Consider the following 102,701-nt stretch of genomic DNA (forward strand, 5'->3'; position numbering starts at 1 on the left):
TAACAAATGATGAATGAAAAAAACCCCAATAATATTAATATACCTGTAGTTTCTAGCAGTGATTAAGAGGCCCAGCCCCAGTTGCTTCTTAGTTAGAAGAAAACCAGACACCATTCCCAAGGAACTCTATGGCAATATGTCAAGCAGTTACTGAGGTATGTCCTCACTTCTTGCTTTGTGGGTTAAACTGTGTTGACCATTAAAAATTAGAGGCATAACTATTTTTTCAGCATGATCTGACAATGCAGTGGTTGAAATTTTACAAAGATTAGACATACTCTTTTGTTGAAATGCAAAATGGATGATGTTCTGCATCACCACTTAGCACTTGGCAAGGAATCATCAAAAAGATGAATTATGATTCTGTGATCCAGATTTCAGGATGACTGGCACTTCACAAAATCATTACATCAAGAAGATGTGAATTTATATAAAGTGTCTTGTGGTTCCTAGGCCTTGGTCCTTCTCTCAGCTATGATGTTTATGGCTTGGCTACTTGGTGTTCAAAGTTTAGGAATGTGTTTTTTTTTGTTTTGTTTTTTAATTCATTTAGCAATTACTGAGGTTCTGATATTTTCAATCATGTTTTAGAAACACCCAATGAGAATAAATCAAATGCATCTGCTCTCATGCACAGTACATCACTGAACCCAGTTACATGTCTATACTCCTAGAGGACTGTAGCTGGAGCGGAGATTATATACCCAGATAAATCTGTGTATTGCCTGATCTCTCTCCTGCCTATGGTTTACTGAGCATACTCCCATGAGACAAAGTGCTAGATTTTCAGTCAAATCAACAATAAAATACAATGAAAAAACATAATATATTTCATAAAAAGGGACAACAATATCCTCTCATATGACATGGAAGAACCAGAGAAATATATCAGCCACCATTAATATACCTACGTCAACACAAAAAAAAGAAAAAGGTGATGACAAAGTCAAACATCACAACACCCAAATAAAGTAACACCATCAAACTTCATCATGATGAGCAGTGGTTAGTGAAAATTTAGTCAGAAAAAAGTTGAAGAGCTAACAAAGGAAAATAAAACACTACTTCTAACTGTTAACTCTTGACACAATAACCAAATAAAACAAACTATTTAAAAGAACAGATACTGGATTTATGTAAACAAAATGAAAGACAATAGCCTTTTTTCCAGGACACCAGAATACCCATCCAAAAACATTATTAGAGAATTCCTGATCAATAAACTATTGATTCCACATAAAACAGTCACAAATACCACATTCCACAGAGGTCACTGCCTAGGAGGGAAAAACCCAAAGTAAAGAGGCTAGACTGTTTATAGCAAAAGCAGAATGCTATAAACACATATCCTTGGGAAACTGTTGTTACAAGGAAGAAATTCCTAAAAATAAGAAGACAAATTATAAATGATGGAAGAAGAGCAGTTTTTTATCAGTGGATACATTTTTTATCAACTGACAGTTATGCGAAGACAAAAATATGGTTATACGAGAATATATACCAGTCTCATTCACACACATGCACTATTAACTACATAGTTCTAATATTTATCTAACATTCATTTCTTTATGCAATCAACACTTCTTTGTCTTTCCCTTATTTTCCTTCTCTTTATTTTTGTATTTTCAGAGAGGGGGAAGAACAGAAGGGAAATGGCAGAAATAAGAGGAAAAAACCTTTAATTTATTCACAGCAAAGATCTACTCAATCTTATGACCTTAAATTTAAATACAAAGGTTTAACTTTATATTTGTGCAATGCACACAGCCATGTGCAGTAAGGCAAGCTTTTTCGTATAGTCTTCGTATAAAAGTATATAAAAGAAGTAATGTATATAGTAAGGAGAAAAGGTAATAGAATGTGATGTGCAATAAGCTTATGTAGTAGCATGATGAGCAATTATGTTACATGAAGTAACAGTACAGAATGTGCAAACATTTCAGATTGGGGAGTAATATATTAACATGCAGGTGAGTAAAGTGCAGTGTGCTGACTTTCAATGAAGTAAATGAGTCTTTATGTGATCTGTCATCTTCAGGAATCTTCCTGAGCCACTTAGTTTTAGTCCAAAATAAGAAGGAAAACATCTGAAACCATCCGAGATTTGTGTGGGAGGGAGGTTTGAGTACCAACTTTAAGAATTTCATCAAGTTTTGTGACTTTAACTGACTTCACAAAGAGTTCATTGAAGTGCATAGGTGTCTGCTGGAAAGCAGAAAAAGGAAATCATCAGGAGCCTGGTTGAATTTCTACAGGAATTCCGATTTTGTTGTTTTATTTGAAAAAGCAGTATTAGACACCTTGAGGAACCAGACTCAAAAGGGAACACATGCTCATCTCAGTGGCACTGAGTACATTATGGACATTATTGTCATTACAGTTTAATTTGAATTCTCTGGTTATAGTTATTAATAGTTATTAACTGCTCAATAATGGATACCTGAGTACAAAACCGTTCATAGCAATTGCAGTCCAAAGGCTATCCATAAACATCCACAGCCATGTTTATGGTTTATATGTGATGCGGACCACTGCAATATCATTATGATCTTTAGGTTGTCCATGAGGGACCATCCTCAGCAGCAGCAAGTTATATTCAGGTGATAAGAACACCAAACAGAAGTAGGATGTCAGAATGAGTAAGGCAGGTCTGGAGAATAGAAGGGGTGAGGATCACTGGTATATGACAGAGACAGATATATTGACATTAACACAAGTCACATTACTACAGTCACACTACTGTACACATGCTACTTGATTAAATGGAAAACACCATTACTGAAAATCACACCTTCTGACACCCTCAATTCATGCATGCATCTTAAAATAATTAAAAAGAATAATAATAAGGGGAAAAACTTAGAACCTTAGTTTAATTATCACATTTGTGGTTTAAAGAGAACAGTTGAAAATTTGAACATAAATGGCATCAAACATTCTTTCATCCAGCTGTACTCCAAGGTACTCCACACAGTCCCCGTTGATAGTAACAGGCTCAGGTTGAGGCCTGGGCCTCCTAAAGTCCACCACCATCTCCCTGGTCTTTGTAATGTAGATCATTAACAAATGATCCCCAATTCTTTCATCTCATTCATTGCAATCCTGAACTTGTCATAATGCCATGGTGGGACACGCCTGTAGGGGAGTCTGAATAGTTCATCATACACAGCGGATTCTGTGCACAAAGTCTTTCGCCTCACCACAGACCATTTTGTGTCTCAAAAATATTGACTCATACTGTTTAATGATTTGCAGCAGCTTATTCTTCCACTCCAGGGGGACTTCATAAGATGAGGTGTCCAAATCCTGCAGGTCCATATCACTCAAGATATGTGAGACCTCTTCTTCTGACCTTGGTGTTGGTGATGAGCTCTGTGTTTACTGTGTACTAAATTGGGCACGCTCAGTCTTGCACAGCAAAACAGGCAGGCACAACAGCAAACTTTGCATTTCTTTTGATGGTAAGTGGCTTTTCATTGGGATTTAAGATCTTAACTGGAACCCAGCCCTTCCTTGATAAGGAGGAGACAGCTGATTGGGGTTATTGACAGCAGGTCACCTGACTGAGGAGATATCAGATTGGGGCAGTTTACCGCACACTAAATGCTCAGACATGGGCTGTAAGGTCTTTTGAGTTTAGCTGTTTTGAGTTTGGGTGGAACTGCTCCATCCTTCCATTCTGCAGAATCATACAGCAGAAGCATCAAATAAAGCATGTCACCATTGTCATCCCCCAATGGAGATGGAATGTCCACTGTCCTCTCCTGCATCCAGATCAAACAGTTTCCCTGCTGACCATGGAGAGGGGGCTGTCTTCCCTCTGGGCAGTTGTATCTAGTGTGCCAGGTAAGTGACACTGTAAAAACAGTCTGTTCTCCCTACAATGGGTAAGGGCAGAGTGGGAGCCATCTTCATACACAGAACATGGTGTGTTATTTAGGCCCTCAATTCTTAGTTGTCTGTTGTTGGTACTTTGCTTTTTAGAAGCCTGAGCATGACCAGGCCTCTGCAGTTACACTTTCTCCTGAATTCCTATCAGTCTTGGAGTGTTATTGTCCTGGTATACTGTTTGTTTCTGTTCTATGCTGTTATCCGAAAACTTAGACTTAGGGCTAACATCAGCCCTGTTAATGTTGACTCTGCTACTACCCTCAGCTGTAGACCTAAGCCTCATCTTTAGAAGGTATTCATCCAACACTTCCTGAACCTCACAAACAGTTACAGCTTAGGCAGTATCTAATAAACATACGTGTGACTTCTACACTGGAGCTGTCATATATTTTACCTTACTCTTTCAGGCAGCAGGCAGTAACATTAGCAGCTCTTGTCAATCTTAGCCAGTGCTCATATGGATCTTCCTGTTCCTTTGGAAGGGTGAAATAAAAGAAGGCTAGAGTCACTGAAGAGCACTTCCTTGAGCTAAAATGTCTGTGCAAGTGTCCAGTGATGGGCTGTGGATTATGTTGGACATCAATTTCACCATTTCTGATTCCAAATCTTACAACATCCTTTGCTTTGCCTCTCATATGAATGAGTATCTCTTCAGTCTGATTTTCCATCTTAATGCTGCTTTTTTGATGTAGGTTTTTATTAACTCCTCCCATTAAAAACAGTTAGTGTATCTGAACTTTCACCTCAATAGACAGGTGAGACTTTGATTTCTCTTTGTGAGAACTGAACTTGGGAATGGTCTAGCAATAATAATAATGTAATAGTTGAGGTGTTGTGGGTATTCAGGGGGCTTAATAACAATAATAAAACACGGACACTTTGATGAGCTCTTCATTCATAGCCCTTCTCTCCCTTTTTCTCTTCTCAGCCTAATTACACTGACCCCTCCAAAAAAAGTCACTGCTCAATATGTTTCAGCAAAATAAAAGTCCCTTACAATCTTACCAGTAAAAATAAAAGTCCATTCATAAATACTATATACAAAACATAGAATCTCTTTCATTCAACTCTTACAACAACAACAACAACAACAACAACAACAACAACAACAATAATAATAATAATAATAATAATAAAATGAAGAAGAAGAAAATTCCACAATTCCAATTACCCCCCTAAAAATCATCAAAACAAAAACAAAACAAAAACAAGGGTTCTTGGCATTCTTTGAGCTTATATATATATATATATATATATTAAAGCGACCAATCTGCGCAGCCCTGTGTTACGCCAATATTTTCATCACGCGACTCAATGCGTACTTTAAAACGAGCTGCTTGGTAAATGAAGTTCAGTAGCTCCATAGTTCCCGTTCCAGCGATTTTCCCGTGTGTCTTTACAAAACTACATTTCCCAGAATTCCTGCATGCACTCGCTAGTGATTGTCGCGTGTGGTGGTTCGTGTATGCTGTGTAACGGGGCTGTCAAATGGATATTATTCCTTTAACAAGTTCATCGCTACATTGAGGCTGAAAAAGAGATGAGAATGGGATCTCGGATCAAGTAAGCTTTTTGCCATCTAACGCTGTCTGTCTGAGGTTATTGCAGGCTCCAAATTTGGATCTAGACCCCTAGTAGGCCCGATTCTACTTGTTCCGAGAGGGTAGAATTTCTCTCGTTATTTTCTGAAAGGTTCACATGATGCATCACATAAGTGTTTATAAATATTATCGAAATTATCCTTGTTTATGTGTCTCAATCAACCTGAGCATAATACTATTGTGTGTATGGTAGTAGTACGCCCTTCTCACGCCAATCTTATTCACCTAGCTCAAGTTGGTTTAATTCACTGCATATTCGAGTTTCCACCTTGTTGCCTTAGAAAACGTGTATATTATACTCGAGAGTGGACAGGGAACCAGCACATTAGAATATATTTTAAAGGGTTTTCCCGTTAACCAGCAATGAAGCTAGTTTTTCAGAAGCGAAGGACACCAGGGCTTTATATATTAATGGAGTCAGTAAGGAACCGTTTAAAAGCTGCATAGCATGCACCACTATGCAGGATTCTGTCTAGACCAGGAGAGACAAACTTATTTCACCATATTACACTTAAATATCAGTTTAGTAGACCCATCAACATCCCATTTTTAATGTTTAATTTCGCAGTATTTACAGTATGTGACAGGTCCAAATGCAACACAGATAAACTCACTGAAAATTATTACCTGTAGCAGCCATTATACACTTGACTTTTTTCATTTAAAAATGAACAGCAACAGCATGATAATAACAATGATCAGATTATCACTATACTCAAATGGTACATTAAAAACAATATCAGACTCTAACTGCTTAATAACCTTCAGTGTTATTTAATTCAGCACTTGTATCTTAAAATGTTTAATAAAAAGTAATCTAATGTAAAGTATATGCTATGCACCTCCGGGGTTTGAATTCTGCCTCTGTGCTGTGTTGCCAGATTGGACTGAAGATTTCCAGCCCAACTAAAGTTTAAAACTCGCCCATATTAAAAAATACCAGCCCAAAATGCATGTGATGCTGTAATAACTAATACAATAACAAACATAAAACCCAAAACAAATGGGTTAGTGCAAAATGCACTATTTAGACACACACACACACTGTTAGTTGTATACGTTTTGTTTAATTATCAAACATGACATCCAAATTTTATAGCAGAAGAATAGCCTATAAACACGCTTACCTTTTTGTAGGGACTTAATGCAGAGAATCTTCGCAGAACTGATGAGAACGTCTCTTGAAATATTATAGAACGGGTCGCTCTCCCATTCTTTTTGGTAGGACTTTCTATATTTACCCCACTTTGGCATGATAAAAACACTTACAGCTTTGCTAATAATTTTGTGATATTGGCTTAATGAGTACAACGAGTACCGCAACCCGCCAATCAAGACTGATTGGACAGGACTCTCCTGAACCCTGTTGGCTAAACTGAACCATATTATTAAAACGTAAACATTCCGTATTATACTTTATTGTAAAGTTTGTTTGAATGGAAAATTAATAAAATGCCATGTTTATAGTCAAAAATAAAAACCTGCCAGTTGCATCAAACACCATCCCAAATTTTATCAACTTGCCCAATGCAATATGTGACCAAAAGGAGCCCTTTTGGGCGGGAACCCGTCCAATCTGGCAACACTGTCTCTGTCCTGTGGGCGTTTTCTTTAGGTAATCTTGTTTCCACCCCTAGTTTAAAGATATGTGTGGAGACTTACAGGGTGTTGCCTGCATTGTGAACTCTGTATGTGAAACTGTAGCTCTCTGGTTTCTACCACATCTCATTGTTTAAAAAACAAAGATGCTAAAGATGGTAGCAAATAGAAGATCCAAACATGCTTCAAGCCATTCTCTTCAAACACTACTATGTACAGAAACATACCTTAAATTTATCAGGTTCTATTGCCAAAAACTAGTACTTACCACAACTGTGTCCAAATTTATGACCATTCCTTATGCTACTGCTATCTTATTGGAATATGATACTATTTAAAAAAAACCCCACAATCATAGACTCATAAAATGATTTAGATATTTAGCAGGCGATTTTAATACTGGAATGTTTGAATGGTCCTATGCAATTGTGTCTTTGTTCAGAATAATGAAAAAAACAGCTAAAAGGAAATGTTACTCTGTTCAAATGCATGCATATACTTTTCAACATTTCACTTTTATTGAACTACAGTAAAGTAAATGTACAAAGAGAAAAAACACTTCTTACCTAATTCATGCACAGTATTGTTCCAGTTGTTCTTATAAGGAGCTGATGGGAAAACTTCCTGTTTCCTTAATGGAGGGGAAACTCACTCAGCTCCTCATTTACCATCTGTCACATATTTGTCTTTAATCTTAAAGCGTAGCTCTGGTTTTAATATTTCAAAAATGATTTGGTTATTTCTTGAGGTATACATTTCTGGCATTCTAATGAAATACAATCCCCTCTGAAAATATTGGAATGGCAAGGCCAGTTTTGTTTTGCTACAGACTGAATACTTTTGGGTTTAAAATCAAAAGATAAATATGAGGCGGTAGATCAGAATCTCGTCACTCCTTTTGTGATATTTACATTTTGTTAGCCAATGACCAAAAGTATTGAAACAGACAGTTGTGAAGTACAGCAGCTTCAGAGTTTATTGGAATGGCAGGGGAAATTAATTTGTTTGAGCTACACTATATTGCCAAAAGTATTCGCTCACCCATCCAAATAATCAGAATCAGGTGTTCCAATCACTTCCATGGCCACAGGTGTATAAAATCAAGCACCTAGGCATGCAGACTGTTTTTACAAACATTTGTGAAAGAATGGGTCGCTCTCAGGAGCTCAGTGAATTCCAGCGTGGAACTGTGATAGGATGCCACCTGTGCAACAAATCCAGTCGTGAAATTTCCTCGCTCCTAAATATTCCGCAGTCAACTGTCAGCTGTATTATAAGAACGTGGAAGTGTTTGGGAACGACAGCAACTCAGCCACGAAGTGGTAGGCCACGTAAACTGACGGAGCGGGGTCAGCGGATGCTGAGGCGCATAGTGCGAAGAGGTCGCCAACTTTCTGCAGTCAATCGCTACAGACCTCCAAACTTCATGTGGCCTTCAGATTAGCTCAAGAACAGTGCGCAGAGAGCTTCATGGAATGGGTTTCCATGGCCGAGCAGCTGCATCCAAGCCATACATCACCAAGTGCAATGCAAAGCGTCAGATGCAGTGGTGTAAAGCACGCCGCCACTGGACTCTAGAGCAGTGGAGACACGTTCTCTGGAGTGACGAATCGAGCTTCTCCATCTGGCAATCTGATGGACGAGTCTGGGTTTGGCGGTTGCCAGGAGAACGGTACTTGTCTGACTGCATTGTGCCAAGTGTAAAGTTTGGTGGAGGGGGGATTATGGTGTGGGGTTGTTTTTCAGGAGCTGGGCTTGGCCCCTTAGTTCCAGTGAAAGGAACTCTGAATGCTTCAGCATACCAAGACATTTTGGACAATTCCATGCTCCCAACTTTGTGGGAACAGTTTGGAGCTGGCCCCTTCCTCTTCCAACATGACTGTGCACCAGTGCACAAAGCAAGGTCCATAAAGACATGGATGACAGAGTCTGGTGTGGATGAACTTGACTGGCCTGCACAGAGTCCTGACCTCAACCCGATAGAACACCTTTGGGATGAATTAGAGCGGAGACTGAGAGCCAGGCCTTCTCGTCCAACATCAGTGTGTGACCTCACAAATGCACTTCTGGAAGAATGGTCAAAAATTCCCATAAACACACTCCTAAACCTTGTGGACAGCCTTCCCAGAAGAGTTGAAGCTGTTATAGCTGCAAAGGGTGGACCGACGTCATATTGAACCCTATGGATTAGGAATGGGATGTCACTTAAGTTCATATGCGAGTCAAGGCAGGTGAGCGAATACTTTTGGCAATATAGTGTATACACCAATGTAGCACCAGGGTCCTGGAGAAACGTAGTTTCATTTACTATGTACTGTTTCAGCTATATGTGGTTGAAATGACAAAGTTTTTTGACTTGACTTGACCAAGGACTTTTGAATTTAGGATTTCAGCTTCTATTTCCAAGTATTTATAACTAAATACATTAAATCATTAAACATGCAACCTTTTGTATCATACCAAACATTTTTTTGAGGACAAGTATAGGTACCCTTGCTTGCAGTAGTTGCATCAAGCCTTGCACCCTCTACACCTCTTTGATTTTGAAACATGCCAGCTACAGCAGTTCTCAGATAACTATTTTATTTTTGACTGTATCTCAGATGATAATGGGGAGCAGTACAAGAACCTTACAGATAGCATTGTTGTAGGGTGTGACAACAACCATGTTCTCAATATCAGGAAAACCAAGATGCTGGTGGTGGATCAACCAGCAAGAGGCTCCCCTTTTGCCATAAAGAGTGAGGGAGTGGAGATGGTGGACTCCTAGAAGTTTCAGGGGTGCAGCTTAACTACACATTGGACTGATGTGAGGAAAACTCTACACAGAGTTAACACAAGAAAAGCTGCTGGACCAGACAACATTCCTGATAGAGTGCTCAGGTAATATGCTGACCAGCTCGTGGATGTCTTCATTGAAATCTTCAACTCATTTCCTTGAGCAGTTCTGTCATGCCTCGAGACCACTATCATTGTCCCTGTGCCTAGAAGAAGTATACAGTGTAATGCCTTTTTGACTATTGTAACATTGTACTCAGATCCATCGTCACGGAGTGCTTCAAGAGGCTCCTCATGCAGTTTGTGTATCATCCCAACTGCTCCATGGACAATACCATTGCCACCATCCTCAATCTGGATTGAAAAGCTGAGCCTGCTGGGCCTGAACACTTCCCTCTGCAACTGGATCCTGGACTTCCTGTTTTGTGACACCCCTGCTGTTCACTATGCTGACTCATGACTGTGCAGCAATGCACAGCTCGAACCACATCAAGTTCACTGATGACACTTGGGAACAACAGCAACTCAGCCACAAAGTGGTAGGCCACGTAAAATCACAGAGCGAGGGGTCACCAACTTTCTGCAGAGTCAAAAGCCACAGACCTCCAAACTTTGTATGGCCTTCAGATTAGCTCAAGATCAGTGTGTAGAGAGCTTCATGGGTTTTAATGGCCAAGCAGCTGCATCCAAGCCATACATCACCAAGTGCAATGCAAAGTGTTGGATGTAGTGGTGTAAAGCACGCTGCCACAGGACTCTAGAGCAGTAGAGACATAATTTCTGGAGTGACGAATCACACTTCTCTGTCTGGCAATCTGATGGACAAGTCTGGGTTTGGCGGTTGGTAGGAGAATGGTACTTGCCTGGCTGCATTGTGCCAAGTTTGGTGGAGGGGGGATTATGGTGTGGGGTTCGGCTTGGCCCCTTAGTTCCACTGAAATGAACTCTTAATGCTTCGGAATACCAAGAGATTTTGGAGAATTTCATGCTCCCAAATTTGTGGGAACAGTTTGGGGATGACCATTTTAATAAAATGCACTAATTAGAGCCAGAAAATTAAAAAGGAGATGCTCTATGCATCTGCTCACAAATGAGCTGTTAAGGTTTAATAAGCATCGTCAATACTCAAAATTAATGTCAGTACTCAAAAATGCTTCAACTCATTCTGCTATACACTCTTAATGCAACAACTTCCAGTCCGCAGGTTGTAGTGTACTGTGATAGTCACATACGAATTTGCTTTACATGAGGTCCAGGCATTGGTTATTATTGCCACTCTTTTCACATTTGTTGACTTTCATGTACAATTCTGGCACACATTTATTACCAAAGTGCTGTCTACTTGGTATCTTGTACTTTGGCTGTAATGTATTTATCATGTCATGGAAGCAGTCACACTCAACAAGACTGAAGGTCTTAAATCCTTAGCATTTAAGCAGGCTTTAGATGCTGTTATAGCCTTAGACCTTGCTGAGTTGTGGATAAGTTGAGGCTGAAGCGCGTGTGATGTCTGACTCTGGCTTGTTTTTAACTTATTCCAGTTGTAACACATCCTTTTTTCTTTTGTAGGTCTCTCCATGCCATCTACACCGATTGCATGGAGAGATTTGTGGTGCTACTGCTATTTTTAATTGAAGCCCTACAGACCCTTTTTCATGTAGAATCCAAGTCTTCCAAACTTTAGATTTTAAATTCGGTGGTGCAAGATAAATCATGTCGGCATTGTCAGACTTGTTCATCACTCTAAAATGTGAGTGAATTGCTAAAATACTATTATGGGGCGGTGGTAGCTCAAGTGGTTAAGACTCTGGATCACTGACCGGAAGATCGGTGTTCAAGCCCCAGCACCGCCAAGCTGCCACCATTGGGCCCTTGAGCAAGGCCAACAACCTACTCTGCTCCAGGGGCTCCCTATAATGGCTGGCCCTGCGCTCTGACACCAGCCCCCAAGGATAGGATATGCAAAGAAAGAATTTCACTGTGCAGTAACGTATATGTGACAGATGAAGACGACTTAACTTACTAAAAAAAGTTAAAATTAACAGCAAAACTTCAGCCAACCGATTTGTAACAGAATCGGCCATCAATCAGTTTAAGGTAAATTTAGATCAATTCAAGGGCATGCATGTCGATCTACATCTCTCATTTTAAAACTGGATACCGAATTGTATCTAAACCCTTATTTAAACCCTTATTGGTAGGTTTAAAAGCTAGATTCTTTCATGTGTTTGGCAAGCCAAATGATCTATACTACCCAACGTTTGTAATAGTACTGTCTGGCTATGTGTAAATGTTCTTGAATATTCTTAAATTTGATGTTGGCGTTCAGCTATCTTTGTTTTCCCACATCTTGTGCATCTAGCCGATGTTTCTAACGTTCCTGCTGTCCAAGTATGGTACTGTGGGTGGAACCCTGACTCTTATTTCAGACTTTAACATTTTGATGACAATCAGATTCAAAAATAGACCAAGTTTCTGGTCTAGCATGATACAGAGGGTAACATGTGATGTAGATATACAACCATACAAATAAAATAGAAATTTTTTATGATCAGTTTTTGTATGTATTTGGTATAATGAGCTCTGGGCTGAGTTTCCAGAACCCAGATGTGGTGTATACCTACATATCTAGATGTATAAATAACTAATGGCTGAAATTCTGATCTGCCTCAGTGTATAACAAAAACAAAAGAGATGGTCTTGTCATTTTAATGCTTTCTGAGAGGACTTCATAATTTTCTAATAACTTGTGAGAGAAATTGATGATATGCTTTCTAAATATGTCTGTTTGCTTGTATTTTTTTCTGTTTGTGTCATGAGGCTATATGATTACATACTATATGATTACATTAGTTCATTTTTTAATTTATTTACATAAAAATACAATCATGATATTGTGGACTATACAAATAAGTGAGGGTCTTTACATAGATGTAGCTGTCATTAAAATGTTTGACTTGTTCAGTTATATCCTAAATGATTTACTTTTGACATCTGTGTATTTCAGGGACAAGCCTAAGAAGATATTTGAAGCTTATATGGAGGTGATATATTCTGAGACAAAAGGTGAAGCTTTATCAATACACATCACCTCATGCATATACCCCAGTACATACCACGTGGAGTGAACTGGATAAAGGTTACATGACTTTAAATTAATTTGATACAGGAGTGCATATATTTTATACCTGTTAGATATACTATACTGTATGAATATTTCTTGAACTGACATGACATAATATCACAGTACTATTCTGGAGTTCACTGAGCTCTTTAGAATGACCAGTTTTTTTCACAAATTTGTAAATGCAGGCTGCATGGTTAGGTAGTTGATTTTCTACACCTGTGGCAATAAGTCTAATTGAAGCACCTGAAATCAATAATATAGATAGATAGATAGATAGATAGATAGATAGATAGATAGATAGATAGATAGATAGATAGATAGATATTTGTCATTTGAGCCTTGGCTAAATTTATTTGAGCCAAGGCTCATTGATGCACGTGGGGAGCGAAGGCTGGCCTGTGTGGTCCGATCTAACAGACGAGCTACTGTTGCTGAAATTGCTGGTTCTGATAGAAAGGTGTCAGAATACACAGTGCATCGCAGTTCATTGCATATGGGACTGCATAGCCGCAGACCAGTCAGGGTGCCCATTCTGACCCCTGTGCACCACCGAAAGCTCCAACAGTGGGCATGTGAGCATCAGAACTGGACCACGGAGCAATGTAAGAAGGTGGCCTGGTCTGATGAATCATGTTTTCTTTTACATCATGTGGATGGCTAGGTGCATGTGAGTCACTTACCTGAGGAACACTTGGCACAATGATGTACCATGGGAAGAAGGCAAGCTGGTGGAGGCAGTGTCATGAAAACATGTTGATGTTATTGAACAAACAGTGGAGCTTAAATGCTGAGACATGCAAGAAACTTCTGGCAAATTCTAAAACAGGAACAACAGCCAAACAGAAATGAGACTTGATCAGTAAGTAATAATTCCTCCGGTACTCAGAAAAGCAAGATAGGTCCGATTGACCTAATGGTGACACCTAAGCACAGAGTTTTACCTTTTGATCCAACAGATCAAAATTCAACAGATTTCTTTTTTGGCTGATACCTTGGACTATCCCAAACTTACAAAAAGTTCTGCACAATTGGTTGTTTGGCTAATTTGCCTAATATGCCAAACCTATTTTGGTAAACTACTATTACAATTTTTGGCTGATCCTTGGTTGATATTGACAAATTTTGTGTCAAACTATTCAGGAGAGTATGAATCTTAATGATTATCAAAATGATCATTTTGAAATTTGTAAACAATATGCCTGCCACATGTCAATCAATACTAATGAGACAATTTGCTCAAACGTTTTTTTTTAAATGCTTGAGCTGGATTAACATGGAAATGAGAGATGACAGTATAAGTGGATTTGTTCTTAAATTTTTTCTTAGAAATTCAAAAATATAGTTTTAGTTAAACAACCTGCCTCCTACATCCAAATATACTCCAGTTCTTTGCCAGTGGCACTACTCTGCATCTTCCAAAGTTGAAGGAAAGTAAGCATGATGTGTCTTTCATCTGCTGTATTAAGTTTCCTTGGCCAACCACAGCATCTATGTTCAGCATTGCCCATTTCTTTGTGCTTCTTCAAAATACCTCAAACAGCACATCTTGAAACACCAGTCTTGCCTTGGTGTATGACCTCTGAAATGAAACTGTCCTGTACAAACAAGTAGCAGAGTTTGGCTGTTCCTCACCCAATTTTAAGCGTCCTACACAGGTGTTCCTGTTTCGGGTAATTACTGTTTCAACCTACATATTAAACAGATGACCATTAACATCCTTGATACAATTGGTTAATCATACACCTGACTGTGATCCTACAAAATCCCTGACTTTTTGCAAGTGTATGAAGTGTACAAGTGTAAGAATTGATGCTTGTTTGAGGCCAAAGGATAGTCACACCAAATATTGATTTGGGTTAGATTTTTCGTCTGTTCACCCAGTTTGCATTTTGTATGTTGATTTAAAAAAGCGATTTAAATATAACATATTGTAATATTATATTGTGAAATATAATATTTTGAAAGCATTCATACTTTACTACATTTCTTCACACCTGCCTCACACCCCACTTTTGCACAGTAGATTCGCTGAAACTGAAACTCTTTTTAGAATCTGCAGTGAGCCTGTGCCCTCAGTAACATGTTATGCATGAAAATCAAGAGTTGATGGGAATCTGAATTGCTGTAGAGTAATTGCTTAGTTCTTAGTTTTTACAAAAAAAAAATTGTAAATTTATTATGAGTGTTTTTTCTTTTAATTTGTTATTATTGTTGTTGTTGTTGTTGTTGTTGTTGTTCTTCTTCTTCTTCTTCTTCTTCTTCTTATTATTATTATTATTAGTAGTAGTAGTCATATAATATCTGTAATCACTCATTTATATTTTTAAATCTGTTGTTTAGGGCCAGATATGTGTTGGCTTTTCCCTGAGGACTATACCGACCAGGTCTGCATATCATTATTTTGCTTATCTGTAATATCTTCATGTGTGGTAAATGTGCATAACCATTCTCCTGCCACACTTGATCTTGTATCATATATTTCTTCACTGTCACCACCAGTGTTAATTTTGACAGCAAATTTTGTTTTATTTTTTGTCAATTACTTTGTAAATTACTTTAGTTTTAGTCTAGGCTTCATTGAACAAATAGCAGAAGAGTTTAGTCTATGATTTTAAAGTTATTCAACTAATATATAAAGTGTAAAGGTAATGCATTTTTTGTAATGCAAGTTCCCCTTAAACTTCTGAAGTTATTTTCACCTAGATGAAATGACATTTATTAATCTCTTGTTTAATGGTATTGAGGTTTTAAAATACAATACACAGACATTTTCACTGTTCATTATTACTGTGAAATAACAGTAATTGGTGAAATGACATCTAATTGATGAAATAAGTAATAAATGAATTGGTGAAATGAAACCGAATACTGTAAGAACAGCAGTGCTATTAGTGCAAAAACAACAAAAGAAGTCAACCGTGAATAATTTTGTTTTCATCTTCAATTATTTTAATGGCTGAAATACTGAAAAGAAAAAGTTCATAGTCTGTAATGCCAGCAGGCCTGCTCTCCCTGAATAATTAGTCTAACCATTGGTGGTGTTCCCTTAGCAGAAACACACCTTCGCATTGAGGTCTTTTCAGATGTCTCATCTGAAAATTTTGCTTCATGTTTGTTGTCTTTTTGCTAGCGATAGTCGTTTCACACGGTTTATAAAGCGTCTTATTTTCCTTGACATTAAAATGTAAAATGTGTCCATATTCCAAAATTCCAGAAGTTAGTTTGGAGCTGCTGACTAGTAAGTTAGAATCCCATGTGTTCAGTGACAAAGTATACTTTGTTGCTTCTGTGAACACTAAGACTTGTTCAAAAAGCCAAAGCCAAATCCTAGTAATGTCAGGCATCTGCCATATATTTTTAGGCACTCATAGTAGACTATTAGAATGTTGATTTTCTATTGTCGATAGAATATAATTTCTTCCCTTCTCTCCTCCTTAGGAAACTTTGCAGACTGTGCCTAAGTTTTGTTTCCCTTTCAGTATGGAAAGGTATAACACACATTCAGACACACATGCCTACTTTTGTTTCAAGTTTATTTTTAGATGAAGATTCAGACCCATTTTCCATCTCAGTCTGGCAGTGGGACAGGTGGCGCAAAACTTCACATTTGTCCTGACTGATGTTGAGAGTAAGCAGCGTTTTGGCTTCTGCCAACTATCAGATGGAGCTCAGAGTGGCTACTGCTTCCTCAGGTGAGATTCATTTATCTAGTGTGCTTTGATGTGTTCTAACAGTCATCTAAATGTGTGGATATTTTGGTTTGTTCATACAGTTATCTGCCATGGTTTGAAGTGTTCTATAAACTGCTGAATATGCTGGCTAACTACACTACTAAAGGACAGGTAAGCACTGTCACAGAAATAAGTAGCTTGGTCACTGTTGGGTTTGTGTATATGTTTTTGGTAGTGTGGTGTAACTATGTATTTGAATTCCAAGCCACTTGCACCCTGATATTTTCACAAAATATGGTTTCTGGATCATATATCCAGTAAATGTTTGGAGATGGAAATTTTTGCAAAAGCCTGTATATCAGTTAGGTGGTATCATACTGAAAGCTTCTCGGGGTTGGAACTGTTGGTCCAGCAGGATTTGTTACAGTAGAATCCAAAGTTTATTTTCATCAACAAAATTACTATACGCATTTCTTTGGGACTTGAAAAAAATCATGTTATTACAGTTATTTTTATGTGTCTTGGCATGTGTATTTTTTGTGTTTGCCTGTTACAGGAGAATTTAAAGAAGGAAGTGTTGGAGTCTCTACATGCATTACCAATTCCTGACCCTGGAATGTCTGTATACCTGAATATGGTAATCATTTTATTAAACATGCACAGTAAGATATACATTACTGAGTAGTCTTTCACAAAGCAAACGTTGACGTTGCTTTAAGGCCCTGTCTAGACATTTATGTATATTTTTGAAAACATAGTTTTGTGATGCATCCTGTCCACATGAAACAAAAATGTATTTTCATAAGTCAGCACATCGTAATACACTGTGACAAAGTATTTGTATTTGATGTCCATAGAATAGAAAACTTTTCTCTCTCACCTAGTACATGATGCAAGAACAGACAAAAAATTCTGTATATGTTATTTTACACTGCTACATTACCTGGAAAGAGGTGGGCAATGATCAGACATGAGTTTTGATTTGAAGGGCATACCATGGTTTGTCAGGTGGTCTTTAGGGATGGCTTGGTGATATTTTGGGAGGTAGCTTTTTGGATCTGGACCACCTCAGGGTATCATGTGGCATAGTCTGTGAGCAGAGTGAGGGTGAGCTTATGGTGGGATGTGTGCTGGCACTGGGAACATTGCTGGCAGAAATTTATGCTTCCATTCTGGGCCAGTGGTGTCACTCCTGTAGTGTTTCCAGGGTGTTGCATTTGCAGGTTGATCTTGGTCCAGAGGATTATCAGAAGGCCACAAGCTTGGCTCCACTGCTCCGTGATATACAGAAGGAGCCCTTCCCTCCAGGTGCTTCAGGTTGTTTTTTCTCTTTTCATTCCAACACACAAAAGAGACTGGGTTAGTATCATTTTTAGACTCACCACTGGTTAATGACTTCATTGGTAGGTTGATGGTCTCATAAGTGTGTACAGTACAAGCTGGCATGTGGTGGCACAAGGAAGTGGTGTCAAGAAGTCAGGGGTGCTACTGGAGATGCCGGGGTAGAGCTCTTTGCGCAGCAGAGGAGTGGGTGAGCTTGACCATTAGCACTGTCAGAGTTATTGTTACTATTTTTTCTGCCTGGAATACAAGTATTGAAAATAGGTTACAATAATAGAGAGCCAAAACCTGCTTGCTCAGCTGCAGCTGTGGGTGCCCTTTTATATGTCTCATACTCTCTGCCTGGGTGAAGTGCCGACATAGTCCTGTCATTGGCTGCCAGCCACGTGCTACTGTTCTGGCCATCCCTTCTCATGCTCGCCAGCTTTCCAAAACAATGGTGCTGAAGTGGCACAATTGGAAAGACAAGTCCAGTTAATTTGTTTGTAGGCTACTATACACCAAAAACAATTTGGCTTGACTTGCGTGATTTGAGGTTTATCTTTATGCCACAATATCATATGCCAAAATCATGGCATATGAATGTCCTTTTTCAAAGTAGTGTTGAATTAATTTAATTTTCTCCTTACTTACCAATGGACGTTTATTTTCTTAGATTTAAAGTTGCACTATAAAAAATGGTTGAAAGTGAAAGCCGAATTTCACATATGTACAATAAGTAAAATTAGATACACAATTTCCTACTTCTTATATATATTGTTTGACAGATATCTTGTAGATATTCTTACCAATCAATAATAATAATTCCATTTGCAAACCATGGGAATGGCTGTTTTGCTGCCTTTTCTGGTTAGTCTGAATTGTTATTTTGTTTTGCACTTCTCAGCCAACGTAGTCTTTGGGCTTTAGATACTGGTGGTGCTCATTTCTTTTGCAGTTGATTGGTGTTAATCTCTCTAATTCCCTAATCTTTTATTCTAATTTACTTAATCTTCAATTTTTTTTTTATACAATTCACTGGATATAATTTTTACTTTAAGAATGTCTTTCCGTTTCCTATGGTTGCATTGGTGGGTTTTTGGAGAATCATTCATTTTGATGAAGAATGATCATACTGTTTTGATGTAACTATTAAATTCTGGATCTTTGAGTAGAGGTGTGTATTCTAAAGGTGATTTCTGTTCCAGGGAAGGGATGCAGGAGCAGGATCACTGATTGTAATCGAGTCAATTTGTGTGATATAATGCATGTCATTGAGTTACTGATTAGTAAGGAATTAGTGCAAGAGTGTGTACGATGAGCTGGCAAGTAATGTTTGTACTACTTTGGGTGTTGTAGCCAGACATGTATTACCACATTGTTTCTGTGATCTGGCGAGTTTGTGTTTTATGTGTACTAGTGGATCTATCTAATTTTGGAAATCGCTGTGTTAAGATTAGGGGTCCAGGAAGTTGCCTTCATCATTCAGATACTGCCGACACACTCCATTGCTCTGAAATAAATAATCTTTTAGCTATTATTTTGGAAATGACCACTTTCAGGAAATATGTTACACCCCCCTAATTGACTTAATTAGACTCATACATTATGGGTATTAAACAATACATCAAAAAATATTTAAACATCAATTTTAACTGAGAGAAATAATAATTAATGGCTTGGTTTCTGAAAGATTAAGTTCTCAATAGTTTGACTACTTAAAGCAGTAACCAACAATGCATTAATATGTTCAATAAACTGAAATTGTAAAGAATTGAAAAGAAGAAAAAACATTCATTACTTAAATAAGAAAACGTATGAAAGTCTGAGTGACTGTGTTAGTATCTGTGTATGAGAGGCTGTTGCAGTCCTCTCTCACAGTATCAAATTACTTGGACAAAATAACTAAAACATATAATCAGACCTCTTTTACATGCAGTTATACTCTCTCACACAAAACACTTGCACAGTCATAACTTGATAATGTGTAAGAGAGACTTTTGGTTGTATGAGAGATTGATATTCACAGTTTTTAATTTGGCGTAGATCCACAGTTTTAAAAATACTTTTTGTTTTTCATAATTAAAAAAAATGTGATTGTAATAAGTGCTAGGTGGAGCTGTTTAAAAATGACACCCAACCAGGGGCACTGTCTGAGCCTCCACCTTCCCTAATAATGCAGGAATACAAAGAACCACATTATCTACATACTGACATTGATCTGTTTTCCACATATAATGAGATTCTGTAATCTGAAAACTTTCAAATGAGGACATAGCCCCACTTCTCATTGCCTGTTAAAGCACGTCTTTTCTTAACTGCTTTAAATTTTGTTTAAATCACTAATTATGGCTAGAAAACAGAAGAGACTGAGCCATCTGATGCTTCAAATGTGTCATTGTTAGAAAAATGGATTAGATCTTCCCATTGCATGCATTTCTTTTGGGGCTTATTAATAATAAAAAGACAGTAGTATTCTACAACTGAACAGATAGTTGCACTGGTGTCACAGTTGCTTGCTAAGGTGTTGCTTAGTGGTTGCTGGGATGTTTCAGCTCTATCAGTTACAGTTCCTGAGATTTAAAGCAGGCATTTAAACTAATTTTCAGACTATTTAACATTCACAGTAGATTCACACCTGGAGCGACCTCCTGCATTTTGCATATAGTTTCAGAGCATTGGTTATTGGTTTTAAATAGTAAGGTATATAATTAATATCTTTAGTTTATACCCTTCAACAGCTAACAAACATGCTGATGTGGCCCTGCTCTAAGCATACTTTTATAACCCGATGCTTGTAATGCTGAAAATGTAAACATTGTAAATGTTGTTGTTGTTTTCTTATTTCCATTTAATGGACCTGTTTTCATAGTTCTGTGCTAATGGGGGAAATGGGGAAGTAGCAGTGTTTTTTAACTTCTGGTAATAGTGTACAGTGTAAGCAAATATAGTTTGCAATCAGTACAGTGCCCCTGAATGCTTAATAATTTAAGTAAACATTTAAGTCTGGTCTTAATATGAACTTGATTAGGCTGCGCTTCATACCCTAAACCCATGAACAGTAGCATTTGTTTACTGGGTTTGCGAAAATAAACATTGAATAGTAATTAGAAAATAAGTTATTTTGAAATTGTCATGTTTCTATTCATTTTAAGTGATCCTTTTCCATTGTTATTAAAATCTTTGAGAAAAATCATACAAGCATAATAATAATAATAATAATAATAATAATAATAATAATAACAGGATTTTTGTTCCTGGGTAGTGAATGGCATTTTCCTCTTGATGGCAAATAATAAAAAAATAGCTATTAAGCCCCATGAAGTTTGGGTTTGGGCTTTTAAGAGGACGAAAACCTCAAAATTAGCCCATTTTACTAAAAAAAAAAAACTGCCCAAAGCTAACCCAAACTTTCATGGCCAAGATGGGTTTTTCCTCTTCATTTGGGTTACAAAGAATGGGGAAATAACACTTATTTCCCAGGAACAAGAAAAAATTAAAAAATTTGTTACATAATGTAGTAATAATAATAATACAAGTCCCAACAGACAGAGAGCATTCAACTTGTTTAAGGAATGCTTGGCTTAATTCATTGATTGAGTAAATCTCACTCTTCTCTCACACACACACACAAAATCTATTTTTCTCACAGACTATCAAAGTCTCTCGCTATCAAAGATTGTTGGATTGATGGTGTCTGAAAAAGTTTACCAAAAAATGTTGGTGGTTTGTTTGAGAGAGTATGACAGTCTGTAAAATAGGCCTGATGGTGTGTGTGTGTGTGTGTGTATGCAAGAAAGTTTGATAGTTTGGATGTCTGTTCTGTCTGTCTAATATATGAGGAGTCTACTTGAGAACTAGGAATTTAGCCATGCTGTTTGTTCTGTGAGAGAAAGCATGTGCTTTCTCTGAGGTTTTTCATTGCATCATGGTTCCATTAGTTATGGCATGTTGTCCAGGCCCTGAAGCAGCAAAGCATCCCCACATCATCACAAACCCACCACCTTTTTGACTGTTATGGTATGATGTTATTGAGTAAAGAATTACTCAATAAGGAATACCCAAGCATTCCCATTGAGCGCTGTGTTAGCTTTACACCAGATATATTCTATGTCTTTCTCATATCCATGTTGTCAGTGTCTATATCGGTCTAACCTATGAATTTCCACTTTTGACTGATCAGTACATAAAAACATTCTCCTAAAAGACTTAGAGGGTCATCAAAGCGTTCTTTGGCAAATGTTAAACAAGCCTTTATTTTCCTCCATTTTGGAAGTGTTTTTTTCTTGCATCACTCCCGTTGATTTCTGTTCTCTTGCTGATTGCAGAACTTTTGTTTTTTTAAACAGCCTTAGAATCGATAGCCATAGCTTGTAGAGTCTTTAAAATGTTCACCCAGTTTTAAGTCCTAAGCACTTCTTTTGAGCTATAGAATAAAAATCCATTCCAATAAAAAATATTGCTCACTAAATTTTGCTTCATTTTTTGCTTCTTCTCAATCTCTAGCATGCCTGTTTCACTGTGCCTGATCTAAGGGAGCTGCCAAGTATTCCTGAAAATGTGAGTTGTTAAACATAATATAAAGATAAAAAACACACTGACCATATACAAAAATGCAGAACTGCACATCAGACACTCTTAAACAATGCTCACTGCATGTCACACACAAAATCACTATTGAGTTTTTAAGTTTTAGAAGGATTGTAAAAGTGTGTCCAGGTCTCGGTTCCAACCCTGCACAAATTCCCCTTCTGTGTGTTAAGTTTAGCACATTACCATTTCTGTTTCAGTAACTGAAAATATTTGTTTATTTGTTTCAGAGAAACCTGGCTGAGTATTTTGTAGCGGTAGATGTAAACAATATGCTTCATCTGTATGCAAGCATGCTGCACGAACGAAGAGTCCTAATTAGCTCCAGCAGTTTAAGCACTGTGAGTGTAACCTTTCTTTTCTTTGTATCATCATTGTATTCTATCTACACTGCAAAAAGCATATGTTATTTTATTAGGTTGGAATGCTGAAACATTTAAGAAGTATAAATTGATTATTAATATTGTGTGAAAATATAGTTTTCAGCTTTGATTGCAATAGAAGTGCAGTCACAGACAAACTGTGGTTGCTCAGTGTGGGTGCCATGGCACTGAATGACCTGCCAGACACTGATGCTCAGAAAGAAGCTAGACTGAATGACTGAATATTTTTTATTTAGATAGAAAGAAACAGATTTTTATTGAGCATGAAATTGTTGTTACAGCAGCATAACAATAAAATTAAAAGCAGAAACAGATATACAAAAACACTGAAAAAAAACAGAAAAACAATTTGAATATTAAATGAAGATAGGCATGACATTCAATAAGAGAAATAATAATAAATAATTAAAAACAAAATGAAAATTTGTAGTTTGATCATCTATCACAGAGTTTATTATTATATTGTGTTATTGTGAATGGTAAGAATGATTGCCTGATTTTTGGCAGCAGAGCAGAATGAGTCTTTGTATTATGTCAAGAAGGGGGTTAGTCTTGAAGCTTTGCTTCCTAGAACAAATTAAAAGAAAAAATGAATTGGCTGCTATGCATTGATTGTTGATATGGAGAAATATGGCAATATTTGAGTGCATGGTGTCCTTTGATGGACTGACATTCCATCTAGGGTGTATTCCCCTCTCACTTCCAGGCTTCAAATCATTCATGTCTTTGACAAACGGTTACTGAAGATCACAGGTCATTTTTCATCAATGAGCTTTGGCCGCCCATGACCCTGTCAACAGGGCAAATTGTGATGGCAACAGTATGTGTTGTGTGTATATATATATATATATATATATATACATATATATATGCACATAGAAATTATATGCATAATATATATATATATGCACATAGAAATTCACTATTAAAAACTATTTCACTATTAAAAATAACAATTTACGATTTGATTTGACCAAACATTTAATGAGATCTCTGATAATGCATAAGGTAATAATGCATTGGACAGTTATTGAACCAATTTTGGTAGTTTCAGTAATCTCCTTAGATTTTTCTTTGCTTGATGCAGACCAATAATTTGACCCTTCTGAAGCAGAGTAACCTCTTTTATATGTTGTAGAATCAGCAACTAGGTGAGAGTGAATTGAGGAGACATGAGGCAGACGTGCATCAACTCTATCGGTTTACTTTCGTTTTTCAGATTGTTAACTATGCACACACACAACTCGCCATGTTCAGCGCTGTCTTTCTCCACTCCACTCTCTTTTTCAATCCTGCTGTATCTTTTCTCTGACTGATAGCTTTCAACTAATATACAGCATGAGATGCTTCTCCCCCTCCACCACCTGGGACAACACAGCACCCAACCCCATATCCGACGCGTCGGTCTGCAAAATAGTAGGGGGTGCAAGATTGAAAGGGGTGAAGAGTCAGGCAAATGTAATGACAGTCTACCACAGCATGCGTTTCATTGCTCCATCCACTGGATGGGAGCTGGTGAGATCAGTCAGCTGGCTGGTGTTGTCTGAATAGTTACTGTAATAGCCAGTCAGCCCCATGAGTTTTAGCAATTTGTGGCCACACCTGCCCATGACCCAAGTGGAAGCCCAGTTAGCATACTTCCCCCCCATCCAGTCCAACTTTTTTGGATTGGCCATGAGTCCCGCCAGCCTTAAGAAAACTCACAACAACCCTCAGGTTGAGCCGCTGAATCTTTGCTGGGGCTCTGAACAGACTGAACAGAAGTATTACAAATTAGTGTTAGCCAAACAGAGTGAAAAGGCTGTTTTTCAGGGGGCATTGTAGTTAAGGGTATCTGTCCCTTTCATAAATCCAGTGTCAAGTAAAAACATGCCATGCCTAGTCACTTGAGCAGCATCAAATTTAGTCTCAATTTACACAGCATCACACTGACCCATCAGACTTGAGCACCTCTCCTTGATTAAACCCATTTTGGTGCATGGCCTGAAGTTTTTCATTTTTTTGTGTTTAGGCAAAAGGTAGGCACATGTGCACACCACAACCCCTTTGGTGGATCGCATTGGGGATCCTGACCAAGGCACCGACCTCCATCGGGCGCTTGCCTTAAATGTAACCGATTGAGTCCTATCTTTGTGAGTGGGAGGTGGGTGGTTTCTGTTAGGGTGGCGGCTGGAGTGTACCCTCTTGGAGTAAGCCTCAAGTAGGTGAGATTGATTCGAGGAGACATCAGGCAAAGGCGTGTCAACTCTCTCTTTATCTTTATTGGTTTACTTGCAATACACACACACGCACACAACTTGGCGTGTTCAGCACTCTTTCTTCCCCCACTTTTCTCTGCATTCTGCCTATGTTCACTGCATGAGAGAGAGAGAACACATGGGTAGATCAGTTATTTGCAGTTTCATAAACTTTATCAAATTCTCTCCTGGCTACGCCTTCATTCACAAACTGGCACTCAACCATGCCTCCTCTCCCACGTGTGTGTCTGTGTGTGTCTGTGTGTGTCTGTGTGTGTCTGTGTGTGTCTGTGTGTGTCTGTGTGTGTCTGTGTGTGTCTGTGTGTGTCTGTGTGTGTCTGTGTGTGTCTGTGTGTGTCTGTGTGTGTGAAGATCTCTCTCAGTTCTCTTTTTCTCTCTTAGTTAACGGCATGTGTCCATGCAGCAGCAGCCATGTTGTATCCCATGTACTGGCAGCATGTTTACATCCCAGTGCTACCACAGCATCTTCTAGACTACTGCTGGTAAGAACATGTGTATACACACAGACACGACAATAACAGAACACTACAACATACGTAGCCATTGATTAGTAGGTATGATTGTAATTTCAAGTCAGAACACACAGTGCATAATTTATAGCTGACAAGACAAAACAAACAAACAATTATTATATATTAAAATAACCCAATTCAGCAACATGGTGCTTAATACTCGTTGAACATTAAATAGACAGTAATTGGCATACTATGTACACATGTAAAGTAATTGCACTAAAATTTGACAATAAAAATAGTTGGTAGGTCTGTTATGAAGCATGCTGTGGTGCACTACACCTCATTTATTTAAAAAAAAATGATCGACTTGACAGAGCAATCTGGGTGTAAATGTCAGGAAATTAAAGCTGAAGCTCTGATCTATCATCTCATTCGACTTTTCATCTTGAATGAACTTCACTGTTGTCATTGTGCATACTGAACAGAGAAATACAAAACAATGAAATGTAGTTGGCAGCTGTTTAGACGTCTTATATTAGAAATGAGTTGTTAAATAGTAATAAGAGAAAAGAATATGTAAACAATATAAACAGTAGTGCAGTGACAGCTTAGTGTTGTAAGCGATATAGTGCAAGCTTGATGTCTGTTGAAAACAGTATGTGTGCGATGTAAACATTACAGACATTTTAATTGTTCTTAGCAATATAAACTTCAGTGCAGCATGCTATATTATAATAAGGCGAGACTGTGCAAAAGCCAGTACCTTATACAACAACAGTATTGCACGCGAGTTTTATGAATTGTAATTCATTCTGTATACTAGACTGTATTGTAATCAGAACACTCTGGCAGATAGTATGGATGAAATGTCTTCAGTGTATGTAATAGACTGCATGGATCTATTGTAAAACTACTACTACAGTGAGTGTGTTCATGCATAATTATAACTTTTTCCTTTCTCTCTCTTTATACTAGTGCTCCTATGCCATACCTTATAGGAGTCCACTCCAGCCTGATGGAGGTAAGACCATTCCTAACTAGTCTAATCTCTTTAGTCTGCTAATGAGTACTCATAGTGCTCAAAGGGACTGGTTATATTATCTAAGGAGATCAGTATAAAAATTCAACCATTTAGAGCTTTAAAAATCACAACCAACAATTTGTAACTAGATTTGCATTTGCATACACAGTGCTAGAAAAAAATTAGAAAGTACAGTGCAGGTCTTCCATTGCTATATTGATCCAGTTATTTTGGGAGTTGGGTTAAATAGTCATCAGGGTGGTGTTTATATTTGGGTTTTGGAGCGATTAGAGGTCATAGCACTAGGAGCAGAGAGGAAGAGTGTCACAAATACCTTTGATTTCACTCACTCAAGGGAGCAGTGGAATCAGGCTGAGATTGCAGAGTGTCTTTAACAACGACAGGTTCAGATTTAGCCTGTGTCTCAGCTACAACTTCCTTCTAGATTTCTGGTGTTCCCTATCCCAAATTGGTTTTTATTTCAAGCCCCTCCTTTATTGCTTTGGTCATAGACTCGGAGTCCCATTCTGTCCTTCAGTCCACCTCGCTAGATTATCAATTAAAGGTTGGACAGAAATACCATAACCACGATTATACATCCAATTATGGAGAGTTTGCTTAGACTGGCCACATCCACCCATTGTTAAACTACACAAAGACAAGACAGACAGACAACAGAGTTAGAGGAGCTTAAGCAGTGCAAACAGCAGGAGAAAGTAAAGTTTTATGTTTAATGTGTGAACGGCCTCCTGGCAGAGTAGGGAACGAACAAATCTCCTGGAGGACCAGGGGAAAAAACAGAACCTCCCTGTGAACTGGGGAACAAACAGAACTGAGGATTAACAACTAATCAGCTCCTTTCAGTTATTCTTTATGCAATTCATGTGCCAATAATTCTGTCAAGAATGACAGAACCACTGCAGGTTAAGATCATGAAATTTGTGTAAACCTGAGATAACACAGAATATGACCAGATGGAAGCAGATACAAAGAAGACTTTTCCTCTGACACCGTCCACCCAGTTATATCCTGGATGAGCCCTCAGAGAGCTGTTAGAATTTTTGCGTTCATTCAGAGAAGTTGTTGCGCTGCTACTGCTACATCTGAGCTAAATTCAGGGAAGAGATTGCCAAAAAATATGCAGTGACCATGCTTGAATAGCAGAACTCTTCAAACATAAACAGGGAGTATTTATACAGAAGAAATTTGTAGTATTCAGTGTTATCCATTGATAAGCAAAAGACATCAGCAGAAAACAGACTTGGTGGTTTACACATTTACTGATGGTTTGACAAGTTCATTACGAAGTTTTGGGCTTGGCGAATCATTATCAGAACAGAAGAGAAAGAATGTCAAGGACAAATCAAAGGATATCACGGTAATAGACAAGGTCATAGACATAGTCATCTCATCCGTCAGCTTCAGCTATACGTGGATAGTAAGTAGGATTCCCACACCGGCACAAGCCCCAACAACATCCAGAGAGGCATTCATCAGATGCTCAACTTGATTTGCTCACACCTACAATCCTGACAAAACCAAATCTACCAAATAAATCTACTAAATAATTCTACCAAATCTAAAACCTGATCAACAAACAAAACAATAATTATATCTACCATCTACATTCTGACTCATGAGCAAAAATGATGACTTCATCTCAGAAATCAAAAACTATCATCCTACAGCAGACTCGCTGAAGTTACACAGGGAAGAGACTGGGGGGATGCTAATTTGGTACAAGTCAGTTATGGCCTGCTCCATCAAAATAATTAAAATAAAGCTATTTTTACAGTATTGTGCAAAATTTTAGAATGCCATCAAAATCGTAAATGAACAGAAGAGAAATTCAAATCATATCAATATTTGGTGTGACCAAGCTTTGCCTGCAAAACAGCTTCAATTCTTCTAGGTACACTTGCACACAGTTTTTGAAGGAACTCACCATGCATCACTTCCAGGACTCATTGTTCTTCTCGATGCTGAAGATAGTTCTTAATGACATTAGCTGTATGTTTGGGTTTGTTTTCCTGAATAAATTTGGGGCTACCTACCTGATGGTATTGCATGATGGATAAATATCTGCCTCAGCATTGACGATACCATTAATCCTTACCAAATTTCCAAGTCCATTTGCAGAAATGCAGCCCAAAACTTGCATCACTGTTACCTGGAGACAGTTTGATTTCTTTGCATGTGTGGATTTCATGGGTTGTTACCAACTTCTTGTGAAAATTTCATGTCAATAGCATCTTATCTTAATCAAATATATTTATTGAGAAATATGGTGACATGTTCAGAAAACAGAAAGCCTTAATACTCAATGTTTTGCTTACTCGGATAATCTTATCTGGATGCTGTAGACATGCTTCTTTTAGTAAGGGTTGCTGTAATGATTTGTAAAGACTATCACAAAGCTCTACTCATGACTCAATAAATATATTTACAATAAAATAATTTGAGAATCTGTGGCACTTCAATTTGCAGTCAACAAACAACCTGAATAAACTAGAGCAAAGGTGCCTTAACTTCCAGTCATTCATAAAATGGAATTTGCGTATGTGTGTGTTTTTGCAGAGGGTGCGGGTAATGGCTTTAGATGATGTTGTAATTCTAAATGTGGATAGTAACACGTTAGAGACTCCATTTGATGATCTACAGAACCTTCCTAATGATGTGGTGAGAGAATACACAAGCACATACACTTGCTTCCTTACATTAATTTTAGAAATTTAAATAGATCTTGTATTAATTTTAAATAATTAAATAATTAGAAACCCTTGCATATACTGTGTGTGTATTTTGAAGGTATCGGCTCTGAAGAATCGTCTGAAAAAAGTATCTACTACAATGGGAGATGGGGCAGCTAGAGCTTTCTTGAAATCACAGGCCGCACTGTTTGGAAGCTACAGGAGTGCTCTACGCATAGAACCGGTAAAACACAAACGCTAGTGCTACCTAAATCTACAGTAGAGTTCGTAAATTAGCAGATTGTGAACTGAGAAAATAACTTCAGCTGACCAAACTGAGTACTTGAAGAAATATGGTAGTAGAGGTAGAGCTGATAAATATATAGATACATGTATTTAGCTAAGAACAGCTTAGATTGTCATCATTTTTCTCTTAGAAAATGTATTATTTGTTATTTCTTTTCTTCACTCTCTCTCTCTCTGTCTCTCTCTCTCTCTCTCTCTCTCTCTCCATTCAGCCTCAAACTCAAATGTTTTAGTATTTATGCTATTAGCATGTAACCTTCTGTTTACCTTTAGGATTGTCTTGTTAGTAATGCTGGGTTGATCATATGCACACACTCACACACACAACTAGGAATGCAATATTTTGTCACCTTCATTACTATTGTTATGCCTATTGAAAACCTCTGGAATGTCATCAAGAGGAAGATGGATGGTCACAAACCATCAAGCAAAGCTGAGCTGCTTGAGTGGTATAAAGTTCCCCAACAGCAATGTGAAAAACTGGTGGAGAGCATGGAGCCAAAACACATGCAAATCAGGGTTATTCCACCAAATACTGATTTCTTAATGTTACAAATTATTTGCATTTTTTATTTGTGTTTTATTTGAGTTATTAAAGCTCTGCAAATACTGCATGATCTTGGGTTATTTTGATGTCTTGTCATTTCCTAAATATACACTCTAAATAACAATAGTTATATTTTGAATTTAGGAAAAATATTGTCAGGAGTTCACAAAAAAATGAAACAAAACTGTTCATCTCACCAATACATGTACCTGTAAGAAAAAAACATAAGAAACTGATTATTTTGCAGTGGTCTCTTTATTTTTTTTCCAGAGCTGTATATTATTTTAAAAATTATATATTATATAAATTTATTAGGTGGCACGGTGGCTTAGTGTTTAGCACGTTTGCCTCGCACCTCCAGCGTCCGGGGTTCGAGTCTCGCTCCCGGTCACTGTGTGTGTGGAGTTTGCATGTTCTCCCCGTGCTTGGTGGGTTTCCTCCGGGCGATCCGGTTTCCTCCCACAGTTCAAAGACATGCTTCTAGGCTGATTGAAATCTCTAAATTGCCCGTAGTGTGTGTGAGTGAATGTGTGTGTGTGTGCCCTGGGTTGGTTTGGCACTCCATCCATGGTGTATCAAGCCTTGATGCCTGAGATAGGCACAGGCTCCCCGTGACCCGATGATATATCGGATAAGCGGTACAGACAATGAAATGAAATGAAATTATTTTATTATATACAGCGCCCTCCACAATTATTGGCACTCCTGGTTAAGATGTGTTCTTAGGCTTCTAATAAATTCATTTTTTTAAACAATATAAAACCACAATGCAAAAAAAAAGAAAAATCTATCCTTTAATTGAAGTACAATTATTATATATATTATAGTTCATGATGCCATGCACTCTAACAAGGTTCCCAGGGTCTTTGGAAGAGAAACAGGCCCACGGCATCACAGATCCTCCACCATACTTCACAGTGGGCATGAGGTACTTTTACGCATACTCATCTTTTGTTTTACGCCAGACCCACTTAGAGTGTTTGTTGACCAAAAGCTTAGTCTCATCTAACCAAAGCACACGGTCCCAGTTGAAGTCCCAGTACCCCTTAGCAAACTCCAGATGTTTACGTTCATGATTGTAGGTGAGAAAAGGCTTTTTCCTTGCATTCCTCCCAAACAGCTTGTTGGAATGTAGATAGCGTCTGATGGTTGTTATGGAGACTTTGTGACCCCAAGATGCCACTCTTTGATGCAGTTCTCTAACAGTGAGCTTTGGAGATTTTTTTTTTTTTTTACTTCTCTTACCATCCTCCTCACTGTACTAAGATAAACTTGGGTCCTCGTCCAGCCTTGTTTGTCACTGTTCCAGTTGTTTTAAACTTCTTAATGATTCGTCTGACTGTAGATTTGGGCAAGTTTAGGTGAGTGGCTATTTTCTTGTAGCCATTGCCTGACTTATGAAGGTCAACACACATCTGCCTTACTTGAATTGGGTGTTCTCTTGTCTTTCCCATGTGGATACGAGAAATAGGCCTTTGTGTCATGCCATATTTGTACCCCAGAGAAACAAAAGTTTCTGGATACTCTGATCAACTTTAAAAACTACAGTAAAAATTACAAAAATGCTTCAATTAAAAACTGTTATTTTTTAGTAATGGATTTTTTTTGTATTTTTTTTTAATTCACTTTTAAAAAAACAGTTTAAAGTTTAGGTTTTTTGTACAATTTTCAGTGTGAATAATATAATTTATTATAAGCCTAAGAACACATCTTAACCAAGGGTGCCAATAATTGTGGAGGGTGCTGTGTTGTGTGTGTGTGTGTGTATATTTATATATGTATACACATGACCCCATATATTTTTTGTTTTCAGGATGAGCCAATAACATTCAATGAGGATGCATTCATCACACACAGATCTAACACAATGAGACAGTTTCTCCAGAATGCCACACAGCTTCAGCTCTTTAAACAAGTATGCAAATACAATGTACATACAGTTGTACATACTATGTATATTTCTAAGTTTCTATGTGCTAATAAAATGCTTAGTTTATAGATGGACGTTTGGAATTACTGAACTCTGGTGAAGGCTTCAATGATGTTTTTGAGGAGGAGATTAATATGGGAGAATATGCTGGTGAGGATATTTTAAAATACACACAGATTTATTATTATTATCATTATTAAATGTGAATCCTACCATTAAGCCCATTAGATACATTAGGAAGACTTGAAAAGGCACCAATGGCAGCTCTTTAAGCATGGTCTGTGAATAATGGCTTTGAGATATATACAGTATCTCACAAAAGTGAGTACACCCCTCACATTTTTGTAAATATCTGATTATATCTTTTCATCTGACAACACTGAAGAAATGACACAACTCTGCTACAATGTAAAGTAGTGAATATACAGCCTGTATAACAGTGTAAATTTGCTGTCCCCTCAAAATAACTCAACAAACACCCATTAATATCTAAACCGTTGGCAACAAAAGTGAGTGCACCCCTAAGTGGGCGGTCCAAATTGGGCCCAATTAGCCATTTACCCTCCCTGGTGTCATGTGACTCGTTATTGTTACAAGGTCTCAGGTATGAATGGGGAGCAGGTGTGTTAAATTTGGTGTTATCGCTCTCACACTTTCTCATACTGGTCACTGGAAGTTCAACATGGCACCTCATGGCAAAGAACTCTCTGAAGATCTGAAAAAAAAGAATTGTTGCTCTACATAAAGATGGCCTAGACTATAAGAAGATTGCCAAGTCCCTGAAACTGAGCTGCAGCATGGTGGGCAAGACCATTCAGCGGTTTTACAGGACAGGTTCCACTCAGAACAGGCCTCGCCATGGTCCACCAAAGAAGTTGAGTGCACGTGCTCAGTGTCATACACTACCAGTCAAAAGCTTGGACACACCTTCTAATTCCATGGTCTTTCCTGATGTTTATTTCTCTCTACATTGTAAAACAATGCCGAAGGCGGCCGAAATACACAATAATCTCATTTGAACAGTTGATATTGAGATATGTCTGCTACTGATGCTCTGTAAAGCCTTCATAACGGCTCTAATCTGAGGTGTTGTTAATTGGTGATTTCTGAGGCTGGTAACTCTAAATGAACTTCTCCTCTGCAGCAGAGATAAATTTTGGTCTTGCTTTACTGGGATGGTCTTCATGTGAGCCAGTTTCATCATGGGGCTTGATGGGTTTTGCAAATGCACTTGACAATACTGTTCTTGCAAGAACTATTCCAGAACACCTGACCTTCATGTCTTAAAATAACAACTGACTGTTTTTTGTTGTCATTACATATGGATTACTTAAGTCCATGTGTATTATTTCATAGTTTTGAAATCTCCAGTATTGTTCAAGAATGTAGAAAATAAATCCCTAAACAAAAAACACTGAATTAAAAGTTGTGTCCAAACTTTTGACTGGTAGTGTATCTGGAGGTTGTCTTTTGTTGAAATAGATGTATGAGTGCTGCCAGCATTGCTGCAGAGGTTGAAGGGGTGGGGGGTCAGCTTGTCAGTGCTCAGACCATACGCCACACACTGCATCAAATTGGTCTGCATGGCTGTCGTCCCAGAAGGAAGCCTCTACTAAAGATGATGCACAAGAAAGCCCGCATACAGTTTGCTGAAGATAAGCAGACTAAGGACATGGCCAGAACCATGTCCTGTGGTCCGATGAGATCAAGATAAACTTATTTGGTTCAGATGGTGTCAAGCGTGTGTGGCGGCAACCAGGTGAGGAGTACAAAGACAAGTGTGTCTTGCCTACAGTCAAGCATGGTGGTGGGAGTGTCATGGTCTGGGCCTGCATGAGTGCTGCCGGCAATGGGGAGCTACAGTTCATTGAGGGAACCATGAATGCCAACATGTACTGTGACATACTGAAGCAGAGCATGATCCCCTCCCTTCAGAGACTGGGCCACAGGGCAGTATTCCAACATGATAACGAGCCCAAACACACCTCCAAGACGACCACTGCCTTGCTAAAGAAGCTGAGGGTAAAGGTATTGGACTGGCCAAGCATGTCTCCAGACCTAAACCCTAAGGTGGGGGAGCGCAAGGTCTCTAACATCCACCAACTCTGTGATGTCATCATGGAGGAGTGGAGGAGGACTCCAGTGGCATCCTGTGAAGTTCTGTTGAACTTCATGTACCAAGAGGGTACATGAGGCAGTGCTGGAAAATAATGGTGGCCACACAAAATATTGACACTTTGGGCCCAATTTGGACATTTCCACTTAGGGGTGTACTCACTTTTGTTGCCAACGGTTTAGACATTAATGGCTGTGTGTTGAGTTATTTTGAGGGGACAGCAAATTTATATTTCTATGTCATTTCTTCAGTGTTGTCACATGAAAAGGTATAATAAGATATTTACAAAAATGTGAGGGGTGTACTCACTTTTGTGAGATACTGTATATATAAATGTATAATATATATATTCTATCTTGTTTTATACAGGTAGTGATAAAGTATACCATCAATGGCTTCTCACATTTAAGGTTGGTGTACGTGTTTTTGCATGTCTTACATGTTCTGTATCAGCATGATTAAAAACCTTGCATTTCCTTCACAGAAAGGTGGTGGAGCCATCTTTAACACTGTGAAGACAAAAGCAAACCCTGCTATGAAGACTGTCTACAAGTTTGTAAGTCTATTATTTATGAAAGTATATATGATCTGCACTAGGTTCATATTATTATTTACATGCAATTCTAAAACACAAAGTATTTTTACAATATATAATGATTTTATTATGTTTATATTTAATGTGTCATTTTTGGTAGCTGTAGATGTTCTGCATCTGTAGACAGTTTATCGCCATATATATTTAAAGTTTCTTTTCAGGTTATGATAGACTGAGTTTAAGCCAAATGTGTAGTTATCCAGTAAAGAAGTCACTAGCTTCATTCTAATAGATTTTACTTTCAGGATACATGTCATATGTTAATTTTTAAGTATTGTATGATGCCTTATTTAGGCTTGTACTGGAATTCAATTACCTGCTTAGTTAGTTTTGATCATTTTTTCCATATTTCTATATCATACTGCTGTCTGTCTTTTGCAGGCAAAAGACCATGCGAAGATGGGTATCAAAGAAGTGAAGAGTCGTCTTAAGCAAAAAGTATACCCACGTATTTGACGGAAACACATGCACACACACATTCATATATGCCATAAAGACATGTATGACCCTATGACCTTTTGCAGGAGATGGCAGAGAACAGCATCTCAAGAGAGGACTCTACCTCCACCCATTCAGTGTCCACACAAAGAAAGGAAGCACACACCTGGGAACAGAGACGACCAATTACAGTGCACTTTGGACAGGTAGGCTGGACTTTCTGTTGACAACATTTAAGTGCAGAGGAAGACTCGAGAGGCAGGTGGAATTTTAACAGAGTTCTGGGCATGCCTTTATTTATACCTCTGTTTTCAACACATTTTCCAAAGCTTATGAAAAAAGACAAACCAACAGAAAAGGGAGCAGCATCATGGCTTTCAGCCTGTTCAAATTCAGACTCCTCTGTGTGTGTGTCTGTGTGTGTGTGTGTCTGTGTCTTTGTCTGTGTTTGTGTTTGTGTCTGTGTGTGTCTGTCTGTTTGTGTGTCTGTCTGTTTGTGTGTGTGAGCTGAGTGGTTGTCTGCCTATTACATCATTCACACTCTCTCCTGTTATGGCCAGTAGAAAATAGTATAATAAACAATGAAGTAAAAGAAATTGAACAAGAAAATTGTTCTAAAAAAGAAAGGCTAGTGGAAACTATTGGTGTGTGCACTATTAGGTAATACCATTCATTATATTAATTATAAATAAAAGGGTTTTTTATGAATGCATCTATTTGTTTAATTCCATATTATTGGGAGAAACAGAATTAGCCAATTGGTATGATACATTTTTCCTGTTTCAGTTTGAAAGTTACTAGCCAGATACTAGCTACACTATAAGCACAGAGATTTCAAGGTGAGAGCTGGCAAAGTAGCTGCTGGAGTTTACTGGGTATAACCTTTTCCCCCTATTATTATGTTATGTTATTTTAATAATTTTCAGTGGAGCCTTAAATGTATTTTATGGCATACTAATTAATGTGGAAACATTATTTTACAGTAGAATGTGGCTTAAATAATTACATTACATATCAAACAGCATCAGCAGACTCGGATGCTCAGACCCCATTTCATTGCACAGTATGGTAAACAAACAGGACTTCAAAGGTCGTGACTTAATGTAGTTCACAATTTTGACAGCTTGTTCTAATGCTACAGTCATGTCTGGGGGCATTGCTTTTGCAATGAGTGCTTCGTAGTGCAGCATGCAGTTTTGGTTCTTGCCCATAGTTGCCAGGCCTTTTACTTTTCCAGTCATAAACGCTGCTCTGTCTTTGAAAATACTATGACACATGCCCCAGTTGAGACCACGTTCACTGCAATCTGTAGAATCATCAATTTGGAGTGCAAATTTGCCACTTTTATTTAGTTTTCCAGTTTGTTGTGTTTCTATATCAGCAGCCATGTCATCAATGTGACATTTAATCGTGTGGGCAGATAACGGTATTTTGTTGATTTCTTTGACAGTGTCCTCCCCTATCATTACACCTACAATTTTCTTGTTGGTTCTGTTTAACATTTTGTGCTTTTAGTCACTTGAAGTGATCTATGCTTTGCTGGACAAAACCGTGGTGTTTTATGTCTAAATGTCTCTTCAGCTTACTCTGTACCATCGCTGCATTTGATAGCTTTTCCCTGAAGACAAGGCATTTAGATGTGGGACAGCTAGCATCTCCGATCCATGTAAAACCGTAAGGCAGGTAGCTTTCACTGTACTGCCTGATTTTATTTTTTTTGGGTGGTAGTGGTTCCAGTTTGATGTCCATCGGTCTTCTGGGCTATGACATTTCTGCTTTTCTTTTGTTTAAACTTATAAATTTATCCATCTTCGCCCTATCCTGTCAATCATTGCATGAAACATAAAATTTAGCACGCACCAGTACAAAGGGAGGAGCTGAGCGGAGCGGGCGGGGCGATTCTCGAACGGTCCAATTGGCGGTATATAAATATTTAAACTTCAAAAATGTATGAAATATATCAGTGTTTTTTCGCTTACTTATTTTCATTTGGACATGTCCATATGTTGGTGTTTTGATATTTTTAAAAAAAATATATGCTATGAGATTTTTGGCACCCCTAGCCAGTTGTCATAGCACCCCAGGGTACTTTGGGAAGCACTGATTTAGCCAACTTTGTTATGATTAGACTGCTGGTGAATTCCTGTTAATTACATTTTTATTTTATTTTTTCTAATAACACATTCATTGAGGTGTACCAATTTTTGCTAGTTAAACAGAGATGAACTCTGCAGGATTGCGGCTCTCTAGGACCGAACTTGCCTACCTCTGGTCTAACCCAAACAGAGTGGGAAAAGGTCACTTTCTTGAGATACTGGAGTCAAGGGAAACTGGCAATACCTTTTTGTTAAAGCCAGTATCAACTAATAGCAAGCCACACCTGATGATCCAGCAGTTTATCAGTGTATGGCATTGAATTATCTAATGTATACACAGAACAGAACCAGCCCATCTGTTCTGGGCACCAAGACACCAAAGTATTCCCATCTCAAGCACAGCAAGCATAAACACTTCTTAAAGGGCACCTCTGGCGCCTCCCAGCTCCTCCCTCTTTGGAAGCATCATCCTGTCCTCATGGTTTAAGGAGACTGAGGTTGTGCCTTTCTAGTGCATCACCTCTTATCAGTTCTCCTGACATCATAATTGACTTCCACAACTAGGTGAGTGACCTTGCCAATTCGCAAATAATTTAGAGATCTTTGTGAGTAGTAAAATGAGGACATTATCCTCTGGTGGGAGTCCTCATAGCCAAGCTCCCAATATACAGTCAGGACAAACATTCCCAAGCCTGACGTACACTATATTGCCAAAAGTATTCGCTCACCCATCCAAATAATCAGAATCAGGTGTTCCAATCACTTCCATGGCCACAGGTGTATAAAATCAAGCACCTAGGCATGCAGACTGTTTTTACAAACATTTGTGAAAGAATGGGTCGCTCTCAGGAGTTCAGTGAATTCCAGCGTGGAACTGTGATAGGATGCCACCTGTGCAACAAATCCAGTCGTAAAATTTCCTTGCTCCTAAATATTCCACAGTCAACTGTCAGCTGTATTATAAGAACGTGGAAGTGTTTGGGAACGACAGCAACTCAGCCACGAAGTGGTAGGCCACGTAAACTGACGGAGCGGGGTCAGGGGATGCTGAGGCGCATAGTGTGAAGAGGTCGCCAACTTTCTGCAGAGTCAATCGCTACAGACCTCCAAACTTCATGTGGCCTTCAGATTAGCTCAAGAACAGTGCACAGAGAGCTTCATGGAATGGGTTTCCATGGCCGAGCAGCTGCATCCAAGCCATACATCACCAAGTGCAATGCAAAGCGTCGGATGCAGTGGTGTAAAGCACGCCGCCACTGGACTCTAGAGCAGTGGAGACGCGTTCTCTGGAGTGACGAATCGCGCTTCTCCATCTGGCAATCTGATGGACGAGTCTGGGTTTGGCGGTTGCCAGGAGAACGGTACTTGTCTGACTGCATTGTGCCAAGTGTAAAGTTTGGTGGAGAGGGGATTATGGTGTGGGGTTGTTTTTCAGGAGCTGGGCTTGGCCCCTTAGTTCCAGTGAAAGGAACTCTGAATGCTTCAGCATACCAAGACATTTTGGACAATTCCATGCTCCCAACTTTGTGGGAACAGTTTGGAGCTGGCCCCTTCCTCTTCCAACATGACTGTGCACCAGTGCACAAAGCAAGGTCCATAAAGACATGGATGACAGAGTCTGGTGTGGATGAACTTGACTGGCCTGCACAGAGTCCTGACCTCAACCCGATAGAACACCTTTGGGATGAATTAGAGCGGAGACTGAGAGCCAGGCCTTCTCGTCCAACATCAGTGTGTGACCTCACAAATGCGCTTCTGGAAGAATGCTCAAAAATTCCCATAAACACACTCCTACACCTTGTGGACAGCCTTCCCAGAAGAGTTGAAGCTGTTATAGCTGCAAAGGGTGGACAGACGTCATATTGAACCCTATGGATTAGGAATGGGATGTCACTTAAGTTCATATGCGAGTCAAGGCAGGTGAGCGAATACTTTTGGCAATATAGTGTATCATTCTCCTGTGATAGCAATCCCAAGGTGTTTCTTTTGTTCGTTAGGTTCCAAAGTTAATTTTTAATGATCCCCACTTCCATTTTTCTCTAACTAATAATGTTTAAGACGCATTCAGGAATTCAAACTGGGAGAACCCCATGGAAGCACTAGGGACCTCGCATACTGCAAACAGGGTTTAAGCCAATTATCCCAATTTCAAGTATCTCTGTGCATAATCACATAAATCAGTTTTTTTTTTTAACATTTAAATGTCGAGATGTTCAAGGAGGCACTGCTTCCAGATATTGCACTGCATAATCCACAATAACTAGCACAAACCTGTGCATGCACTTTTCTAATGCCCTGACAAGGTCTATACTATTTTTTTTTTGAAGGGGAACCATGTTTTAAGTGTAATGGCTACTTTTGGGGTGGCCAGCAGTTGACATTTGCATCAGGCAAATGCCCAGGCAATAAAAATGAGAAGAAAAAAATGAAAGATGCCACCCCAGGGACCACCCCAAGTGATCGGGTGAAAGGCTTCACTGAGTGATGTGGACCAGTGGCCCTTGACCCACTCTTGAACCATTCCTCTTGGAATAATGAATGAATTGCTCCAGCATCACCAGCATGATGATCTGTTTCGCAACCAAACAGTGTTACTCATGTGTCCAGCCTACATGTTTCAGCACCACCCTCATGATGCTTAAATACTCCAACTGTTTCTGTGATGGCAGTTGCTCACAGTCATGGAGTCACAGAGCCCATTCATCCTCCAGCAGCTGCCACACAACTTCTGGAATGCCCACCACTTCCTGGTCTTAACATGGGTTGTAAGTTGGAGCTGGGGCACAGTTTTAAGGAGCCCTTGGTTTTGGGTTTGTTCGAGGCTGGTGAGGGACATACTGAGTGGGGAGGCTTTCATGGTGGGCATCTGAGTCTTCCCAGATCCTAGGGTTCAGCAACACAGAAACCAGTGTGGTTGTATGAAGAGGAAGAATTGGGAGGCATGCAGAATGTCAGCAGGGCTCTAGGCTCGTATTAATTTGACACTTTCCCAAAACTCTGGCTTATAGCTTTCACCCTGTTGAAGTTTTACATTCATGCTCTGCATGCTGTTTGTGTTTCAAGCTCTGCCAGTGACAGCTCGCTCACTCTCTCAGGTTATGCGAGTTCCTTAATGCACAAAGAAACATGGGATTTACTTAAAATACAAAGAAACATGCATAAAAATCATCTCATGTTACCTGCAGTTAACCTAGCCTCATTTAGCTTTAGCCTACTTAAGTGACACTTCACCACAACCTGTGTTTCTGGCTAAATTTCATACCTTTAAGGCATTCGTATTATTACAAACTGGTCCCATTAGCAAACGCAAAACTGTCAAAGTGTAACACTAGTGTGACATTTCAACATGAAAGGTTTTTTTTTTTTTTTAATATCATCCTTCTTACACATGATGTTTGTGGTCAGCAAACCCACAATTTTATAGGAGTACTTCATACCTGTCAGGGCCTTGTCCAAGATAAGTAGCATACAATTTTTTACACATTTATAATAGTTGTGGGCAAGAAATATTGATTGCTTCAATATTTGAGCTCAGAGAAAAGACATCAGTAAGCTTCCATATTTTCATGTCTGCCTTAATTCTTAAACATGTCATAGTTTTTGGCAAATGTGGTAGTTCTTTAGTTAAGAAACACCCAGGTATTTCATTTTGTTTGTGTCCCATTAATGCCGTACACTGATCGGGCATAACATTATGACCACCTGCCTAATATTGTGTTGGTCCCCCGTTTGCTGCCAAAACAGCCCTGACCCACTGAGGCATTGACTCCACTAGATCCCTGAAGGTGTGCTGTGGTATCTGGCACCAAGATGTTAGCAGCAGATTCTTTAAGTCCTGTAAGTTATTTATGGACTTAAAGGACTTGCAGGACTTCAAGAACACTTTTGATAGATGACCACTGCAGACCGGGAACACCCCACAAGAGCTGCAGTTTTGGTGATACTCTGATCCAGTCATCTGATCCTTCGTCAAACTCCCTTAAATCTTTACGCTTGTCCATTTTTCCTGCTTCTAACACATCAACTTTGAGGACAAAGTGTTCATTTGCTGCCTATTATATCCCACCCACTAACAGGTGCCATGATGAGGAAATAATCAGTGTTATTCACTTCACCTCTCAGTGCTCATAATGTTATGCCTGATCAGTGTATTTTTCAAAAAGATCAGCTTTTTCCTTAATCTCTCAAGTCTGAGTGAGCCTGTGTCTGAGATTCCTGATCTTGGCTGACAGGATTAGAAGCCAATGTGCTGTTCTGCTATTGTAGCTCATCCACCTCAAGGTTCAATATTTTTGTATGCTGAGGTGTTTTTTTTTTCACAAAAGTTCACAGAGGAAAAACTAACACTTACCAGCAAAAAAGCAAATTAACCTCTACATAATTACCATTTCTTTGTAAACACACAAAGTCCAAACTCCCAACTTTGACTCTCAGTTTGGCAACAGTGTCTTGTGTAATGTGCTTGCCATGTTTCCTGTTAAAGTCCATTGCAACCTTGTGAGTTTCCTGATCCAGTCATGAAAATGATTTCAGTACGTTCTTCTTTTGTCAAAGGATTTCTCAGACAATCTGAAAAAAGGTATAATATAATCTGAGTATGAACAATTTTTAACAAAAGACATTTTGTTTAAAACTTTTATGGGTGTATGGAATGTGTGGATACTTGTAAATCTTAAATCTATCTATCTCTATGTAACCATACACAGTATCTTCACACCAACATCCTTCAAGTACAGATGTAGTCATATTAATGTATATGGGAGATGGTGCAGCCAAATGGTGTTGTTTCTTGCCGAATATCTACTTGATCCTGGCCAGCAGATGTGTGAACCTCGCTCAGGACTGTTTCACTACAAGGAACAGAGCAGATTAAACCTAATTCAATAAGCCTAATTCAAGTTTTTTGTACAGTACTCCTACTATGCACATGCCAACAGTAACATTTCAGTTATTAATAGTATTTATACGTTTGGCATGTTAATTTGATTTAAATTAGTTCAGTTTATGTATTAGTTTTTTAGTATAAATTTTATGGAAGTAATATTAATTAATTTAGTAAATTTAATATGAATAAAAAATACAATTTGATCTTGATGCATAGATAGATGCATTACTTTAGACTGTTTTATCCTGCTTGGTTTTATTGCTTTTAGATGGTTTTATTTTAGTCATAATTATTTAATGTGATTATAACTTTATTATGATTGTGATTATACATTTTTATATTTAATTTTAGTTAGAAATATAATTTTAATGGACAATTTAAAAAAAAAATTAATTTAAATAAAATTTGAATAAAAAATGAAAAAAAAAATTATTAATTTAAGCATGTGCCAACGTATGTGGTATTAGAGAAATATTTACATATATTGACTATCACATATAGTTGTGTGTACTGTATCACTTCTTCCTTAAAGTTCAGTCCCTTAAATTATTGACTGAGTGCATTATTTGAAACATTTACATTCTTTATAGATTTTGAGCCAATAATCTAAATGCAAGGAAAATGCAAAGTATTAAGTATTAATATTTTATATGGCCAAGCTTATGGGAAATAAGATAGTTGTGCACACTAATTCAGGCCCAGAGGGTGTACTAGGAGAGTCATATTTGTTTTGTTTCATGGAAACATGGCTGCAAGCAGATGCACAGTGCTTCCATTCCTGGCTTCTGAATTTTTAGGGTGGACAGATACGTTATGTTCAGTGGTAAGAAGCATGGTGGTGGTTTGCTATATATGCCACTGTTGCTATGTTATAGTCTAAACACCTTGAAGCTTTTGCTTTAAAAGTAACTTTTTAAAATAAGATTTAAAATAATGCTTAAAATAAATTAATTATATAAATACATAAAACAAAACTTTATTACCCCCCCTCTAACACACAAAGATATATTGATAGGGATAAATTATGTCGCACAAAAGTGTGAATGCTTTTATGTTTAGTTAGACCTTCTTTAACATAGATAGCTACTATTTTAACTATTTTAAAATAACTTCCACAAATAACCAAATGAAAAAACAGTAAAAGGTTAGGTCTACTTGATAACTTCTACAGTTCTAAGCAAAACCCGTAATTTATTAAGTTGTCTTATCACATACATTACTGCACTATGAAACTCTTTCTTCACATATCCGATCCTTGGGGGTTGGGGTGAGAGCGCAGGGTCAGCCATAATGCAGCTCCCCTGGAGCAGGGTAGGTTAGGGGCCTTGTTCAAGGGCCCAACAGTGGCAGTTTGGCGGTGCTGGGGCTTGCACCCTGATCTTCCGGTCAACGACCCAGAGCCTTAACCACTTGAGCTACCACCACCCCTGTTAATAGTTCAAATACACTTATAAATGAAATGAAATATGAAATCATCCTATTTTTATTTATTTTTGAAGGTAATCTTAAATCAATTTTTTATGTGTATAATGTATAGATGAATTCATAATACATCTAAATAATAAAAGCTTAATAAGTACTATGAACTTTTAAAATATTGTAAACAAAATTCTAAATTCCACAGCAACTATATTTTCATTGGTATTAACTGAAAACATTTTTACTTCAGGGAAAAAAAATAATTAACTTATATCTCCTTCCACCATCTCTTATCATGATCTATAGTTTTAGATCTGTAGTTCATTGCATCGGCATATATTTCTTTGGGAGTTTTTCATTTCTGTACATTTCTGTTCACTGTCATAGAGCACAATTTGTAACAGGCTAAAAAGACTTCAGAAATAGAATTATAGTTAATGTTTTATGTTAAAATAAATACTACTCCTTGTGTAAATTTCAGCAAGTTCAACAATAAAGATTTGATGATAAATGTATATTTTACTTTTGCTTATTGTGAATAGTTTGTTTCCTTGAATTCCCAACATTAACCATGCCATTAAAAAATTATCACTATCAGAGGATGATATTAATTCTATGTTGAATATATAGTGTAATAATGTATAACCCTATAAATGACCAAGAGTAGTCTGACCCTGCCTAGCTCCTGTGTGTTGAGCTACAGTATGTTGTTCCATGCTCCACCTGATGGAATTGTGTAAAGCACAACAAATGCAAATGTCATCATGTGCAATGAATCATGTGAAGCCACATGAAAAGACATAAATTCTTAAGGCAAAATCTGTAGCAATTTTATGCTCTACATTAGACTATAAAGCAGTTTACAAATCTTGCTTTGAATCTCAGCAATTTACTAACACACCATTTTGTATTTAACCATAGGCAAGAAGTCAGTTTTAAACAGTAATAAAATTAAGTTCAAACTTGAATAAAACAAACCAGTTCCAGATAATCTGTATACCTAACTAACTTTGTTAAACTAGGGCTGAAACTGAATTCTCAGAGATATAGATTAAACAGTTACTTCTAATCCTGTATGTAGTTTTTTTTTTGTCTTGTTTAAGATTCAGACAAGTATATGAAAGCAGTTACCTATTTCAGTATCATTGTGGCACACGACGGTCTCCTTTCTACAGCTCATGCTCACTCTGTTGGACAGACGGTCATTTGCCAGACTGTTGAATGTATAATCTATTTTTAAACTCTGTATAATGTTAACATTTTTCATATACTATGTGTGATATCTCCATGTTGTGTGTGTGCAGTCTTTCCATCCTAGGCCGCTAGCAGCAAAGAGACCACGCAGCAACATGGAACTTGAGGGCAGTCATGAACAGTAAGACAATGACACATTTACAATGTTTTGTTGTTTGGTTTTTTTTTTTTTTTGGAAAGGGGGTAATAAGACCCCCTTTGATCGCAACTTTGTGGCAAAAGTTTAGGCAAAGCCCACATATGGTTGTGAGAATCAAATTTTCAGTGTTTCTAATGATAAGTATTCATGCAGCAATATACTACACTTCTATTAGATGTTTACGAACATGCTTGCCATCTTCTCATTTAGAAGAAAACATTCATTTTCCTTTTTTTTTTTTTTTTTTTTTTTTTAAATTTTTTGGGTTCACATGCAACTTATACTCAGTTAAAGTCTGATAACCTTAGGGACAATAAGAGCACACAGGTCACTTGCATAATCTCAGACCAGAGCCCATAAAATCAACTGAAGTAGTGCAGAACATTGAATACACTGATGCTGGTTAGTAACTCCACAGTCTTTCAATAATAAATATGAGAGTGGTCATACAAGTTATTCACCTTAATATAAAAATTTTAGCTTACTCATTAATGTATTTTATTTAGAAATTATTTTGAATGAAATTTTGAATAACTTTTTTTTTCTGTTATATTTACCTCCGTCGCATTCTCTTTGGTTTTGTTTTTTTTTCTTTCTAGGGTTGGTGTGTGTCTGTTTCACTCAGATGTATTCACAACTAACAACTAGCTTCTTATTTTGTGTGTGCATATGTGTTCCTGCACACTGTCTGTCTATCTGTCTGTCTCTGTTTCTCTCTTTCTTTCTCTCAATGAATCTAGCTTTATGCGCCCTACACGTCACTACACTGTGTTTCTGTGTGAGGACTCCTCTGGTGATGAGCTGTCACAGGATGATGACATCATCCCTGCTTTTCCTGATCACTTCCTTCTCTCCAAACCCTTTGAATGGTCTATTGTTTAATCTGCCTTTGAACCACTCACAGCCTGCCCCCTATTCTCTACTTGTTGTTAACCTAAAGTTAATCTTAATTTTTAGCGTGCGTTTTTGAAGGCTTAAGCAAAACTAATATCCCATCTTTGTACGTGGATCTTTGAGCATATTCTTTCACTGAGAATGTTGTATAATTCTACAGTGGACTATTGTAGACTTACTGGAGAATAACAATATCTAGAACTCTAATATCAAATGAATATGTAATATAACATGTAGATAGGACAATGAATAGTGTGGTTATAATGTGTGTGTGTGTGTGTTTGTGTGCACGCATGGATTTGTCTGTGTGTCAGGTCTCAATCTTATCAATCTCTGAAGGACACAGAGCTTGTGGAAACAAAAGGGGAAGTTTGTTTCCAGGGTAACACAACCATGGATGGACCAATACATTCTAAGTTATCTGAGCTGAGCCTTTTAGATGATTCATTTGGCAACCAGCAGGAGAAGCCTACATATGCCTTACATACTATAAACAGCACACACACAGTGCTTGACTCAGAACAGAGCCTAGAGGAGCTAAGTTCAGTCAGCAAGCCAGTTGACCAGGATGGCAGCTTCAGTTACCAGGTACCCTCTATAATGTAATATTCAGTTCACTTAACATGCACTTCTCTTTTCTACATATACAGTACTCTGCAGTTGTTTTAGGCAGGTGTGAAAAATGCTGTAAACTAGACTAGAACTGTTAATAGTTAATTTTTATCAATTAACCAAATGGAAAGTAAATGAACAGAAGTGAAATCCAAATCAAATCAATATTTGGTGTGACCACCATTTGCCTGCAACACAGCATCAATTCTTCTAGGTACACTTGCACACCATTTCTGAAGGAATTTGGCAGCTAAGTTGTTTCAAATATCTTGGAGAACTAACCACAGATCTTCTGTGAATGTAGGTTGTCTCAAATCCTTCTGTCTCTTCATGTAATCCCAGACAGAGCTCAGTGTCAGTCAGGGCTCAGGGTAGGCCAAAGCATCACTTCCAGGACTCCTTCTTGTCCTCTGTGCTGAAGATAGTTCATAATTACATTAGCTGTATGTTTGGGGTCATTGTCCTGCTGCAGAATAAGACACCTCCCTGATAGTATTGCATGATAGATAAATATGTGCCAATATTTTTCAGCATTGAGGACACCATTAAGTTGCTCAGTCTTGCCATGGTGTATGTCCTGTGACATGAAACTGTCTTCCACAACCTCACCTTAGTAGTAGAGTTGGGTTGTTCCGCACACTGTTTTAAGCCTCCTACACAGCTGTTAGTTTCAGATAATGACTGTTTCAACCTACATATTAAATTGATGATTATTAGTTACAATAATTCTTCACATCTGCCTAAAACCTTTGCACAGTACTGTATATCACTGTATTACATTAATTATGTTTAAGTTTTATATTTAAAGGTTTGTGCACTATATATTTGTGTGTTGTTTGTCTATAGCGCCAGGAGCTCAGTGCTGATGAAAATACTCAGACTTTTCTGACCCTGAAGCACTCCAGTTGCAACAAATTGTGGAACCAGTCGTTACCAGACACTGTACTCTTTTCCAGCCAAGATTCATCCTCCTTTAATATGCCATTATCTGTGCTACCACTGGAGCCCTGCCCTCCCAGAGCTTCCCCTGGCCCAGAACTGATGGAGGAAAGGAGTATATCAATTCCTCGCCCACAAGCACAGAAAAAAATAACAAAACCAGGAGCTGTGCTTTCACCAACAGTGACTTTGCTGCAAGGTCTGAGACAGGATGAAAGAGAAGTGGTGGGAAATGTAAAAAGGCAGGTGAATCAACAGACACTCAACACATCCCCTCTGACAGAGTCTCAAACACCAAGCACAGATCCAGGGCCTGATCTGCTTTGCCTGTTAGACCCTCTAAGTGGAGTAGTAGAGTCCTCTGAACCATCACTTCCACCACAGCCTGCTTTGACTCAATTTCAAAGCCAGCGCTCTCCTAACCCTTTCACACAGGACTCCCACTACATCCTCCAAAAATATTATAACCCTGTGCATCCAGAAAACCCCTTTAGCACTGCCTACTTCTCACCACAAACTACTGCATATTTTCAAACCTCTCCTGTTTTGATGTTTAATCAGGCTTCCCCTGTCAGTGGGCCTACAATGAATGGATCATGGCCTGTTGACAGATCATCACCAGCCCCCAGCAATAGCACTTCTCTATACAGTCTGATTGATTCTCCAGCCCCATCCTGTCTATCCAAGACTCTGCCCCCGACCCATCTGACAGACAAACCTAATGACCCCTTCAGTGACCTTCTCACCATGGCAACATCATCCACAACACAAACAAAAAGGAAAATGGAAGACTTGCATAGAAAATGGGAGACCTTTGACTAGCCTACCTGACTTGTCTCCTAACCAATCTTCAAAGGTCCATGGTATTTTAACAGACATCATATATCTCAGCCAGCTTAAAGATTCAGTTCATACTTTTACAGTAAAGGTTAAACTACCATAGTGATACAGGAACCTAGTATTTGACTATATGGTTGCTATATCAAACACATTCTCCAGTCTAGACACCAATGGTGTTACTTCCTAATGCTTGTTATTTCTGCTTCTGATCAGTGCCACATTTGAAGTGCACTCAAGTTTACATACTGATTTGAATGATTGCATGAGTAGTCATTTGAAATAAGTGATTACACACACTGTAGATTAAAAAGCTAAAACACAAAATATGACTCCAATATGTTCACCCCAGAACACAATACTGTTCATTAATGGTTTTCAGATCAGAATATTTATTTCAGTTAGCATTGGTGTATGTGACACGTGTCATGCTGTTTCTCCTATGGAGCAGTGCTATACAAGGCCTAACAATTTATCTCTTCTTACCCTAACACTAGCTGTTCCATTTATTAGAGTTCACTTAAATGCAAGCACAAATCTAATGTGAGTTGAACACATATTAGACCAGCAAGCTGCTGCTTATACTGTCATACTGAATATGAAAGTGAGGGTCATTTTCAAGTTGGTGATTTAAATTGGTGACTTGGGTTCAAAAGTTACATCAATATTTATGAGAGAATCTTTCACACTTGCTCTCTTTTTTTTCCTTTGACAAATGTAATAGAATGTAACATGAAAGCCAGAAACAATTCTAAAGTGAAAGTATAAAAAAGTTACTGTTGTATGACTGAGTAGATGCAAAAAAAAAAAAAAAGATATGTCATTGATCTAATTGGAGTCTACTATATTTCAAGTATACTACTGCATGTATAGTCCAAATAGCATCAAATTAATCACTGCAAATTTGGTAAATCAGTGTTATGAAATTGTAATGTATGTGCAGGATTTAGGCTATTTTATTACTCTTTTTAAATCTCTATTTTGAGTTGTTGAATTAATAAAGTAATGCCAATATTTATGGTATAACAATGTTCACAGTTTCTGTGTTAAATCCTCACTAGAATAGAATAGTAAAGACAAAGAAATCAGATTTTGTATTGTATTTAAACTTATAATTCAAATTAAATACATTTTTACTTAAATACTGGTTTCCCTGCTTACCCCATGTTCACACCAGCAGTAAGATACCAGAAGACAGTGGATGCAATGTGGTGAAATTGAAATTGAGATTTGTGACACTCGGTTTGCTACAGTACTGTACAAGGAGTACAGACGGTTCCCAGCTTGAAATATGTTATATAGCTTGCTTGTTTAGATCTCATTGTGAAGCCATTCAAGATTTTTATTTGTCATGTACACAGTTGTCTAAAGTATCCAACTTGCTGTGAAATGAAAACTGCTGATGACCAGCAGTGAACCAAAGATAGGCGAATCAACTAGCAATTAGCATTTGAGGATGTGAAACAGGAAATAGCTACTAGTCTGAGTGCAGAATTTCTGTGTTTTCAGTAGCAAGCTGCAAGTCATTTGTGTCATTTGCAGTTTGTCTCTCTGCAAATGTGCAGAAGCTGCTATCATTGTCACGTGGCATACAATGCTCGGCCTTTTTAAGATCTGTTTTGATATAATTTTAGCAAAAGTGTATAGACTATACAGTAAAATTCATATACATCACCATGTGGTCCTTAAAATATATAATTTATGTATTTTATATATATAAAATTTATACTATATTTTTGTGATAGTGTAAGCCAGACAGTGAGAGACAGTGGCTTTTCTTCATTTTGTGAGAGTCAGATGTGTTTAAGCAAGGTCTTTGAAAATTCTTAAACCTTTGCACTGCAAAAAATGACATCTTGGCATGTGATAATAATTAGTTAAATTCAATTTTATTTGTATAGCACTTGAATCACGTTTTCTTTGGCTGGCCGGTTGTGTGTGTATATGTTGCTTACCGGGGTAAGAGATGGCACCAGGATATGCTTTTGAATCAAGTCAGCAGAGGCAGTGTGATCTGAACATTATCCTGCTGGGAAACCAATGGTCCTGGCATTCATGCGATATTTTTACATACCACCTACAGTATTCACTAATATTAGTGGCCTCTTTCTGCCACACTGCAATTTTTTCTTTTCAAAAATGCCTTGAGGAACGTGACAAAACATTCACTTGGTCCCTAAATTCCCCAGATCTTAATCTAATTGAAGATCTGCAGGATGTGTTGGATAAACATGTCTGTTCCATAAAGATTCCACTTCACAACTAACAGGACTTAAAGCATCTTCTGTTTATGTCTTGGTGCCAGATACCAGAAATACTAATGGATCAGAGCTTTGGCAAAAGGGGGGCCTACACAATAGTAGCCAGAGGGTTTTGCTTTTCTGGCTAATCTGTTACATATATATACATTTGTGTGCATATATGTTACCATGTATGTGTACACTGTCCTTCAAATCTTTTTAGTTTTTTTTTCAAGGCCTAAATAACAATTTTGTTATCCTCAAAACTTATATAAATTAAGAAATAACTGCAGATAGCAAGTAAAACACGGCAGATTTCAGTATGTCCATTTTTCCAAAACGTATACAAAAATTCAGAAAATAAATGGGAAAAATAAATACACCATTCAGTGACATGTACAACCACCTTTAGCAATGATAACTTGAAGTAAATCTTTTCTGTAGGAATTTATCAGTCTCTCATATAGTTTTGGAAAAATATTGAAATATTCACATGCTTCAGTTCATTGATTGTATTCATTTATGCACAGCTCTCTTAAGATCTTGACACATCATCTCAGTGAGGTTGAGATCTAGACTTTGACATCCCAACACCTTGATATTTGTTTATTTATTAATCTATTCAGGTGTCTATTGCTGATGTGCTTGGCATCATTGTTTTGTTGCAGGATCCTAGCCACCCTTCCACTCTTTTTGCATAACATGCAGCAGCAGCATGTTTCTCACTATCTCTACACTCATGCAGCAGCAGATGTATCTGCCTCTACCAAACCCACCTAAATTCCATGTCGATTAATACATGTGTAAACCTTAGTCTTAGAGAGTTGACAGATTGGCTGGTTTGAGTTTTGCATAAACATCTGATCATCTGGAAATTTCCCTTACAACAAAACATCCTATGAGCACAAGGTGTATAAGGTGAAACAATTTGTTGATGAGATAAAATAAGAGAATTATTAGATTAGTTTGAGCTGACATGAAGAATAAACTAAGCACTCCTCACAATCTTGGTGTGTAGAAAAGCGTCTCAGATTGCACAACACACCAACCCATAAGGTGGACGGGCTACAACAGCAGAGGCCACAACTGGTTCCACTCAGCAAGAATGGGAGAATCTGAAGCTATCATGGGCCACAGACTCACTAAAACTGGACAGTTGGAGACTGGAATAAGACAAGACAATTTCTTTTCTAATATATTAAAATCTTTTCAATTAGTCAACAGTAATCAAATAAATAAAGGTGATATTTGGTTTGACAACGCATTATGTTTTGTTTTTCTCATTTGTGCATTATTTAAAGTGACTGGCAGGTCATTTTTACTGTTCAAATTAGACAATCTTCTACAGTTCATATGGAGACACTGACTTTGTCTTTTGCCTGTAAAACCCAGTAGGCTTCATAATGTTTTTCTGTATGTCTGTTTTTCTTTTTTGTTTGTTTGTTCATTTTATTGGGAGGTGGCTGAAAAGTGGTCTGTTATGTAGCATGTTGCTGGTTTTACTGACATGCAAACATTTTTATAACATTTCGTTTTCACTGGAAATATTTGGAAATATAACATTCACACTATTCACTCAGTAACACAAAAGCAATAAAATAGACACATTACAAAGTTTGTATTTTAAAAAAACTTGAGTGGCTAAAGCTTTTACACGACTGTATATTTCAGAAGTTGACTTAATTTAGATTAATCTATATAACGTAATATTTGTAAAATAGATTATTATAATAATTAATAAGCTCCTTTTTGTCAATGATGCCTTTCAAAATTTAAAAACATATAGCTTTGTATATGGACACATATACTGTGAAAATTTCTGTTTGCTCCATTTGTTTTTGTACTATCATCAAATCTTTTCAACTTTTATTTGATCTTAAACAAATATATAGTATGAACTTTTAATATGCATATTTTCTGGACTGTGATTTATGTAATGACATAATTTACATGGCAATATGGTGTGCTGTTGATTGACTGATGCTTTGTTGTTTATGGCAGCTCAGATTTAAACAATCAAGTGAAGTTCCTGGCCATCAGACACCAGAGCTCATTGACAACCCACTTGATGGCCAGGGCCTCTCATTCCACCATAGCATACTTCTTCTCCCTGGGACTCAGCTTGCTGATGAACAGGACCAGGTGCTCCTCCCCGTCGAAGCACTGAGAGAGGATGGCATCTAGTCTCGACTCTGAGGCGTCCATTTGCAGCATGAAGGTTGAAGTCTGGGTTCCAGAGGACTGGGGAACCTGTGCTTGGTTTTGTGGGTCCACCACGCCCATTCTAGTTGGCCTTTTTTCATCTTGAAATCTGAGAGGGGGCAGCTAATGAGGAGAAGTTAGGGACAAATCTGGCAGCTGGAGCAGTTTGCTCACGAGAACTGGAGGTAATGAGATTCTGCTTCACAATGCTATGCAATTAATAATTCCGGTTTATGGATTAGACAAATTCTAGTTTTGGTGACTTGCACCGGAAAAAATATGGGAAAATGTGATGCAGGAATATTTGCTGAAATTTGTTGACCTGGAATGGCCCAATCTTGTTAATCAGCAGATCAAATGAAAACCCAGCACTTCTGAGAGCATTTTAACATTTGCTATAACATTCTAATAGACTAGTAACATATTCACTCTCCACCTCTCTCCAGTCACCATGTCCTGCCTTGACGGGTTTTTTTTTTTTTTTCGCCATAATGTTGCCGGAAATTTGTCACTAGTGGCAAACTATGGCAAACTTGTGGCAATTTTATTTGGCAAATTAATTTGTTTGCTGCGAATTTGCCGCAAACATTTTGCCTTTCTAAGGGTAGTCAATAGGTGGATGACACCACCTTATTTTTTCAAACTCCTTTAGCATTTAAACACATAAAATTGTTTTTTGAAGCTCCAGGACTTAATCATAAGCAAATGTGAGTTAATGTCTGTTAAAGATTGTATAACACTTTCTAGAATATTCCAGTAAAATCTGAAGTTATGTATTTAGGCATTGTGATTACTATCAAGAGAAGACATGTCATTTGAACTTTGATTCGGTTAAAGCTAAGGCTCAAATAGATTCAATTTATAATTGCAGAAAGACCTCTAAACAACACCTTTACAATTAACTGACTTCAAAGTGGCATATGTAATCTAAACGTAAACTAGAATTTTATCCCCAATTAATTCTTAATTCATTCTTTTTCAAATTAGATAGTCTCACCTTTTTTACTGAACTACAATTACAGCATTTCTCAAAAAAAAATCAGAGACCCATACATTGTACATATCCTTCCTTTAACACAGAAAAACCTAGAAATAATAAGTCCTATCTTACTAACCTTTTGAGACCAAATTACCAAAAAAACTGTGACTGGTTGTTTTACATGCAAGTCAGATGCCATTTTGGGCGGTCCTTTGTTGCTATGGAGTCCACACCTCTGCTATAAATCTGAAGGTTTGGCTATGTGAGACTAGTGTGATTGATTGAATGATTGATTGATTGATTGAGCCAAAAGCATGAAAAATACTATTGCAAATTGTTCATTCAAAACTATAAGGGAATACAAAAAATGAACAGTGGTGCCAACGTACAGTAAAACAATAAAATAAAAAAAGAGAGATAAAAGGGTGCCATAATATTGTAAGATCTAATTGCTTTTTTTTACTTCTGCATTTATGTAAAATAGTGGAATAAAACTCACATTAAAAAATCATTTTTAAAGTGAGAATAATTTGGTTTGGAGTCAGACCACTTCATATTTTTAATGTGAAATTTTCCACTTTATCAGTTTTTATCAGTTCCAGAATTGTTGAAGTGTATTATTTTGTCAAAGTATTCAGCTGTAAAGTGTTCCACAACTAACCAGGATAGTTTTATGTTTGCCAGAGGAATCAATCTCTAATTTAAAATGTTCCATCACATTTTTCACTGGATATATTCTGGGCATTACCTTAAAATTGACTGAATGAATGAATGAATGAATGAATGAATGAATGAATGAATGAATCCACTTGACTGGGTAACATCTATGTGTGATTTTAAGAGATATATTCTTCTTTTATTTAACGTGTTAATAAATGTGTAATGGTAATGTCGACTCTATTTACCAATCAAGATTATTTTTAAGGCAGCTTTGATAAAAGATTGCATGTCTTTACGAACTCACATTTTTGGAAAAAGTCTGTGAATTAGTTTCTATTAGAGAAGCCCATTTCACCAGCAGGAGGATCTGTTTTTTGTTTAAAATTGACTGGTTTATTGCTCCAATTTTAACGGGCATTATAACTCAAAAAGGAAATGCGTTCATCATGTTGTTTTTGGTGTTGTAGCTATATTAAATGTTGACAAAGTTGTATTTGCAAAAGCAATAATCTTTTTTTTCCCGCAGCTTTATCCATCACTACGTGTCTACGGTTGCTATACACGTGGCATTTCCGGTGTCAATATAAACAAACGTACTGGAAACCAATCTAACAGTTTTTGTTGCAAGTCTGACAGACGTTTGCATCAACAAAACATTAGCTAAACATATAAAAAATTATTGTTTCAGTATACTCAAATTAATATGCAGCGGATATTTGCGTTTGCGTTTGTTTTCTTTTACATTAACGCTCTCAGTGAATTATCTCACATTAAGGACAAAACGTATTATATTAACTCACACCACGGCTGACTGGGAATCTACTACCACAAATAAATTAAAAATTATGAAATATTACCAAACTGATATCTTCATGTATCAATTTCCTCTTTTTATTATGTTTCGTCGCGGTGGTGTTGTTGAGTACGGTGTCCCTGCCGGAAGACTTGAATGGTAACACTAATAGGAAGTGTCTAGGCAGGACATGGCCATTGCAAGGCAGCCATTGCTGTGTGTCGTGGCTGTGTCAGTAATACGCAAAAGTGGCGGAGAAAATATTTACTACAGCCTTTCACATTAACGGGACGAATTTAGTGACTGAACCCCCAGTGTGACCGTCGTCTGGACATCTACATATAGACACGAGGTATGTCTTTTATGTCTTTGACCGATACTTTATTTAAAGCATAGTGGCCAATACTGGTTGGTTCATTCAACTCCGCTGTTTACTAGCATAGACTAGTTAACTTAGTCTTGTGTAACTTTAATCAAGATGTGTACAAGCGTTTACATTCACAGGAATTGTTCAGCGATTAGTTAAAATCTGATCGTGTATACTGTGAACATACTGTATATCGTATATACTGTGAATTATGCTTGGTGGAAGTGCTAATGAGTTAGAGAATCTGATGCACGGCGTCTGATCGTATTTTGGTTTATATATGTATATGTGCTATATATTTATTTGTCAAAAAGCCTCGAAGATTCCTTTCGGATCCTCCGTCGCACGAGTGACACGTAGGTAGTGCTGACTAGTTAATGAAATTGGGCCAGTGTTAGCTTGTGAACAATCGCTTTGGCGTTACTTCGATAGAGCGAATGGATTATTAAGAAATCAGTGAGGGTTTATTTCACACCCTGTTACACACTGGCATCCACCCGTGTGTGTGTGTGTGTGTGTGTGTGTGTGTGTTAGAGACAGAATATATAAACGGTCTGCGCAAGAGCAACAGGAGGCATGCAGAGCACACTGGATGCTGCGGAGATGCGGGTGCTTTAGCTGGCCAACCTCGAGCAGATGGTGGGGTCAGTTTTTGTCAGTATGGACCAAAGAACATAATTAGCTACCATAATTGTAGCTAACATAATCTACGTTTTGTGGCTCCTTGTGGCCTTGTGGCTCAAGTGGTTAAGGCTCTGGGTTGTTGGTCAGAGGATCAGGGTTCAAGCCCCAGCACCACTAAGCTCCACTGCTGGGCAATTGAGCAAGGCCCTTAACCCTCTCTACTCCAGGGGTGCTGTATCATAGCTGCCCTTGCGCTCTGACCCCATATCCTCACCTGGGATATGCAATGAAAAGAATTCCCCTGTGCTGTGGTGGTGATAAAGGCTTCAAGCCCTCAGGTGTTCTTCTTACCAGACATTTGACTAGTACATGGTTTAGGTCAAGCGTTTGTTAGCGGACATTAACTAGATACCATATCTCTATCTGGCTCGATTTGACGGCTTTACAGGGCATGAAACTCTATTATTGCCTCCGGTTTTTATTAAACACACACTGAATCACCATTTTCTTTAGTATCTTCTTCTGCGGACAACATAGTCTGCTTTTAAATTTCTTTGAGTCCTGGTTTTGCTGCTTGCACCCTCGTAAATGTGCATATAATAATAAAAAAAAAACGAGATTGTATAGTTCCAGAAAATGAAACTGGACAATGCCACTGAAAGACCTGGTTTTAGACCCCGTTAATGTATTAGTATGGTGTAGGGCCTCCTTTTGCAGCCAATACAGCATCAGCTTGTCTTGGGAATGACAGATGCAAGTCCTGCACAGTGGTCAGAGGGATTTTGAGCCATTACTCTTGCAGAAGAGTGGCCAGGTCACAACCTGATGCTGGTGGAGGAAAACATTTCCTCACATGTTCAACTTCACTTTTCATGCTCAACAAATCACTCTGTCACCAGTCTTGCACATGCGTGTATTGGTGCATTATCAGCCTGATACATGGCATGACTTTCAGGGTACATTGTTAGAACCATTGGGTGCAAATGCTCCTCCAGAATGATTTGGTAGTCCATGGCAATGACACACTCATCTAGTAGTGGGCCTTTGGAATGGCATGATAGTGCAGCCCAAACTATCACTGATCCACCCCATGCTTCATTCTGGGCACATGTGAGTAAAAGGCAGTAAAGGTGGACTAATCAGAGAACAGTACGTGTTTCACATTGTCTGCAGCGCAAGATTTCCTCACCATTGAAACCAGCATTTTGCATTGGTTTAAGTGACCGAAGGTTTGGCTATAGCAACTCAACCATGTGGTGCTCCCCATGAAAAGTTTTGGTGGAAACAGTGGAGTACATTTAACTCTGCAGTGAGTTAGCCAACTGAGGTTTTATGTATTTTTTTTTTTTTTTTTTGGACATGTGTTAGAACCCAAACATCCCTTTCATACATCATCCTCTTGCATTGACAGTTACTCCTGTTGGATGTGGTTCATCCTTCCTGGTGGTATGGAGACCCTGTATACTGTGGCTCTTGATAAACAGCAAAGACTTGCTGTTCTGGTCACTGATGCACCAGCAAGATGTGCACCTCTTATATACTCTGATGTTTCCCATTATGTTGTGTGGATTACAATATTTTATATTAAGCTGTGATATTGCTCAGCTATTCGCACTCACACTCTTCTCTTACGTATGGAATGTGAAATTAGTGAAGATTGGCCACTAGTAGCAGCTTATGCATAATTTATTTAATTATCCTACCATCGATTAATGGTACTTATGGAGATACTGATTAATGATAATGATTGCTTAATTATTAATTTAACAATCTGACCAATAGTCATTAATGAAAGAGAAAAATTGAATGGCAAAAGCTGTATACATTTTTAGTTAGCAGCATTTAGCTTAGTATAAAAAACAGGCAGAACCCCATGAACAGGCACACTACACATGATATATTATTCATGATTAATTATATATGGCAAATATAGATTTAAAATCCAGGGATTCAAACTTACTATCCTGTATTACCATACCAAGTTGCATGCAATGTTCTGGTCTCTTCCAGTTCAACTGACCCAGCTTTCATTTGTGGTAACCAGGCTTATGAAAAACAGCATCTTGCTTAAATGTTAACGAAAAAGACATAACACATAAGGTTATTGCCATGTGCATAAATAGTGCTTTTAAACATCCATATACAATTGAATTTTCGTACAAGTACACTCCTACCCAGACCTATATGCAGTAATAAGTAGTATAGTTGAAATTTATAATTTTTGTATAGCGCTTTTAACAATGGACATTGTCTCAAAGCAGCTTTACAGAAGTATAGAAACATATAATAATTTAAAAAGTTTAAAGTTAAGTTTAAAATATTTATCCTTAACATTTATCCCTAATGCAAGCCTAAGGCAATAGTAGCAAGGAAAAACTCCCTGAGATGATAGGAGGAAGAAAGCTTGAGAGGAACCAGGCTCATAAGGGAACCCAACCTCATTTGTGTGACACTGGACAGTAAATAATGGCCTAAGAAATGCCAATGCTGACAGTTAAAACATGTAAACTTTCAGCCGATTGACCATGTCGGTTGACCATGAGATTAAATCTCCATAATAATTATACAACTGACACCTGTTCAGTGGTACCAGGGGTGGTGGTGTCTATTTAATGTAAATATCACACTATATTTTAAGTGCCCACCCTCTGTATACAGATGTGTCAAATGCACAAAATACCCTCTCCTTTGTCTTGTTTTATGAAATTTCTGTTAGAAAGACTAGTGAAGTATCAATAGCCTGTCATGGTTTCATGAGGAATATAATTAAGCAGAGAGTCTGTTTTACTGTCAGACTTGATAAATGTGGCCTACACTTGATCTTTGCTGAATTTTTCACCATTTGTATGGTAGTAGTTGGCACTCATTTGTTATGATGATGTAGTCATTATAAATTTGATATCATGACATCCCACATCCCGCTTTTTAAAAACACCTTTTAAAACATTTCTAACAGAAAATAACATCCACTAACTCTTTAAATTTTGTTTATACTTCCATATTAGCACATACTTGCATCCACATGTTGTGCATATCTGCAGTGCGTATACCCAGACCAATTTTGAGGAGACCTATTGACATATTTCTACTGTGGGTTTTTGAAATAAAATGGACAGAGAAGACATGGTGTATCTGATGTACTTGCCTTATAGAAGTGTAACAGTAGTACATCAGGGCACAATGTGTTGTGATGCAAAAACCTGCTGATGTGCAAAGTGGAAATGACACTGGCATTCTGCTATTCTGTTAGCTAATGCAGTCGCACTGTTTGAACGCCAGAGGTCCCAATCTGCACAACCCATAGTGTTAAAATAGACTGAGGGCACACTAGTCATGAGATTACATATTTCATGTAGGGCCTGCACCATTAGTAAGACTGGAATTGTCTGCATTCTGTCCCTGAAAAAGAGCTCTTTAGTGGCTTTTAAGAAACACTGGACTATAGTACATGAGCTCTTTCTGATTCAGATTTTTCTGTCATCATTTTCTTATAGTCAAATTTAGTACAGAATATTCTCATAATATTGAATAGTGAATCCAGTATCATAATTCGAATCCAGTTCGGACTAGACAGTATCATTACACTCCTTATGGTTTATGGTTATGGTTATGCTTATGGTTCATCCACGTTCAAAATAAATACATTTAGATCTAAGTAAGCATTCTTCCAGTTGATTAAAACAAGTGTCCATTTGTGACTGTAAACAAAAGCTTTCTCTATTACTATTAGGAGCTGTGTTGACCATGATATCGAGTTGTCCCAGTTCTGCCTGCATTCACAAAAGGGGGGGGGTTGTATAAAGGTGACTGACAATGATGAACCTATTAAGCGAATGCTGATTGGTTGGCTGTGAGGTGTGTCCAGATGCATTCATGGACAGGTTGTTAAGACATTGTGGCATTTCTTCTGTGGGTTTTATCAAATTCGGAATAATGTTTAAATTTGTTTTTCGTGTTTGCTTCACACACATGATCACTTTATTGTGTAAAGGATTTAGGTATGGAAAACTACAATCATGACATGTTTTAATATATAATAATAATAATAATAATAATAATAATAATAATAGTTTATAGTGTGAGGCAGTATAATAGCTATAGATCATAACTTTTCTTTCTTCTAGCAAATTCCCAGTAAAAACACTGTGTGACGTAAACTACAGCGTGTGAAAGAAGAAATAAATAAATACCTAAAGTATACATCAGTCAGTGGTTAATAGAAATCTGGATTTAAAACTAAGTACATTGAAGTGCTTCTATACAAGGTTTAATCATATTGCTGAATATGGATGAGTAAAACACTCTAGAATTCATTTAGAATTCACTGCATTTAGAATTAATGTTCAATTAATTTATAATCAATAATAAATTAGGTCCATGTGATTTATCTCCATTCTATCTATATTATTATCATAATCATATTATAAACATGGACTTTGCATAGTTTTTGGCTTTTCTTAGAGGACATGTTCCCTATGAAGGCTTCGCCCTGTGCTAGTGTGTTTACATAACTTGCTCACAGAAACGTGCGCACAAGTATAAATCAGCCCAAGGTACTTTACCACATTTGCCACAACTCAGTTATTAATACTCTACATTTTAAACTAGATTATGTTGCCTCCTAATGATTTGGCCTAGACTGAAGCATTTTTATAAAATTCGTAGTTTGCAGGGGTACCTGTAAATAAATACATGCAGTCCTCTGTGAAAGCATGGGTTTGGCAAAACCTTTTTAGTCTCGTATTCATCTTTTGATTTCAAACTCAAATGTCTACAGAGTATAGCAAAAACAAAAGAATTGGCCTTGTCATTTCAGTATTTTCAGAAGAGACCTGAGATATGACAGACAGTCCATCATGATGCCAAAATGGATCAATGTAGAACCATAAAACGTAGGGCTCAACTTTTTTTTTCTTAAATGTTAGCTGTTTTAAACTGAACATTTTAAATGTGTTTCTCAGTGTAATTTATTGTACTACTACTACATCAGCAATAAGCTGCTTTTGGATTGTCCTATATATATTTTGAGTAATTATGACCAAATACACACAGGCATTAATAAGAACTAGCAGTTACAACTTCAACAATGTTTATACCACAAAAAAACTGAAACATGAAACTAATTTATTTTTTAAGATTATTGGAGTTCCGAATTGATCATGGGTTTGTCATAATCGATCAGATAACATTTACATTCATGGCATTTTGGCAGATACCCTTATCCCTAATGATTTACATTTAATCTGATCCATTGGATAGCTTCTGAGAATCGAGCGGCACGTGTCAGGGTGAAAAATATACTCGTTTCCTGATTTGTTTTTTGGTAAAGGCCCACGACATTCCAGAATCAACTGCTCAAACGGCTTTTCCCATCATTGGAATTGTTTACTGGAATGATTTGCAAAGGCATCATGCAGCTTCCAACAACGAATTGTCTCTGCCAGTTTTCCTAGACCCTCTTTTCTGATGTTCATCAGCTGACTCAGAAGTGACTAATTCTGGTTCAACAGAGAGAGAACACTTTATTAGAATCTGTTGCAGGATTCAAGAACGAGTCAGCAAGGTTCACGACCTCTTTCTGTTTCTCTTTACAACAGTACGACAGAGAAAAACCTTACCACCAGCTATTTTAGTCATTCCATAAGATAAGGCTTACACCATCCACTAGTATTCCAAGAGGAATTGTACCTGTACCCAGGTTAACCTTAAGGTAAATATACATATGCCCTAACTTGATTCTGCAAACCAATAAATCAGTACCAGAGTACGTTTTAGGTGAGAATGGCAAATTGTCAGCTAACATAAATGATTGTACTGCACCAGTGTCCCTTAAAATGTAAATGTCCCAATCAAGTGGGCCAGTACTAAGAGATACAGAATCCGTTAGTAAAACTGCTTTAGCAAAAAGTACACTTAGATTTCACTTTTTGGGGTGTATGGGGTAAAAAATTGTCTGGGTATACAAAATTTCAGAAAGATCTCTTCTGGGATCTGCCTAATGCTCCTACAAAACTGCTCCTAAGTGTCTTATGTTTACAACCAAAGCATCATCACTTGCACTCTCTAGGACGGTGTATTTATTGGTCACTTTGGACTACTGTATTGTAGTGTAATGTTTTGTAGTGTTGTCTGTCTTGTAGTGTTTTGTAGTGTTTGCACTCTGTTTTGTCCTGTCTCTTGTCTTTATACTGTCTGTACAAGTTTGCACCCATGCACTTTGTGTGTACTGTGTGATTGTACTCAGTCCCTAGTTCCTTGTATTTTTTATGTCTTTATGTAGCACCAGAGTCCTAGTGGAATGTTGTTTTATTTCACTATGAACTGTACCATCTATATATGGTTGAAATGACTATAAGAAACCTCTTGACTAAAAGAAATTAAGATAGATATATATCTCAAGAGAATTTTTCATTCACATAAGAAAGCCGTTAAGAGGTAATATGTGATTTGCATTTTCATTTGAATTATATAAAAAAATGTAGGTGTCCAAAAATAGAAAATGCAATTAAAATACAATTTGTGATTCCTTCTGAAAATTGAAAAATACTGTTACAGTTTTTGTAACCAAAAAAAATCTGAAGAAAAAATTAAGTAATTTCATGCTCAAGTGGTTTTATGTTGTTTTTTTTCCCCTCTCTCTTTTTCAGGATTTGACCCGATCTGGATATGTCCTTCATATTTGATTGGATTTATAGTGGTTTTAGTAATGTACTGCAGTTTCTTGGTAAGAATCCCTTTTGAATGTAGATTTTTAAAAAATATTGTAGATGCCTCTAAGAGTAGTTCTTAACTATTAACTGTTACATTCATTTGGATTTTGTTTTCGTTTGTTTAAGTTAAAAAAATAAAAAAGAAAGGAAATAACATTTTGGGGCTTATGGCTTTGCTTTTGTGGCAGTGGAAATAACTAGTGGAAACAGTAGATCATACTCAGTCTACCTTTATTTCATGGTTCTGCTGAATGAGTGATTTTCCTTTTGTGTCAGCTGTCATTAATATGTAATAATACTAGGTTGAAATGGTTGCAGATCTGTGCCTAATTTAATTGCAAACATGTTCAATATATGATGAAAAGGTATAGCATCTCTGTCAGATTATGTGTTTTTTGTAGTTAGACTTTGCACATTAATTTGGATTTCTCGTGCTCAGAAAGGCAATGCATTGTATGAAATGTTTACAGTGAAGTCAGTAGAGAATCTGAGTGCTTGACTTGGGTACTGTAGAGTGCAGTAGATATTAATGCCGAGATATACACGGAGATGTTAAGTCCATAGAGATTATTTCTGAAAAAAAACCTGTTCTTGTTCTTTTAGGACTGTATAAAAAAACTGGTAAACTAGTATTTCTTGGTCTGGACAATGCTGGCAAGACCACACTTCTGCATATGCTTAAAGATGATCGACTGGGGCAACATGTGCCAACCTTACATCCAAGTGAGTTTCTGTTCTAACAAAATAAACACAGATGCACAGTGATTTCTTTAATTAACTTTGAATATTCACATTTTTTATATTATAATGTTAAAAATTTCATAAATATTAGGCAAAAAAACCTGTCCACATGATTTGATATCAGCAGTGAGTCTGTATTTGACAATGGCACTGAATCTTCTATGATGTAATATGATCTGGTTTACTAACTTTCTTTGTTCAGTATTTGGGGTGGATCTTCTGTTAATCCATGAATTGTAATGTAGAGCTTAATGGAGTTTTTTTTAATTCACAAATGCACTTTATTTTAGATTAATTATACATCAAATTAAAAAATGAAACTTTTTTATGCAACAGCATAACCCCCAGTCCTCACTAAAACACATACGTTGTTGAGTCCTAACATTAATATCACTTGCCTAACATTATGAAGGTCGAAGGTGGCTGCGAAAACAGCCCTGTACAAAATCAAGACAAGGTGTGATGTGTTGGAAGGTGTCTGATGTATATGTGGTATCTGGCAGAAAGACATTGCTGCTTGTCTTTCTTCACAGCTCCCAGTGGTTTAACACATGACATAAATATCAGAAAATTAAATCGGAAAATTCTGCAACTTTTATCGGCTCATTGATCTTTTTATTAGTTTTTTATTTATTATTACAGTTTAATTTATTTGAATAGTATTTATAATAGTATTTATTTTAACAACGGACATTTTCTAAAAGCAGCATTACAGAAGAATTTAAACATAGAATAAAAATTATAAAGTTTATTACAAAATTATAAAAAATTAAGTTACTTTTTATGTCTAACATTTGTCTCTAATGAACAAGCCTGTGGCAATGAGGCAAAATCATCTCTCTGAGATGATTTGAGGAAGAAACCTTGAGTGGAACCAGGCTCAGAAGGGAACCCATCCTAATTTGGGTAACACTGGAGAGTAAATTATGTGAATATAAATAATGTCCTTTCTTCAACAGTTTATAGTCATGTGGAATTGTGCAAACAAGAGCTCCTGAGGAACTAATAGGTCAGTGTAATTTCTCAGTTCATTGTAGACTTTACACTAGTTCCAGCCTGACGAAGTCTTTAAATGTTCACTGTTGAAGACCTGAGGACTAAGCTGACCGACACAACAGCAGTTCAAAGACGATAGTCTCCAAGAGGTTCTATACACAACAGTTCCCTGAATCACAGGCTGTCCATGCAGATCAATCCCCAGCAACAGTGAGCACCACCAAGCAACGAGACTCCAACCAGAGGTAGATTGTCTGGATGTATCAGGCAGGTCCAGAAAGAAGAAGCGGCCACACAGGGAATTTGGAACACTGGGAGCTCGGGAGTGGCATGTATAGCTCGACAAAGAGAGAGTGGAAAAAAAAGACAGAGAGAATCATGTGATGGTTAAAGACAATGTAGATTGCTGCGGCATCCTCTCTAGACCTATTTGATCTATAAGCAAATTGGTGGGGGTCAAAGCTCTGGTGCTGGGTGAGTGCAACTGGCTGGTAGTCGTTGTAGGCTGGAGATGTGGAGTTTCTTGGGCAGAAGAATTATGGTGGAGGACTTCAGAAAGGGTGGGACAGTGGACTGGGACAGGGACTGGTTGAATATCCTGGTGAAGACTCCAGCCAACTGGTCCGCGCAGTCCTTCAGCAAACGTCCTGGGATGCCATCGGGACCTGCGGCCTTCCTCGGGTTGATGGCCCACACTGTGCGCCTGACCTCATGCTCCTCCCCTGTGAGGGCGGAGCTGCTGTGGACCATGGGTTGTACTGTAGCTGTCTCTAGTGGCTACACATCAAAGCGGGCAAAGAAGAGGTTCAGCTCCTCTGCCAGCATAGCATCGCCATCAGCAGCTCCGAGGTAATTGGTAAGATGCTGGACACCTTCCAACACCTGCCTGCTGTTGTTGCTGTTCAGGTGGTCCTCAATTCTCCTCCTGTAGTCAGATTTGGACTCTCTGATGCCTCTCTTCAGGTTTGGTCTGTGTGTCTGCTTCCATAGCCTACCTAGCACGCCGGCCCTGCAGCCTTGCTTCTGCTTCCTCTCACAGTGCCACCTTCGCCTCCTCCCTGCAGGGATGATAATCCACGGAGAGTCTGACCAAATTCTGTGGGGTCAGATAGTGATCCAGTCATGGATAATAATTCTGGGAAATAACTGATAAATCTCTTTAAAGCAGTAGACATTAATGTATGTTTAACAAAGTGATGTGGCAGAGTGCATATATCATGTCTAAGACACAAATGAGTTGAGATAATGGTCTGAAATATCTTCTGACTGTGAAAATGTGACTATATTCTATATTTAGTCTGAAAGTTTATGAAAGAATTTGATTGAGTGAGGGTCTTCTGACTTATCAAAATAAATATTAAAGTCTCCCTCAATTAATGCTTTGTTTAAAGAAACAACTAGGTTTGAAATTAAATCTGCAAATTCACAGAAGAATTCAGAATATGGCCCTGGAGGTCTGTAAATACCAATTAGTGGAATTGACTTGGTTTTGACTTATTTTTTGTAGCTGAATATGTTAAGTTAGTATAAAGAACTTCAAACCTGTTGAAATTATGTCTAGATTTTTCATAGACACAGAAATAATCTAGAACATCTGGTGGGTTAGCTAATCTGTTCACTGAGTGACTTACCAACTTGGGCACCAAACTTGGAATTTCTATCAAGCAGTTCCAGTTGAGTCTCGCAGGCACACACCTCCTTTCAATAAAAATGTCCTACGGTGTGCATCCAGTAGGATTCCGTCCAAACAGAGTCCCCTTCAAGCGGCAAGACCAATCATTCTAGCTTATTCTCATAAGTGTCTACATCCTCCCATGCACTTGTGCACCAACTCTGTGTGGATGGTAATTGCTACATTTTTGGTCTGGTTTTGGGGAATATCAGCTGAGGATATTTGGCCTATTGTGGCAAGTTGTCCATCTCCACACACCTTTATGATACTGTATTTTATTGGTTTCATGTGACCAAACACACAATCCAAGTTCACACTAAGGACAGAATATGCCAAACGGACACACCAGTGTGAGTGTCCATGCTTGGACTTGGTCTTTGAGATATTTTTTGCCAATTTGGGAGTCACTATATAAATAATAATGAAATACCTAAGTGAATTCTTGAAAAAGAATGTTATGACCATAACTTTCAAAATAAGTTACCAAACATAATGGTTCTCCTACACCAAAAGTGATTTATCTCATTGAAGTATTGAAGAGATGTATTTACCTGGTCTCGTGCTAACAGAGTTATGTTCATAACCTAGCATTATTTCTTTTAAAATTCTGTTATCCTGCTGACAGAAATAAATTATAAAACAATACATGAATTATATGTCTTTACTTCAATACTCAATTACATGTTTTAAGATATTTGTTAGTCATACTACTTTGGTATATGATGTACATGATGTCTTTCTATTGTATTATGTATTTGGTTATGTTTTATTAGTTAAGAAAGTTTGTTGGAAGTAGGAAAATCAAAGTGTCATAATAAAACAGAATTAACATCTATGAATCAAAAATAATATGGTAATAATCAATTTTTGGTTATTACACTGATGATTTAGATCACTGATTAAGCAATTTATTTTAACCAGTTTATTGCTTCCCTACTATATGGTATGCTATTCAGTGTGTGCTAAATTGGTTTTCATGTTTCTGCCATGGCTGTGAGAAACAAGTGTCTTTGCGTTTTATTCCTCAGCTTCAGAAGAGTTGACGATTGCTGGTATGACCTTTACCACCTTTGACCTTGGTGGCCATGCACAGGGCAAGTAGTTTTTCTTGTAGCATAGCACACTTCCTTCTTTACATGTGTGTGTACATAAATGCTTCTCTGGCAAAATGCTTAATTAAAACATCTTGTATCATTTGTATCACAGCTCGAAGAGTGTGGAAAAACTACCTTCCTGCAATCAACGGCATTGTCTTTCTCGTTGATTGTGTAGACCACCCGAGACTGGCTGAATCCAAAATAGAACTTGATGTAAGTCCCCCATGCTTTTTTTTCCCTAAACCCTTTGTCAGGGTTCCCCAGCCTTTTTTTGTGCCATGGACCCATCTGATACCAGACAATTTTTTTCGTGGGGAGGTGGGGTGGGGGGGCTGTTTGATAGGGGAGCTCTCTAGTGACGATTATTTTTGGGTCATTTTTGTGTGGGTTAGCTTACGGACTTATACCAAGTTCACACTACACTATTTTCAAAGTGGTCGGATCACTATTGTTTTCACACTGCACGATTATCTAGGGTAGCATTCAGTCGCTGCTGTGTTCACTCTGCACGATGGATCGGCGACAGGAGGTTTCACACTGCATGACTTCACAATAGAAAGAATCGGTGACAACTCTGTCTGGGCCGCAAACTGCGTTTCACAACCAAATCTACGCTAGAAATAATAAGGAAATAACGCAAGATCACATGTGAGATCAGAGTTCAGAATTTCCGCAAAAATTGTGCGTTCTGCATAATTGAACAAATGAATAATTTTGCAATGTACTGATGATGCGACTGGTCAAGTTTTGTGCTGGTCACTTCTGCTTTATTTCTGTTTGATGTAATTGTATAATTGTTAGAAATGATTTTATCAGATGTAAGATGACTTAAGTCTTGCCAAGCTTATCTGAGTTAATCTGAGCAAAATATGCTCTTGTTCTGTCATTCAAATATTAGAAAACCTAATTTGTTCCACAGATTAGTCACATTATGGTTATTACATTGTCAGTTGCATGGAAAAAAGGAGACTGAACAGGAACATTGGCGCAATCACTTGCCCCAAATAAGCCACCTGTTATGGCAGGGGTTCTGATACTACAGTGAATGTTCTTCATTGATTGCTTTCAGGTGAGATTTGGACAGACCTCAGATCGTTTTCCCACAATGGGTTTTATGGTAATTGAGTGTGGTACAGCTCAACAATTTAACAGTAAGATTCGTCAGTGAGGAAACTCATTCTGCAATAATGAAAAATTTTGCAATAGTGTAGATGGACTAAAACCAGTCGGACAATAGTGATTGGAATTGATCTGTAACTAGGCGTGGAATGGTACACTAAAGATTAGATTAGATTCACCTTTATTGTCATTGTGCAAAGTACATGTATAAAGTGCATACTGGTATATTTACAATAAATTCCGAAAGATACACTATATTGCCAAAAGTATTCGCTCACCTGCCTTGACTCGCATATGAACTTAAGTGACATCCCATTCCTAATCCATAGGGTTCAATATGACGTCGGTCCACCCTTTGCAGCTATAACAGCTTCAACTCTTCTGGGAAGGCTGTCCACAAGGTTTAGGAGTGTGTTTATGGGAATTTTTGACCATTCTTCCAGAAGCGCATTTGTGAGGTCACACACTGATGTTGGACGAGAAAGCCTGGCTCTCAGTCTCCGCTCTAATTCATCCCAAAGGTGTTCTATCGGGTTGAGGTCAGGACTCTGTGCAGGCCAGTCAAGTTCCTCCACACCAGACTCTGTCATCCATGTCTTCATGGACCTTGCTTTGTGCACTGGTGCACAGTCATGTTGGAAGAGGAAGGGGCCAGCTCCAAACTGTTCCCACAAAGTTGGGAGCATGGAATTGTCCAAAATGTCTTGGTATGCTGAAGCATTCAGAGTTCCTTTCACTGGGACTAAGGGGCCAAGCCCAGCTCCTGAAAAACAACCCCACACCATAATCCCCCCTCCACCAAACTTTACACTTGGCACAATGCAGTCAGACAAGTACCGTTCTCCTGGCAACCGCCAAACCCAGACTCGTCCATCAGATTGCCAGATGGAGAAGCGCGATTCGTCACTCCAGAGAACGCGTCTCCACTGCTCTAGAGTCCAGTGGCGGCGTGCTTTACACCACTGCATCCGATGCTTTGCATTGCACTTGGTGATGTATGGCTTGGATGCAGCTGCTCGGCCATGGAAACCCATTCCATGAAGCTCTCTGCGCACTGTTCTTGAGCTAATCTGAAGGACACATGAAGTTTGGAGGTCTGTAGCGATTGACTCTGCAGAAAGATGGCGACCTCTTCGCACTATGCGCCTCAGCATCCGCTGACCCCGCTCCGTCAGTTTACGTGGCCTACCACTTCGTGGCTGAGTTGCTGTCGTTCCCAAACACTTCCACGTTCTTATAATACAGCTGACAGTTGACTGTGGAATATTTAGGAGCGAGGAAATTTCACGACTGGATTTGTTGCACAGGTGGCATCCTATCACAGTTCCACGCTGGAATTCACTGAGCTCCTGAGAGCAACCCATTCTTTCACAAATGTTTGTAAAAACAGTCTGCATGCCTAGGTGCTTGATTTTATACACCTCTGGCCATGGAAGTGATTGGAACACCTGATTCTGATTATTTGGATGGGTGAGCGAATACTTTTGGCAATATAGTGTATAAAGCCATGACACAAAACACGCATATGAGACTTGAGGCCTGTATGTATGTATGTATGTATGTATAAACAACCTTTGAATGGTTATGTACTGTCCAAGCTGTGAATTCTGGGTAGTGTAATATTGATCAGTAGTGTATTACAAGCTGTTTCAGTATTATTTTTCCAAGTTTCTGTGGGACACATGCATAATACTTCATTCGTATCAGCTTTTTGGACAATTAATTAAGCATGCTTGGCTTTTGTTGGTAATGACCGATAACCATTTAGATTTTTAGAACTTTTTCCTGGTATGGGCTTGCTGATAATGAGCCCTTAAACAACAGGATGCATGTTTTAGTATCACTAAACCAGCATGGCTAAATAAACCATCCACATGGTTTATGCAACAACACTACAACCAAGTTTCATACACCAACACCTATAAGCAACCACAGGCTCTGATTTCTGATGAACATCTGACTGACCCCCCACCTCATATGTTTTCTAGCCCAGGTCTTAGATGGCCACTCAGCATAGGACTGCATGCTAGCCTAGCACCACAGTTGTTTGCAATATATTTGTAGATAGACAATTTTTGTCAGGGCACTGACAATAATTATGCAGATAATGCTATTAGAGCCACCATACTATTATCAGGTAACAGTGATAATATGGAGGTACATTACTGGTTGCTTTGGTGAGCAACTGAATATGTGAAATATCAGTATTATGAAATTTCTGGACACCCATTTTACAGTTAAATGTGATGATATGCAAATCTAACATTTTATTTTATTGCATATTCCAACAACAGGCACTACTGACAGATGAAACTATTGGAAATGTGCCTATCTTGATTCTTGGTAACAAGATTGATAAGCCAGAGGCCATAAGTGAGGAGAGACTTCGTGAAATGTTTGGATTGTATGGACAGACAACTGGCAAGGTAAAACAAGCCTTTTGCATATATATTATTTATAAATTTGTAATATGTACTTAGAGGTTTGACAGTTTGATCTTTTAATCTGTACCCATGCTTGACTGACATACATACATACAGCTAAATTAAACAATCTAAAAATTACACAATCTCAGTGCATGGAATGGAATTTTCTTCTTACATTTTTAAAATCTCTGCAGCTACTGTCAAATGAAAGTACACTGAACAAAATGATAAACGCAACACTTTTGTTTTTGCCCCCATTTTTCATGAGCTGAACTCAAAGATCTAAGACTTTTTCTATGTACACAAAAGGCCTATTTCTCTCAAATATTGTTCACAAATCTGTCTAAATCTGTGTTAGTGACTTCTCCTTTGCTGAGATAATTCATCCACCTCACAGTTGTGGCATATCAAGATGCTGATTAGACAGCATGATTATTGCACAGTTGTGCCTTAGGCTGGCCACAATAAAAGGCCACTCTAAAATGTGCAGTTTTACTGTATTGGGGGGGGATCTGAAAACTAGTCAGTATCTGGTGTGACCACCATTTGCCTCACGCAGTGCAACACATCTCCTTCGCATAGAGTTGATCAGGTTGTTGATTGTGGCCTGTGGAATGTTGGTCCACTCCTCTTCAATGGCTGTGCGAAGTTGCTGGATATCGGCAGGAACTGGAACACGCTGTCGTATACGCCGATCCAGAGCATCCCAAACATGCTCAATGGGTGACATGTCCGGTGAGTATGCTGGCCATGCAAGAACTGGGATGTTTTCAGCTTCCAGGAATTGTGTACAGATCCTTGCAACATGGGGCCGTGCATTATCATGCTGCAACATGAGGTGATGGTCGTGGATGAATGGCACAACAATGGGCCTCAGGATCTCGTCACGGTATCTCTGTGCATTCAAAATGCCATCAATAAAATGCACCTGTGTTCGTTGTCCATATGCCTGCCCATACCATAACCCCACCGCTACCATGGGCCACTCGATCCACAACATTGACATCAGCAAACCGCTCACCCACACGACACCATACACGCTGTCTGCCATCTGCCCTGTACAGTGAAAACCGGGATTCATCCGTGAAGAGAAAAGTGCCTCTCCAAAGTGCCAGACGCCATCGAATGTGAGCATTTGCCCACTGAAGTCGGTTACTATGATGAACTGCAGTCAGGTTGAGACCCCGATGAGGACGATGAGCATGCAGATGAGCTTCCCTGAGACGGTTTCTGACAATTTGTGCAGAAATTCTTTGATTATGCAAACCGATCGTTGCAGCAGCTGTCCGGGTGGCTGGTCTCAGACGATCTTGGAGGTGAAGATGCTGGATGTGGAGGTCCTGGGCTGGTGTGGTTACACGTGGTCTGTGGTTGTGAGGCCGGTTGGATGTACTGCCAAATTCTCTGAAACACCTTTGGAGACGGCTTATGGTAGAGAAATGAACATTCAATTCACGGGCAACAGCTTTGGTGGACATTCCTGCAGTCATCATGCCAATTGCACGCTCCCTCAAAACTTGTAACATCTGTGGCATTGTGCTGTGATAAAACTGCACATTTTAGAGTGGCCTTTTATTGTGGCCAGGCTAAGGCACACCTGTGCAATAATCATGCTGTCTAATCAGCATCTTGATATGCCATAACTGTGAGGTGGATGAATTATCTCGAAGTGCTCACTAACACAGATTTAGACAGATTTGTGAACAATATTTGAGAGAAATAGGCCTTTTGTGTACATAGAAAAAAAAGTTTTAGATGTTTGAGTTCAGCTCATGAAAAATGGGGGCAAAAAAAAAAGTGTTGCGTTTATAATTTTGTTCAGTGTATATAAGCTGCTCATCTTGTTTGCTCTTTCTCTAGGGTAATATTCCCCTGAAAGACCTGAATACCAGACCACTGGAAGTGTTCATGTGCAGTGTGCTAAAGAGAGAGGGATATGGGGAAGGCTTCCGCTGGCTTTCACAATACATTGATTAGAGGTCTGCACCAGGAACTGCACCAGAGCTGCACCAGGAACTGCCTGACCAAGTTCAAATTTATATTCAGTTCTTGTTCAGCCTGCCATCACTCTCCAAATGAAAACAGCAGTAGTCACTCAGTACAACTTGATTTAAATAAACTTTTGTAGGGTAAGACATTTAATTCACCTTTTTTTTTTCCCCTTAAAGGTTTTCTAAGAGAATGGTATATCCAAGTCTCTATTTCAATCCAAATAGATGACAGTTTTCATGTATTTTCTTTTTTTTCTTTTGAATTTTTTTTATGGATGTATGAAAACTGTAACTTGTGGTATGAAACCAAATAATTCGAATGGTATTGGCAGCCCCACTTTAAGAAAATGTTTAAAATGTTTAAAAATATGTTTGCAGCTCCTGGGAAGTTAATAGTTTTTAATAGGATATAACTTTGGGAATTTAGGTGGGAAATCATTGCTTTAAAGATTTTGTATAATTGCAAAACTATACAAAAATTATGTGGGGCTGCCAATGCCATTCAGATTATTTGCTTTCATATTACATGCAGTCATTTTGAATGGTGTGGCTGTTTTACTTAAGTAAACAATAATAAATGAAATCATCTCTTGTACACCTCCACAGAACCCCCCCCCCCACACACACACACACACAAAGAAATGCCATGTTCAAGAAATGAACACTGATTCTGATCTATGGTCTTTTTATTCATCTTATGATCTCCTCCCCAGATATCTTCATTGTTCAGCAAACACAAGACTGTAAAGACTGTATGTTGACTTTCCATAAACTGCAGTATATCCAGTATGTAACTTAATGACCATTATGTAAAATATGTGAATATCATATGGATTTTATGGGTGGTTTCTTGAGTTTTGATTTTATCAATATGTAAATCAGAAGCAAAATGACCAAGTATCATACAATCAAACAAAATCTTAAAAAATAAATGCAAAAAAGGGCTACCCAAATAACATTTTGAACAGTTTAGAGGAGCTTCTAAAGGAGGCACAATGACGTTTTATTTTTATTCTTCCTTTGTATACTGCCCATCATTCCATGAGCTGCTGCATGTAATGGAGAAACTCTGCATTTAAAAAAAATAATAAATATAAAATGGCAAATCTTTCAAGTAAAATTCCCTTTTCTAAATCATGGATAATTACTAATCCATGGATAGTTAACACAGGCAAGGGGGGTGAGGGGGTTGTTTGCAAGCACATACATTTAAGAAAACCTGGGAAAAAAAATTATCACCTGTGAATAATTAGAAAATAAAAATTAGAACCTGTGTAGTTCCTAAGCTATTTTACTCGAGTTCATAGCTGGTCTAATCAAGATGCCTAGTGCAGAGGCCTTCAAACCCTGGGTCAGGACCCTCAGGTGGGTCACAGGATATAAAAAAATGGGTCGCCAATATGATTTAAGGAAAATGTTCTAAAATGAATTAATGCAATTTTAATAATAATAAAGCAACAAGAAGAATAATACCTTTGAATAGAAGCACACTTTAAAAACCACTGAGATGATGCACAGAGTTATATTAGTAGCCCATCTTTAATTTATTTTATGCTATATATGAGCAAGCCAAGGTCAAACAGTACCAGTTATTTTTTTCACGAAAGTAAATTATCTTTGTTCTGGGTTAGCCTCTCCACCGAGTATTCGATGCTGAGCAAAACAACTACCTATATGTTCGAAACTGGATTCTCAACTCTGTGAACTGGCTTGGGACCAGATTTTGCAGGCCCATTAAAGTAAGTTATGTACGCCCACACACACACGCTTATATATACAGCTCTGGGGAAAAAAAAAAAAAAGACCAATGCAAAATCAGTTTCTGATGTTTTTTCTTACAGGCGTATGTATTGGTGAGATGAACAGTTTTGTTTCATTTTTTTGTGAACTGCTGACAATATTTCTCCTAAATTGAAAATATACCTATTGTTATTTAAAGTGAATATTTAAAAGGCAATGACAACACATCAAAATAACCCAAGATCATGCAGTATTTTCAGAGCTTTAATAACTCAAATAAAACAAAATGCAAATAATTTGTAAACAAATTGTGTTAATGCTTTGGCTAAATAACATTAGAAATCAGTATTTGGTGGAATAACCCCAGTCATGTGTTTTGGCTCCATGCTCTCCACCAGTTTTTCACATTGCTTTTGGGTAACTTTATACCACTGTTTTTGCAAAAAAAGCAAACGGCTCCGCTTTGCTTCATGGTTTGTGACCATCCATCTTCCTCTTGATGACATTCCAGAGGTTTTCAATAGGGTTCAAATCTGGAGATTGGACAGTAGTCTCTTATTTTTTTCCAGAGCTGTATATGCCTAGTGGACCTTTTTAGTCAGTGTCAGTGTCAACTAATACTTGATACCTGTAAGCAATGAATGCTTTATTAGATTAAGGAACCACTGCTCATATTTGACAGTAGCAACCTAATAATATTGTATTATTTTATTGTAACCTTACTTGTGGGTTACAGCAGCAGCACTTATATTCCAGCTTTGTGGTAGTTTCTGATGGCTTAGAAAGATCAGTAAAGTTTGCTCAACAAGTAGGTGTTGCCAATGAGCTTAAGAAACATACTGCTGAAGATAAGCATTCTCTGCCATCTGTTCAGTGGTATTCTGTGGTCCAGTCAACATTCTGACATTTTTCATTTAGTCGCAACTCGTATGTTATCTGCGATGTTGCTTTGACAGAGGAAAAGCCAGCAGTTGAGGGAGGGTTGTCGCTTATATCATAGCACCTCACACCCTCTTAAGGAGCACACAAGCTAAAATGTTTCCACGTACCGAGTTTGCCAGCGGTTGCCTGCTCTATTAAATGATGCTCCACAAACAGCTTTGAATAAAAAACTGACCGTATCTTTGGTTTAGTAAAGGTCTATTTTACTCTGCGGTTGCCCAAATGATACTGTATAGCACACATACAACTGACAACTTAAGTTAATGTCCCTTCACTGATTGCATTAGCTCTTTAGCTAGCATAGCTATGTTACTGGTGGTAATCTGCATGTTAGGTAACTCATGATAAACAACAGATCTAAGGAAATGTTAGGAAGAATGATTCATGCAGCCAAACTGTGCAAATGTTTACTTGAAGTTTTTGTACATTCAAAGAATAAAAAAAATAAATAAAATTACCCTGGTTCCATAGACATTGGAGTTATTTCGAAACCACATTGCTACCTAAATATGCAGTCCTATTCTAATATCAGATACAGTTTCAACTACTGAGTCAAATCAATTTTTATTAATTTATTATTCATTTTGAATTAATGGGCATTAATAGAGTTTTAGCCAGCCCAATCCTCACCAGTTTAATAAGATTGACTTATTCATGGCCTTCCTGTTTCATCATGTGCAGCACTACAGTACCTTGGTGTGATTATTGACTCATTCATTTGGCGTTCATTTAAAGCTCACATATGTAATATTACTAAGACACACTTCTTTTGTCTCAGTATATTTTTAAGCAATCAATAATCACCTTGGTGTGATTATTGACTCATTCATTTGGCGTTCATTTAAAGCTCACATATGTAATATTACTAAGACACACTTCTTTTGTCTCAGTATATTTTTAAGCAATCAATAATCACCTTGGTGTGATTATTGACTCATTCATTTGGCGTTCATTTAAAGCTCACATATGTAATATTACTAAGACACACTTCTTTTGTCTCAGTATATTTTTAAGCAATCAATAATCACCTTGGTGTGATTATTGACTCATTCATTTGGCGTTCATTTAAAGCTCACATATGTAATATTACTAAGACACACTTCTTTTGTCTCAGTATATTTTTAAGCAATCAATAATCACCTTGGTGTGATTATTGACTCATTCATTTGGTGTTCATTTAAAGCTCACATATGTAATATTACTAAGACACTTCTTTTGTCTCAGTATATTTTTAAGCAATCAATAATCACCTTGGTGTGATTATTGACTCATTCATTTGGCGTTCATTTAAAGCTCACATATGTAATATTACTAAGACACACTTCTTTTGTCTTAGTATATTTTTAAGCAATCTAAGCAATAGATGATGCAGATAAACTAGTATAAATTTCTATTACCTCAAAGTTGGATTATTATACTACCTTACTGTCTAAATGTTCTAACAGGTCCACAAGACCTAGACAAGTCCAGAATGCAGTGGCTATAGTCCTAACTAGAACCAGAAGATCACATCACATCAGCCCTATTTCATCCAGATTACAGTGGATACTCCCAGTCAAATTTCATACTGATTATAATATACTAGTACTAACCTATAAAGCTTGCAATGTTTTCATGCCACAGGACCTGAGTGTTTTTTTTTTAATGCATCATGCCTATTTCAATCAAAACGCACAGGCTATTTGTTAGCACTTAGAATAGGGAAGGCAGAGCTTTCTGTTACAAGCCCCACAGTAGTGCTAGTGTTCAGGACTCAGACACAGTCTCGGTTTCTCAAAGTCTAGGCAGAGGTGTTGTGTTCATGGGCATAGAGTGTTTTGGTGAAGTATGATGTAAAAGTACATGGATGTAAAATAAAATGTGATTCATCAGACCAGGCCTCCTTTTTCCATTGGTCCATAGTCCAGTTCTAATGCTCACATTGTAGGTGAGTTTGGCAGTGGACAGAGTTCAGTGTAGGCACTCTGGCCAGTATGTGGGTACACAGCCCCATATGCAGCAATCTGCTTTATTTTTTTATTTTTATTTTATTTAAATGATCCACCACGCCTACTGCAATCAAAATGTGCAGACTATTCAGTAGTAACTAAAGTATTAAAAGCTACAACAGGGGCAGAACATTTTCTTACAAAGTATACAGTTATAGAACAGCCTTCCAATTATTGTTCAGGACTCTTAGTCTTACCATCTTAGTGTTAAATTTCAGGCTGAAAATGCATTTTGTTTAGTCGAGCTTTTTATAAATAGTTTTTACTTAGATTATGGAGCGGGTCTGGATGGTTCATGAGCATGAAGTATTTTGGTGAACTGAGATGCTGTCGCCCTCCCCACCCTCACACATTCATTCAGTTTTGCTGATGATGGAGTGGCTGGCTGCTTCATGTCCCAGCAAGCTCTCATGTCTGTGTCTGGGGTTGGGGGTGGTGGGGGTGGGTGTCATAGAAATGTAAAATATAATACAATACAATAAAATACAATAGGATAAGATAAAAGAGATGACATAAAATAGGGTACAGTGGAATTGGCTGTGCAAAATAGAGTAATGGAAAATTAAAACTCCAATAATGAAGAGACAGCCTACCTAGAGGAGATTAAAAACCTGGAGATGATGTGTCAGGAGAATAATCTGCTCCTGAACATCAGCAATACAGTTCTACACTATTATTTAAACAGTATTTACCCTCTATGGCATGGTGTTGCCCTCAGGCAACAAACCACTATTTTGGCCCACACACTGCCCCTTTAAATTTTTTTAAGTAAAACATCACATTAAAAGTCTCATGATAAGTCTGTGACCAATGAAATTTGAGGTGGGTGTGGGTTTGACCTTTCGTCTGGGAGTGGAACAGTCCTTTTTGGGACCATAGCCGGCTTGGACACACCAGCAGAAGGTAAGATAAATTTCACCTTTTAACATGTTTAAATTTAAATAACTTTGTAACTTTGTATAAGTAATATCTGTGATGTGCATGAATATGTGAAGAAGCATATTTGATTGAGTAAATATGCTTTTTGTCTTTATTTATATACTAAAATGGTAGTTTTTTATTTGTTGCCTCAGGGCAACATTGTGCAGTTAGACCACTTTTGTTTGAACAATAACATGCTCATGGATGGAGATGTGCAGGGATGCATAGTTATGACCATAATCAATTTTTTGCTGTATTATCTACTATTACTCACAGGAAATGGATGCACGAACATTTTATGGTTGTAAGGAACATGATCGAGCAGTTAGGCTCATTCCTACCGACAGTGAGGACAGTGAGCTTGAAGAGAGTGAGAGTGAGGAAGAGTGGACCCCAGAATCAGGTTTGAGGGAGAGTTAGGAGATCAGGGCTCAGTCAGTAGAGTAAGATACTGTATATAATGAACGTGTGTGTGTATACGTGCACGCATCAGTGGGTGAAGAGAGGTATATGACCTATTCTAATTTTATGCTTCCTGGTTTCTTTGGAAAACAGATGGCCTGTCTGATGACAATGGGTCTGTGGATGAAGAGGAAAATGAAGATGATGATGAATCAAAGGAAGATGTTCCACGCTTACCCCGGTGGAGAACACCCCACAGTGCCAACATCACTGATTACCCAGAATGGCAGGCCAGCCTTCCAAAAATAGGACAATATCATGTCCCCCTATGAATACTTCAAGATGTTTTTTTTTTTGAAGACATTCTGGAGGTAGTTGAAGAGCAGTCAAATTTATATGCCATTCAGTGTGACACCAACAAGCCCCTTAACCTCACTACTAAAGAACTGGAGCAGTTCATGGGTACAGCAGTGTACATGTCATTTGGATTACCAGGCACCTGCATGTTTTGGAGCCAATCGAGTGTCCCAGGTAGCTGACACCATGGCACTAAACAGATGGGAGTTCATCAAAAAATCCCTGCACTTCAGCAACAACGAAGTGAGACAAGAAGAAAATGATCCACTCCACAAAATCCGACCACTGGTCACTCATCTTACCTTGAAGCTGCAGACGATCTCAATGGATGGGAAGCTGGCTGTAGATGAGCAAATGGTCCCTTTTAAGGGAAAAAATAGACTCAAGAAATACCTACCAGCAAAACCAAAGAAATGGGGCTAGAAGATACTCATCTTGGCTGGCTGTGATGGTGTTCCGCACAATTTTGAGATCTACACAGGGAGAGTTGTGCAACCCCCTGAGCTGTCAGATGTAGGAGTGAAGTGGCAACGTTGTCCTCCGCCTGGCCCAGCCAATACCCACGCAGCAGAACTACAAGGTGTTCTTTGACAACTGGTTCACGAGTGTCCCTCTCATACTCACACTTGCTCAGCAAGGAATTCACTGTACTGGTACTGTTCGTAGCAACAGACTACCAGGTGTCAACTTGATGTGTGAGGCTGAGTTGAAGAGAACTGGACGTGGATCTTTTGAACAGAAGATGGCCATGGTTGGAGAAACCACCTTGCATGCTGTGAAGTGGTATGATAACCGTTCAGTCAGTCTTCTCAGTAATTACGTTGGAGCACACCCAGTCACCGAGGTTGAAAGGTGGGATGGCAAGCAAAAGAAAATCATCAAAAGCTGAACTAAGATCAAGTAACACCAGCAAGGAGACACAACCCTGATTAAAGGCCAGTTGTAGGCCATGCACCACTCTGTCTCTGTCTCTGTGCTATGATGAGGCCCAAAACCTATACATTTCATGAATGTTATTTCTAGATTTTAATATATTTTTCCATGAATGTGTATTAAATTATTCCCAATAGTCTATTCTCTACATTTCATAGCTTTTCTCTTGGTTGCGCTGCTTCCAGTAGTGTATATTTATGATAAGACTATTTATCCAATCATATTTCAGCCAGTGGATGACATCATGTGTTGCCAGGGTGAAAGAAATTTGCCTTAAGGTCTTCAGAATCAATAGTGCAGGCGCCTGTAGCTTAAAATAAGTGGCAATGAAACTGTTCCATTAACCAATCAGATTTAAAGTTGGCGTCACTGGGGCCATCTAGCATGACCATTATTTTGTTTTATTTGAGTTATTAAAGCTCGGCAAATACTGCATGATCTTGGGTTCTTTTGATGTGTTGTCCTTTCCTTTAAATATACACTCTAAATAACAATAGTTATATTTTGAATTTAGGAGAAATATTGTCAGCAGTTCACAAAAAATGAAACAAAACTGTTCATCTCACCAATACATGCACCTGTAAGAAAATAACATAAGAAACTGATTATTTTGCAGTGGTCTCTTTTTTTTTTCCAGAGCTGTATATATAAATATTTTATTTATTTATTTATTTTTTTTTTAGAGAAAAATGCAGTGCAATTTTGCCTGTAATTTTGGTAAAAAAAAAAAAAGAGAAGAAAAAAAAAGTATAATTCATTTTTATACATAAATGTGTAATTAAAAAAAAAACTAATAGCTTAAAGTTAATGAAAAGTAAATAAATAGCTGTGAGCTTTTACAATAAATATAAAATATGCAGCTTATTGTGACGTAGTATTATCACTTTAATAATCACTTCTTAAATACTTTTAATACGTTAATATAAAATGTCACAAAATGCGCTGTAATGTCGCGAAATCTACTACGCATGCGCAGTACACTTCGGGCCGCGTCGTTAAGCGCAGTAAAATACGCGGACAGGACAGCCACAGCGCCTCCTGGTGGGGGATTGTACACAGTGCTGAAGCGAGGGGCTTTACTTGGTCATAGTTTTGCCATGTCAGTGAACGTGCCGCTGTCTGTCAACGTAAGTGGTGCTTGTTTTATTCATTTGTCGAACCCTAGCAGATTCTCTGGTGAAGCAAGACTTCCGAGAAAAGAAGGCTGGAGCAATAATAATGCAGCGTTCACGACAAGTGGGAACTGGGAAGTTTCTAAAGTGTTTCCCACAAACGATCAGCTGTTTGAAGTAGGAAATAAAGTGAACTTCTCACTCTAAGCTGTCTATACAAACACGAGTTGTTAGGATGTCACCTAACTGATTTTTAAATCGGATGTCATAATTCACTTTTAACACCGACGAAAACTAAACTAAACTAAACTAAACTAAATAAATCAGAAAACGAATCAAGGTTCAAATGATCAAAGTATCACCCAGTATTTCAACGACGTCAAATATGAACCAAAACTCAAAAAGACTGTTTAAAAAACTATTTGTAAAAACCTTAACCATTCACTATTTATTTATTCTATCAAAGTTAACTTTGTTTCATCATGTGCAGCAGTATGCAGTGTTGAATCGAATCGAATCTAATCTAATCTAAAAGACCTTGGTGTGATTTATTGACTCCAGTCTTTCATTTGAAGCTCATGTAGATAATGTCAGTAGTGTAGTCTCTTTTCTCTCAGAAATACTGCTAAGATAAGAAATTTAATGCTGCTGCATGATGCAGCAATACTACTTCATGGATGTTCCATTAGGTGCAATAGCATGCACCTTTGTTCACAGTAGGCATTGTGGTCCAAAAGTTTGCTCAAGCACTGAGACCATTCATTGCTTTATAGGTCAGTAGTAGTATTTTACAATCAGTGTGAAATTTGACTGGGAAACAATGCAGTGTGCATAAGGTTCTAGTTAGAACTCTAACTGCTGAATTCTGGACCTTAATTATGGAGCTACAGGAACATCCAGACATTACAATAATCCAACATATAGGTAACAAAAGCCTGAACTATTATCTCTGCTTCATGTAATGATCTTATATTTCTTAATTTAGCAATATTTCTGCAATTAAAGAAGGCTGCCCTAGTGATATAATCTACTTGAGCTTCAAATGAAAGACCATTCCCAGGTCTACTGCTGCACATGATGTAACAGAAAGACCATACAGTTACTCTGTAATCAGAAAGCTTACGTCTGGGGTCATGTGGTAACAAGCATATCTGTCTTGTTAGAATTTAACAGGAGGAAGTTAGTAAGCACCCACTGTCTAGTTTCCTAGACACACACATTCTTACTGAAACATACATATTTGTGCGTCATTATCATCAGCAACATTGGAAGCTAATATCATGTTTGCGAATGATTGTACCAAAAGGTAGCATATATAAGGAACTCCACACAGGTCTCACCTCTTACCATGTGCTCCTGTTCAAATTCTTCTTGGCCGTGACTTCTGCTAAGACTGTCTTCTACAAGAAAAAAGCTTGAAGCTTTTGCACAAGACCCTTGTAAGCTCCACAATATCTCTACACTGCTAAACCCACCAATCCTTTCCACTATGCTCCAGACCATCTCACAAGACCTCCTGCCCTTCATCACCACAGTCATCAATGGAGCCCTAGCGACTGGTCATTTACCAACTACTTCAAGAGAACAAGGGTCATTCTCCTCTGGATGATGAAACCTCCTCTGGACATCAGCAGCTTCCTGCTTTTCTTTATGAAATTCTTGAATGCACTGTCTACAACCTCCAAGATCTCAACCAGTCTGGATTCAAAGTGGCACATTCCACAGAGACTGCCCTTTGGGCGGTCACTTTGAAACTACATGCTGCAATATCAGCCAAGCTGTCATCTGACTTTTTGGCAGCATTTGACACTGTCAACCACATGACTGTCTTATTACTGTCTCAGGAGTCTAGGAATTTGTGGAGCAGCATGGGAACGGTTTGCTTCCTACCTGGAAGGTTGCTCATATTAGGTAACATGGAGGGGATCAACATCTGCTCCACACAGACTCTGCACTGGTGCCCAACCTCTGTAAATGATGCCAAATGCAGCTGTGCAACTTTTCAACCTGCCTAAGTTCTCACACACCACCCCACTTCTGCTTTCCCTCCATTGGCTTCCGGTAACTGCACACATCAGATTCAAAACACTGATGCTTGCTTACAAAGCCAAAAATGGACCAGGACCCTCTTACCTCAAAGCTCAAAGATCATTCCTCGCACTGCACCACGCTCCCTCAGATCTAGCACTAGTACTGCTTGACTGGTCCTAACATCTCTTAAGGTAAAAATGTAGGTATACATCAAGACTTTTCTGTTCTGGCACAGAGGTGGTGAACATCCCCTAGATGTCCGAACAGCTGAGTCACTGGCAGTCTTTAAACGACTTCTTCCGGAAATACTTAACCTATTGCATATTTTTTCCTGTTTGTTTTAGGTATTTAAAAATGTGCTAAATTTCCACCCAACATAGATTTAGACTGATGGTATCCTTAGCCTGTGACCTAGTGAACCAGTGTTGATGTATTCACTGATAGAGACTTCAAAGCACTTTTGTACATCACTCTGGAAAAGGGCACCTGCCAAATGCCAAACAGCAATGGTTTTTTAGTGACTTTTGTTTGTGTTCCCATGAGACTGTCTGCACAAGGGTGTAATACAAAAAAAGTTGGACTTGCTATTCCAATACTGTCCAGTGATAGCAAGTGTTGTTCATGGTTTTGGACTACATTTTATTGGTAATCAGAATGAATACTGGATCATAATCAATTATAAAATCTTTCAGTGACCCTGTGGATTATGAAGCATTTTGATTGTGTTTTTTATGTAGTTATGCGGACTTAGCATAGCTTAGATATATATTAATGAGTTTACCGGAAGCAGCACTTAAAATATGTTACCAAGGTGAAAAGTTAGATAGCAGGTCAGAGTTGTCATTCCAAAAAGAAAAATATACTGTGCTAACACTTTTGCCACAATACCACTGGGGGAATGTTTAAATAATAATAATAATAATAATAATAATAATAATTATTATTATTATTATTATTATTATTATTATTATTATTATTATTATAGTGTTTATTTTGCTTTAATGTCATACTTGTGTCCTCTAGAGCATAGTGACTCCCAGTGCCAGAGACCTCAGCCAGGATTGTACAAGTGGGTTTGGAGCTCTTTATCCTAGTTTGCTAAAGAGTCTACTAGTCCACTACTTGCCCTTATTATAATGAAAGCTGCATAATTTTGTTACAATTTAGGTATGATCATGCCCTCTGGTGTTTCCAGCTTCTTGCTGGATTGTATGGCTTCAGACCTGGAAGAAGGTGACCCACTACCTTCCATTGAGACTTTGTGCAAAGCTGATACTTATGGTAAGTGATTTCATGACTAATAGCATATTTTCAGCTATATGGAATATATGTTAACCTTGTCATTAACTTTAACTGATTATGAACAAGTGGTAATATTTGCTTTTCTATTTGTTTGAGATGAGGGCACAGGTGTAGTCAGTGAAGATGAAATGCTGCACTGCTATGTCAAGAACTCAACACTTCTCAGTTTCAGTGATGCTGTGAACATCGGCATGCAGCACCCTCCAAACCTCTCTTCCATTCTGGGTATTATAATGCAGGCCATGGCTACATTTTAACATAGAGTGGAATTACTTAAATTTCCATACACAGATTTCAAAGTTTAGAGCAGGGTACAAGATTTTCTTAACCCAACTGGATGTCCAATTGAGTCAAGGATTTTGACTTTATAGCCAGACATTTATACACATAATATTTAGTATAAATTAATAAAATTGTGACCATTAACCCATTCTAATATGTGGGGTATGGTACTAATGTATGCACTTGGGGTAAACCAAGTAGCTCTTTTTGCTTACCAAATATTTGTATTAGAGTTTAAAGAGGAAGTGGGAGTGGTCTATACCTGACGTTTTTTCTAACCTATAGTTTACAGCAATACCCACCTAATGATATCACATTGGGATACAGTACTGCTGCTTACTAAAATAGGGTCCTTTAAATGGCATTTCATTACAATGTATAATCTATAAAATTCCTGGAAGATTTTCATATAATAGCTATGGAGATAAAAAAACAGGTAATGAGCAGAATTTACTAAATTATATAAAATTCAAATTTTTTGGAGATCCCGTCAGTCTGCATATTCTATATGGGGTGACAGCTTTATAAAGAAATTAGAAATGTGTGTGCATCTCCCTTTTACAGTGACTTAATGTTTTGAGCTAGTTTTAGGTCTTTTTTCCATTTTTGAGATGCAAATGTAGTGCTTGGTAACCATGGCCTTTTTGTGTCCGCTTGTGTTTGTTTACAGCGTATCTGTTTAATCAGAATAATATATTCATATTTGGCTACATTTCTAATTTGCACACAGGTGGGATCTAAAATTTTTAGGGATCGTGACAAGTATTAGAATCACCTTTATTTGTTTAGTGCTTACAAAGCCCATGCATACTAACGCATTTGACATTGTCACTTATGTGAAAATTACTGAATATAGAGATGAAATAATAATGCAGTAATCATATATAATGTTACTATAGAGATTTGCATATGTTTAATTTTGGAGTTTTCTTATTTTCCCCATAGAGCTGTCACCTGTTGTTGATGGACAAACTGCAAAAGATTCATTTTCTCTCACCTCCCCTGAACCTGTGTCACCTATTGGGTAAGCATTATTGCATACTCATCTAAGTCGGCAAAACTTAAACCCAACCCAAGCTATGGCTAGATCAGCACTTTTCACATTTTACTTGTTAACAGTTCTAATGTTATTAAGCGGTAAAAGGCATGAATTTAATAAAACAAAGAGCTAAATTATGTGTGATGTTACATTTATGACACATTTCTGGTATGTGCTATATATACCCGAATCACAGCCATGACAGCTTGATTGCGAGTGGGAAATTTTTTTTTCACACTCGCAATCAAGCTGTTTCACTTCTATAAACAAGAAATTAATACCAAGTAACTGACATTTCAGACAAGATTATGGCCAAATATTTTAATTATTGCTCTGTGAACAAGATAGATAGACAGCATGCAGTAAGCAGTAAGTGATGGTTTCAAGAATTAGAGGAATTTTAATTGTATGTAACAAACATAAATAAGTGGCGAAAATGGTGAAATTCATCAGTGCAGTTACACATAATATAAGCACTTTTGGTATGCCAGTCCATTCAAATTAATGGGCCTGGCCTAACTGTTGTTAGTGTGAAATAACTATTGTAAATTTCTTCCTGCCCAAGTCATAAAATGTTCATTGATGGAGATTTGAGCTCAAAACCCATAACAGCAACAGTAGAGATTCCAACCAGAAGTAGGGCATCAGAATGGATCATGCAGGTCCAGAGAGAAGAAGCAGTCAGGAACACTAGTACCTTTGGAGTAGCATAAAGCGGCTAGCCAGGTCTTGATTAAACAAATGTGTTTTCAGCCTAGACTTAAACACAGACTGTATCAGAGTCCCAAAGACTAATTGGAAGTTCCATAAATGCAGGGCTTTGTAAGAGAAAGCTTTGCCACCTGCTGAAGCCTTGACTACTTGAAGTAATAACAAATAGCCTGCACTTTTTGATTGAAGTAGATGCTCTCCATAAAAAAATAGATAAATAAAATTCAGGTACTGAAGCGTGAGAACATTCAGTGCTTTATAGGTCAGTAGTAGTATTCTATAATCAGTGCAAAGTATAACTGGGAGCTAATGCAGTGTGGATATGATATGAACACATTACTCCTATCTTCTGGTTCTAGTTAGGACTCTAGCTGCTGCATACTGGACTAACTGGAGCTTGCTTATGCACCTACTGGAACATCTGGACATTAAGGCATTACAATAATCCAGCCTAGAGCTAGCAAAAACATGAACTATTATTTCACCATTGTGTAGACGTTCTTTTTTTTGTTGGGTTTTACAAGAACAAAACAATTGGCAACACAACATTAATGTGGGACCATACGAATTATTGACATATATTTTAAGTTAAAACAGAACAAAGCAAAACAAACAAACACCAAAAAAAACTCACATTCAAGTGTTTCCATAAAAGATCAACAATCATACCACCACCAGTGCTACACCAAACACAATATTAGTCCCCAGAGTCATGTCAGTCCAATGAGGTTGAGAAATTTATCCTCTTAGCCAACTGAAGAGAAGGGCCCCATATATTCCCAAATGCATTAGGAGAACCATTTAATGAGAGTCTAAGCTTTTCCAATGTAACAAAAAAGGTATCTCTAATCTATTGGGGAAGAGAAGAGTTGTTGATGATTTCCAATTAATCAATATTAATCTTCTGGCAAATAGGAGAAAGCAAAGCAAAGGGGAAAAACCCCAAAAAATGCATTAAGTGTGTTTCTATTTTTCTCCCTATGAATTCTGATAAGTTGTCAAGTACTCCCATCCAGAAGTTATATAAGCATGGACAGAACATGTGTAAGAGGAGCAGAAGATTAGGTGATCACACACTGGGAAAGCATTGCAGTGCTTTAGTGTAATACACACAATGTATTATTTTAAATTAAGACCAAGCATTGTACAAATAGAGTAGTTATATATGTGCTCCAAAATCTCAGATCCCCCTCTCAAAAGGCCTTTACTGTATTTAGGGAATCTGTATTTATAAGATTGATTTGATTATAAATATACGAAATTGAACTTTTCAGAGTTAGAATTGGTATCGGAAAACCATCTAATACAGTATTGTTAGATAAATAAAACTATGGTGGGTAATTTTAATGCATAGGTTATGTAGGGGATCATTCTTAGCAGTGGCATAATAGGATATTATGTGGCATAATATTTTTTTTTTTTTTAAAGTTTGTATCCAGATACAAGTGACAGTAAAATATGGATAAAATAGTAACTTTACTTTAATCTTTATCATTTTTTCTCTATGTTTCTATAGTTCTGTAAAGCAGCTTTGAGACAATGTCCATTGTTAAAAGTGCTATACAAATAAATTGAATTGGTGCAATCTAAAGGATCTTAACCTTTTTTTTAAAGAGGAGGGAGATGGAAGCTTGAGTAAGAGTCTGTGGAAGGCACCCAGAACTGAATGATTCATTAAACATATCTAATAATAAAGGAGCTATCTTATACCAGATTATAAAATAAAACTAATGTGGATAACCATCTGGTAATGGGCATTTGCCATCACTGCTGCATTAAGCTCTTCAGTGGTGATTGGTTTGTCCAATTCCTCTACCACAGATCAGTCAATAGAGGGAATATACGATTTATCGAAGAAACAATCAAAATCAGATTAGGTAGACCCTTGCTCAGATGAATAAAGCGATTAGGAGATTTTCTCCCCCTAATATATGCCTTTAAAGTCTCCCAGAGCACAGAAGCAGATCAGGAGTTTTGTTTTTGCTGTGACACAAAACAAGACAACATAGTCTTTCAGAAGTTTAGACACCATGGTACTTAAGTACAACTTAAGTTCTTGAAAAAAGATTGTATTGTAAAAAACATTGTATGTACATATTGATAAATACAATTGTATTTACATACACGTACAGAAGGATTCAACCAGAAATAAATCAGTACGGGTGAAAGGACGTGAGGACCCTCTAGAGTTACTCTGTAAGCTTTACTCTGTATCGTTACTCTGTATCGGGTTGTATGTGGTCTTAGTACAGGCACTTCTATCTTGTCTGATAACTTGTTACCTGGGCATGTATAGAGAAGTCACCATTTACATCTACAAACAGATAATGATCCCTTAACGCCAACAATATTTTCTAGCATGTCAAAGAGAATAGTGTTATCAGTGGTGTCAAAAGCTACACTAAGGTCAAGCAACACCAGCAAGGTGACGTAACCCTGATTAGAAGCCAGTTGTAGGCTATGCACCACTGTGTCTCTGTCTCTATGCTATGATGGGACCTAAATCCTTTTCTAGGATTTTGGAGATAAAGGGAAGGTTTGATATTAGCCTATAGTTGGACAGCCGAAAGGGGTCGTGGTGAGGTTTTTTAATGAGGGGTTTTTAACTGCTTCTTTAAAAGCTTTAGGCACATAACCAATGCTTAGGGAAGAATTGATTATTTTTAGCTGAGGTTAGATTGCTAGAGGTGGATGTCATGGATGTTCACACTGAATCTGTTTTGTTGTGCAGTATTTAATGCTTACAAAGAGGCAAGTTTGTTTAAAGTCTTTTTGCTTTTTTTTGTAGCTCCTTACCTTTGGCTGGGCCATGTGAATATTTGACATCCCAAAAGAATACTTCAGGTATTTTTTCTATGTTATTAAATTCCTCAATATTTATGTTCCTATATTGCATGGAATTCACATTAAATACTGCATTAAATTCACATTCTGAACTTGTACTGCATGCAGGAGGTAAAAGGACTCCTGTAACTAAGATAGTTGTGGCAGTTTCTCCTGCTGTGAAAAAAAAGGTAATAACAAATTGTTTGTCATATTAAACTTAATTGTGGCCATTTAAAAACTGTTTTTCTACAGAAACAGGGATTCGTATACACTACATGGCCAAATGTATGTGGACACCCTAGTACTAAATACTCCATTCCAAAACCATTAATACTGAGTTGTTCACCTTTGTTGCTGTAATAGCAACCAATAGCATATTTTTTGTTCAGTCACAAGAGCACAAGAGGTTGGGTACTGATGTCTAGCTTTTAGAGGTGGTAATTTAATTCAAACCATTGATTCACCAACAAAAATTTGTTTAATTCAGATTTGTTCAGTGTTTTTGTAAATTATATCACACTGCACCAGTGGGTGTCTTTTTAGATATTACGAGTAAATCATTGTTTCATTCACTTTACACAATTTTTCAAGAAACACATTTTAGTATTATGAATTATTAATTCTCATGTCTAGCTCACGAAGCTCTGGTAAATTTATTTTCTTTCAATCTAGTTTTATATATATATACCAGGTTGCTCAGATAAAGTAGGCCTACACTGTAAGAAATTTTGCTGTTAATTTATGGTAAAGATCAGGCAGCTAGACTTGCCAGTTGTTGGCAGTATTTTTACAGTTTGCCTACTTTAACCTAAATCAACAGCTTATAACTGTAAAAATATTACAGTACTGTACTATAAATAATTCTTATTTTTACAGTATGATACTGTCAGATATTTTGTCATTATTTACAGCCCCTACTGTATTCTCCATTATAATTACTGTGAAAAATAACTACAGTATCATACTGCTGAAAGCTAATGTGCTTTTCAAAATAAAACCCTTAAAATCACAATGGTTCAGAAACAATGTGCTTTAATTAAACTAGTATAAAATGAAACAAAACAATTACAATTTACAATTTCAACCACTCCTCATATTGAATAGACAACTATGGCAAAAACAAATGCCACATTACAACATTGATGAAACCTACTAAAATAAATAAATTCAGTAGCTACAACATTTTAAGTATTAAAACTCTTGAAATACATATTGTCAAACAGGTTCTCATATAGGTATACAAACTTACACAGCTATCTTACTGCCATCTTTTATGACATTGTGCATAGGGCTGGGTATTGTCTATAGGGTTAGAAAAATAGTTGTATGAACTTGCTCAAAATAGAACTAATCAAATGTCCTTTCATTTAGGATAACATGTTCTGTATTTATCAACATGTATTTATTAACAATTTGGAGACTTTCCAAATGCATTTGTGTAAAAATCTAATGACTTGCTGTAATTCAATGTGCCTATGAAGTATGAGTATGAAGTACTTATTGGTATTGGAAAAACGTACAGGGTATTGGTATTTAATATTTTAAACAATACCCAGCCCTGTCTACCACTGTGGTTTTATGGTGCCTAAGCTGTATATTAGGTTTAACCCCAGCTAGGAGGAGATTTGGTGTTGTGACAAAAGGCATTAACCAGAAACTGAATGTGTCTAAAACAAAACAAAAGAAACAAAAAATTAGAAACCAAAAATGTTTTTAAAACATTGTTCAGTACAAGCACCCTGCAAAAAGTATTAATAACTCTTCAAAATCGTGTACCTGAATGAAAAAAAATGTAACTGCACAAATGAACTTTTTACCTTAAAGTGGAACATCTTGTTTCACTGTCCTTTTTTTTAATAGCACTTCCTCACCATCTGCCCCCTGTTTTCCAGCAGGAAGACAGGGATGTAAAGGTTTGAAGTAATGGAGATGGGTGGACACATGTGGATTCACAGTTACTGACTTATGGACCATTTTCCCTGTCTTCTTTGATACCACTTTCCCGTGGGTGGCCTTTGATCCTTTCTCTGGGTTAATACCAATGAAACGCCTAAAAACAGAAAACAGAAAAAAAAAATCACCAAAAGTCATGAATGAGAGTAATGAAAAGTAAAGAAATACAGAAACATAAAGGTTACTTAAGAATTACAAGATTTGTAAAGGATTTTGCAGAGTGTGTATCTTTGAACAAACTCTAGGGTCCTTGCAGCTTCCTCTTGGTATTCTAAGTTAAAAACATAATAGGTTGCTAACACTGCAGCAAGCCCAGAGATGAAGCTTGATTGGCCTTCACAGATGACTTGCGTTTCTATGCTGATCATCCACCATCCTGTTTTCACCTTATTACCAGTAACTGATATAGAAAAAAAGTCATGATTTAAGCAACAACATGTTCCAGCAAACTATGAGACTATGACTTCTATGAAACGAAAGATATAGACATTCAGACTAATGTTCTGTTTATCAAGGCTTGGCACTAACCAAACAGTATCAGTCTTGGACTTGCTGGGAGATTCAAGGTACGCTTCAGCTGCAGAAGCAGACATCTGTACACACAAGCACAAAGAATGATAAACAACTTGGATAGACATTTGGACAAACAATGTGGATAGTCGTAACAGACAAAATAATTCCACTTTTCCATCAGCCAGCCAACAACCAGTAGCTATGTAATTTTAATGCACATTTTAACCAACACACAACCACAAAACTGTCAAATGTTACAACAGAAGTATTAAAAATGGGGGAAAAATGATATAGCCCTGGTTATATTTTACATGACATCAGGCCTAATCTGCCAAAAAGCATGCTAGTAATTTGGGTTACAATGCAAAGCTAATTTTGTTGATTTAGCAGCTAAAGGACTTCACAAGCTAACTGAAATGATTAGGCTGCCAGCTTGTACCTGCTGACCACATGCTAGTAAGAACATTAAACACTAACATTAAATTAACATTAAATACTATGTTATATTGACCAAAAAAAGAAAAAAAAAGTTAAAACACTGTGAATTAAGCACAAAGAGTAACAATTACCTTATTGAGTAAGAAGCATGATGAAGTTGAAAGCATGTAAGGATGAAAGTTACATGCCTTGTCCACTCTTCAGGGTGAAAATCCTTTTCTTCCTCTTCTTGCTTCAGTATCCAAATTATACAAATACTTGATACCTATATTTTAATTTTCAAATATTATCTACACACCAAACACTGTAGAAGGGCCTGATTTCATGTGATAATGCTCAGATGAATCAGGTCCTCAACCACCAGACACAGACAAGCCAAGAAAAGCCAGACTCAAAAGGGAAAGAAATATTGCATTCTACTGTAAAAATTATACGGTAGCTTGCTGTCCACATTTTGGGCATCTTAGGCATCAATATTTACAGTATTCAACTGTATATTTGAAGAACAGTAGATTACTGTTGAAAATTGCTGTATTTTTACAGTAATTTGTTACAGTGTACCACTCACATTCAAACTCGAAATCAGGAATGTATTCGTTTAATGTGTCGAATCAATAATATGCACTGTCACAGCCCAAACTCTGGTTTTAAATTGGGATTATGCTTCAGGATTAAAACCTCTCCAAAGTGCCACGTAGCATGGCTCCTGCCCCTTTTTCTCTTAGTAAACCAGTAAGCCTCACATGCAAACTGAATGACTGACCTTGTCCACAACAAATGCCAGTTTGTTCAGATTGTTCATGAACTAGTTCTTTCAGTACATAATGAAGTACATGACCAAGTTCATACAGATTCAGTACCACTGCCATTCAGACTTAACACCAAGTCTTGTTCAGTAAGGGGTGTAATCAATCAATAGGTATTCAGTAAGGGGTGTAATCAACCAACCAATGATGTGCTCCTTCACAGCCTGCACATTAACGTAATCTTTAAATAGCAGGAAAAAACTGCCAAAGCAGTCACTTATTTTAGACCAGGCAGGATTTAACTGAACAAAAAACGTGAGTCAGTACATGGAAGCGAACAAGAATGTTTCGTTCACCTAAAAGATTTGTTCAAAAACAGATTTGTTCAGAAGGAAACACCTCTACTGGCTAGAAAGCCTAACACATTCAATATTCCATTTCATCCAAAATGTGTTCAGTGGGGTTGAGGTCTTTATGCACCTCACTTTGTGCACAGGGACAGGTTTGTTGTAGGCATCATGAAAGGAATTCTAAATGAAACATGGGAAGGTGAAATGAAAGGAAAGCTTACAGCTTATAAAGGCATTCTTGACTTTTGTTGTGTGTTTTTAATTAAGTGTCCACATACTTTTGACAGTATGGTGTATTTTACAGTATTTACTGTATTTTACATGTTTAATGCTCAAGCTTGCTTGATTTCGTTCACAATGGGCTTGGGTAACTGGTGAAGTAGGTTCAAAATGCACAGTAAGGAATTTGCATATTCATTAAAATATTAATTTTATTATATTAATTAATATATTAGTTTAATTATATTAATTATACGAATTAATATATTGTTAATTAATATAATTAATACTAATACTTTTATTCATATTGGAAAATTAGTCATGCCATCTCTGATATGGCCCTGCCCATGGACACTCTCTAATGAAGAACTTAAAGTGACACTAAACTTTGGAACTACTTTGGATTCAACAAAAACATTTTTTTTTTTTATTATTCAATATCTTTGTAAAGCATTTTACTTGTGGTGCTGTACATCTAACTGATTACTCATTAGTTTATCTGATCTGTATGTATTTCACACAGCTCGCTGGTATACTGTTTTGTTGTTATGGTAATACCAACTTGGTGTGAATAAACATCAGTTACCATGACAACAAATACGCAGGTGATTACCTTGCAGCCATACAACTGGTGTATTTAAACATTATTTCAGTGAGCTATGTGAAATGTGCATGCTAAGATCTAATCTATAACTAGATTAATTAGTAAATCAGATAAACTAAATAGTATATTATATATAGTAGTTATATTAGATTATGGTTCCTGTGCCAATATCAATTGAGCTCTGGTTAAGCAACATTAGTGCATCTAAATAGTGCTTATGCAATAGGTCTATGTGTACATGGGTGTAAACAAAAGGTCTTTTCCTCATCATCTTTTCCTGTAATGTGCATAATGCATTGAAAAATTCTGACATTTTTATACTTTGTTTGCTTGTGGTTTCTTTTTTCATGTAGTGAAGAAAAAACAGGAAAATTGCATGTTTTCCATTGTTTTGTTCTTGATTATTAATAAATCATTGAAATAGGTCTAACTCATTGTTCAATATTGAAAAAACCCATTTGGAAATGAAAATTGAATTACCAACAGGTCAACAACAGGCTTTAACAATTCTTTGCTTATAAAATATCCTCTGTATTTGTCCCGTAATTAATTAATTGATTGCAGGTAGCAATGTTGTCTTGGACAGATCAGAAAATAAAAAAATAAAAGATGCAACTTTAGGTCATCAAATATACATTGGTGGGCTGTTAATATACCTGGGTGGCCTGCTTTTGTAAAGTATACATGTGGGAAACACTGTAGTGTTATAAGTTTCTTTCATAGCTTTCTACCCCACACTTTTACAAAATTGACAGCCATAACCTTAGCAATCGGTTATTTACTTTATTTCTGATTAAAGAAATTTAGTGAAGTTCCTTTACCAAGTGCAATACTTTCACTTAGCCTTTTACAGGAAAGCCCAAGCCCATAAAATGCAGAAAGGTGACCTTCAGTGATGTGATCAACATGCAGACCATATCAATGCTTAGGCCTGGTTCACTGACCCCTCAAAGAAGACCGTATAACGTCCATAAGAATGACATGAGAAGGAACACCAAACAGGCTTCTTCAGAGACAGCAAGATTTTTTGATTTTGCTGATGAATGTGAGAAGGAAGCATTTTTCCAAAGACTGAAGCTGACCTACACATTTCACCTTCCGGCTAAACTGGTAAAATTGATCCATTATATGTTTTTAAAGGATTGAATCAACGGATGCTGTATGGCATATTTTAATACAAAATAAAAGTTCATGTTAGCCTTTATTGGCTAACATGGAATTGATATATTATACATTATTTAATTTTAATTCCATTATACTGTGGTAGACAGCTAATACCAATGCATTTGTTGATGCCCAATTATTTATGGACCTGAATGTCTAAACTATTTTTAGGTCATGCTGTAGCTGTAGTGTTGGTATTAACATCCAAATTGTATGAACAGTATAGGAATTACAGCACATTTTATATGTGCTCCTGCTTAAAAACCAAAAGTATTTGGACAAACTAGTATAATCTTAAATTGTCATTTTAACATTCGGTTGCAAATTCTTTACAGTCAGTGACTGTCTGAAACTATAGACCAGGGGTCTCCAACCATTTTTTTTATTTGAATTTTCTATATATTCTGTGAACCTTTAGGCGAGCTACTCAGAAGTAGGTAACAACATGTTGGAGACCCCTGCTATAGACATGTGCTATCACCAGAGTAATGCATTTGATGTGAATTAATGCAGGTGTTTTCCTCAGTTGGATTTAATAATTAAACTTCATAATAATTGAATGAGAGTAGTTTGCTTATGAAGTATACTTGATATATATCATAATGTGTCATTTTCCAACTGCACTGCAAAGTGCCATCCAGTTAGATGTGAAGAATTTGTCTGAATCTGATCAGTATACTATATACAGTGCAGAATTCACTTTGCTGCTTTTGTCAGCAGTCACACCATAATTAAAGCCAAAATTTTGGGGTGGGCTTTGGGAATACATATAAAAAGTGCTGTAATTTGTACACAGTTCATGTTCATAATTCATATTCATTGTTTAACTTCAGCTTCAATATATTGTGTTTGAGAGCTACTGTAATAAATATTTATGGACCTGACTGTAAGGGTTTATTGATAAATATGCTAAACCATCAAGTGATGAAGATGCTAAACATTTCTTTTTCTCTAGATTACCTTTACGGACCTGCCAAGGAATGTGGATGTGTGAGGTAGAAGAATGGTTTCTTTTTTTCTTCTTCAGTGTGCATTGCTGCTATCACTTAGAGCTCCCTTACAACATGATGAAATAAAATCTGTTTTTTCATTGCTCTTCAACTATTGCCCTGTTTTATGATCAGCAAATGAGGACCTAGCTCAAAGAGCTTTGTTTTTCGCTTTTAAATCTATTTCAAGATTAAGCTTAATAATATGTTTCAGAAATTAGCAACCAGACTCAGTATATGACACATGGTATGAGTTATGATAAATTACAAAATGTATATTTATTTATTATACTATATTTACTTATTGTTTGCTTGGGGGGCTAAATTTAATTAATTTATAACTGGTGTACATAAATAAAAAAAATGGAAGAATTGTTTTCAATTGTTTTCACTGTTAATGCTTAATATAGAAACATGATATTGTTTTACTTTCTAAAGAAGATTCCTTTAGGGTGTTTAAACAATGTTTAATATTGAACATTAGGATGGATTGCCTGAACGTGCTGTGTAAGCTAGTGTGGTTGAGCACACAAAGTTATTCAAAAGTGTAGGAAATTAAGCTTGTGCAGAGGTGCTTCACTGCATAAATGCTGAGTACAGACTGCACTCTAAGCCTAAGGTAAAAAAAAAAAATGTTGGAAATAAATTAGGTTAATGGAGTTATGTCAATACATGTGTAGTGATTTATAGTCAATTTCAACTGGAAACCATAACAAAAACAATAGCAAATATCCCAAAACTCACAATAATAACTATAGTTTCAGTGTAGCTTTGTGACCAAAAGTTTGTGGACATCTGACCATCACACACATACTGTATATGTGCGTCTTCCTCAAACTGTTGCTACAAAGTTGGAAACGCAGAATTGTTTAATATATTTATATGGTAAAGCATTTACTGATAACTGACTATTTACTGGGAAACTGAACAAATATAAAGGCATTTAAATAGAAATTGTTTTTAAACAGTAAGTCTTTTTATGAAATTTAATGTCTTGAAGTTAGTATTAATTTACTAGTATTAAATGTTAATGTCTTTTACATGTTTAGTATTAATATCTTTTAAATGTCTAGTTTTCAATTTTAATGTCTTGTAAGCTTATTACATTCCAAACTTACAATTTAAATAATTTAAATGCAGTCTTTTTTTTGGACATTAGGGCACATTTTTTTGTTCCTGTTACGTTTTGTACATATTTACATACCTAGTGCTGGAGCAAGTGACCTCTTGTGCTGTTTTTTTATCTCCTTAATAGAAGAGGAATGTGCAAATTCAATGTAAAATGGTAGGAGAATTAAAAATACCAGGACTAGTTGACACCATCATTCAACTGTTTTTGTCATGGACGGCTTAGACAGTTCCTTCAGATTGTTTCTATGTTATTATGTCCTGTGCCATGTGCTTTTGTTTATGTTCTGTCTTCTCAGCTGTGCCTGATCCTTACCCTATTGCTTATGCATCTCTAATTACCTCCCCTACATATACCTGCTGTTTTGTGTTTGTCATTGGTGAGTCCTTGCCTCTTGTCTTTGTGTCCAGTTTTCTGTTTTTTGGTTTCTGTTCTGTTTTTCCCATATCTGTTTTGTTATTTTTGTTATTAAAACCCCCATCTGCCTTTTCCCCTGCATTTTGGTCCGATTCTGTTCCCAGGGAGGCACATGACAGTTGATGTTGGACGCAAGATGTGTGTCTGTATTTACCACTGTTGGTTCTATATCTGATGTGATTTTTCAGTCAGTTTGCTTAAATACATATAAAAAATTAACTTTGTGAAGAACATTTGCAGGCCAGTACACACGATTGAATTTATTTGGGTTTCTTCTGGTTGGCATTTAATTTCATTTGCCCAGGTTTTAAAAAGGTGTTTAAAATGTATTATCATTAAATTTGATATGAAAAACACTTCTGCACATACAACTCATGATCAATTCAACTCGAGATCTCAGGAGTAACATATCTAGCTTAACAGAGAAGAGCAGAGGTAGATGCAGGGGTATGTTTCACTCAAATAATCACTTAAAAAAGTATTAGGTGTATTTGATAATTGATTGTATTAGATATTCACGTTGCTCTTGTACTAGTTTAAGATATGCACTGTGTGCAAGCAGGAACTCTGGCAAGACAGCATAAATAAAATGGAAAGCCAGATGGTAACACGAGTACGAGGGTGCCCTGGGACCTACAGTCATCAGCTATAACATTAAAACCACCTGCCCAATATTGTGTTGGTCCAAATGTCTTATGTTGTTGGAGGCAGTTCCTGTGACATGTCCTGTTACATTGTTAATCTTTCTGAAGAACAGTTTTCTGTCTATATACACCAAGCTGAGGTCACCCGCATCAGCTCTCTTTGAAAATAATAGTCAGCATATACTCAGTCAATCTTCATCCAAGAAGGGTATGTTATAAACAATAATTAATGCAAGCATTCATACTTTCATAGTATTTATTAGATTGTAGCATTAGAGGTGTGCATCCAAATGCTAGAGCGGATTAGCTGGAGCAAGAGCATTGTAGTGTTTGTAGGGGAATGTCTGGATGCTTCAGGTTGATTTCGCTCTCACATTGCGCTGAATGGGTGACGACTCAACAGCATACAGTGAGGGAAAAAATTATTTGATCCCCTGCTGATTTTGTACGTTTGCCCACTGACAAAGAAATGATCAGTCTGTAATTTTAATGGTAGGTTTATCTGAACAGTGAGAGACAGAATAACAACAAAAAAATTCAGAAAAACACATTTCAAAAAAGTTATACATTTATTTGCATTTTATTGAGTGAAATAAGTATTTGACAAAATTTGCAAAACATGACTTAGTACTTGGTGGCAAACCCTTGTTGGCAATCACAGACGTCAGACATTTCTTGTAGTTGGCCACCAGGTTCGCACACATCTCAAGGAATTTGGGCCCACTCCTCTTTGCAGATCCTCTCCAAGTCATTAAGGTTTTGTGGCTGACCCTTCAGCTCCCTCCACAGATTTTCTATGGGATTAAGGTCTGGAGACTGGCTACCCACTACAGGACCTTAATGTGCTTCTTTTTGAACCAATCCTTGGCCGTGTGTTTTGGGTCATTGTCAGGCTGGAATATCCATCCACCACCCATTTTCAATGCCCTGGCTGAGGGAAGGAGGTTCTCATCCAAGATTTAATGGTACATGGCCCCGTCCATCGTCCCTTTGATGCGGTGCAGTTGTCCTGTCACCTGGGGATGGTGTACTTGGGGACATAGGCAGCATTCCTCCTCCTCCAAACACAGTGAGTTCAGTTGATGCCAAAGAGCTGGATTTTGGTCTCATTTGACCACAACACTTTCACCCAGTTCTCCTCTGAATCATTCAGATGTTCACTGGCAAACTTCAGATGAGCCTGTACATGTGCTTTCTTTAGCAGGGGGACCTTGCGGGCTTACTGGATTTCAGTCTTTCACAGCGTAGTGTGTTACCAATTGTTGAGATCATTGACAAAATCCTCCAGTGTAATTCTTGGCTGATTCCTCACCGTTCTCATGATCATTGAAACTCCATGAGGTGAGATCTTACATGGAGCCCCAGACTGAGGAAGATTGACAGTCCTTCTGTGTTTCTTCCATTTGGGAATAATCGCACCAACTGTTGTCACCTTCTCACCAAGCTGCTTGGCGATGGTCTTGTAGCTCATTCCAGCCTTGTGTAGGTCTACAATCTTGTCCCTGACATCCATGGACAGCTCTTTGGTCTTGGCCATGATGGAGAGTTTGGAATCTGATTGATTGCTTCCTTCTGTGGACAGGTGTCTTTCATACAGTTAAGAGCTGAGATTAAGAGCACTCCCCGAGAGTGCTCCTACTGTAATCTCAGCTCATTACCTGTATAAAAGACACCTGGGAGCCAGAAATCTTTCTGACTGATAGGGGATCAAATACTTATTTCACTCATTAAAATGCAAATCAATGTAGAACTTTTCTGAAATGCGTTTTTCTGGATTTTTTTTGTTGTTATTCTGCCTCTCACTGTTCAAATACACCTACCATTAAAATTACAGACTGATCATTTCTTTGTCAGTGGGCAAACGTACAAAATCAGCAGGGGATCAAATAATTTTTCCCTCACTGTAAATGCAATGCTAATGCTTGCCCTCAGGAGCACTATTCTTCTCTGCTTCGTGTGTCTAAGCTTTTTAAGTAGGTGCTTAGACAGGCCTGTTAAAGAGCTCTTCTTATAAACAATAATGCTTTATGACTTTATATTAAAGCATTTGAAATGCCCTTTTAGGGGCTATAGCAGCACTGGTTAGCTGTAAACTGGGAGCCAGGGCATTCAACAGGCAATCTTAGGGTCTTAGGCAAGGTTCTCAAGGTAGCTCAAGATAGTTTTTTATGTAGGAGCTAATGATATACAGCCTATGTCATTTAGAGGTTTGTATGTAATAATGGTGGAAATGGCTTAAATTTATTATTAAACACAACTTAAAATATTTCGTTGCACCAACCAATAAATTTCAGTAAAAACGTTTGCTGGGATACTCAAATATTTAAGCATTGCCTACTAAAGGTTTTTAGTTAAAATTGCTTTAAAGTCCATGTAAAAAAAATACTTTAAAAGGGGCTTGCAAGCGCATCTGGTGATCCCATCACTTCTACAATAAACTTGTCAGGATAGTTTCTCAGCAAACCTTGGGCAATCCTATGTAACACTGGTCTCAGACTACCAGTTATAATGATTACTTACTGATCACTACGTGCTGATTACTTATTTCGATTACTGGTGCTCTCTTCCTTGCCAACTGTATGGAAAAAGGGTGTCTGCCAAAAACCTATAATCTATTCTGATTAGTTTCTATCCAATAAGCACTAAGAATAATATACATTTGATAGGTATTATCATTTCTAAACATAAAGCTTAAATCTGTATAGGCCTCGCAGCTTCAGGGTCTCTGGATTGAACCTGAGCTTGGGTGACTGCCTCTGTGGATTTTTTGTGTATGTTCTCCCAAGCTCTGCTCTCACTTCTCCAGTTTCCTTCCACCTCTCAAAAACATACCATTATGTAGACTGTGTAAGAAAAATTGACTCTAGGTATGAAAGTGTGTGGGGGAATTGTGTGTGTGAAATGAGCTATGGTCTTGTCTGGAGTGTACTCCTGTCTCAAACCCAGTTTTCCCAGGATCCAGTGTGAGTGACTGCTTCATAAAGCAAAGCTAAATAACCATCCAGGCAGATATGGCTAGATAAAAAAAAAAATTGAAAAAAAAATAGATAAAAAAAAATAGACAAACTAAGTTGTATGCAACAAAGAATATATAACAGAATGTAGAAATTCTAATTATAGAAATGTAGGAGTGGACCTAATTTAGCCTCTACCAGTCCACAAGCATAAAGTGTAACTGGTGTGCAATTGTAGGTGTAACTGCCTCTAAACAAGTCATAAAAGCCACCTCTAAAATGCCAGTGGTTTGAATTGGACTAGATACAGACTTGCAGCTCACACCTCCAAAAGCACTGCAATTTGGGCCAAAATGTTTTTAACGCTGCCCCATAATCCAAAGGACTGCACTAAGTTTATTAAAACAGGCATTAATGTAGTGGTGGTACAGTGCCCAGGTTTCAGTGGTGCTTGTCTAAGCATGCACAGATGCTATTCTTGAAAGATTGCCAGAGATTTTGGGACACCCCTCCAAATCATTGAATTCAGGAGTTGGGCTTGGCCCCTTAGTTTCAGTGAAAGGAACTCTGAATGCTTCAGCCTACCAAGACATTTTGGACAATTTCATGCTCCCAACTTTGTGGAAACAATTTGGAGATGACCCCTTCCTGTTCCAACATGACTGCACACCAGTGCACAAAGCAAGGTCCATAAAGACATGGATGTGTGAGTTTGGTGTGGAGGAATTTGACTGGCCTGCAGTCCTGACCTCAGCCTGATAGAACACCTTTGGGATGAATTAGAGTGGAGACTGTGAGCCAGGCCTTTTCATCCAACATCTGTGCCTGACCTCACAAATGCACTTCTAGAGGAATGGTCAAAAAATCCCATAAATTCCCATAAAGCATTCCCATTAGAGTTGAAGCTGTTATAGCTGCAAAGGGCAGGCCAACTCCATATTACATTCATGTGAATGTAAAGGCAGACATCCCAGTTTTGTCCTGGTA

The 102,701-nt window shown here is 37.6% G+C and overlaps 2 protein-coding genes across 3 annotated transcripts; both read left to right on the forward strand.

Moving 5' to 3' along the window:
- The first annotated feature begins 5,305 nt into the window (after positions 1-5,305).
- On the forward strand, positions 5,306-51,880 carry dennd1a (DENN/MADD domain containing 1A). 2 transcript variants are annotated; one of them, XM_058415926.1, is made up of 23 exons: positions 5,306-5,454; positions 12,877-12,935; positions 15,337-15,380; positions 16,435-16,484; positions 16,569-16,688; positions 16,769-16,838; positions 17,224-17,304; positions 22,494-22,547; positions 22,808-22,918; positions 25,600-25,700; positions 26,649-26,694; positions 29,272-29,373; positions 29,503-29,628; positions 32,051-32,152; positions 32,230-32,317; positions 34,653-34,693; positions 34,768-34,839; positions 35,260-35,316; positions 35,403-35,522; positions 45,021-45,091; positions 45,850-45,978; positions 46,318-46,591; positions 47,462-51,880. In XM_058415926.1, exons 1-23 carry the CDS (start codon positions 5,432-5,434, stop codon positions 48,374-48,376), a joined length of 2,856 nt encoding a protein of 951 aa, XP_058271909.1. In that variant the 5' UTR covers positions 5,306-5,431; the 3' UTR covers positions 48,377-51,880. The 2 variants fall into 2 exon arrangements, with proteins under 2 accessions (XP_058271909.1, XP_058271910.1); XM_058415927.1 differs by lacking the exon at positions 45,850-45,978 and having other exon boundaries at positions 47,462-51,878.
- A 3,558-nt stretch (positions 51,881-55,438) lies between these two features.
- On the forward strand, positions 55,439-74,114 carry sar1b (secretion associated, Ras related GTPase 1B). The gene is made up of 7 exons (XM_058415928.1): positions 55,439-55,617; positions 62,904-62,980; positions 63,570-63,689; positions 67,404-67,469; positions 67,582-67,685; positions 70,886-71,017; positions 72,878-74,114. Exons 2-7 carry the CDS (start codon positions 62,923-62,925, stop codon positions 72,992-72,994), a joined length of 597 nt encoding a protein of 198 aa, XP_058271911.1. The 5' UTR covers positions 55,439-55,617; positions 62,904-62,922; the 3' UTR covers positions 72,995-74,114.
- Positions 74,115-102,701: the final 28,587 nt, after the last annotated feature.

The sequence above is a fragment of the Hemibagrus wyckioides genome, linkage group LG18 (genome assembly GCF_019097595.1).
Source record: "Hemibagrus wyckioides isolate EC202008001 linkage group LG18, SWU_Hwy_1.0, whole genome shotgun sequence".
NCBI lineage: Eukaryota > Metazoa > Chordata > Actinopteri > Siluriformes > Bagridae > Hemibagrus > Hemibagrus wyckioides.

Excerpts from the sequence above, each read along its gene's own strand:
- dennd1a (XM_058415926.1), top strand. The coding sequence starts at position 5,432 with ATGAGAATGGGATCTCGGATCAA. Across the intron at positions 12,936-15,336 it reads GATATATTCTGAGACAAAAG|GGCCAGATATGTGTTGGCTT; the intron begins GTGAAGCTTTAT and ends TCTGTTGTTTAG. Across the intron at positions 32,318-34,652 it reads TAATATGGGAGAATATGCTG|GTAGTGATAAAGTATACCAT; the intron begins GTGAGGATATTT and ends TGTTTTATACAG.
- sar1b (XM_058415928.1), top strand. The coding sequence starts at position 62,923 with ATGTCCTTCATATTTGATTGGATTTATAGTGGTTTTAGTAATGTACTG. Across the intron at positions 62,981-63,569 it reads TAATGTACTGCAGTTTCTTG|GACTGTATAAAAAAACTGGT; the intron begins GTAAGAATCCCT and ends TTGTTCTTTTAG. Across the intron at positions 71,018-72,877 it reads ATGGACAGACAACTGGCAAG|GGTAATATTCCCCTGAAAGA; the intron begins GTAAAACAAGCC and ends CTCTTTCTCTAG.